Source organism: Eptesicus fuscus, chromosome 4 (assembly GCF_027574615.1).
Source record: "Eptesicus fuscus isolate TK198812 chromosome 4, DD_ASM_mEF_20220401, whole genome shotgun sequence".
In the NCBI taxonomy this organism is placed as follows: Eukaryota; Metazoa; Chordata; class Mammalia; order Chiroptera; family Vespertilionidae; genus Eptesicus; species Eptesicus fuscus.
In genome coordinates, this window is record NC_072476.1 from 100579815 (window position 1) to 100723993 (window position 144179).

The following is a 144179-nucleotide window of genomic DNA, read 5'->3' on the forward strand; positions in this document are numbered from 1 at the left end:
TCCCAGGTTCGATTCCAGTCAAGGGCATGTACCTTGGTTGCGGGCACATCCCCAGTAGGGGTTGTGCAAGAGGCAGCTGATCGATGTTTCTCTATCATCGATGTTTCTAACTCTCTATCCCTCTCTCTTCCTCTCTGTAAAAAAATCAATAAAATATAGTTTAAAAAAAAGAAACCTCAGATTACTATACATGTGAAAGCAAGGTTCATCAACTACAAGATAACACATGATCCTGTAAGAATGTCCAAACCTGTAGAGAGTTTATTTTAGCCAAACTGATGACCAATTTGTTAACTAGTGTTACCCCAATAAATTCAATAAAGAGGAAAAAAAAGAAAGAAACCAAGAAAAGTTGAGACAGAGAGACAGAGAGACAGAGGGAAACAAGCAAAAAAAGAATAAATTTAAAAGCGGGGGGGGGGGGGGGGGGGGGGGGGAGGGTAGTCAATGAGATCACTTAGGAATAAAAAAGAGAAGAAATTGAGTTAGAACCCTAAGGAATACCAACAGTTTAAGGGGATGGCAAAGGAATTGTTGCTAATAAGAGAGATTCATGTAGGCTAAAGGAAGAAAGTGTTCCAAGAAGGAGACATTAGTCTATGTTGTCAAATGCTGCTGGGAGGTCAAGAGAGGAAGGGCTGATCAGCATCTTTTGGGATTTAGACATATGAAAATCCTTGGTGACTTTGGAGGCTTTAAAAAGGCAGTGGGCCATCATGGACATAGACAACAGGTTGGTGAGGGCCTGGGGTGGGGGACGGGCTGGAGGGGGTCAATGGGAGAAAAAGGGGGACATATGTAATACTTTCAACAATACAGAATTATTTTCTTAAAAAAGGGGAGTGGCCGAAACCAGTTTGGCTCAGTGGATAGAGCGTCGGCCTGTGGACTCAAGGGTCCCAGGTTCGATTCCGGTCAAGGGCATGTACCTTGGTTGTGGGCACATCCCCAGTAGGGGGTGTGCAAGAGGCAGCTGATCAATGTTTCTCTCTCATCGATGTTTCTAACTCTCTATCCCTCTCTCTTCCTCTCTGTAAAAACTCAATAAAATATATTTTTTTAAAAAGAAGAAAAAAAAAAAGGGGGAGTGGACCCAGCAGAGTATAGTGTATGTAGGTGTAGGACTGAGTAGGAGATGAGGAAATAGACTCAGCTGTGTGAAAAACTTAAAAAGGTTAGTGGGGAGAAATATGTGGGTACCCGAAGGAAGGATATCTGCTTGGAATGACATCAACTGCTCACTTACTGATACACTGCTAAAGAAGTCTGATTTCTTTAAATGATCTACTACCCTCCTTTTATTCTGTCCTGCACCCTCCTGCCAGATTTGAGTGTAGCTTTGACTGTGTCACTCTCTATATGCAATCTTCCAGTGCCTCTCCATTGCTTACTGAGGTCTGTACAAGCATCTCAGACGACTTTAAATGTTCCTTAAAACCAGACAAGCTGGACCACTCATCTCTTCTTCAGTATACTTTTTATTCATACTATTACCTCTAGTTAAAATATATTCCTCTTCTCCAATCATTGTCTCTTCAAAACTTGCTCATCTTTCACCTACTGGTGACACATTCTACTTGAACCCCTTCCTGATCCGGATCCACCTTCTCTTCACTGAAGTAGTTTGATCTCTCCCTCCTCTATTTTTTCCAATGCTTGCTATTTATATCTTTCCTATGGCATTCACCAGATTTTGCTTTGTTTTTAATTTTCTGGGTTATTATACCCTTTCTACATCCACAGCTTGTACATACTTGAAACTGACTTTGTCTTCTTCATCTTTGTATCACAGAAGTACCTAACAAGGGGGGGGGGGGGGGGGGGGGGAGCAATAGGGAAAAGGAGACATATGTAAAACTTTAGACAAAAATAAAAAAAGAAGAAGTACCTAACAAAATATCTTGCACAAAAATACCTTTTTGAATTAAATTGGATTCCCAATTTATTGTTTCTAATGTTTGTTCTCATTCCGCCTTTTATTTTATTTTTAAAAAAATATTTTTATTGATTTCAGAGAGGAAGGGAGAGGGGAGAGAGAGATAGAAACATCAATAATGAGAGAGAATCATTGATCAGCTGCCTCCTGCATGCCTCCCTACCGGGGATTGAGCCCACAACCTGGCATGTGTCCCTGACCGGAATCAAACCTGAGACCCCTCAGTCTGCAGGCTGACGCTCTATCCACTGAGACAAACCAGCTAGGGCCTCATTCTGCCTTTTAGAATCACAGTGCCATTCAGCTATTGTCCGCCATATAATGGTGTAATTTTTATCATCTTTCTTGGAAAACAAACAAGCACGCAAAGACGGAAAGTAACCACGTAGGATGCTCTGATCATAAATTCCTAACAAAACTGGGTCATGGCGGGTAGTCATTCCTTGGCCGATAGCTTCCTTGACAAATCAATCTTTACCTTAAGTGAGCCTGTCTATTGTCTTTGTGCATCTAAGATAACAAACCTTTGAAATGTCAGAGTTACCTTCTTTTCCAGACTCCACAACTGCCAGCGCCAGAGCATGACACAGAAACCCACACCCTCATTTTGTTGCCCACATACCATCCTATGTGTTCTAAATGTTATTAATTAATCCTGTACCCATCAAGTGGTACCATTTTGGTTTTTTATCCAACCCCAGAGATTTGCCTGGTCTGCTTTTCTCCCCTCCCTTAAATTTTATGTAACCCTCCTTATGTCTCCTCCTTTTATTCTAACACACAACATAAGCTGCAAAACTGCCATTCTCTAGCATTTTCTCAATCCCTTGAGATTTGGTTTCTCAGCAATTGTCCTCAGTTTGGCTCAAATAAACTCATAAAAATTCTCTACAGGTTTGGACGTTTTTCTTACAAAGACAATTACCAACAACCTTTTCTGATCAGATGACCAGAAAAAAAAAAAAAATGGAGTTGGGGTGCGGTGGGGAAGGGCAAGTAGGAGTATGCAATAATTTATTTTTTTAAGAATAGCCTAATTTTGATTTACAACAAAGAAGTTCCAGGTCTTAGGAGCCAGGCACACTTGTAAATTTCACAGGCTGGCTGTCCTCCTCCTCCAAGCCCCCTTCCCTCCCTCCCTCTCCTCCTCCTCCCTTCTCACCTCCCTCACCCGGCCGGCCGAGGGCCTCTCCAGCCCTCCCACAGCCCGCCTCCCCTCCTTCCCGGGAAGCTGAGAATCCCGGACAGCCACTGGCCCACAGGGCTCCCGGCGCCCTCGGTCACCGCGTCCACTTCCGCCCGGGAAGAAGGCGCCTCCCACTCGGCTGCCCCTGACCGTGGCTCCGGGCTCTCGCCTACGGGTCTCGCCTCCTCCGCGCGGTAGACAGTTTGCAGGCGGCGACGAGGTACGTGCGCTTCCCGATCGTAGAAACGCGCCCCGATCTCGGCTCCACTAATTCCATGGGGTGTTAGCACAAGGTAACCGAGGGCTTGGCCGTGCGCACAGGTAATGCGCCTGTCAAGCCCATTTTCAAAAGCTGTCTTGCATCCAAGCAGTACATTGTTACCGCAGAAAAGCCACCCTCGCCACCCCACCTGGGCATAGTTGCCTGTATTGTTTAGCCATGCAGTTGGAAAATAGTTGAAATCGTACTGTGTATAAACGTGTGCTCGTTTTCCCCTCCAAAGGCTTGTCAGAAGCCTTTCCTTCGTGCCACTAAATACTCTTTGTAACGATTTTTCCCCACAGTGGAACATTTTGGTTGTATAGTTTTTACTACTATTAGGGGGGAGGGCGGGGGGAATGAGCAGATTTGCATCAAGATCATTGCCCACAGTTGGCGGTATTTTTTAAAGGGTGGATATTAAGGGAGGAGGTGCTGGGTCTACGAGTGTGACACGCTGGCTGCTGGGTACGTGCTGCCAAGAAGGAGTGCACAGTCCACACCCACAGCCGTGGGCCGGGGGGGGGGGGGCGCAGAAGTGTCGCCTTGCCCAGGCCTTGCCAACAGTGGCTCCTGCCACTTAGGTTTCTTGCTGATGGAAAATGCCGCCTGTTGCCTTCAAAAGACCATTTATAATGAGGTGGTCAGAAGGGAGCCCTGCGAGTATCTGGGGGAAACCCTATCTAGGTCTGAAAGCGCCCAAGGAAAGGTCAAAGGCAACTGCGTGCCAGGCGCGCTCCCCGGCCAGCGCGCGCTCCCCGCGTCTAGCCTTCTCACTGCTGTCTGAGCGCGCACCCTATAGAAAACACCAGCAAGACTGCTGTCCAATAATCACCGGAGGAGTTGGCGTTCTCAGACTCATCCAAGGAGGGGTAGGGCCCTGCCTTCCCCTGCAAGATTGGAAATCGGTTCCCGAGCACGTTCCCACACTGTTTACCCAGTAAAAGGAAAAGGCGCCCAGCCTTCCCCGGTAGCCACCGCCCTTCCCATATTATCTTTCAGCGTTGCTTTTGCGGAGCTTGCAGATGGTTTCTATTTCTAAATCTCCGGAGCTTCCAGAAATTTATTCCTAGACTAATTTGCATGTTACAACCCCATCTCCGCCAATCTCCTTCGCTCGTCAAAACCTGTTTTTCTACATTTCTAGCGGAGATCTTCACTGCGTTGGGAAGTATGACTTCCGAGTTATTTAAATCCTGGGGAGTGTGAAAGCAGGAAAACCACACTTGTTCACCACACGTTAGAGCCATTTCTCACCTTTCTGACTTCCGGTGAGAAAAAGGGAATGTTGTTCAATTATACTGGAAGAAAAAGGTAAAGATAGAAATTATGAACAACAAATACATATCTATCAACAAGTGAAACTAAAAATCAAGTGAATAAAAAAATCTGATGAGCAGAATAAACTGGTGAATATAATAGAATCAGGGGCATAGAAAGGGAGTGGACTGACAATTCTCCAGGGGGAAAGAGGTGTGGGGGGTGCGGGAAGAGACTGGACAAAAATTGTACACTTATGGATGAGGACAGTGGGGTGGGGTAAGGGCAGAGGGTGGGGTGGGAACCGGGTGGAGGGGAACTATGGGGGGAAAAAGAGGAACAATTGTAATAATCTGAACAATAAAGATTTATTTAAAAAAAAGAGATAATTTTCCGAGAAAGGTAAAGTCATGACTCTCCTACAGATATAAAAATGAGCACGTGTTAATGGTTCTGCTTTATTTACTAAAGAGGGAACCAGAAAGATATTATAACTGGTTAAAAAAAGAAGTCAAGCCCGCTGGCATGGCTCAGTGGTTGAGCGTCCACCTATGAACCACGAGGTCCCTGTTCCATTCCCAGTCAGGGCACATGCTCGGGTTTCGGGCTCCATCCCTAGTGTGGCGCATGCAGGAGGCAGCCGATCAATGAGTCTCTCTCATCATTGATGTTTCTATCTCTCTCTCCCCCTCTCTCTTCCTCTCTGAAATCAATTTTAAAATATTAAAAAAAAAGAAGTCAAGAAGGACAAATTTACATGGAGTAGAGGACTGCCTCAGGAAGGTAATTTGCAGATCCAGTGCGCACCAGTGCTCTCCATGGGCTTGTAGTTTTGTGGAGGCACGTGCTGTGTGAAGCAGGAGGAGATTCCTCATTCATCACACTTGTTCAAGAACAGGGCAGACCCTATTCAGGGCCACTGCCACAGGTGTACGGACCAATGCAATGGGATTTTGCAGTAGGAGAGAGATTGGGCCCCACTCTGAATACAACAAGGAAAAGTGGGGATTTATAGTCAAGGATCTGAGTAGGGGGTCAGTGGATGGAAAATTACTAACGAAGCATGAGGGTTTGGGGAATCCTGCTAACTGACTTGGCAGGATTTTGGCAGAAGACAAAGCCAAGGGCATTAGACATCACCTGGGGGTTAGGATCAGATATGGAGAGTGGGGGATTCTGATAAACTGACTTAGCAGGATTCTTACTAAAACTGGGCAATGCAGAGATGAACTCGGAAGCCCCAAAGTCAGGGCCTAAAGGAGAACAGGGTTCAGAGGAGTTTGGTCAAGGAGAGAATCTTTGTCAAGGGACCCTCAGTGTGTAGGGGAGTGGGCTTGGCAGTCATTCTCACAGATGTGGCATCTTGCATGAACGTTATGGGGTGGGGGGACCACGGGCATTAGTGGTGAGTTTAGTGTGGCATTGCCAATGAGCGTGCCCATTAGGGTGTCCTCTGCAGGAGCACGTGTTGGCCAGCCCTGATGCCATAAAGAGGCCCCTGGCTTCTAGCAGCTTCACCAGTGGGGACCAAAGAACTGGTCTCAGGGTGGCAGGATGTGTTGCCAAGTCCAGCTGCTATGATACAGAAAAGCCTTTCTGGACACACATTTTCTGAGGACCCCATCATACATGTCAGACGCACAGCCCATCCTTTCTAGGAGGAAACTGAAGCCTTACCACTCACAGTGAATGACTCTATAAGGTCATATAGAAAAAACGGTTTCAGTGGAAAAGTACTCACTGTCCACAGCACACCCTTCTGGGCTGTCTGATTCTAGCCCGGTTCATTGTATTTGAACGAGATTGCATTTCTTTGAAAGTCGTGGGTAACTGATAGATTTGTAAATTCGGTCCTATCTGGTAGAGAATTATTTGGCTTCTTCCCCTCCAGTGGAAAATCCGTTTTGTCTCCACTTGCAATTCATCTCAATCTTCCTTTACGACATATAACTTTGTGTTCTTTTCTTTTTGTCCTTTGAACCACTTATATAACGTCTGCCTCATTCCCTCCTATCTTATGTGTAAAATAAAATCTTTAATATATTCATTTTATATCTATGGTTTTACTTTTTTTTTTTTAAATTACCTTTTCACAAATGTGTCTTTTGGGGGGAAAGAGCCATAATCCTGAAAGATATATGCATATAGAAAATTTCTTTAGAGTATAGATAGTCAAGGGTATGTTCCCTGAGGCTCTCACACTGCAAGGGGGTACAGTCTGTAGAAACTGCCCTGCCCACCGTGACCTTGGCGTCACACAGGCTGCTGTGCCACGTGAAGGGTCTGGCAGGAGCCCAGACTTCCACACACAGCACATGCAGTCCTGTCCTGGCACCTCCCCTTTCTGCAGGCGAATAACCTTGCAGGATCAGTCCAGAGAGTGGGTCTCCTGGCTGTAAACACTTCTTTTGGAGAGTGGATATCAATTGAAGAGAAAGTTAAAGATTCAGATTCAAGGCTAATTTGGAACGACCAGGATTTTCCGAGGTCCCCTCACCCTCAGGACAGCCCAGGTAAGAAATCAGCCCAAGGAATCAGCTCCCAACAGCAGTGCAGTGGACATAAAATGCGCTGCTACTGATACTGGATTGTTCTGACTTCTCTTACTAATCATAATTTTAAGATGTAGCTTATGGACAAAAAGCCATACCAAATAGAATCAAATTTCCTGTGATCAAATGGCTAGCTCTTAATTTCTCTCTTTAAAATTATGTTATTTCTAGTTATGAACATGTAGAATGTTCTGCAAAGTACATGACATAACATAGCTACACCCATATTCACATGACCCAGATTTTTAAAAAACATTATCTTTTTTCTTATGTACTTCAAATAAAAACTTTTTAAGGAAATAAAATATAACAAATACAATTAAAGACAATAATCTCCTTTCCCCTTCAATAACCACTATCTAATGGTGGTGTGCTTCATTCTCTTGAGTTATACGTTTAAACCCTATATTTATTAATAATATATGTATTATTTTGGGGTTTTAGTATTTATTCAGCATTAAAAAAGCTATCGTCATTATTATAGCATTATGTTTTTGAGATTTATCATATTGATAATATATAGTTTGTTCATTGAACTGCTATGCAATATTCCTTTTATGAGTTTTTTTGTGCCCTAGGGTTGCCATAAACTGGGTGACTTAAGACAACAGAAATTTATTCTCTCAAAAATTTATTCAGTTGTGGACGCCTGAAGTCCTAAACTATGGTGTTGGTAGGACCATGCTCTTCTTCAGACCTTTAAAGGAGAATACCTCCTTGCCTCTCTCCCAGTTTCTGGGGTTGAGTGGCCATCCCTATGGTCCTTGGTTTGCAGATGCATCACTCCTCTTCTGTGTGTCTGTCTCTCTACCCACATTTTCCTCTTCTGGTAAGGACACCAGTCATTAATTAGATGAGCACCATCCTCACCAGGACGACCTCATCTTAACTTGATTACCCTCTGTGAAATCCTATTAATAAGGTCCCATTCACAGGTTCTGGGGGTAGGACTTGACCTATCCTTTTGGGGGGACAGAATTCAAACCACAACAATGAATGAATCACAGTTTATCCGATTCTTCTCCTGATGGTCAATTAGTTGCTTCCAATTTTTGCCATCATATCTATGCTACCAAGAATGTACTTCCATACCACCCACTGCATGCATGCATGGGTACACACACACACACACACACACACACACACACACACGTGAATTTCTCTAGAGAATATACCGAGTGGTGGGATTTCTGGGTTGCAGGGTGTCTTCATCATTGCTAGACCTTGACATACATATTTTTAGAGTTTGTATCAGCTTATATTCCATGGACACCATCTCCTAGTGTTGGTACACTTATAGACAATCTTCAAGATGATGTAAAATGATATGTCATTGATGTTCTTGTTTAATATTCTCATATACTAGTGACCTTAATTATCTTTTCATATCATTCAAGTGTTCCCTTTTGTTGACTGGCCCACTCAATATCTTTGGAGCATTTTTCTGTTGATGTTGTCTTTTTCTTCTTGATTTATAATAATTCTTCATATATTTTATCTAAATACGAAATCTGCTTTAAGAATGGTATCTTCTCTTAGTCCATACCTTGTCTTCTTGCTTTGTTTATCTTATCGTTTTTAAAATTTCAATAAAAGTTAATTTTTTGTTGTTGTTGTTGAGGAAAATATTAAGCATATATCAAAGTAGAGCCCGGCTGATGTGGCTCAGCAGTTGAGTGTTGACCCAGGAAACAAGAGGTCACCAGTTCGATTCCCGGTCAGGGCACATGTCTGGGTTGTGGGCTTGATCCCCAGTGGGGGCCATGCAGGAGGCAGCTGATGGATGATTTCCTCTCTTATCCATGTTTCTATCTCTCTATCCCTCTCCCTTCCTCTCTCTAAAATTCAATTAAAATATATAAGAAATAAAAGTAGACAGACTAGTACAAAGGATGCCCCTGAACTCACTATGCAGTTCCAACACTGTGACACAGGGACACCCACTGCCACTGCCACTGCCGAGAACCAATTCCAGCATGTAATAGTTATACCAGTTTCACCAAAAGGTTGGTGAAGCTTGAGGAGCTCAACAGGGTTGAGTCGAATGTAGTTTACCTGTTGGAAATGGCTAAAAGGCACTTCCTCCAAACCTGAATAGGATGATTGTCTGCTGCCAGACAGCTCAGGGCATGTTATTGCCTCCTGTTGGCCAAACACCTGAACAGCTGTAGGCTATTCCCCAAACTGATAATGTTTCTGTATATCCTTTGATACTTTACCCTTTGAATTGTATATTTCCACCTTGCCTTAGGACAGGTTGTGTTGAGTAAAAGCACGGGTCCTTGGTCAAGGAAAAGTCTTCAGTTCCCTTTAGCTGAAGCTTCTCTGACCCCCAATGCCTTTCAAAACTATCTTTCATCCTTGGACTTCTTTTTTTTTTTTTTTTTTTTTAATATATTTTATTGATTTTTTACAGAGAGGAAGAGAGAGGGATAGAGAGTTAGAAACATCAATGAGAGAGAAACATCGATCAGCTGCCTCTTGCACACCCCCTACTGGGGATGTGCCCACAACCAAGGCACATGCCCTTGACCGGAATCGAACCCGGGACCCTTGAGTCCGCAGGCCGATGCTCTATCCACTGAGCCAAACCGGTTTCGGCCATCCTTGGACTTCTTGATCATCTACGCGGAGCCCCTTTCTCCAGAGTGCTGAACCCTTTGTAAGGCTGGGAAAAGAACCCCAGCATTATGGCACCCTGAACAGGAGACACCAACATGCCACCATCCGCTGGACTATTCTGAAGCAAATGCCAGACCTCTGGTCATTGTATCTGTAGGGACATCTTTGGGTTCAGTGTTCCTATGGTCTCCTTTCTGATGGTACCTCAACATTTAAAACTTCATTTTGAGCCGAAACTGGTTTGGCTCAGTGGATAGAGCATCGGCCTGCGGACTCAAGGGTCCCGGGTTCGATTCTGGTCAAGGGTATGTACCTTGGTTGCGGGCACATCCCCAGTAGGGGGTGTGCAAGAGGCAGCTGATCAATGTTTCTCTATCATCGATGTTTCTAACTCTCTATCCCTCTCTCTTCCTCTCTGTAAAAAAATCAATAAAATATATTTTAAAAAATTCATTTTGAGAATCTGTCTCATATAGTGAATTTAATCTATTTCTATTTATTTGGATCTATTTCAGTCACATACTTTCTCCCATTGCAGTTGATAGGTTTAGTTTTTCTTTCATCTCCTTTTCTGCTTTCAGTTTGTTTGGTGAAGCTTGCTCGGTAGGTCCTGCCCTCATTTCTCCCCATGCTGTCACCATAATTTCTCCTGATTATTGTTTATTTGGAGCACTTTCTCCCATTTGGCACTTTATAGTGAGTTCCTTTTCCATGGGTAGCATTTTCGGCCTGGACTGTGAAAGTCTGGCTATAAAGTAGATTTGCTTTTGCTTCTGCCAGATGCCCAGGGCCAGTTACGTTCATTTCTCAGCCAGGTTTTCCTACTTGAAACAAGGATCTTGTAAATTGGGGTGATGGTTTCTTTCTATAACCTCCTAGGCTTCCTTACCTATTCCTAGTCATGGTCCACAGTTTTTCTTTGCTGTTGTTTCTTATTTATCCCACTAACTCTGAACCCTTGAGGGCTCTGATGTTGCGTGGAGTGGTCTCAGCTACAAATCCCAATTCAGGGGTTCCCAAGGCCTGACTGGACGCAGAATCCAGGCTGGGTTAGGCTGGTCCTGGGTCTGGCCTGTCTCCAGCCTTGGCCGGGCTCTCGGCAGCATCTGTTCCCGCCACCCTCACCCTGGTTTTGGCTTCCTCTCCAGTTCCAGCCCTGGTGCTGTTCCCTTCTTCCCATGAGCTCCACCATGTTGTGTTCTTATTTGCTGGTTACACTCACTCTGGTATTTCTAGTGTTTGCAATGTGAATGGAGTCTTATTTAGCTCCAACCTGTGGTGTTGCCAGAACCAGCAGCCAATATTGTTTGTTTTTTCTTCTTCCAGAAAACAGATTTTAAAGGTGTGCCTGATACATATTACACATATTAAAGGTATATGAGAACATGTTAAGTTAATATAAAATTGTTCCCTATGATGTCTTCAGATGGACCAAATGCCAGCACTGATTTCTTGCATGAGTACACTAGGAGTAGAGTCAATCTTGATTTTAGTTTTATTTACTGATCAAAATCTTCAGATTTGCCCCATTCGGAATATAAAGCATGTTTCTCTCTCTGTAGCCCGACTTAAATATCTCCAATGGCTAACGAAGCTCATCCTTGTCCCTGTGACATTGGCCATAAGATGGAATATGGAGGGATGGGGCATGAAGTTCAAGTTGAACATATCAAGGCTTATGTCACCAGATGCCCCGTTGATGCTGGCAAAGCCGTGATTGTCATTCAAGATATATTCGGTTGGGAGATGCCCAATACCAGATATATGGCTGACATGATCTCAGGAAACGGATACACGTGCGTATAAAATTCTATTTTTCTTTGATAAAATCCATGGAAATTTCTGTGATGTATATTGCGTTCCCTTCAGGGAAAACAAAAACAACCCCAAAAACCCTGACTGTATTCTTTTTTTCTTCTTGTAAATAACTATTTTTATTGCTGACATTGTTACAGATTGTTCCCCTTTCTCCCTCTTTTGCCCACCTCCACCCAGCTCCCACCGCCCCCCCCCCCCCACCCCCCGCTTCCCTCTGGCCATCACCACTCTATTGCCTGTGTCCACAGGTTATGCATATGTGTTCTTTGGCTAATCTCCTCGCCTTCTCTTATCTAGTCCCTAATTTACATGATCTACTTCTTTATCTCTCTGGGAAATATCATATGAAACTTAAAACACCCATCTGCTGTCCACCAGAAGCCACTGAATTCCCAGGCTTCAGGTCTTCCTGGGGATGCCCTCAATGTGGGGCCCCTCGGGACACAGCCACAGGACATGTGTCCTTGGAAAGACCTCGCTAGCTCTGAGATGACCCATTACTTGGCCCTTGGAGCATGTCAGCCTCCAACGATCATGGCCCGTCTGCATTAGACTGGGTTCCAGAACCGGCCCAGTGAGACCGCGCTGTCTCCCAAAGGTTCTGCCTTCGTCCAGTTGCGTGGCCAAGGCTGCTACCTGTTCGCTTATCGACTGCCCTGGTGTTGGTAACAGCTACAGGGAAACGCACGTGGGCGGGCAGGAACCACTCCTTCCTCTCCAGCTTCAGAAAGCGTGACACCCAGCGTGCCCTGAGTTTGGAGCACCCGATTTCCTTTGTTTTCTCCCCAAAGAGAAGCTGGAAATCAAAGGGTGCACCTTCCTGGTTTTCCTACGAAAAGAACCGATTTAAAGGAAGCGGGCCCCCTGCTGTGTGATGCAAACTTAGTGTTGACTAAACAGAGGATTCACTCGATTTTTCACTTTTTAATACCCTCCAGTTTATTTTAGAGATGAGGCAATTTAACATCCCAGCGGCAAGCCCAGTAATAAAACAAAGGGCAGCCAGCCCTGATCGCCTCTGGCTCAGCCAGACCCTGCTTTCAGGCTGTGAAGGGCTGTTGTCCTCCCCGCGACCCCTCCTGGGAGGCGCCGTCATTGTTCTCCTTTCGCCGAGTAGGAAACCAGGGCAGGAGGACTGAGGTGCCTCAGGTCACCCTGCCCCAGGCAGCTGATGGAACGGGGCTGCAGCTTCTGTTGTTTCAGGTGGTTGCTTTGGTTGGCGATAAGGAGTCCAGATGCCTGTGATTTACAGAGCCCTTTCACACGTGGGCAACTCATTTTCCCCTCCAAATAACCCTCTGAGGTTGGGCGGGGCTGGGTGCAGTCTCTGTTTCTCAGATGGAGAACATGGGGCTGCATGTTGTTAGATGATTGAAGAATACAGGACAGCCCTGACCGGTGTGGCTCAGTGGACAGAGCGTCGGCCTGCGGGCTGAAGGGTCCCAGGTGGATTCCGGTCAAGGGCATGTACCTTGGTTGCGGGCACATCCCCAGTCGGGGAGTGTGCAGGAGGCGGCTGATTGATGTTTCTCTTCATTGATGTTTCTGGCTCTCTCTCCCTCTCCCCTCCTCTCTGTAAAAAAATCAATAAAATATATTTAAAAACAAAAAAGAAAGAAAAAAAAGAATACAGGGCAGACGATGCAGTACTGGAGCTGGAATTTACCTTCTTCTGACCCAAATGTCAGTGTCCTTTCTGCCCCTGCAGGAGGCGCTGTGGGCCCCCATCCGTGGCGACGGCCCTTTGTGTTGGAAACCGGTCTCTGGGTGGGTCAATGCTGGCCTCACCCTCCTGGGTGGACTTGCGGGGAAGATTGTGAAAGGGAACGGAGTAAGCCGCCCCAAATGTGCTGCTTGGCATGGGCATTGCTTTGAGCCGAAGGCACTCAAGCCCCAGCAGACTCAAGAAAAACTTTTACTTCTCCCTTAATTACCTAAAAGAGTTTAGATAGGAGGCCTGACCCAGAAAGAGCGCTATTACCAGAGACAACTTTTGCCTGAATGACCTACCTATGGGCAGGACAGACTTCTAATTACCAACCCTCTGGTCTTTTGTCGTCCTGTGACTTAATCTTCCCTTTGAAGCCCTATCCGGGTCCTTATCTCAGGGTGGCATATAGCTTCAATTGTCTGACTGACTGCCTTTACGTCTCATATTTTTATGAGGCTCCCGTACATGTGAAATTGTTAACATAAATAATGTTCAAACCTGGAGAAAATTTTTATAAGAGTTTATTTGAGCCAAACTGAAGACGTGCCAGGTAGCAAGATCTCCCACGCTCCTGAGAATAACAGGAAGTAATAAATGGCACATTTTGGAATTCAGGAGGGAAAGTATGGACGATTACATGGAGGTGAGAGAAGCAAGGTGGGGAATGAATTACAGGAGAGTTAACAAGAGTATGTGCTCTTGCCGAAACCGGTTTGGCTCAGTGGATAGAGCGTTGGCCTGCGGACTGAAGGGTCCCAGGTTCGATTCCGGTCAAGGGCATGTACCTTGGTTGCGGGCACATCCCCAGTAGGGGGTGTGCAAGAGGCAGCTGATCGATGTTTCTCTCTCATCGATGTTTCTAGCTCTCTATCCCTCTCTCTTCCTCTCTGTAAAAAAATCAGTAAAATATATTAAAAAAAAAAAAAAAGAGTATGTGCTCTTTTGAGGGTGGTTATGCTTATTTCAAAGATGTGTTAACCTAGATGCCCAGAAACAATGGACGGGGCTTGCTTAAGGCAAAGAAAAACCTGTTACTAAAAAAGTATATGCCTGGGACATAACTACCCACCACCAGCTGCCCAGTTAAAGAATTTATGATCAGATGACCCTGTGAGGTTACTTTCCATAGAACCCCCTTTTTCAACCACAAAATCAGATTTGTTTTTCACCTGTTCATGTGCCTTATGTCAATATAATTACTAGACCAGCCAAAGAACCTAGAAGGGAAGGAGGGAAATTTTTTCCTCCCCTACAATCGACATGGACTCGGGCAAGCTGGCTGTTCGCCGCGGCCCCTTTTAGAACCCTCATTAGACTACACCATCCGACAGGAAACTGTGCCCTGCTGGCATGCTGGGCGGAGCTAGGGAAAATTGCTTGGTCATAGTGACTTGACATGCTAACCAGGTGTGCCCTTCTGACCTGAGGCTAATGTGAAAGGCCAGCTGAAAGGTTTGGGGACAGAAGGGGCCCACCTTGCTCCAGGCCCTTGCTGGTTGGGTCCCCTTGTCCTGCGCGGTAATATCTCCTGGGGTGTGTGCACTGCTGAGTCTCCTGGTCACTTTAGATGGGCTGGGCTACAAACAGGCTACCAGAGGCCGTGCACCTTCGGTTGTGAAATCCGAGATGGCTTGGCCTAGTGCCCGTTGGCCTCTTTGCTGTGATCAAAGTTGGCCCTTGTGGCCATGACTTCTCTTTTCCTATGAGTGAGTCACCAACGTAGCACGTTTCTTAATGAATGTAGGCAAACACTGAGTCCCAACAGCAACAGAAACTAAGATCAATTACTGTCCCTACTTTACAGAACCATCGTTCCAGACTTCTTTGTAGGGCAGGAGCCATGGCACCCCTCTGGGGACTGGTCCACTTTCCCAGAGTGGTTGAAAACAAGGAATGCCAGAAAGATCGACAAGTAAGTAATTGGTGGGTGTGGCTGTTTGTGGTGTCCCCCCAGGGAACCCAGGAGAGCAGAGTCTTGAGGGAGAGGTGGGTCTGGCTTCACAGTCCAGACACCTACCCTCCCTCTGAGTAGGACTTGGATGGCCAGGACCCTCGAATTAAGTACATTGCTTCCAGCTGAAAATGTCTTCCGAGTTGTTCCAAATAACCAATTAGCAAATGAACTGTTTGCAAAGCCAGGGCTACTGGCTTAAGTAGTCCTGGTGGCTTTCCAAATCTTTCTCTACTCTTTGGATACAGGAGGAGAGGCAATGCAGAGTGGGTTTGGCAGGGGGAGTCAATGTGCCAAGTCAGAGAGTTTGGGGAGCTGCCCAGTTGCGACTGGTGCCTGTTGGAGAGAGGAGCCTGGGGTGCTGGGCAGGGACAGATCTTGGGGTCAAGTCTTAGAGCCATGCTGTGGCCTTTGGCCTTTACGCTGAGGCTGGGGAAGGCTGTCGCTCAGCTTTCAGCTGGGCAGTGAGCTGGTGGGATTTGCTGGTCTTTTGGAAAGAGCCCGCCTGCAGCCCTGTCAGGTGGTTGGAGGAGCTGGGCTTGGCAGGGAGACTTGCCAGGAGAGGCATCATTCGTCACTGGGCAGGAGGTGGTGAGGAGGCAGCTAAGAAAGTAAGAATCTCAGAACCTCAAGGAAGCGCTGCAGATAAACTCCTGTTACCTGCCCAGTGCCCTTCCCAGGGCCTCACAAAATACCTCTTGATTCACGAATAACTTTTCTTTCTGTTCTAGAGAGGTGGATGCTGTCTTGAGGTATCTGAAACAACAGTGTCACGCCCAGAAAATTGGCGTCGTGGGATTCTGCTGGGGAGGAATTGCTGTCCATCACGTGATGATGAAATACCCAGAATTCAGGGCAGGGGTGTCTGTGTATGGTAAATCTGCCTTGTACAGGTTTACACAGTGAACACAGGAGAATTCGTGGGTGACCATGCCATGAGCCTCTTCCTAAGCTAAGGGTCCCAGGTGTAACACAATACCCAGTGGTCATGAAATTGGCTTTAAAAGTCTGAAAGTCCAGGTGAAGGTTTGTACTGCAGTAACCAGAGGATGTCACTGGGAGTAGGGAGACCCGGGTCCCAAAAGTGTTGCTTTGGGAAAGTCACCTGATGTCTCAGTTTCTTCACTTGGGACAAAGGGGATAACATTTCTTTCTGCGATAATGGTTAATATTAAGCAATATTTTCATGAGGGATATTTAGAAAGGATTTTTCCAAGGTAAAAATTATTCTCAACTGCACCCCCACCCACAAACACACACTCTATAAAGAAGGGAAGAAAAGAAAACCTACTCTGAAATGTAAATAGCAACATAAACATGTCAGCCCAAACAAACCAAAGGTACCATAGCACTGATGAGAACATTCTATCTGTGTATAGAAATGGCATACTAAGTTCACAATATAGAAGCAGTCAGACCATAAAAAATTGTTTAAAAAAAGAAAAGAAAATTTGGCCTTCTTTCATAATATATATCATATAGATACTCATTTGGCTTAATGGTTCCTCACTGTAGTATTTTTGCTTAGTTTTAGCATTAAAAAATCCCTTTAACTTTACATGAAAGGAGTAAATTTCCTGTTGTCACCGGGGTTGCTAGAACATGCAGTCCCTTTGTGCCAATTAGCAGAAGGTGCTCCTGCGTGAACGGCTCTCTGGCACCCCCTTCTGGCCTCTGTTGCACAGTGCAGGAGCTGTGGAGCGGCAGGACTAAGAGAGGCCTAGGCGGGGCATCAAATCTGCCTTGTACAGGTTTACACAGTGAACCATGCATGCGGTGGGGCGGGGAGCGTGGCCATCTGTCCCGAGGCTCTCTGACTCCTAGAGAGGACTTACAGGTGAGGGGAGGCTGTCTAGGTTACTTAGCTTCGCTTTGCTGCCAACAGGAAATGGGAGGAAAAGCCACCCATTATTTTCTCCCTCCTACTGACTAGGACTCTCCTTGACCAAACTTGAGTCAGGCTCCTCTATTCCTCTCTGAGTAGGCTCTGACTTTCAACTCTGCCCTTGGCCTACTGGGTCAGTTTAGGGGAGGATCCCTCACCTTTAATACCTGATCAAATTTCACACACACACACACACACACACACACACACACACACACACACACCACCTCCCCAACCCCCATCCCCTGTATCTTGTCCCCTGGCCTGTCTTCAGCTGGAATCCTACCAAGCTGTCTGGCCAGAACCCCTCTTCCCCCGATGTTTCCTCTTAGTTTTCTTTTAAAATATAGTTTTATTGATTTCAGAGAGGAAGGGAGAGGGGGAGAGGGAGATAGAAACATCAATGATGAGAGAGAATCATTGATCGGCTTCCTCCTACACGACCGCCCCTGGGGATCAAGCCTGCAACCTGGGCATGTGCCCTGACTGGGAATCAAACCATTGACCTCCTGGTTCATAGGTCGACACTCAACCACTGAGCCACGCTGGCCTGGCTCCTCTTAGTTTTCCATCCACGGCTCCCACCCTGCTCCTTGGTCAGAAATCCCCACTAGATAAGCTCCTTGTTGAGACTAATTTTATAGGGCAGCCCACTTCTGTGGAATTGCTTAAAAAAAGAAAATATATATAATTTTGAAAAATCAAACCAAACCCTTGTAGTTTTCTGTGGCACGTGCATGGATGGAAATCACACCTTGTGTTCCCGTCCCCCGCTGCAGGCATCGTCAAGGATTCTGATGACGTGCACAGTTTGAAGAACCCCACGTTGTTCATTTTTGCAGAAAATGATGCTGTGATTCCTCTTGATCAAGTAAGATGGCATCTTTTCCTTTTGCATATTTAATAACACGACTTGACATTTGGGGGAAAACATACTAAAGTGTTCATTGGTTGCTCCAAATATTTTTCAACATTAAGTTTTCAAAAAATTTTTATTTTTAGTATTAAGTTTTAAAGTTGGGTTTCATTGGGGATGTACAGTGTGATTTCAACCCTCCCCAACATGCTCTTGGCATGACCTGGTTACCTGGCATAGATGAGGCCCTGCCTCCTGTCCCCACATGTGTAATCCTGGAGTTGGTAAGGGAAATGCAGATGAAAACTGTGGTTCAAAAGCAGTCATTTAGAAATTATTGTTATTATTCATAAGCAATACTTTATATTAATACATATTTCAAATAGCTTATACTTGAATATATTGAAATTTATATTAAATATATTGAATATTGTATATTATATATAGTTGAATAAGTTAAATTATACAATTTAAAATAGTTGATGTATTGTTTTTATATTGCCCTGAATTCTCTCCTTTGCCAAAGGTAAGGACTGTGTTGGTTATAATATTAAAAGTAAAAAATTCATTATGACTATGGAACTCAATTTAAAGCATTAATGTTGAATTTCTTTTATGAGGAGATTTTGAGATTAGGAAATATTAATACAGGGTTAGAATCATTTCATTGTGAAAATCTTTGCATACCAGGTCTCTTTGCTGACCCAGAAGTTGAAAGAACACTGCAAAGTGGAATATCAAATTAAAACATTTTCCGGGCAAACTCATGGGTTTGTGCATCGAAAGAGAGAAGATTGTTCACCTGAAGATAAGCCCTATATTGATGAGGCAAGAAGGAATTTACTCGAATGGCTGAGCAAGTACATTTAGCAGTGGCCAATGCAAACTTTTCTCAAGATAGCGTTTGTCTGGAAATTGGCTTTGAAATATTTAATCATTTTATTTAATTTCCACTTTGTATAAAATAAATCAAGGAATCCTGAAATTCCCAAAATTCATCTGAAACACAGATTCAGTAGGAAATGTTAATGTATGAAATAATTTTTTAATATGTACCTAAAATAGCCCTGACTGGTTTTGCTCAGTGGATAGAGTGTCAGCCTGCAGACTGAAGGGTCCAGGGTTTGATTCCGGTCAAGGGCACATGCCCAGGTTTCGGGCTTGATCCCCAGTAGGGGGCGTGCAGGAGGCAGCCAGTCGATGATTCTCATCATTGATGTTTCTATCTCTCTCCCTCTTCCTTCCTTGTCTGAAATCAATAAAAACATATTTAAAAAAATATGTACCTAAATAAAAAATTTAAAAATAGGTTAGTACCTGAAGAACTTGATTGATAGAGTAATTTCCTAAAATTAGTAAAAATCCTGGGGCTGTTCTGAACCAGCTGACAGCTCAGGTGTGACCTTTCTGTTCTTCAGTGGAGGACATCTTTTAAAATGACTGATGTTGCAAAGCCATGGAAGCATGAACTATAAACTCAGGTAGATAAAAGCCCAACTTAATTAGATGTTTATCTTTGTCTTAATACAAATGAATTTCACGTTCATATATTGCACTATGAGAACCAGAGATTAAAATAGGGGTCCATGGGCCTAATTATATCAAGCTAGTAAACTTTTGAGTTTTTGAATTTGTGGCTTTTTCTAGAAGCTAATTAAAAAATGATGGATTAGAGTTACCATCAAGCTGTCTCCTAGGCATTTTTGGGCCCCAGGGGTTGGGGCTGTATCAAAAGTCACTCATGCATTCGATCAGAATTAAAATGAAGTCAAATAAAAAATCCAGCTCCTCCTCAGTAGCCCTGCCACACGGTGGGCGCTCAGTAGCCTCGTGTGGCCAGTGGGGACCGTATGGGGCAGTGCTCACCTACACTAGTGATGGCCCTTCACCTCCTGCTGACTTTCTGTTAATCCTGTTATCCCCCAATGTGACAGCTCTGTGGTTGGTCTTTCCAGTTCCTGCTGAGAATTTGGTTACTTGGCAAACTAACCAAACCTAGACCAGGGAGCTGTCCTCCCATCGGACCCTCTCCGTCTGCAGACACCAGAAGGGCTGCTTACTTCCCAGCCCACCCAGGCCTGGGCCCTTGGAGGCTCCCTCCTCTGGGTGGGAGGATGGGAAGGGGGTTTGCTTGGGTTCTGGCTGGAGGGTGGGGTACTTCATCCCCATGTGCCAGGGCCCACGTGGGGCCATTCCTTGTCAGTCCTGGGGCTCCTGGAGGGAAACCCGTGGAAGGTAGGGAGCAAGGAGCCCTGCAGCCTCAGGGAGCCACATCCACTCTGTCTCTTTCATTGGTGGGTGGGGCTGCAGAGTCCCAGCTGTGTCAGCAGCAGGAGTGACACATGGGCCCCTCGGGAAAGGGAGGGATAAGGGAGCAGTGAGTGGCTTGACCCCAGGCGGGGGAATGGAGAGGAGGGAGTCCAGAGCCATTAGATGGACACAGTGAACTAAGTATCTGAGGTCAGCTCAGAGGTAACCCGGACAGGGAATAACGGGAGTGTTATCAGCGTACCTTGCCTTGGGTTAGGGTGGGGACTACACATCCTTCAGAGGGGAGGAGATAGAGGAACCAGGGATGCATGAAGACAACTAGAGCTTCCATGAAAATCACAGAATTTCAAAAAGTAAAAAAAAAAAAGGTTGAGGGGAGACCGTCACTGAGAGCTCTCCCCCTTTCTGGGCCATGTGAGGTGCAGCGAGTAGGGCTGTGTACAAACTGGCAAGCAGGCCCTCACCAGACCCTGGATCTGCCAGCTCCTTGATCTTGGACTTCAGCCTCCAGAACTGCAAGAAATGTTTATTGTGTAAACCCTCAGTCTGTGCCGTGTAGTTCAGTAGAGTAACTGAACTAAGATAGTCGCTCTATTGAAGTAAAAGGCTCACTATATTCAGTTTTTGAGACAATGTTATATAGCCAATTCTGAGTAACCAGTTTGTCAGTCCTTCTTTTTTTTTTTTTTAAATATATTTTATTGATTTTTTTACAGAGAGGAAGAGAGAGGGATAGAGAGTTAGAAACATCGATGAGAGAGAAACATCAATCAGCTGTCTCTTGCACACCCCCTACTGGGGATGTGCCCGCAACCAAGGTACATGCCCTTGACCGGAATCGAACCTGGGACCCTTGAGTCCGCAGGCCGATGCTCTACCCACTGAGCCAAACCGGTTTCGGCTGTCAGTCATTCTTTGAAGTACAACTGGTGTCCCACAAAGGCCTAGATCAGCTGAGACAACCACCACGCTCGCTGCACGGATCTCCACACGCTTAGGTCACAGAACACTGAAAAGCCGTGCACGCGAGGGCTGAGAGCTGATGACTTAGTAACCAGTATCGTTTGATCAAGGCCATCCTTTGGTGAAAATGGCTTTTTTTAGTGTATGGGGGTGAAGAACATGACTACTTACTGGTACCATTTGGTGCTACTGGCCACTCACGTTAACATGAAAGCAATTTTACCCTCCATTGCCTTAGTACGGTCAGGGCTACAGTGAACAAGGCAAATAAACTTCGTATGGAAATACTTTCGCCCTCATGGCCCCTTGAAAGGGTCCAGGACCCCAAGAGGCCTATGGGCCACTTTGAAACCCACGGTTAACACCTATAGAACACACAACAGCACTTAGGACACAACAAACACTTACTATTGCTGTCAGGTTCTCCCCGCTTTTGCTGACTCTGCACATTTCCTGTCTTTGGTACCCTCTTTTCTAGTGATTTAGATGGCCCCATCTTGCAAGGGTGCCTGCAAGATCACTTGAAATGGATTAACACTTCACCGTGCTTACAAATAATTTAATAATTTATTTTTTAATTACTGCCATTGCCCCCAATCCTAAACTCTGTCCTTTGGTGGAGCTACTTCACAAGCACAGAGAAAGATACAAAAGGATTAAAGAAGTTCAGTCCCATGTAACAGACTAGTCTCTCAGCCCTTCCAGAGGCATTGTACTTTTTAAGTTTTTAAAATTGGTTTTAGAGAGAGGGAAGGAGATAGAAACATGGATGAGAAAGAAACATTGATTGGTGGCCCCATGCTGGGGATTGACGCTCAACCATTGAGCCACACTGGCCAGCATTTGCACTTCTGAGTGGTTGTTTATAACAACCAGACTATTTAACAAACATCAAATAAGTCCACCTTGGGGTCATGTTCCTTTAGTTGCTCTTGCCACACATGGGATGAGATGGGGGTCATCTAAAGTAGAAGGGGTGTGAGACTTGACAAGTGATTTGGGATCTGAAGATAAAGTAACACTGCCTTGAAGAGGGGCTTTTAATGAAATAAAGTCAACAGCTGTGAAACTATCTCTCTACATGGTTTCTGATTCATAGGCCATGTACTTTCTTTTCAATCACAGAAAGCACCAGGGACATTTTTGAGGTTCATTTTCAGAAGGGAAGAGTGGTTTAGTGGCTCTTCTCACACAACCACGAACCCCTTCAGGCCAGGCTCTGGTCCAAAGCAAGCTGCTCTCTGCAGGCTGGAATCAGTCCTTGTAAATCAGTTCATCGGGACTACCAGTCACTTCTCTAAGCAGGGCTATGTCTGATGAGAACCTGCTCTCAGAATAGATGCAACCTGACGTGGCACCCAGCATGTAGTAGCGCAAATTATAACAGTGTGATTTCATAATCCATTGTATGATGAAATACTCAATTGTCCAGTTCCATAGACATTCTAAAATTAGGAAGATATTAGCACTTATTCCAAAATCCACAGTATAGTTGTTTAGCAAAACCACCAATGCAAAAACAACAAAAACAACCAATGCATTAACAGAGAAAACACAATAACTTGATGATTAAGACTGGTCCGTGTCCAGGTTCACAGGTGATCCGGATACTTTAGTTAGGAAGAATAATTTCCTAATTTTAGTAAATTTGACAAGGCTTATCAGCAAACCCCTACCCCTGGTGGTTTTACCGATTGGGGTTAGTGGCTGGGACTTCGATTCTTGTTGACACAAAGATTTCAACGAAATGAAAGTAAAGCAAAGTGGGCCTTATTGAAAGATACACTCCAAGTAAGGAGTGGGACAGTTGAGAAATGGCCCCAAACTCCTGGGTTATATGTTTTCAATGCATTTGCATTCAAGGATTGACGGAAAAAGGTTATGTATTTCTTCTGTGCATGCCCTTACCCATAATGCATACAGAAAAACCCACGGGTGTGTGTGTGTAAAAACTGCAACACAATTTTATTATAATTAGTCCAGGACCCTAGTAAGGTCCAGTTGAGGTCATGTCATTTTCCTCTGAGCTTGTGCCAAGAACCAGCTGGTTCAGAACCTGCCCACTGGTGGTCTGCTGCAGGCCCCACCCAGCCGCTCATGTCTAACTTCCTGCCTAACAGTAGCACATAAGCACATATTATGATTCTCTGTAAGAAACATTCTTTCAGAAAACCTAGAAACATACACAAGCAAAATAGCATAGTAGATGAGAGGGGAACCTAGACCATCTGGATTTGACCTGGCTCTACAATTTATAGGCCACAAGATGTCTAGCAAGTGATCGAATCCCACCTTAGGGTGTGAATAAAAGAAATACATCTCCTTCACAGGATGAGAACTGAGACCACTGAACTCAAGTCTTCAGAACAGGCTACTGGGTGGCCCATGGTAATGGCAGCCACTGCTGCAGTGGCCAGTGTATCTCAGTACAGAATTAAGCCAATACCAATGTACCCATTCATGGCAATTGCCAAGGCATTTCCTCCCACTGGATCCATTTCTCCCTTAATTTCTAGAATTCACTCTACCCTCCACTTGTTCTGCCCTCTGATAACCTCAAATGGGTTCTCACTCGCTGTTCTAGGTATCTGCAGGTGCTGTAGGAGTCTGTGCCCAGGTGGCCTTCTCCCTACACAAAATGATTTGATTTCAGGGTGGACCAGAACTAGAAAGAAACAATAGGAATTAAGTGAAGATTAAACTTTCAATGCTGGTCTCATTAGCACTGTAATATCCTAGGTCAGTGGTCGGCAAACTCACTAGTCAAGAGAGCCAGATATCAACAGTACAACGATTGAAATTTCTTTTGAGAGCCAAATTTTTTAAACTTAAACTATATAGGTAGTACATTGTTATTAACTTAATTAGGGTACTCCTAAGCTGGCCTTTGCTAAAAACTCAAGTGGCCAAAGAGCCGCAGTTTGCCGACCACTGTCCTAGGTTATGTCAATGTAACCTAATAGCACTTAAGGCAGCCCATAATTTTGTGGTAGAAACACCCATCTATGACAGATCTCTAGAATCAAAAGATCCACCCATTGAAGTAGGTGGAGCATTTAAATACACTTGAGGATCAAGCCCATATTCCTCTCAATGTTAAATCTTGAGAACAATCTTAATGTTTAAGCTGTTAAAATAGTTCCTAGAGCTTATTAAAAACAAACAACTCCTTGAATGAAGGCAATATTTGATTACAGTGAATGCTTATTAAACTTCAAGAGCAGCCCTAGCTGGTTTGGCTCAGTGGATAGAGCTTCAACCTGCGGACTGAAGGGTCCCAGGTTCGATTCTGGTCAAGGGCACATGCCCAGGTTGTGGGCTTGAACCCCAGTAGGGGACATGCAGGAGGCAGCCAATCAATGATTCTCTCTCATCATTGATGTTTCTCTCTCTCTCTCTCTTTCCTTCTCCCTTCCTCTCTGAAATCAATAAAGATATATATTAAAAAAATAAAAAAACACAAAAAAACCAAAACTTCAAGAGCAGAAGATAAAGGTGGTTTTTAAAGAGATCCCTTTAATATAACGAATACAAAGGCTTGTGAGAAAGTGTTCCTACAATTACACATCTTTGAACAAGTGAAACTATAGTTACCAAACAACTAGTTTTATTATAGCATCTACAGTGTCTAAAAAAAGAACAAAATAAATAACCGTAGATGCATCATAAGACACCCTTTTATTTAATCCAGTAGTGGTTGTTACTACTACATTTTATTTTAAATTTTTTTATTCTTCAGATTCTCCAGGCTTACGGATATCATCAATCTTCAAAATCATTCTAACCATTTGTGTTGCAAGAGAGATCTGTTGCTTTTTGCCAATCAAGGTTTCTATGACATGTTGTTGCTTCATATCTGAAAAATACAAATAAGTCGGTTATCCTAAAATATCAGACATTTAATTTTGAAAACTTGTTTTGATTAATGAAATCAGACTAAAAGGCAGGAATTACAAATTTGGAAGCGAGTTAAATTCTGAGGAATAAATTTCATTACTGCCAAGGACATTCTGGAATTTGAACCTGGTTATTACCAGAAAGCTAGGGGTGGGGATGGGGACAGGGGGCACCTCTCTTCAGTTTTAAGCTAAAATGCTAGGCGACTAAAAAGTGAAACCTTTCAGTGACATCTCATCCCAGAGTATCCAACACTAAATAACTTAGTAAACCTGAAATAAGTGAAATCTGACTGTACTTGAAGTGTAAGATAATTATAAGATCTAAAAATGGTAAATTTAAGCACAACCAAGCATTCAAATAAAAAGAAAATTAAATATCTGACAGTTGTTGCTGTTATAACATCCTTGGGCTTTTACATGAAGAGCAAAACATATCTATACTTCTAAGTGAAAACATAAACTGTCCATTTCTGCAAAACTCCAGACACAGCACAAGCAGTGCAAAAACCGTGGGGACCACTGTTTCAATAAGCTCACGCTATACTACCTTTCAGCAAGTACACTGTTCACGTGGCCACTTATAAAACACCCCATAATTTATGCGATACAAGCACAGAATAAGCTATAAATTAAGTCAGTTTCAGGGCTATTTTATGAAAGACCCAGAACCAAAGCACTTGGACAGACATTTGTGTAAAAAATGCAAGAATTATTTTTTAAAAACAGATGAAAATGGAAGCCATCTTTGGTATAAATACCACATTGTAGTTGCAACCAAATCAAGTATCTGAAATTCAGGACCTGAATACCTCAAGTGCGTAAGTCTTTAAAAAGCTGTGATAACCTCACAGTAAGCATTACATACTATATAGCCATGCAGGATGTAACTACTCAATTTAAATCAAAACACAGCCCCACACACAGGTGTAACAGCTCCTCACCGTTTGTACCCCTGTGCATACAGTCAATCCCAAGAGCAGGGTTCATATCCTTCACTTGTCTGGCTCGGACCTCAGACATCGTCTGGATGGGATTCATGCCACTGTTCTCAGCAAGGGCCATGGGGATGACCTCCAGGGCATCGGCGAATGCTCGCATGGCATACTGCTCCAAGGTTGGGCACTAGAGGGTATAGGATTATGGTAAGCGTGCTTGGCAAAAACACCCCCAGGAGCAATTTAGAAACATAATTACATACTATGAAAAAAACAAAACACCCCATATAAAAACACTCACAAAGAATTCTAAGCACAGGCTATCTGGTCTACTTTTAATCTATCAAAATATTAAAATGTCACCACAGAATAAGGAAGAAGAAGGTATACATGTGAGAGAAGTCTGAGAATCAGCTCTTACTGATTTGTTTGTATTATATAATTAATTTTGAATTTCAAATAACACTAAGTGTAGAGATTTACACAAATAGTAGTTGGCAAGGCTGGAATGATCTAATGAAACTGAGAAATGCTAGTTGATGGTAACTAAATTTGCCTACACAGGCATGAGAATATACTCAGCTCGAACACCTATTAAACCGCCGATGTTCTTGTTTACTTTCAGTCTAGCACCTGGTTGCTTCGGAGCACAGCTTCCTCACATACCAGAACCGTCTTAGTCCTTCATGAGCCCCCATGCACACCTTACCTTATCTGCTGCTTGGCTAACTGCTAAAGCACAAGCGATTTCAGCAGCACCTCCACCATACACCACACGATTATCACGGATGAGGTTCCGGATGACACACAAGGCATCGTGAAGGGATCGCTTTGCTTCCTCGATGATCTAGGGAAACAGTGCTGCCTAAATTAATGTGGTCTCAATTTATTCATTTTAGAGCCAAACACTTGGCACCTCTGGTTTAACGTAAGTGCTTGCTGAAAATATTCCTATCTCCCCCATTAAAACCAGCTTGGTTAAGACAAATGCAGAGAGCCTGCCAGAATATCTGTTATCAGATGCTCTATTTTTACTTCCTCTCCCTATGGTATAGTCAAAACACACGAAACAGGTAGCCAGTGACTCATTCCAAGACACACAACCAAGCAAAGGGGTCACACAAAACAAAACCGACAAAGAAAAACCTCACAATGAAGCTTTTATTATGATGCACTAAAAATCCACTGTAGGAAAATGGAGAGATCATCAATGGTTCTTTACTTAGCTGCCCTATTTCTACCCAAGGGACTGAAGAAAGGCAAATGCGCCTTGTAGAACTGACAACAGAACATGGTCTTCAATAATTCAATACCACAATATGTCATTGTTTCTTTGAGAAAAATGATCCTGTTTTAGTTATGGTAACTGTGTCTCTCTCTGTTAATACGTTATGGGCAAAGCCAAACCATACATCAAAACTGCAAAATATGTAGGACAAATAACTGAATTCTCACCATCTTATTTCCTCCTCTGATGAAAATGGTTACAGCTCTGGAGTTCTTACACTGCTCGATGACCAGCATCTTATCTTTAGTTGTCCCAAACGAGATCTCTTTTACAATCCCAGCAAAGCCCAGCTTCTCAGCTGTGAGCTCTGAGAAGCGGGGGACGATCCGCCCTCCTGTTGCAATGGCAATCAACTAATTGGGGTGGGTCGGGCAGAGAAGGAAGACAATGTTGGTGCACAACAAACTTTCACAACTGGATCACAAATGAGCTGAACACGATCTATGACCTTGTTCACTAGAATTGCTGCCCCATTCTGGCTAAAAAAATTCAAGTTCAACCCAAAAAAAACCTTGATAAATGAACAAAGCTCTGAAGAGCCGTGTCTTGGTTTGGTTCTGTCACCCTGCAGTCCCCACAGTTCTTGAACCCATCTCTTGACTGTACCTCTGAATCAGAGCCCTGCATAGCTGTCCCTCTGCAAACCAGGCTGCAGTGAGGACCAATGAGGCCATGTTGTCCGGGTACAGACCATGTCTAGGATGGCTGTTAGTATTCGGCTGACACAGAGTGGGTAAGACCACCCTTGAGAGCCAAGGAGAACCCAAATAAGGTGATCCATGGAAAGCATAGGCCACAGAACACCGGAAATAGATGGCACTATTAATAAAACCATAAAAAAGATCCTAGCACTTTTCTCTCTCCCAGTCCATTCTCCTCGAATCTATAAAGCCTTAGCATGATTTGGTAATTTAAGACAAGCGTTATCAAAGCAACCCCAAGATACACAAATGCATTGTAAGTTCCGGCCCTAAGTTCAGACGTCTCTTTCCACAGAGCTTCCTTACCTCGATTTCAGGTCCTCCTACCCAACGAACTGCAGGCAAGTCGTTCTGAAGAAGTAAATGATTCGCTTCATCATCAAAGCCCCACTGACAAATAGCTAGGTTAGCGCCAGTTTCTTTAATCTAGGAAAAGACATGCCACAATCATGTTAAGATAAAGTATTCTTGGGAGGGAGAAGGAAAGGGGGTGAGAAAAAAAAAGTATTCTTTGTGCTCTAATGTTTGAAAAAAGATTAAAAAAGGTGAGATGTATAGTTGGGTTAGGTGGGTAAACTGAAATAAAGCATAGAAAAGGAAACATACAACTACTTTCCGTCAGCTCCATATCCTAAATAATGAACATATGTCAATGGGAATCACCTCACTTTTAAACTATGCTTTAAAAATCAGTAATTCATACTGAACTCAATTGTTATAGTGAAGCAAAACAAGAGTCAACAAAGCTAAATACCCCGATAGCTCCCAGGAAATCAAGGGTAACAGCTCTGCCCTGTCACAAATACCTATAAAGCAGTTTCATTCACTCATGTGTTTTAACAGGACATTTTAGATATACATTGCTCTGGAACTTGCTTTTCTCACCTAAGTGGGCTATCCTTTGGGATTCACGGATAGACCTATTTAGAGACCAACAAAGATGATCCTGCTTCTAATAAGATCCTCCACCCTTTGCAAATGGCTCATGATTCGGCCCAAGGCGGCATGATTACAGCCGACTGTCCCTCCCTCCCATGGTGATCACCTGCGATAACTGGCTCATAGTCACAGCCTCCATTTCACTTCTGTCCTCACCCAAGACTCCCAGGTCATCCACTGCACCTGGCTCTCCACCTCATCTTCCTTCTCCAACTCTCTGGAACTCAGCGCATTAACAGAAAATTCCTTGTTGCAATGTCTCCATTACATTCTTGTTGTGAACCCTGGCTGTCCCCTGCACTCCTACTCAACTGGCTCTTTTTTTCTTCCATGTGCTCAAAATAGGAGAGGGGTCCTTCTTGCTCCTCACAGCCTCCTCATTTCTCTTGAGTCACTCTCTCTCATTCTTTAAAACATTAGCATCTGGCAACCTCACTATTCCCATTATCATTCCTGGTAACCTACACATCTACCAACACAGTCCATCCAACTCCCTTGGCCTCTCAGTTCCCACGCTTTTCCTCCATAGCATCTTGGCCGGCATTCCCATGACCACCCAGGTAAGGGACCTGTATTTACAAACTCCTGCCAGCATGCTCCAACCTCAGTTCTAATGTTCTCTTCACCTGCCAGTGTCTGTAACGCAGCCCCTCCCACTTTCCCCTTATTCTGCACCTCAAGAGCAAGGGCTCTGCTTTGTTCAGTTCTGTATCTCAGTGCCTGATTTCAGGCACACAGAAATATACTATGAAGGATTAAATAAATTCAATACCCACTAAAAAACATCAAACACCTCCAGTTTTTGCTTGCAATGACGTCCATGTTCACCTATCTTTGAGTTCTGCTGTTTTAAATTGCCAAAGAAGACTGCTATGCCACAGAACGGATACATGTAAAATAGTAACAACCAAAAAAAGAAAAGTAGCCAAAACCGGTTTGGCTCAGTGGATAGAGCGTCAGCCTGCGGACTGAAAGGTCCCAGGTTCGATTCCGGTCAAGGGCATGTATCTTGGTTGCGGGCACATCCCCAGTGGGGGGTGTGCAGGAGGCAGCTGATCGATGTTTCTCTCTCATTGATGTTTCTAACTCTCTATCCCTCTCTCTTCCTCTCTGTAAAAAATCAATAAAATATATTAAAAAAAAAGAAAAAAGAAAAAAAGTAGCAGCCAGAAGTGGAAGAGGGAAGATATTTACAAAATAATACTCTGACTTACATAAGCTAAGAGCTGGGATTTCTATGATTGCATTTGGGTTTAATTTCCAGGTACCCAGGAACTCCTTTGTCTAAGAGTTATATTTAGAGGCCTTAAGTATGTGGCAAAATTGTCTAAACCTCGAATTTACTAGTTAAATGTGTCCAAGAGAGCAAGTACAGCTCAACATACTGAGTCTACTCTTTCTGGTACCCTAGACACATGACACAACAAACTTTCACTTTTGTCTGATTTTAAGACAAAATCAGACCTCTTTACCCCTTATCACTTTGATTTGTTCTCCTTGTGGCTATTTGTAACTTTTAGAATTTAAAATGAAGACGGGGCCTATACTGTTAATGTTATTTGTAGCCACACAATAAAGTATCAAGCTAGTATAGGGTAATGGCACACACCTTTATTTCCTACAACAATTGCCTAACTGCATCATCCTTCAGGAGCTGCAATGTCACTAAGAGCTATGGGGAGACTTACTTGATGAATCATCTCTTCAAACTTCTCCTTTTCGTATTTCTGAAGGGCTTTATAGTCTTCCACAGAGGTCACATCCAGCTTATGCTTCGTCTTTGGTTTTGGTGGTTCAAATGGACATGTGAGAATTGCAATCTTAGCATCCTGTACTTCCTATGGGGAAGAACAGAATCATCTGAGTTGGTGGCTTTAAGAGTTAAAAAAGCCTCATGAAGCTGTGAAAGGCAATGACTTACTTTTGGCATCTGTGGGTGACTGAAATCCTTGTCCACAATCACGCCCTTAATAAGTTTAGTGTCCTCCAATCTCCCGCCCACTTTGCCTTCTACTTTGATGAGCTCAAAGTCAACGTCTCTGCGCTGCATATCAGCCACAGTGAGAATGGCATTCACGGCGATCTCAGCCATTTGTCGGTGACAGCTGTTAACCCTAATGAAAATATGCAAACAAACCGTTCATATTCACTTAACAGTTACTGAAACCAAAGTAGACTATATAATGTAATATGGTAACTCAAATACAAGATAATATATTGCAACTCAAACGTTTCATAAAATGATGCTCAGAGTCTCAGAAAGGAATGCCATCAGAACCCGTACTGTCAACAGACTGGGACAGGGATTCTTAACCTCGGATCCAAAGGGAACAGGAAACTTGGATGGAAAAAAAATTTACATCTTTATTTTCACTAACTCTAAAATTTAATATCCCCTTCTACATGAATGCACACACAAGAGACTACTGAAGTATGAAAAGAACAAAGATTTTCCTAAGACTGTTACTTTTTAAGAATACTATTAATATTTTATAAGTTTAAAACAGAATCAGAAAGAAAAGAAATCACCCAGGAAAAGCCAATCTTATCTGAATGAGGTGTAACAACTTACTGGGAAGTGAATTAGTGGTATCCTACCTTGCAGGATTTTCTTTCTTTTTAAAAGACAAAACTGCTTATTTTTATTTATTTCAGAGAGAAAGGGAGAGGGAGAGATAGAAACATCAATGAGAATCATTGATCGGTTGCCTCCTGCATGCCCCCCACTGGGGATCGAGCCCACAATCCGGGCATATGCCCTTGACCGGAATCAAACCTGGGACCCTTGTCCACAGGCTGATGCTCCATCCAGTTAGCCAAAACCGCTAGGGCAAGCATGTCAAACTCTCGGCCCGCAACGAATATTTTTGCAGCCCAGCCAATATAAAAGCGTGTAAAAAATGGTGTTGCATTCATTTCCCTTACTTGCCTTATGCACAGGCGCACCATTTCTCTTCACTAACATTAGCAGCGAATATTTTAGCAGCCAACTGCCACGTCATTAGTCTAATACTGACTTGTTTGGTGTGTGCAACAGGAAATATTTCGCTTTCAGAGAACAAGAAAAATAGGTTTATTTGTGTTACGTTTATTAATTTGTGCAGTTACTCATTGTCTGGTAAGTTAATGTTCAATAAAAAAATATTAATTTTTATTAAAATGTTCTATTATTTTATGTTACCGATTACTCACGTATTTCAGCCCTTTTGTATTCAGCATGTCTCTATATCAATAAACCTACCTTCCTATGAAAATTGAAGCTTTTGTTTTTTGTGTGGCTCATATAAACTTAAACCTTGTTTATTTGGCCCATGTTAGCCTTTGAGTTTGACATGCTTGGGCTAGGGCCTACCTTGCAGAATTTTCCACTGCAACACTGGTTACAGGTGGGGGATGTTACCTTTTTTGAAAGCTTTGAAACATTTTAATAGATTGCTCAATAAATTTACTTTTAATTCTGGAAAAACCACAAGGGAAATCTAGTAATTGAAATGGTATCATTTAAAAAGATAACCATGAAACTATATTTTGCTTTATGCTGAATATGTCTACACCTACATTAAAAACAAAGCAAAACCAAAATAACAATAGAAACAGAAAAAAACTCATCAAATCAATACGAAGCCACCAAGGTCCTTTCCTATTGCCTTTAGGCACAAGCAAACGTTGCCACCCGTAACATTGAGAACGTACACTTTGGAGCCCAGCGTGGTTTTCGCAGTCTGAATGAGGGGTTCAGTGAACTTCATGTCAACAAGGACACTATCGCTTATCTCGTCCAGGTACTCGATAGCAATGCGGGCGGCTTGCTCATAGCCATCAGCGATCCTGATAGGGTGAATGCCCCGGTCCAGCAACTGCTCGGCTTCTTCCAACAAGGCACCAGCCAGGACTGCAGACGAGATAATGCACAACTGGTTCAGGAAACGTTAAAACTTTGCCTTGAAACTCTGAAAGTTCTAGAATTAAGCTGGAAGTATCTTAGAGGCTGACGATCTAATCTATTTTTAAAAGGAGAGCTTCTTGTTTCAGTTTTAGCAAAGGTCTAACAGGTCTCCCATTATACTAATAGATGGATGATCAACTGTCAATGATGTAAAAAATGTAACTAGAGAACATAACGTGAAAACATTTTATAAAGGGAAAAACTTTTATGTTTCCTGGGCCAGGGATTTCTATCCTGGGAAATTCATGCACTCTGAGCACATGTAGAACAGTGTCTGATACCCAATTAAGATTTCTGAATAAATGAATTAAAATTCTATCTGCAGAATAGGTAACATTAAAAGCTCTTTAATCTTCCCCAAGTTTTTAACATTTCAGAACTTCAGAAAAAAAATGCGAGAACAGTAAAATGAACACTATTTATTAATAACATTTTGTGACACACATTTGTTTTCTCTGTATATGCACTCTTTTCCTGTTCAACTCTGAGAATTGTTGAAACCATGGCATGTCACCCCTAAGTATTTGAACACACAACTGAGAACCAGGGCATTTTCTACATCAATGCAATGTACCTGTCACTCAGGAAACTTAACACTGAAAAAAAAATACTATGTTGTGACACATAATCCACAATCAAATTCCCCCAAATGTCCCCACATCCCTCATGGCTTAAATACAATCTGGCATCTGATCAAGTTTTATGCATTACAGTTGGTTGCCATTTCTCTTTAGCTCCTTTAATCTAACTACCGTCCCCTTCTTGTCCTTTCAAGATAATGATTAGTTTTAGAAGGTCTGGGACACTTGTTTTGTAGGGTGTCCTTCCACTTGAATTTGTTCATCTCCTCATAATTTGATTCAAAGTAAACATTCTGAGTAGGCATGTTAGCCATGTGATGCTAAATAACACCTCTTAAATGAGAAAAGTTATTTTGCCCTTTCTTACCAACCACTCCTGTGGTTCCGTCTCCAATTTCATCATCCTGTGATTTGGCCAGTTCAACCATCAACTTGGCAATCTGGTGATCAACATCCATCATGCTCAAAATGGTGGCACCATCATTAGTTACAGTCACATCACCATCTTTATCCACCATCATTTTATCAAGCCCTAAAAAGACAGGTGTGTTTAGAATGGCTTTGGGGGAGGACGGAATGCAGCCTATAAAGAACAAGTCTTGACCCAGGTCCTATCTAGGAATTTATCATAAATATTCAACATACATAAAGACATTTTAGATTGGCCAATACAAAATAAAGCATTGCAAGCAATGTAAAATGGCTAAAACCAGAGAAATTAGGCAGAAAAATTATGGAGCATCACTAAATGTAATATCACAAAAGATGACAGCTTTGATTTGTAATCCTGTAGGACCCCACACACTGTGCAGCAGAAGCCAACAGCCCACTCCAGCATTTCCCCCCCTCATTCCTTTTTTTTTTTTAATCTTCACCCGAGAATATTTTTTCCATTGATCCTAATATGTCAACATCAAAAACAATAGTCTACCAACTAGAAGCATTCAATATACATCTTAGTCTTCAAGGAAGGAGTTGCCAAGAAGTGCATTAACTACAGGACACTGATCTAATTTCCCACACAAGTAAAGTCACCCTCAAGGTGATGAAGCAAAGGCTTCTACTCTATATGGAGCCAGAAAAGCTGGATATCCAGCTGGATTCAGAAAACAGGCACTTGAGATCCAATTGTGAGCATTCGCTGAATACTGGCGTGCTCCAAAGAATTTCAGAAGATTATGCTCCATAGACTAAGTAAAGCCGTGATTATGTGGATCATGAAAAGCCATGGATTGTTAAGTATACAACTTTAACACAGACAATGAAGACATTGGGGTTCTGCAGGATTACAAATCAAAGCTGTCATCTTTTGCTGCCATTATATTAAACAGAAAAAAGCAAATATTCAAGTTACATATCATTTTAATAGTTCAAAGCATACAACTTGTGATGAAATTGTTAAGGATTTTGCTTATCCTGGCAAATTAAGCCTGAAATAGACCACTGAAGGCAAAAATGGCAAAGCTGCAGCTGTCCTGCTATGGGCATGTCATCAGAAAGCAGAATTCTTTGGAAAAGATAATAATGCTGGCAAAATAGAAGGCAGCAGAGAAAAAGGAAGACCGAATATGAGGTGGACAGACTCCATAAAAGAAGCCATAGGCATGAGTCTATAGGAGCCGAGCAGGGCAGGTGAGGACAGGACACTGTGTACATGACTCTATTCAGAGCCAGGGGTCAGAGCTGACTCAAGTGCATGTAACACATGCATATGATTTGGAAAAGGGTAATAAAATAATGTTATGTTGAAATAAAAAAAATCTGACCTAAAATTGTACATACATTATGACTATCGCCATGTTTAGAGTACAAAATACACCAAAAATCTGGCTGTATTAGGGGAGTAGGATGGCCCCCTCCATTCCCCTTTTCTGTCAAGAGGTTTTATTGTTCAGTTTCTGATTTAAAACTTTTGTTAAACTCAGAATGTTAGGCTCTTACCATTTGGTCCAAGTGATGTTCTCATTGTATTTGCTACAGCCTTTGCTGCCATTATATGAGACTAAATGAAACAGAAAAAAAGCAAATATTCAAGTTACATATAATTTTAATAGTTCAAAGCATACAGCTGATGACTGATCATAAGAACACTTTGCAATGCTAACTCCATGTGAGTCCAGCCATAGACATACAGCACCTTGAACAGTCACATGATGGTTTACTGCAGAAACACGCTTCTCTCAAATGGTCTAGCCAACATACAACCTATACAAAAAGTCATCCTTGCTGTTACCTTCCAAGGGTATCAAAACTGAAAAATGGAAGCTTAAAATCACTTGTTCCTATTTCCACACATAATTAGGTCCACTTTCCCTCAGGGGCGATTTCCTTTCTATTCTTGCTGTCACAACCTAACCCAGATCCATAGACCCTACAGAAATCCAGGGTCTCGTATCTCACCTCCTATCCTTCAGATTCATCCTACATCCACCGAAGCCATCCCTCCATTTCTCTGTCGCTTATCAGTCCCCAGACCTTAAATGCCCCCTGCCCCAACATTCAGGTCTAAAAGCTTCAGCTTTTCAGAGCCTCCCCACTACCACATCTGAGACCTAGTTTCCTTCCAGTGAGGATGGTCTATGTCTGTTCCCCCAAATATGTCCCCAGACTCTTGTACTATGGCCTTCTCACTAGCCACCAAAACCCTGACCAATTTTTAAAGCAGTTCAAATGCACATGTTCTGAGGCCTTCCTTCCACGGTTACCTCATCTGGCAGATAACAAGACACAAAGTTCATTAGATTTGTGAAAATGTTAATTCTTAAAAATATACTTTGACTTATCCTATATAATAAAAGGCTAATATGCAAATTGTCCCTATGGGGGAGAGTTCAACTGGGAATTAGACATGCGCTGACCACCAGGGGGCAGCACTGGCAGTGGAGGCTCTGCCGGCCCCAATGAGTGGGACCATGGCAGGATGCTGGAGCAGGTGAGCGGGCGGCGCCAGGCCAAGGCGGGTGCTAAGGGAGGTCCCAGCTGCACGCGGCAGCCGCTAGGGACCCTACCCATGCACGAATTTCATGCACTGGGCTTCTAGTGTCTATATAATGGAATTTTTAAAGGATAATAATTGTAGGGAGGTAGTCCCTAAAGCAGGGGAGATTTCATTCCCCAGGAGATACTTGGCAATCCCTGAAGACATTTTTGATTGTCAAAACTGGGGAAGAGGCCTGGCTGGTGTGGTTCAGTGGTTGAGCATCAACCTATGAACCAGGAGGTCACAGTTTAATTGCTGGTCAGGGCACATGCCTGGGTTGCAGGCTTGATCCCTAGTGGGGGGTGTGCAAGAGGCAGATGATCAATGATTCTCTCTCATCATTGATGTTTCTATCTCTCAATCCCTCTCCCTTCTTCTCTGAAATAAAAATGTATTTAAAAAAATGGGGAGGAGGCTATTATTGGCAGTTGGTAGAGAGAGGTCAGCCAGGGATGATGTAAACATCCCGCATAGGACAGCTCCCACCACAACAAATAATCTGGCCCCAAATGTTACAATGCCAAGGCTGAGAACCCAAATCTAGACCCCCTGGTTTTGGAGTTAGACAGAAGTGGGCTTTAACCATGGCCCTGTTCTTCACTAGCTCTGTGACCTTCAGCAATTACTTAACTGCTCTGGGCCAATTACTTAACTGTTATTTCCAACTCTATAAAATAATACCTTTCTCAGAGTGTGAGGATGACATGAAATAATGAACTTAGTTAACACAGTGGCAGATGATCAAACACTGGTCACTCCTTAGGTTATCCCATTTAATTCTCATTCTCTGCCTGACAGAGGTGTGTTACCCCACGGAGAAGAGGTTCAGAGAGGTCGTGTAACTTGTCCTAAGTCAAACAAACAGCCTGTGGAAGAACTGTACTGATTCTTAATTAAGTAAAACCCCATGACATTACGTGAACAGGGACACCTCAGACCCAGTGGCAAGGTCTATTACACACATTGACGTCTACATGTGGATTACCTCACTTCCTAAGAAACTCTAAAGTCAGTGCCCTCTCAAAGCTCCCCTTTCCTCTGTACTTTCAATGTCTGTACTCAGGGGACCCGTTCCTCACCTGGACTCCTGCGATGGTGTATTTGACTCCCCTGGTCTTCCTCATTCCCTTCAGTCCAGCCCAAACTCGACTTCCCAAGGTACAGTTCTACTTAAGTTGTGACTCTGCTGCACACCCCTTCCTCCCCACGGGATAACAGTGGGGCATTCAAGGGCCCCCATCTTTGGAAACTAGTGTAACTTAAAGTCGATTGTGCGTTCTCCCCCTACAACGCCATGCCATTTCCTGCCCGGGTCTTTGCTTTGACTTGCTTCCCTTTTCCAAAATGCTGGCTCAATCTCATTGAAAACATGACTCCATCCCTGGTCAAAAGCCACCTCTAGCAAACCCTCCAACTTTTATCTGCATCCCCTCCAGGAACTGGTGAGACTGGTCACACACCGCCTTGTATTTTGGTTCCCGGTGTCCATTTCCAACTATTAAGCTAGCGTTTTCTTCCTTAAGGGTCTACATTTAAATTTTTTTTACGACACTGCATGCAGAAAAACGCCATGCAGAAAAATACTAAAAGAGAAATGGAAATACTCTGTAAATGACTACGCCTTTAGGGATGTTGCAGGTACACTGGCTGAAGATTAAGCAGCAGGGTCTGAGAGTACGTCCAGGTGACCTGAGAACACTTTCTCTGCATCTTACTGATGAAAAAAACACTGGACCGTAAGGCCGCTAGGCTGACGGAACGAGCGAGACGCGGGCACCCCGCCCGGGATTGAGAACTGCCCCACCCAGCTCGGAAAGGCGCTTGCAGCTCCCCGCAACCCCTAAGACCTACACGGCCTCCCTCAAATTCTAGGAGCGGGGTGCGGGGCTGCACACGAGAGGGATCCCCCTCGGCCTCTCCCAAAGCACATGGCAGAACCGCTCCTATGCTGGCGCAGGCGCAGAGATCAGGGTTCGGCCACTTCCTTCATCCCAGCGTCCGTGTGTCCCGGTCCCGTTACCTTGAGAGCCTCCAGTCCCATAAGACGAGTCTTGCGGTCCTGATCCTTGATGATGAGGAAAGGGCGCCCATATTCATCGAAGGCGAGAGTCCCGAAGGACGCCATGGTGCTGCAGCTGGGGTTACTTCCCCACAACCGGCGGAGACCGCTCCGGAACCCAGAACGCACCTTCCGCTCGCGGGAGGGCTCAACCGCTCGCGCATGCGCAGAGCAGCCTGCGCGAGACTTATTTTTCGCTTGAGACTAGTTTCATGCCAGACAGTACTTTCTGGAATCGGCGGCCTTCGGAAATGTCTATCATCTGGGAAGCTGGGGGGGGGGCGTTCGATATCACAGACGGGAACTTGGGAACCCACAAGTCGAGAGTAGACAGAATTTAGTAATTTCGTGAAGTTATACATTTGAGAGTTCCTGGTGGTGGATCCCAACTCATTTACTTAGAGCATATTTTTTCCTCCCTCCTTCCTACCCCGACTTCAAGATGGTATAACCCACTTCCGGGTTTCTGTTTCACTGCCGGAAATCTCGCGATGGAAGGAGGAGGAGGTGAGGTTGGCCGGGCACGGCGGGCTCCTGGGCTGCTCGCCTAGATGCAGGCGTGCTGTGGGGCTCATGGTTGGTCGGCCGGGGTTTCCTCCACCCAGCTCCGCGGGAGTGGGAGCAGCTGTTGTTGGGTGCACAGTTTTCAATCAGGCCCCCCGTGTCCCTCCTTCCTTCGGGGCTTGCCCGGGAGCCCGGTCTCGGGTCGGGGCTGCGGCTGCCTTTGCTGGTATCTAGGTGCCAGGAACTGTCCTTGGCGCTTTAGGGCGAATAAGTCACGAGGTGCTTGGCACGATCTTCATGTGACAGCGGTCCTGGGGTCACACTGTCTGGGTGGGAATCGCACCCCTGCCATTTTACTGGCTGTTTTGGGGGCAGTGATTTTAATCTCTCTGTGCCTCAGCTTCCTTGTCTGCAAAAATTGCAATAACAGCCCTGACCGGTTTGGCTCAGTGGATAGAGCGTTGGCCTGCGGACTCAAGGGTCCCAGGTTCGATTCTGGACAAGGGCATGTACCTTAGTTGCGGGTACATCCCCGGTGGGGGGTGTGTAGGAGGCAGCTCATGGATGTTTCTGGCTCTCTGTACCTCTCCCTTCCTCTCTGTGAAAAATCAATAAAATATATTTTTTAAAAATTGCAATAACATTGTAGTACCTACTTTACGCAGCTGCTACGCGGATTCAGGGAGATCAGTGCCTGGATCTTAGCAAGCTCTGTTTAAGTGTTTTCCCGTTTTGTGAAAATGGTCCAGTAACTTGCTCTGCGTTACAGTAGGCAAAATTGCACAGCCTTGCGCTAGGGGTCCCCCTCTGAAGCCCTGCGGTGTGCTGCCTCGGAAAGCTCTCTCAACCCTAACTAGGTGGTACCCGGTCCTCTACATCCCTACACTGCTTTTTCTTTAGAGCACTGATCATGACTAAATATTTTATGGACTATTTGTTAGGGGTTTCCACCCTCCCTGCACCCCAGCTGCCAAAGAACACGGACTTACCCCTGTTGTATTAGTCCTAGTCTTTATCAGATACTCAAATGCTGAAATGAATGAGTGAGTTAGTTATACTAGTACATGATTAACCCTAGCCTGAAAGTGGAGAACTGGCTTTGTCACTGGAAGGTTGGTGGTCATTTAACCTCTCCTAATGAGTGGCTCACTTATTCTCAAGACAGTGATGATCCAAGGGCATTTTAGATTTGGGAGTCAGGTCTCAGTTCACTTTAACTTGGTCAAGACAACATTTTCTTATTCAAATTGGTGAATTCTGCAACTTCTGCTTCCTGTTAAAACTTGAGGGAAAAGGATTTTTCCTAGTATCGTTAGGTGCTGTTTAACCAAAGGATACAAATGACATTAAACCAATAGAGGAAAGACTTCTTAAGGACCAAAAAATATGTCAGAGGGACATGAAGTATATGCTGTAGTTTTTCAACTGGTATGTGAATATAAGTACACAACAGGCTTCAAATACTGTGACATGAATATATAAACTCCAGTTTAAACACATGTGGCAGGTCACTATTCCAAACAGGCTTGTTCTTTTTTTTCTGGCCCTTTCCCTTTTGCTTGAACTTGGATGAGAATCCTGTCTACCTTTTTTTTTGTGTGCATGTAAGTCATTACCTCTACCTTTAAGTGACCCAGATCTGTCCCTGGAAATTTGAAGGTGGAGGGGGCCATGAAGGCCATTCTTTCAATTTTTCTTCCTGCTCCTCTCTGGGAGGAGCAGAGGGAACCAGGGGAGGAAGTTCCTCCTCAGCCTCTGTAAAAGGCTCTAGCAAACGCAATATTATGTTCCCCATGGAGAAACAGTTTTATTTTATTTTATTTATTTATTTATTTATTTATTTATTTCCAACTTTTTTGCCAAATACTCAAGATCTAATGTACTTTCCTCAGAAAACCAAGGTTTATGTTCTATAACATAAAAGAATACCTTCTGAATCTTTTAATTTGTTAAGCATTCAAACAAAAATTCTAATAAAGTTTACTTTATATTTATAACCTAATTCTTCCCCATTAGCCTGGCTGAAACAGAAGTTCCCACCCTACTTACAGTTCGCGACTCTGCAGCTGGCCGTGGGCTTTTGTGTGCGGTGAACTTCCCTCACCTTTTTCTGGTGAATTTTCCACACCTTTCCTCGGTGTACTTTTTCCTTCCTTCGCTCTTAGGCGAAAAATACCTTCTCCTCCAGAAGTCCCTCGGTAGGCGCCAGAATGTAGGAATCCCTTTCCACGTCCCGCGTGGTCCAGGGTTCCAGTTCAGGGTTCGGGTTCTGGAGAAGGGCCGCACACAAATGAATGGAGACTGAAGAAATTCAATTTGGCGAAATGGGGGGCCAGGCGGTAGTCCACCTCTAGTGGGAGAACTCACGACTGCTCTGGCTCTGCCATCCCTTTTATTGAGGCTTTGGGGAAAAACATCTTAGGCAAGATAAACAGAAATATACATGTAGCCCTTAGGCAGGAAATAACAGAAACTTACATGGGAAAAACAAAGGTGGAGGCTGCTTCAGCTAACAATATGTCAACTAAAGGGGTGAGTGGTTAGAGCAATTAAGGTTGTTGACCAGCCTTCCTGGCTTCCTGTCAACATCTCTCTTTTTAGTAAAACTGATTTGTTTCCGGCAGAAATTTTTTTCACCCATTATCAGAAATCAGTAACTAGGCAAGTGTGGGGACAACCGAAGTTCATCTCTTTGAGATCTTTACTTTCTTCTTCTTTTTAAAAAAATGTTTATCTCTTCCGCTCATCTGGAGATTGCCATTTAAAAAAAATTTTTTTAAAAATTGATTTTAGATAGGCAGGGAGAGAGAGAGAGAGAGAGAGAGAGAGAGAGAGAGAGAGAGAAAGAAACATCAATGATGAGAGAGAATCATTGATTGGCTGCCCCCTGCACTCTCCACACTGGGGACTGAGTCTGCAACTGGGCTGTTCCCTGACCGTGAATTGTGACCTCCCCAGGTCAGTGTTCAACCACTGAGCCATGCCGGCTGGACGAGTTCTTTACTTTCAAGGACTGACTCCCTCCAGTGCTCAACAAAAACAGCCAGTGGCCACCATAGCTCTTCTCTAATGGAGTGGCGGAGTGTAGAAGTCTTTGTCATTTATATCATAATAAACAATCTTATGACTAAACATGTTCCATTGAAAGGACCAGAAATTTGTAGAGACAAGCTTGATTTTTGTTTTGAATCTTCAGGGACTGTTTTTCACTGATAAAAGTAAAAATATTTTTTTTATTGAGTGGAGGTAACAGTGTAGCTATATATTGGATTTACATAGTAACTTCAAAAACTCATACACGTTTTTGTTAAGTTAATAGACTTGTAGGTGTAAAAACTTGTGACAGGAAATGCAGTGATTTTATCAAGAGATACACTGCTGCTGGTGTTGACTTTCTTAAAAACACAGATAGTGTAGTGACTTTGCTAAAAAACTTCCATCCCAGGGCACAAGAATAAAAGATATATTTAGCCTGACGTCAAAGTCTCACATTTGCCTTCCCATGCTATCTACCACTGCTCAGCCAATGGCTTCCCACTTTTATGCCTTAGTTCCAAGGCTTCCTTCTTTTGCTAATATCCTTTTTCCATCAACCTCATGCACAGCTCAAATTCTGTCTGTCAACATCTTCCGGTTCCATCATTGGAATCAGTCTTTCCTCCACCTTCCCCTATATTCCCACAGCATTTCCTACACTTTATAGCATATCTTACAACCTGCCCGTGTATGTCTTAATTGGACCCTACCATGCACACAGGTTAGATGGGAGGCCCTGAAGACAGGAGCTCTTTATATTGTTTGCTAGTTAAATTGAAGGGTAAAGTCTACACAGGTGAATTAGAACTTGGGTTATCTAATTGACTGTCTACTGGCTTATGCTGACAGAGAAACTATCCATTAATGGACCAATGGATAAAATGTAGTATATACATAGAATGGAATATTATCTATATACTAGAGGCCCGGTGCATGAAATTCATGCACTCGGGGGTGGGGGTCCCTCAACCCAGCCTGCACCCTCTCACAGTCTGGGAGCCCTTGGGGGATGTCTGACTGACGGCTTAGCCTGCTCCCCAGAGCGGGGAGCAGGCCTAAGCCATTAGTCAGACCTCCTTAGCCCTGCCAGAGGCGGGAGAGGCTCCTGCCACTGCCGCAGAGCTCGCCAGCTGTGAACCCAGCTTCTGGCTGAGTGGTGCTCCCCCTGTGGGAGTTCACTGACCACCAGGGGAAGCTCCTGCGTTGAGCATCTGTGCCCTGGTGGTCAGTGTGCGTCATAGCGACCGGTCATTATTCTCTTCAGTTGATTTGCGTATTAGCCTTTTATTATATAGGATATAAAAGCGTAAGCGACCATTACGATGGAACGACCAGAACGACTGGTCACAATGACGTGCACTGACCACTAGGGGGCAGACACTCAATGCAGGAGCTGCCCCCAGCCTGCAGGCCTGGTTGCCAATGGGGCCTGCCAGCCAACCTCCTAGTCCCCCCTGCCCTTGGCCAGCAGGCCCCAATCGCCTGATCAGGGCCATACCCCCCAGGCTGGGACAGGGAACTGGGGGTGGGTGGCGGCAGATGCAGCCCCTTTCCCAGGTGAGCCGAGGGCTGGCTCCCTCCTTGGGGCCAGCAGCCAACCTCCTGGATACCTCTCCCCCATCCTTCCCCCTGGCCAGCAGGCCCCAGTTGGCCTGCCATCCGCCTGCCGTGGTGGTGGTTGGCCCCTTCCCCTGGCTGGCAGGCCCTGATCATCTGATTGGGGCCTGCTGGCCAACCTTCCGGCCCCTCACATCCCCCCCCCACCCCTCTCCCCCAGCCAGCAGGTCCCGATCACGCAATCAGGACCAGGCTCTGGGCTTGGATGAGGAACTGGGGATGGGTGGTGGCAGGTGGTGAGGGAAGGAGGAGGTGGAGAGGCGGGGAGGCAGGGAGGCAGGGAACCTGATCGGCCCTGATCGCCAGCCAGGCCTAAGGACCCCACCCGTGCATGAAATTCATGCACCGTCCTCTAGTCTGTATATATAAAAGCCTAAGCAACCGTTTGACTGACCTTTCGACTGGTAGCTATGACATGCACTGATCACCAGGGGGCCAACGCTCAATGCATAGGCATGGGAACATGGAACAGATTGATGAATCTCAGAGGGAAGGAGGGTGGGGGAGGGCGGGAAGAGATTAACCAAAGATCTTATATACACACTAGAGGCCCAGTGCACGGATTCGTGTACTGGTGGGGTCCCTTGGCCTGGCCTGTAGGGGATTGGGCCGAAACCGGCAGTCCGACTTCCCCCGAGGGGTCCCAGATTGCAAGAGGGTGCAGGCCAGGCTAAGGGACCCCACTGGTGCATAAATCCGTGCACTGGGCCTCTAGTTTGTCTATAAAAGGGAATAAAGTGCTGATACATGGTACAACCTGGATAAATCTTAAAAACATGCTGAGTGAAAGAGGCCTGTCACAAAGGACCACATACTATATGATTTCACTCCTATGAAAGTCCAGAATAGGAGCTCTAGAGACAGAAAGTAGGTTAGTCATTTCTTTTTCTTTTTTTAAATATATTTTATTGATTTTTTACAGAGAGGAAGAGAGAGGGATAGAGAGTTAGAAACATCGATGAGAGAGAAACATCGATCAGCTGCCTCTTGCACACCCCCTACTGGGGATGTGCCCGCAACCAAGGTACACGCCCTTGACCGGATCGAACCTGGGACCTTTCTGTCCGCAGGCTGACGCTCTATCCACTGAGCCAAACCGGTTTCAGCAGGTTAGTCGTTTCTTAGGGCTAGGGAGTGAGGGAGAGAATAGAGGGGTGGTGATTAAAGGTTAAGGGGTTTCTTGAGGTATTGAAAATGTTCTAAAATTGACTGTGACATGTCTATGAATGCACTGAAAACCTTTGAATTGTACACATTAAATTATATGCTATATGAACTACATCTCAAGAAAGTTGTTAATAATTACTGATTTCCCCCCCACCCCCTCCCATGATGGTATTGAGAATAATAATAGCAGCTAACTGTCATCACTGCTTGCTCTCAATCTAGGTAAACCCCAGGAAACACTTAAAAAAGAAGGTCAGCCAGGATATGTTCTACCTACAAGTCTTGAAGCCAATGGTTTGAAGAAGAACAGTTGGGGTTTCTTAATTACTGGGATTGTTGGTGGGACACTGGTGGCTGTGTATGCTGTGGCCACTCCATTTATAACACCGGCCCTCCGAAAAATTTGTTTGCCTTTTGTACCCGCAACTACAAAGCAGATCGAAAATGTTGTGAAAATGTTGCAAAGCAGAAGAGGACCTCTGGTGGACATTGGCAGTGGCGATGGTCGGATTGTGAGTTATGCTGACGTTTTAAGGTTTGGCGTCGGAATTGTTAATATTTCTCTTTCACATTTCTTACGAGGTTTATGCAAAACTTGCTAAACCTGACAGTTTAATAAAGTGGTCGTTTCATTTTGTGTTTGTTTGGCTGAACTATCAAACCCTCCAGCATGAATTTGGAATGTAGTTTTCTCAGGTTTAATTTTTTTTTTTTAAAGGAGAAAGTGCTCTGTAGATATGCCAAGTAAAAAAGAACCAATAATTGGTAATTACGAAAGCGCCTGTTAAGAAACGGGCCAATAGAGGCGGCATAACTAGAAGAAACATGGAGTTTCACTGTTTTACATTTTGCACTATAAATGTTTGCTTCTACACTTATCTATACTTACACGTGTATAATTCTTATGGGGTAACACAGAGTTAAAATAACCCCCACTTTTTGAAAGGGAAAGATCAGCCTTTTAGTGACCTCAATCTCCGCCCCCCACCCCCACCCCCTCACCCCCATGGGAAGCTGTTTAAACTTACTCAAGGCCACTGATTGGCAAACGGGTGTCCCAAATCAAGTTCCTCCATGGACAAGGCAGCACCTAAGGATTTAGGCCTCTATGCAATGATGAGCTGCAAAGTGAGGTGGTAGTAGTCAGGGCTGGTATTCTGGAAACATTTAGTGTGGAGACGAGCAGGCCACGATGCTTTCACCAGCCCCTGACCACAGAGGCCCTGCAGTTTGATCGTGGTGACCTGGAATAATCAGGAGGAGGTTAGAAAGTGCCTTGTGTTTTTAGGAAATGAGATGTAGATGTTAATCAGGAGGACATTTTAAAATCCAGATTTGAATGCTTTACATATTCGAATAGTATCTTTATGGTTTCTCAGAAGATGGTCTGTCTTTAATGGTGTCTTGAACAAAGGAGGTGCCTTTTGATTGGTCTTTTACGATTATAGACCATAAATAGGAAATATTCGTATCATTTTCCCAGGTAAGTTGTTTTTCTTATTTTATTTATTTTTATAATGTATGTATTTTTATTGTTGACAGTATTACAGCTGTCTCCCATTTCCCACCCCGCTCCTTACCCCCCCCTGCCCAGCCCCTACCCATTCCCTCAGGTCTTCACCTCCCTATTGTCCGGGTCCCCGGGATGTTTTTCTTTTTATCTTGAATAAATACCGGCCTCTTTCTGCAGGTGATAGCAGCAGCAAAGGAAGGATTCACAGCTGTTGGCTATGAATTAAACCCATGGCTAGTTTGGTACTCCAGATACCGTGCTTGGCGAGAAGGGGTACAGCACTTGGCCAAATTTTATATTTCAGATCTGTGGAAGGTATGTAAGGCAGAGAGCAGTCCTAGGAAACTCAGACCGAAACTTTCTAATTCATAATTAGTATTGCAAACTGAAAAATGTATAAAAAGAAAAATAATTAAAATACAGGTGTGTATTTTAGCATAATGAAATATGAACCCCTTTTAAATGGATAGATTTGCAAATTGACTACTTTAGAGTATAAGCTTAAGACTTATGACATGATAGATAATGTGAATTCCAAGAATTTGCTCAATTAAAAAAGTCCTTATGTCTATTCATTACAGAATGAGATTTTTAAAATCTCATTTGGAAATCTTATAAATTATAACATAGGCATTCACATATTAATGTTGTTCTTGGTAAATGATAGACTTTCGTGTGTGTGTGTGTGTGTGTGTGTGTGTGTGTGTGTATGTGTAGAGAGAGGTGCAAAGAAAAGAAAGAATCTACCAACCGTGCTGTTATGGATCATCCTGGTCTTCATAAAGTACAAGATACTTCCAAGTTTATTTGTACTCTAAAAAAATTGCCCTGTAATTTTGCTTTAGGAATGCTCCATAAAATGCTCTTTCTTGAATAAGAATTTTCCTTTGTAATGGTGTCATCAGTAGCCTATAAAAATTTACTTGAGTTTTTGCTTGCATTTTTTATGCCATATATACATAAATGATCTCTCGGTAGAGTAAATAAGACTTTTATAGGGCAATAAGAATTTTGACTGGCAAAGCACTTTTCCCCCTAGCTTTTCAACTAAAGACCACTTTATTGCATTTTTTACTTAGTATTTTAGAGAAGAGGATTGGGACTAGAATTTTAAGGATGGTTCAACATAAAAAACCAGTGGTCTGAGATCCCTTGAGTTCTTGCAAAGCTACTTTGGTGTAGAGTAGAGTAGGAAAGTGTGGACCAGGGGCACAGAGGGCCCAGGGCCAACTGGCTCAGCCACCAGCTGGTCATTGGTGAGTCATTGGCGTTTCTGAGGGATGACAGATGACCCCTGGGGCAGGCCCTTCATGGAGTTGCTGTGAGGATGAGATGACTTATGGGGAAGCATTTGGAAAACGGATGGATTGAACTAAAATGCACAAAAGTGTGTACATGGTAGTTTTTCCATTGTGAAATCTAAAAGGGGGCCACTCTGTGAAAACCTATTATTTGGTGAAATGTAAAGTTGCTACTCATCTTGAAACAAAAGTTAAGCTGGGTGTTTGGCTTTAAAAAATTAATCTATGCATTGTTTCCTCTCTTTTAGGTTACTTTTTCACAGTACTCAAACGTCGTTATTTTTGGGGTGCCCCAGATGGTGAGTATGCACTCTCCTGTCCCTTGTATGTTTGGTTTTAGGTCATGAAGGCCCTTACAGCTGTAACAGACCACCTCTCTATGGCCTGCTCACCCAAATGCACGATGACTGCCTCCCAGATAGTCTGAGGGGGCACTGGGTTTCAGTTTATTGGTTAAAAGGTTAATCATAAAAGATTCAGTGTTATTTTTAAACTCTTGCTTCAGATAAAATCTCAATTATCCATCTAAGCCCTAAAAATTCCAGTCTGAAAACTGCTTTATGAGCACGCAGCATCTAATGTGGCTGGAGATTTTCACGGTCGCTCACTTCCATCCAGCTGAAATCATTGGGGAAAGTTAATGGGATGTTCCCTTTGAGTTGATCACCTCTCTGATTTTGCACTCAGATAATTTTCAGGGCAGATGAGCGCTGACTAGTTTCAATTGACCTCAGATGACTGATTCCTTCTGAGCTTTGATTATCTTCTTTCAAAAGTGAAAGTACTGCAGCATTGCACTGAAAATATTCCTAAATTTAGCCTTTGGAAAGATGACCAGGATGGGATGCGTTTGTTGTAATTGTTGGTTTACAGACCATGGAAAGAAATCCCGGTTCACTTTTCAAAGTCTGTAATTGTAGCCATAATAGTCTTGGTGAAATTGGATGTTTCCTGAAATACACTATAAAACTGATAGGGTTTTCAGTTAAAAGAACAGGAGATTTTTCTTTTTTCTTTTGGTGTTTTGTTTTCTTATTCACATCTTAATTGTTGCACAAGAAGTTTTAATGCTTAAGAAATTTATCCTCACCACTAGAACCTTTAGTGCAATGCCATTTTTTCTTCTTTTTTTGCCATTTTATTTTATTTTTTGAAGTCAATTTAGAAGGGTTTTGTTGTATATTCTTGAAAGCAACAGAATCCTATATGTTTGTAATTTTTGGCAAGCCTACATATAGCTGAAACCTGGGTGTCTACAGGTTTGTTATAGAAATGAAAAGAGGTAGAAGGGCATGATCCTTGGCCATTAAAAACAAAGCAAACCATAACTCTTCAGGACCATAGAATTGCTATGGAATTTGATATTTACTAGTTATGATGTTTGGGCAGTCCTTCAGAATAATTAGCATTTGGAGGCAAATAACTTTAATTTGAAATCCAAGCTTTCCAAAAATAGAAATTGATACTTATTCGGCTTCCGTGCAGTGTGGAGAGGCTGGATGATGGCCTGAGGTGTGGACTTATGAAGCCACAGCCGCTGTGTCCCTGTGGGGGGCAGCAGTGGCCTTTGGTAGTCACTGTCACTGCACAACCCGTGGGCTCCGACTCCTTGAGCTTCTCTGACATACTTGAAGTATGGTCAGTTTTTGGAGCTGTTCACTCAGAGGAAATAAGAGTCCTATTATTTTGATGAATGCTTCTGCAATTATTGTCCTTTCTTCTGTACACAGAGACGTTCTTAAGTAAGGAACTTGTAGTATTGCACTGTTCCCAAGAAAATTGGGAGCAGCTGAAATGCAGGCAGCACCCACACTCCTGGAATGGCAGAGACTCGGCCACCTAGCAGGTTTTCATGCAGGTGGATCAATCACAGGTGCAGAGGGCCAGGGGGCATCTGTTGGCCTGGAGGCCCAATTTCAGGAGTGGAGGGCCCCGCTTTCCGCCCTTATCAAGCTTTGCTTACGTGGAGGATGTGAGCGGGAGGGAGAGTGCTGGCTGGGGAGCCTGGGGCCAGGTCTGCCCTCAGTGAGGTGAGTCCTGAAAAGTCCTTTTATCTATCTGGGCCTTATCATTCACTCTTCTATTAAAATGCATTTCCCTTCCCTGAGCACTGGTCCGTATTCTGGTCATGCCCTGGTGGCTCGACACAGCCAGTGTGGCATGAAATGTTTCCTGGGGCAGCTGAAGCACACACAGGTCATGAGGGAGCCAGGAGGAGCCTTAGGGAACTTCAGAAGTAGAAACCCTAGCGTTATAACTCCTCATCCTGCTTCTGATAGCGGACTGATTATTCCCAGCAGCTCTTGGCAGTCGTAGCTCGAAATTAGCGGTGCTCTAACATTTCAACACTGGTGTGTGTCTGAATTATGGGAGTGAGGAATCCCATTGGACCTGGTAAATCCTGTAGTAGGTTGTAAATTGCCACATTTAAGACTGGCTTATCCACCAAGAGAATCTTTTGAAAATGTGGAACAGATCATGTGTATCCTTGTTTAAAACCCTTCCGTGGCTTCCTGCTGCTTAAAAGCGGTGAGGATAAGGCCTAAACCCTCCACATGGCCCTGAGGCCTGGCTTGGAGTGGCCCCTGCTTCCCTCAGCTGCCTGTGCCAAGCCCCCGTTTTCCTCTCGGGCCCTGGGCTCCGCTGTGTGTGGGGCTGTGTCCTTCCTCTGATTTCAGTCCCCCAGCTCTGGGCCTAGTTGGTGAACACCTGTTGACCACTCGTGGTCCAGTGTCTTTTCCACTGAGAATGGTCCCTGATCGCCCCATGGCACGAGCTCCAGTGCCCTCTATTTTTCACGTGTACAGTGCCTGTTCTCCTCTCCTTATGTGAGTCATTGCACATTTCCCGATTGATGGCTTTGGCAGCGTTTGCAGTGGGCACTGTACTACCAGCTCGAGAATGAAGGCTGGCCTGTCTTCGCTGCCCGTCCTCCAGCATGGCAGCACCCAGCAGAGAGTAATCACCCGGCCGGAAGTATTTGTTAAATGAATGAGTAAATATGGTATAAATACCCATTAAGTACACTTTCCCCAGTGGGCTATTCAATTTCATAACTTCAAAGAATGACTAATTTAATTTTAGTTGTGAATCCTGTTTTGAATTGATGAATGAAAATATTATCAGCATGTTCTGATGAAGAAAAATCGTTCATGATTGAATTATTTATTCTTCATTCATTCATTTGACCAGTATTTATTCAGGGCCCACTTGGAATACTTTAGTGAATAAAGGAGAAAAACATCCCTGCCCCAGGTGCTAATATGCTAGTGGGGAGAGCAGAGATTGGGATGCTTATATAAAATATATCGAGCAAGAGAAGGGGATATGTGCTGGGGGGCAAGCTAAAGCAGGAGAGGGATGAGGCAGAGACAGTGTTCCTGAAAAGGGGACACGTGGAGGCGAGGGAGGGAGCTGTGTGTCTGTCCGGAAGAAGGGAATAGCATTTCAAACAGGAACAGCCACTTTAAGGAAGCTAGGATGTGTGTGCCTGTTGGGTTCTAGGAGCTTCAGGGAGGCAGGTGTGGCAGAGGCAGGGTGAGTGAGGGGAGCTGGGGAGAGGTGAGGTCAGAAAAAACAGAGCTGGGATGGGAAGGACCCTGGGCCCTTGTAAGGCGGGAGCCATTGTGGATTGAGCAGAGGCGTGGAGGATCGGAATGGACTGGGGCTGAAAAGGATCACAGGCTGCCCTGGGGTGAGAAAGAGCATCAAGGTCGGCTCCCCGGTTTTTGGCCTGAGCAACTGGAAGTTTGGGGTTGACATTAGTGAGCTGGGAAAGGTGCAGGAGGAGTGGCATGGAAGATCAGGAATTCTGGGTGGCATGTGATGTGTAAGATGTGTGTGGGAATTTCAGCTTGGTAGTGGTGGATAGAGGGGTCTGGGGCTCAGGAGAGAGGGCTGGAGATCAGGTTTTTAGGCATCAGCGCCCAGAGGGAGTTGAAGCAGAGGAGTGGCTGAGGTCAGTCAGTGAAGGGGCAGAGCCACCCACGGCCTGAGCCCTGGCCTCTTACAGGTGAGGGGAACTCAGCAAAGGCCTGGAGAGGAGGGGTTGGGAGGTTGGAAGTGAGGGCGGGGCTGTCCCCTGGAAGGCAAGTGAAGCCAGTGCCTCAGGGAAGAGGGGTGATGAAGGGGCTCCAAGCTGCCTGTGGCTGTGCTAATTTGTCTGATAGGCCTTTGCGCTGCTTTCAACTTATGTTTAAAGTTTTGAAGATGTAATTAGACTAGAATATGATGAGTTCGTGTCACTTTGAAGCCTATAATTGTATGAATAAGTTTGAATTCCATTAGACATACATGACATATCACTGCTTCTCTTTGTGTGTGATATCAAGACCCTGATTTGTTGCATATTTATGTGTAATTTAGTCAGTTAATTTCTTATGATTGTAATAGCTCCTTTTCATTTTTAGGTTTATCTTGACTTAGCATATGACATTTGGAAATAAAAGAGAAAAGAATAATGATAATGTGAATACGTTTACAATTATCCTTTTTATGAACAAAATTACCATAAGAAACCCCTGATATTTTGGAAAAAGATTCTTTGCTTATTTAATTTTTCCCTCAAGGAACAAAACTTTATTTTTTTAAAAACTCATCTTTTCCTGGCTGTTAAAAGAATAGAAATATTTCATCCTTAATGGAACTTGTTCTTTGTTATCTTGGTATTGATGCTAATAAAGAATTAAAATCTGGCTCACATAGCCATACATCATGTAGAGGAGTTTTTCCAAGCTACTTCTTAAAGGTATAAAACCTTCGTAGAAGTACTGTCAACTTTTTTGTCTCTACTTACTTTAGAACTTGATTTCTAAATACCATTTCCCACTCAGAGGAACCAGGAATGTTTGAGAAATGGCTGATCCCAGGGCTGAGGAAGGGAAGATACAAAAGCCCAGAACATTTTTTTTTTTTTAAATATATTTTATTGATTTTTTTTTTACAGAGAGGAAGGGAGAGGAATAGAGAGCCAGAAACATCAATGAGAGAGAAACATCGACCAGCTGCCTCCTGCACACCCCCCACTGGGGATGTGCCCGCAACCAATGCACATGCCCCCGACCGGAATCGAACCCGGGACCCTCAGTCCACAGACCGACGCTCTATCCACTGAGCCATACCGGTTCCGGCAGCCCAGAACATTTTTGTTGAGCCAGAATATAAGGAAGTGCTCAAGATATTTGATGGGGGCATGTCCAAAGGAAAGAGCAGCCAAATTGGGATGATTTGAGCACTAGAATAAATGGGACAGTAGTGGATTATCACGAATTGAATGAAATAATCTGGTTCATCCTACAGTGATAGCTAGTTAGGTAGAAAGAGAGAAGGGAAAGCCATTTCTTGCAGTAGAAAGTAGAATTTCATCTAGAAGAAATGATGGAATTAGCAAACCCATACTTTGCAACCATTATAGCAAAAATTGACTCAAGCCAGAATCATCAGTGAATAGTATATCTAGTGTGTGGTCAGCTTGATGAATAATAGAATATGTACGTCCGCTCAAGGTATTTCCCCACAAATTATTCATTATAAAGGAAAAATAGTGACCACACTCTGGACACCAGATACCATCTCAACTGAGTGGTGACCACCCCCTCAAAGCAGGAGGACCCCATGGGCGTCTGACTGGGGCCCTGATATGTTCACAGCCCCACTTATGGGTCATTGCCAAGAACTCCCAGGCTGAGTCATTGCGAGCAATCATCAGAGGAACTTGGAGGCCATGGAAAAATAACTGGCCCATGTTGTAAAGGATGTTATTGTCATGAGACACAAAGAAACATGGAGGGGCTGTTCAGATTAAAAGAGACAAGGAGCCCTAGCCGGTTTGGCTCAGTGGATAGAGTGTTGGCCTGCAGACTGAAGGGTCCCAGGTTCAAGGGCACATGCCCAGGTTGCAGGCTCGATTCCCAGTAGGGGGCATGCAGGAGGCAGCCGATCAATTATTCTTTCATCATTGATGTTTTTATCTCTCTTCCTCTCTGAAATCAATAAAAAGATATTAAAATAAATAAATAAATAAATAAATAAATAAATAAATAAATGAGACAAGGAAACATTACAGCTAAATGCAATGTGGAATCCCAAACTGGGGGAAAGTGTCAAATTAAGACATTTGACAAAATTGGAATGTTACTGTTGGAGTTATTTTATTGGAATATAATGCTAAATTTCCTGAATGTGGTACCTGTGCTGGGGTCATTTCTTAGAAAATATTTTCTTAGACAATGCTTAACTATCCTATATAATGAAAGCCTAATATGCAAATTGTCCCCTCGACTGGGAGTTCGACCGCTCACTATGATGTGCACTGACCACCAGGGGGCGGCACGGAACATGGTGGTCGTCAGTGATGTCGGCTATCTGGGGGCGTGGGTGACGGGGACAGAGGTACAGTGAGAATGTGGGGTGTCTGCCGAGCTTGCTCTCACTCCCCCAGCTACCCTCCCCTGGGATGCCAGGGCTTGCGCGCATGGGAAGCCCCCATGCTCAGGTGATGAGTGCCCACAAGGAGCCCGCCCCGAACCCGTGTGGTGTCTTCCAGTGAGCTGGGCCGCAGCTGCCGGGACCACAGGAGCCAGTCAGGCTTTCCGTGGGTTCATGCAGGAGCCGGTCTGTGAGGCCGGCCGGGAGAGCGTGCACTGCCCGCCCGGCTTCCATGTGGCACTGCTGGGCAGCCCAGAGGCCCATGCTGTGCTCCGACGCGGCCGCACTCACCGCATCTCTGCGTGGGGACTCAGGCGCTATGACTCAGGCGGAGGGGGGCACGCGGAGGCCTGGGGGCCCAGGTGCTGCCTAGGGCCCACCTTGGGCCCAGAGGTCAGCTGGGACCTGCCCTTCCATACCAGATGCTTATGCTTCAATGGCCGGCCAGGCCTAGGGACCGCACCCGTGCATGAATTTTGTGCACTGAGCCTCTAGTCAAGGAATAAAGGAGCATGTTGTATGCAACCTATTCTCCATTTAGGAAACATGTTTATGGAGAGGGGAAGAGGGCAAATCAGATAAAGCAAATATGACAGATTTTTCTTGCAACTGCTCTGTCAATTTGAAATTATTTTAAAATAAATTAAAAGGAGAGTGAAAAAATATTCTCCGGAGGTGAAGGTGATAATCTGTTTTTAGGACCTGAAGATAAACTTTAAGTGATTGCTAATTTGCTAATATAATTACAATGTTGTTATTTTTAGCAAACAATAAAATGCTTTCTCCACAGGTAGATGGGCAATAAAATGATAAATAAGAGAATTTTACAGTTTATTTGTTATGTTGACTATCAAGATATCAATTATCAGTATATTATTGATATATTTTTTTAAATGTATGAGATATTTTATTATATTTCAAGTTGGTAGAATGTGTATTTTTTATAGTCTTATCATTATATATTTCCTTGAATCTAGATGCTATTGATTTTAAGATGCATTTTTGCTATTGAGAAAGAAAAAATATTGCCAATTATAATTCTAAGACAATGTCAATGGTAAGTTGTTAAAAATGTGGAAAAATAGGTTAAATAGTTGAGACAGAATAGATTGAAATGTTTAGATAAATAAATCTGATTCTCATTTTAATTATTGCCACATTGTGATTTTAGTTAGAAAGCGAGAAATCTGTGATACATATCTGCTAAAAATGGCATATTTCATATTTGATACTAGAAGATGTCTTTACAACTGTTGTCAATGTGACTTATTTTTTTTGGTGGATTGTTTGATAATGTACTTCTGCCCTGAAGTGATCTTTATTACAGTTAGAAGTTTTGCACAGGTATTTTCAGGTACTCAAATACAGAAGGACATTTGAGAATCAATAGTGATGTCTCCACAGATGCTGCAGTTGGAGAAGAAACTTGAGCTTGAACTTGAGAGGGATGCTAGAGTCATCGCTTGCCGGTTCCCTTTCCCGCATTGGACCCCGGCCCAGGTCACCGGAGAGGGAATAGACACTGTGTGGGTTTATGACATGAGTACGTTTAGAAGGAGTGAGAAGAGGCCCTGAAAATCGGTGCATTTCCAGTCGGTCATTCAAATATAAAATTTATTGAGAGTCTTTTTCTGTAGTGTTGGTGGTTTTTGATTTTATAGAGACTTATAGCTGTGTGTTTAGCGAAGAGTATATTTTTGTTTGGCATGGCATGAGAAATTATTATTACGTCCCTTAATTTTTGGAGAAAACAAACAAGTTAAGAATAGCAGGTATATTTAAAGTTCCCTTTCATGGTATATTTTAAAAAATGTGCTTACAGCTTTTCATGCTCTTGGATGTGTGAAAATATGGATAAGTGATAGATGTTGATGGGTGGGAAAGATGTGGATAGCTCTTCACATGATAAAGAATATGATTTAATACCACAGATGAAAGAAAACAATTTTAAAGAGGTATGTATTAGTAGATGTTCGCAATTTCCTATAACTTTACTCATACTCAAGATTTGTTTTTCTTCTTTATACATCATGAAAAATTAATTTTATAAGGGCTTTAGAGAGGCATTTATATTTTATAACATTTATTAGGAATACTTTGTTTGTAGTCTAGTAGATGACTGTATTTTATTGAATCTAAGATGTATATGTATGTGTATACATATTTTAATGTTTCTGAAATTGAGAGGTTTCTTCCAACAGATGGCGTTTTATAGCTGTAATGGGCAGCATTGTACATAGTCAGCTATCATTGATAGATCTCAGAGTTGATGAAATAGGGTGTTCAGAGAAGATACATGATGCAGTGGAGTGGTTGGCAATGATTTAATAGTAAAATAAGTGGTCATGAGCTTCGGAGGGAGCCGGACCTGGGTTCAGATCCTTGCTGGACTCTCAGCAGGAGGCCTTGGACAGTGGCTTACACTCTCAGTGTTGGTTTCCTGAGTATCCTTGTCATCTATAATAATAAAAGCATAATGTGCTAATTAGACCGGATGTCTTTCCTTCCGGACAAAGCCGCAGTGGGTGGGGGCCGAGGCAGAGGTGGCAGAGGTCCCTGGCCATGGTGGGTGGGGGTTGTGGCTAAGGCCCTGGCATGAATTTCATGCATCGGGCCTCTAGTTGGTATAATGATGTACTGAACAGGGGGACCAATTTGTAAAACTCATGGCATAAAGTCTTTGGTCTGTACATAGTATTTATTATTAATTTAGATGCTAATGAAAAGCTTATTCACAGAAGGTGCAGATTATTTCTGCTAGTCACTTCTTTATTTTATGAAAGCAGCCATTTATTTAATATTTCTCATTTATGAGAAGAGACTTGACCGATTTAGATAAAGACAAGTTAAGGAAAATCTTTGAATTTGAGTAGACAGGCTTCATATATCTGAAAAATTAATATTGAATGGTGGCTCAGCTAATCCCTGCTTATCACAGAAAATAATTGAACTCCCAGCCATACAGCTTGTAACCTAAGTACCAAACTGTCTTAAAGATCTGATAAAGTGAGATGGTTTGTGTCTCTTACTAAACTGATAAAAATGTGATCAATTTGATAATTATTATTTAAATGAGAAGCAACTAGGGACTCATTAATTCATTCAGCAAATATTATTGAGTGACTACTGTGTAATCAGCTTTTCCAATTCAATGGTGAATGGACAGGCAAGGCCTCTAATCTTACGGAATTTATATTCTGGAAGCGGGGAGACAAAGAAATAGGTGAGTGAATGTTAGAGTGTGTGAAGTTCTTGGAGAGAAATAGCAGGGTGATAGTACAGGGAGCAGCTGTGTGTGTTGTGGGTGAGGGGATGGGATAGTGTGGACATCGGTCAGGGTTTTGGCTGCCACCATCTCTTCCTTTCCCACTAGGCCCTGGTTTCCTAATGGAGAACGAATTCTCTGCCATGGTGGTCAGCCCTGTAACTTGGCTGGGCACCCTTGGAGAGGGATGTATTGAAGCTCATTGCCAGGGCAGGGTGGTAGGCAGAGGCCAACGTATTCCTGGTGATAGAAGGAAAGGCATTAGGTTATATTCAGAGTTATGTATAATTTGCCACTTTTGGGTTTCTCCTTCAGCTTCCTAAGAATTAGATGATGCTTGATCCTTCAGCCTCAAAGCACAATAGACCGTTTCATAGAATTATTGTGATTCACGGAATCTGCAAGATCTTTAACTGTTTCTTAAAATTGTGCCTTTAAGTAAGAGCTATTCAATAAGTTTTTTCCTGTAAGGTTATTGTAGCTTCCCTGACTGGCTGGTTTGAATTTTTTTATCAGTTACTAGGTTAAGGACGTTGGTCAAATTTTGCACATGGCACAAGATAGGGAATGACAGCTACCATGTTTGATGTAAAAAATAGGGTTCAAAAACAAACTGATGAATAAAATAGATTCAGAGACATAGAAACATGGAATAGATTGACTAATCTCAGAGGGAAGAGGAGGGTGGGAGGGGTGAGAAGAGATTAACCAAAAATCTTATATGCATTACCTATGGACACAGACAAGAGGGTGGTGAAGGCCTGGGGTGGGAACCAGGTGGAGGGGGGTAATGGGGGGATAAAGGGGAGGGGGGCACCTGTAATACTCTCAACAATAAAGATTTAAAAATATATAAAAATGGAAAAAATAGGGTTCAAAAATATCTGCAGATTGAAATCAGGGATAAGTACTAACCTGGTAAAATATAAAGTTAAAAAACAAACAAGCAAAAGTAGAAATAAGCTTCGGGCTGATGCAGCCTGACAGGAGACATGTGAACAGAGACCTGCAGGGTCCAGCCACACTCAGGTCAATGACTTGAGCTCATTCCCGTCTGAACACGTCCTTCTCCAAAATCATGCCCCCAGGATCGTAACCTAGGTGTGCCAGGTAGGCCTCAGGAGACCCTCGGCCAGACTGGCACTCAGATTCCTTGAAATGCTTAGCTCCCCATGTGCATGCGAAACCAAGTTTAAAAGATGTAAGAAATGAGATTCTTCTACATACACTGTTTACCATTGCTGAGTGACTGGTGTACACCATATCAGGTTATAACCAAATAGCCAAGGCCGGTTTGGCTCAGTGGATGGAGCGTCGGCCTGCGGACTGAGGGGTCCCAGGTTCGATTCCAGTCAGGGGCATGTGCATTGGTAGCGGGCACGTCCCCGGAGGGGGGTGTGCGGGGGGCGGCTGGTCGATGTTTCTCTCTCATCGATGTTTCTGGCTCTCTGTCCCTCTCCCTTCCTCTCTGTGGAAAATCAATAAAATATATTATAAAAAAAAAGTTATAACCAAATAGAAGAGAAAAAATGGAAGATTTCTGACATTTAAACCACATATCCAGGTACTACTCTACCAAAGTACTTTTTCCGATGGCCAAATGTCTGAAAGACCTGCTATAAAGAAATAGATGTTCTCAGGTCCAGAAGTCTTCTAAGCTTGTGCTACAACCTCAGTTTCCTAGCTTGGGCCCAGCTTAGTGCATTCCAGGAAAGACCTCTAAGTCATTGCTGTGTAGACTACAGGAGTCTACTTAAGTCTCAACAGACAAACAAGAAGCACATAGCTTTGTCGTGTGGTGTGTCTTTTGCTATTGGGGTCACAGTGTGCCCAGTTCTTCATTAACACGTTGATGTCATCTGGGCCACAGTGGCAAAGTCTGCAGGCCTCTGACCCAGGCCACTTGTCCTGGAGCAGGGGATGCCAGCGGGCCTGCCAAAGATGTGCAGACACTGCTCTCTCCCACCCAACAGTCATTGCCGCTCTTCCTTAGTAACTGAATCCCCAGATTTCAGGTGTCAGGCATCAGTGTATTCAGGGACGATGGGTCCTGTCGGTTGTTTGGTCCCATCTCTTCTTGGTCATCAGAGTGGGTGGTGGGGCATGTGACCCAGTTCCTGCCAGTGAGGTTTGAGGGACATCTGCTGGGAGCTTTGGGAAAGGTTTTGTTGCCGATAGAAGGAGATGCTTGAGGAGTGAGCAGTAACACCTGAAGCTGTGGCAGCCACTGTGCAACCATGGGGGAAAGTGCAGGTGAAAGCCAAGGAGCTGAGGCGGGTGGTGCAGAAAGACGGAAAGACTCTGTGTGTGTGACGATGCCACTGAGTTCCTGGACTGACCTGGAGTCTCCGACTTTAAGACATCTTGTTAAGTGGCGTAATAAACGTTGTTTTAAAGCTTCTTTGACTTGGGTATTGTGTTATTTGCCCCATGCAGTGGTAGGAGGGTGTGAGGCTGCATTGGCCGAGGCCCCTGTGAGCCCATGCTCCCTGCCCGGAGAGCACTAGGGAGATAGCACCTGTTGGCCGGGTCAGAGGTGCATCTGGAGTGTGTGAGGCATGGAGAACTCGGGGTGGGTGGGGTGGGTGGGGACATTTGGAAGTTAATGTCCCAGAGTAGCTCCAGAGTGGTGTTTAGGGAATTGTACCAAGTCAAGAGGGCTGTGAACTCCAACCTGGCCTTTACAGCTGGCACAGTCATCCCCGGAGGGCATCCTGTTCTTGAAGATGTGGGCAGGGGTGAGGAACCGTAGCACCTCAGCTGTATGCCTGCACCCAGGGTGTTTTATGGGGAGAAATGATTATCAGGATTAGTAAGGAATTAGGAAGAGGAGGGGAAGAAGTTACATTCAGACTGTCCTTGGCAGGTAGGGAAACTGTGGACTGTGTGTTAAGTGTCCTGAAAAACTTGTACATTGAGATCCTAACCTTCAGGGTGATAGTATTAGGAGGTGGGGCCTTTGGGTGATTAGGTCATGAGGGCAGACCCCTTATCAAGGGATTAGTACCCTTATAAAGAGACCCCAGAGAGCTCCCTCACCTCTTCCATTGCAGCGACGACACAGGGAGAAGCTGGTCATTGATACGGAAAGCGGGTTCTCATTGACCCGGAATCTGCCGGTGCCTTGATCTTGAACTTGTCAGCCCCCCTGACTGTGAGAAATAAATGTTGTTGTTTAAGCCCCCCAGTCTGTGGTGCTCTGTTATAGCAGCCAAGCTGACCGAGAGAAGCTGGTAACGCAATAGAACCACACTCAGCCCTACCCAGCTTGTCCTGGCTTCAGCCAGCACTTCCTGGGCCGGCACTAGGAAAGGCAGTGGAAGGGAGCCAAGCTCTGTGAGGATTTTCCCATGGGCTGGCTGAGCAGGGCGGGTACCTTCCCCCTGATGTGATGGTGGGGGCTGGTTGGCTGAGGTGGGGGTGCGGTTGGCACTATGCTCACAAGGGAAGGCCTTCCTGGGAGGGATCTCCGCTTTGCCACCCCATCCTGGCTCAGCTAACATGATGATATAAGAAACTAGGAATAAAGGAACAGACGAAGCCACAATAAAAAGCTGAAATGAATTCTAGGTGGGAAAGGCCCTGAAATCATACCCTGAGAGGCACAGTTAAAGAGGCTGTGGATGTTTGCCTGGAGGAATGATTGAAGGAGTCAGGACAGCTGCTTTCCAGTAGTCGGAGAGTTGCCCAGCAGAAGAACAGTGGGATCAAGAGCATGACCGTGTGCCCTGTTCCCATCCTCTGGGAGGAGGCACTGTCTTCATTTTCTTTTTTTGAAATAAGGAGGGTTGTCACCTTGCTCAGCCTCATTCACTCTGGAGCACAGGGTATACTACACTCACCTGCTTCCCTGCAATTAGACCTGCTCTGACCGGCTCTGGGTGTAAACTCTGCATTGGGTGGGTGCTAAAGGGACATGAAGTTTAGGCTCAGTCTGAAGTGCAGTCTTAATAAAGTCATTTAAAGTTAGGATGCATTGCCTCGACATGGTGAGTTCCTTCCTGGAGATGCTGGAGCAGAGGCTGGGCAGCCACTTGGTGGGGATGTTGTAGAAGGGATCCGTCTGCAAGCAGGTGCGGAGTCCTAAAATGACCTGAAATGACGTGAGCTTTCCCACCCGAGCAGGGCCGCCTGCCCGCGTCCTTTCAGCCGACCTCCGTGGGTCTGGGAGGCGTCAGAGTTGTCTTCAGCAGTAAAGTGTTCAACTGCAACAGAGCGGAGCATCCCCCGCACAGGAGGAGGCTGTGGCCGCTGCTGACTCTGAAACTGCAAAGCAAAGCACAGGCACCCCTTGTTTTATTGCACTTCGATTGACTGTGCTTCACAGATGTGTTTTTTACAATTTGAAGGCAAGACCCTCGACCAGCAAAAAGGTTACGACTCACTTTATTGGGAGACCCACTTTATCGCGGTGGACTAGAACAGATCCCACATTTCCGAGGTGTAATCAGAACGCTGGGGGAGCTGATGAATGAAGACAAGCTTCTATCTAAACCCCAGTGAAGAATGGGGAATGCTTGGAGAAGAAAGTTGGAATATATAAAGTCCCAGAGGGACTTTAGAGAGAAGAGGAGTGTTCCCCAGTACTGATTAGAACCAGGGACTGTTCTTAAAGCCCTGGGAGAAATATGTCCCTAACGATGCCTCATCTCCTTCTAAGTGACACTGTCCCACCCAGAGCTCCCTGACTCCTCTTCAGTTGGTGGGGCCAGGGTTGGGCATCTGAGCCAAAGGCAGGCCATAGAGATGAGGTGACGAGTCCATGTTGAGAATTTAAATTGGGGAACAGGAAGATTGGGGACATCTGGGTGGAAGTTAAGGTCATGAAGCTGAGGTCAGAGGAACTTGGAGGGCTGTGAGAGACAAGAGAATAGCAGTCATGTTTCTTTCTGGGTCAGGGTTCAGTCCAGAGAGCAGGCCAGTCCTGGGGGGTAGGACCCTGCCAGGGGCCCACCCTCACCCACTGCCAACAGGGCCAAAGGACCGGGGCAGCAGGAACAGAGCTGTCACTGTCCCTAGAACATCTCAGCCTGCCTCCACATCACATTCTGTTCAGTGTCATGTTCCTTGAAGAACTCCATTTAAGAAATAGGTTATTTTATGACATATGCAAATATTACTTGTCATAACAGGTATTCAACACAAGGAACTTATTATCCCCAAAGATAGTGTGGGCTGTATATTTAAATGGAAAAATGGATATTTATATAAATGTAGGGAAATCTCCATCTAAATCACACAACACCGTTTCTGTGCTCAGATAGAAAACTTCAGTCATCTGAGGGTCTCTTAGGCAGAACAGCTTCTTCCTTCAGAGTGAAGTGTTCCTGTAATGATGGCATAGTTATATTGGAATGGACACACTTGTGACCTAATGGACTGATGAAAATTGAACATTCAAAATTGAACATGAAAAAAAATCACATAACTTTTATAGGTGAGGGAAATGTAATGTCTTATTTCTTCTAATTTAATATTATGGTGTGAACGGTATCCAAGGAGGATTGATAAAACAATAGCTCGACTAGGGGCATATATAGTACATGGAGAAAAGGACCATATGAGGACACAGCAAGAAGGTGGCCATCTGGTCATTCAGAATAACTAAGAGGAGAAAGAATGGAAAATTTTCCTTCTCCCACAGATGGGAGGTTGAATATAAGGAAGTCCTGAATCATGTGACTCCTGAGGTTATGGAATCATCTTGCAACAACCAAGTGAGATCTTGCAGGCCTGCAGAGGATGGCAGAGCAAGAAAGAGAGAGAGTCCCTGAGTCCTTGACCATGGCAATTATTCACTAGTTCATCTTTGGCCTCCTTGTCATATCAGATAATCAATTTCCAAAAAACCAAACCAAACAAAAAACAATACCTCGATCAGTAGGTTTAATTCAAGGATGGAAGGGAGGAATCAAGCTAGTTTTCGTCTCTAATATTGTAGGATGAAAAATTGGGTAGCAAAATTATTATTTTTTAAATATATTTTTATTGATTTCAGAGAGGAAAGGAGAGGGAAAGAGATAGAAACACCAATGATGAGAAAGAATCATTGATCAGCTGCCTCCTGCACACCCTCTACTGGGGATCAAGCCCGCAACCCAGGCATGTGCCCTTAACTGTACTCGAACCTGCCACACTTCAGTCTGCAGGCTGACATTCTATCCAGTGAGCCAAACCAGCTAGAGCACAAAATTATCTGTACTAATAAAAGGGTAATATGCTAATTAGACCAAGGATGTCTTCTGGACATCCTTCCGGACAAAGCCATGGTGGCAGGGGCTGAGGCAGAGGCAGTTAGGGGTGATCAGGCAGGCAGGCAGAGCAGTTAGGGACGATCAGATCAGCAGAGGAGAGCAGTTAGGGGCGATCAGACAGGCAGGCAGAGGTGGTGAGGGGTGATCAGGTTGACAGGCAGAGGTGGTTAGGGGCAATCAGGCTGGCAGGGGAGCAGTTAGGGGCATCAGGCAGGCAGAGGTGGTTAGGGGCCATCAGGCAGGCAGGCAGAGGGGTTAAGGGTGATCAGGCAGGCAGGCAGGCAGAGGTGGTTAGAGGCAATCAGGCAGGCAGGTAGAGGCAGTTAGGGACGATTAGGCAGGCAGGCAGAGCAGTTAGGGGCAATCAGGCCGGCAGGGGAGAGCAATTAGGGGTGATCAGGCAGGCAGGCAGGTGAGTGGTTAGGAGCCAACGGTCCTGGATTGCAGGGCTCTGGCCTAAATCAGCAGCCGGACATCCCCCGAGGGGTCCCAGATTGGAGAGGGTGCAGGCCAGGCTGAGGGACACCCCCCCCCATGCATGAATTTTGTGCACTGGGCCTCTAGTTTTTTTATAAGAATGAATCCTGCCCGACCCGTGTGGCTTAGTGGTTGAGCATTGAACTATGAACCAGGAGGTAATGGTTTGATTCCCCGGTCAGGGCACATGCCTGGATTGTGGGCTTGATCCCCAGTGGAAGGCATGCAGGAGGCAGCCAATCGATGATTCTTTTTCATCATAATATTTATATCTCTCTCTCCTTCCTCTCTGAAATGAATATAATCAATAAAAATATATTTAAGAAAAAATGAATGAATCCTAATGTCAGAATAAAAAAATAATTTTATTGATTTTAGAGAGGGAGGGAGAGGAAGAGAGAGAGAGAAACATCAATGATGAGAGCCAATCATTGATTAGCTGCCTCCTGCATGCCCCATATTGAGGATGGAGCCCGCAACCCGGGCATGTACCCTTACTGGAATCGAACCATGACCATCTGCTTCATAGGTCAATGCTCAACCACTGAGCCACGCCAATTGGGCTAATGTCAGAACAATTTAATAAACCTTATGTATATCCCAAACTTTGTGGATACATTTGAGTGGGAAGATCTTACTAGTATAGGGTTTGCTAGCTTTGCAGTGTTGTTGGTGAACATGACAGCTAAAGAAGAGATTGTATCAAAAGACATTAGGCTAAATGCCAGTAGAGCATAGCTGGCAGTCAGTGAAGTTGTAAGGCAGGTGAACTTTCTACAATTTTGGCAATCTTCTCTTTTTGCTCCCCCTTCTCCACCTAAAAACCCTTTATCATTTGATCACATGGCCTTTCCCCCACATGTCCACTCATCTTTGATTTAAGTGTTATATTACATTTGCCATTTTCAAGGGCATTTGCATTTTGTTAAGGAGCACTTTAATATGAATTTTAATTTTAGTGAGACTAAAAGATATGGGTTTGTAATGGAGAAATGTCAGATTGCTTGTTTCCCCCTGGCCCTTACCTCAGTCCAAACTACCCAACTGGCATATCTGTGACAGTTCAGAAAGGCAAATTGTGGTCATCATAGTTTCCCTTGGCTTGTAAGTGTTAAATATGAGTGGAAATGCATAGTCCACCTCTTTAAAGGCCCCGTCTCTACATACAGTTACATTCTGAGGTACTGGGGATTAGGGCTTCAACACAGAAATGTTGGGAGGACTATTCAGTCCATAAGAACATCTTACAGAATTGTCTTTACAAGTGAAAAATGGGCCGAGCCTCAATGTACATTCGTCGAGGCTAGTTAAGCACATTTTGGTGGCTCTGTATGGAACAGCTGTGAAAAGGACTGCAGAGTTACACGTGCCAGTGCACGTGTGATTTCCAGACAGACACTCTATTGCTGTGACACATTCTGCATCAATACACATTAAACGTAACTGGCTTTGTGGAAAGGAGGGCTAATTCACTCAGAATGGGAGCAACCTTGAACCACAGCATTGACGGGAACAGTCACTGGTACCTGGAGATTACTTGGACAGTGCAGACAGGCAGCTCTGTGGTGCTCCCTGAGGGGATAATAAAACAATGACAGAGCGTGGGAAGGCTGGTTTGGGGGATCGACAGAATGCAGATGAGCATTGGAGGCCTTCTACCCTGTTGCAAGCCCAGGACTGTGCATATCCTCCCAGAAATGACCCCTGAATACATGAGAGACTGGTAATAGCCTTTGCCTCTAGGGAGGGAAGGTGGGGATTGGGATGTGTGGTGAGAGGAATGCATCTTTCATTATATTTTATATATTTATTTATTTAATCTTTATTGTTGAGATTATTACAAACATCCCTCTTTTTTCTCTCCATTGCCCCCCTCCACCCGGTTCACGGCCCGCCCCAGGCCTTCATCAACCTACTGTCTGTGTCCATAGGTAATGCATATATGCATATAAAATCTTTGTTTAATCTCTTCCCACCCCATCACACCCCTTCCCTCTGAGAATTGTCAGTCTGTTCCATTTCCATGCCTCTGATTCTATTTTATACACCAGTTTATTATGTTCAGTAGATTTTTTATTCATCTATTTTGATTTTTAGATTCAATTGTTGATAGGTATGTTTGCCATTTTGTTGTTCATATTTTTTATCTTTTTCTTCTTCTTCCTCTTCTTAAAGAATACCCTTCAACATTTCATATAATACTGGTTTGGTGTTGATGAACTCCTTTAGCTTTTTCTTTTCTTTTTAAAAAAATTTAAATTCTTTATTGTTGAAAATATTACATATGTCTCCCCCCCCCCCCCACTCCCCATTGCCTTTAGCTTTTTCTTGTCTGTGAAGCTCTTTATCTGACCTTAAATTCTGAATGATAGCTTTGCTGGGTAGAGTAATCTTGGTTATAGATCTTTGTGGTTCATCACTTTGAATATTTCTTGCCACTCCCTTCTGGCTTGCATAGTTTCTGTGAGAAATCAGCTGACAGTTGTATGGGCATTTCCTTGTAGGTAACTAACTGCTTTTCTCTTGCTGCTTTTAAGATTCTCTCTTTGTCTTTTGCCCTTGGCATTTTAACCTTTTGCACTCGGATGTCGAGTTTGACTCGACTCGGTTAGCATTAGAATAAAGGAATTGAGAAAAAAGCAAGCGAGTGCAAAGGGTTAATTATGATGTGTCTTTGTGTGGTCCTTTTTGCGTTCCTCTTATTTGGGGTTCTCTGTGCTTCCTGGACTTATTAAGTGTATTTCTTTCACCAGGTAGGGGAAGTTTTCTGTCATTATTTCTTCAAATAGGTTTTTAATATCTTGCTCTCTCTCTCCTTCTGGCACCCCATAATGCAAATGTTGGTTCACTTGAAGTTGTCCCAGAGGCTCCTTACACTATCTTCATATTTTTGGATTCTTTCTTCTTTTTGCTTTTCTGGTTGGGTGTTTTTTGCTTCCTCATGTTTTAAATCATTGACTTAATTCTCAGAATCCTCTACTCTTGAATCCCTGTATATTATTCTTTTTAAAAATATATTTTTTATTGACTTCAGAGAGGAAGGGAGAGGGAGACAGAGATAGAAATATCAGTGATGAGAGAGAATCATTGATCATCTGCCTCCTGCACACACCCTACTGGGGATTGAGCCTGCAACCTGGGCATGTGCTCTTGACTGGAATAGAATCTGGGACCCTTCAGTCCATAGGCTGACTCTCTATCCACTGAGCCAAACCAGCTAGGGCTGTATATTATTCTTTATTTCAATCAATATATGCTTAATTTCTGACTGATTCTTTTCCATTTTTTTGAAGGTTTCTAGAAGATTCTTGAGTAATCTTATAACTGTGGTTTTGAACTCTGTATCCAGTGGTTTGCTTTCTTCCATTTCTTTCATTTGTGACATCTCGGTCTCTGCATTTTGGCTGCTTCCCTGTGTTTATTTATATCTATTGGGTAGAACTGCTATATCTCCTTGAGTTGGTAGAGTGGCCCTGTGTAGTAGGTATTCTATAGGGCCCAGTGGCTCAGCCTCCCCAGTCATGTGAGCTGGGAGCTCTAGTGGCACCCCTTTGTGGGCTGTGAGCATAGTCTTGTTATAGTTGAGCCTTGATTGCTATTGATGTCACTGGGAGGAATTGACATCCAGGCCAATTGGCTATGAGGACCAGCTGCGACTACAGTGGGAAAGCTGCTGTGCAGGAGACACCCTTATGGAGCAGAACTTGCTGCAATGGGGTTTTGGTGCTCACTGAGACCTGGCCCTCCCTCCATCCCCCGAGTTCCTGCCCCCATGCCAGTCAATCCAGTTCCTCCTCATACGTGTCTGTGTCCTCCAGAGCCTTGCCCTGGTGCTGGAACTGAGTCTGCCCCTTGAATGTGGCACTTTTGGATGTGTAGAGTTGTAATCTGGTATGGTCTGACAGTGACCACTGAGTACACTGGTCTCTAGGGAGGTGCGAGTGAGCCACTGCCTGGGGCCACCCAGCAGGAGCTACAGAGAGATCTGAAGATTCCTCCTCTTTGTGTCAGGTTTGGAAGTGTGTAGATGAGGCCCAGGTATGAAGCAAGACAGGCTGGTGCTGGTGCTGGGTCTTGGGCCTTTTATTGATAGGTTTGGGGCTGAAGCTTGTTTGACAGATTTTAGCCTGAGCAAGGACAAGCCATTCATATGTAAAAGTTGCTGCACACAGCTTGTATGGGGTTATAAATTGGTTGAGGTGGGGTCTTAGGGAATCACCAGGGTGGAGCAAACAGAAATGGCTGCTGGTCAGCTCTCTGACCTGGGAGGTCCCAGCTTAGGAACAGTGACCCCTGTGAGCATCTCCATCTGGAAAAACCTGGCCCCCCCTCCATCCCCCGAGTTCCTGCCCCCATGCCAGTCAATCCAGTTCCTCCTCATACGTGTCTGTGTCCTCCAGAGCCTTGCCCTGGTGCTGGAACTATATGGAAGCAGGACCTTGTAAGTTCAGTTTATGATGCCGGCCTTTTAAGAGGAACAGTTGGGTCTCCAGCAGCCTCTGTGTCACTGAGCCCCAATCTGCACAGGTTTTTACAGCCTGTAGTTCTTACTGCCTGTAGGGACTTCTTTTCCCAGATCTGGGACCCTGGGCTGGGGGTCTGGTGTGGGGCTGGAACCCCTTGCTCCTCTGGACGGCCTCCGTAGACACACTCTCCCTCCTGATGAAAAAAGTGGCCCACGTGGATGCTGGATCAGCCCATTCCACACCTGTGCACCTCCTACCAGTCTCAGTGTGCTTTTTCTTTACTTCTCTAGTTGTAGGACTTCCATTCAGTCAGTTTTCCAGCAATTCTGGGTGATGGTTGTTCTATCTTTTGGTTGTAATTTTGATGTGGTTGTGGGAGGCGGTGAGTACAGGCATTTACCTACATTGCCATCTTGTTGTCAAAGTATTTTTTGCACTTTTTACTATATATGGTATTTCAATGAAAACAGTATTTTACAGCTCACATGTACAGGTAGATGATTAGTTTTGACTGACATATGAGATGCCACTTCTCAGAGCACATACGGGAGAGAGGATTACTCCACCATGATGTGGGATTGAGATGAGCTGTTGTGACTGTGGACACGGGTAAATAAGATTGGAAAATCAGAGAACTGGGGCATTTCAGGGCAAATCCACCCACACTCAGAGCTTTTATGAAGATGGAGAACTGAATTTCAATGACTTGTGTTTGTTAAATATTGTTGGTTCCTGATTTTTCTACCTCCAATCTTCCCCATTCCTCCCCCATGTATGTCTTTATCATAAAACAGAAAGAAAGAAACTCATGACTTGTGAGATTTAGGTCAGCAGCTTAAAGAACCCAGTTAGAAAGGCAGTGAGAGACAGGAGGCGGTGAGTGGGGCATGGCCATGGACTTGGCATGGAGCGGTAAGGAGAGCAGCTCTGGGAGAGTGCTGCTTCCCTGGCGATGTCTTTCCCTCCACCCTTCTCCTTCCCTGCAGCTCTAGGTCATGTCCACCCCTCTCCCCCTGGCCTTCTCCCTCATTGTCCTTTCTTGCCTTCTCCGAGTTTTTTGCTAACTTTTAGGACTGGTTATGCCCAACACCAAATTTTGACAGCAAGTTAAAAGCCACACAGCTTTCTCCTTTGCTTTTTATATTGTCTAAAAAAGGACAGATGGGGTAGAACAGCAAGTGACATATGCAAACACGCTGAATAGAATCTTCAGGATATTGACTCTAAATAACCACCAACCTTCTCCCAACCCAGTCCCAGTTGGAAACACTTCCCTTGTGGTTATGGAGCCCTGTATGAGTGCTTCAGGGACTTCCTATTCACTCCCAACTCTTAAGGCAGCCCGCTTTGCCCAGGCGCACCCCAGTTGGAAATGCCTTCCGTATACCTGGCTGAAACCTGGCTCCCTAGCACTTCCCACCCACTGGCTCTAATTTTACCCCCTGGGGACCACCCTTAACAAACCTAATGCTTCCTCTGGTGGATAGAACTGCAAAATGTGAAGTTCATTGTCCTCAATGAGTCCTCCATTTTCACAGTTCTTCATATAACCCAACCCTCCTGGGCTGCTGACTGTTCTCTTTACAGAAGTAGGCTTTAAATGATCTTTCTGGAGACACAGTCCCCTGGTGTAGTCTGACCAGTGCAGAAGAGAACAGACAACCCTCTTTCTGGCTCTTGAACTTGCCTTCAAATAAGACTGACATAGCCGCTCTCGACTCACATGGAATTTTTACTTATGTTTCTAAGTAATTTGTCCCATCTTGTAGTCTAATACAAACCACATCAGTGGAGTTATTTTTTTAAACCTAAGTGAGTTTTAAGTTTATGAAGCAAGGGAAGAACCTTAAATACATTCCTTTATACATTTTATGTTAGATTTTCCCAACTGCTGTGGGTTTTTAAGGGACTCTGGGGTCCTCATTGGTTGTCCCTGTGGACTTAATGCCACACACAACTTTAATAAACCATGCCATCACTGTCCTCACCCACGTTGAGGGTGAAGAAATAGCCACAAACTTTGGATAAGATGGAGCTCTGAGACCTCCTCACCCTTTAAACCAGTGATCGGCAAACTGTGGCTCGAGAGCCACATGTGGCTCTTTGGCCCCTTGAGTTTTTAGCAAAGGCCAGCTTAGGAGTACCCTAATTAAGTTAATAACAATGTATCTACCTATATAGTTTAAGTTTAAAAAATTGGCTCTCAAAAGAAATTTCAATCGTTGTACTGTTGATATTTGGCTCTCTTGACTAATGAGTTTGCCGACCACTGCTCTAAACCATGCATACATACAATTTGATAAATTGGAACATAGCATACCTCCATGAAACCGGCACCACAATCAGGGTCATTAACATATCCATCCCCTCCAAAAATTTCCTTCTGCTCTTTTGTTTGTTATTGATTTTTGTTGAAAAGAACACGTAACCTAAGATCCACCCTCTTAACCAATTTTGAAGTATACAATACTGAAGTGTTAACTCTAGGGCAGGTGCAACTGTTCAGCAATCTCTAGAACTCAAGCATCCTGCACAACTGAAGCTTCATACCTATTGAAGAGCAACTCCCTATTTCTCCTCCCCACCCCCTGGCAACCACCATTCTACCCTGTGTTTTTATGAGTCTGATTCTTTTAGATTCATCACATAAGGGAGATCATGCAGTATTTCTTCTGTGACCAGTGCACTTCACCTAGCAGAGGGTCCCCCTGGATCATCCATGTCGTCACAGACTGTGGAGTCTCTGCTTCCTTTTTGCAGACCAGTCTCCCCCGAGGTAAGGTCAAACGCTCTAGTCTAGTTTTCAGAATTGATTGTCCTCACCTTTTCAAGACTTACACTAATGTTTGCGTACCACTGTAGCTCTCTGGCACCATTCCAGCTCTACACAATGTCTCCAACATACCACAGTAAAAATTTGGCTGTCTCATTTATATTTTTTCTCAGTTTTCTGGGGAATAGTTTATCCTAACATGCTTGGAGATTGGATTTATATTTAGCACAGTTAACTGACATAGCTGTTTCTCTGTGGATGAAAAAACTCAGGTTGGAATACATTTTATTATCTGTTCTTTTTTTTTTTTCTTTTTTAAAAGCTTTCTTTTGCATTTTATGCCTATGAAATTCTCACAGTGCTGGTTTCTTCCTGAGTAAATGAACTGAAGTTTGTAATTTTTAATGAAAAAGTCTTCTCTTTGCATAATCACTCATTGAGAGAACATTTCTCTCTACTAATAACTTTGCATTTATAATATGTCAATTAGAAACTAAGTTTTTTAGGAATGGTGAATTTCAAATATAGAACAATGAATTTCACATTTAATCACATGTTGGGGATGGTGAATTCTAAATATAGAACAATGAATTTCACATTGATCACTACTAAGTAGAAAATATTTTCCATTTTGTATGTTTTTTCCATTCATCAGTTCAGCGGGGCTGACTTTTCTCCTATTCCCCCCTGACAATGGCCTTCATGTTTTTTTGTTTTTTTTTTTTCTGTCCTGGTTCTTTTGCATCCTGGGCCCCAGGGGTCCCGCTTGTGCCATGTATTCTTTCTGCCCTTGATGGGGTTTTAGGCCCTTTCCTTCCACATTTTAATTTTTTTTATTACAATTTTCGATTGCAAAATTCATGCCGTAATAAAGCCTCTGGTTGTTTTGTTTTGTTCACATTGAAGTAGGCGTCATCTTGCTTTTGTGTGTTTTATTTTGTAACCTATCTGCTGATGCAGCATCACTTTTGTTTCCAGTAAATGAAAGGAAAACATTTCCACCCACTTAGTAGTTAGGCAAAGGGAAGGAAAAAACTTGAGTGCTCAGCAGTTCTCTGAGATGAGATAAGTACGTGATGGATTTACATTTTATTCTGCTTCATGGTTTGGTTCACATGTCAGTATTTTGTGTCTTCAGTAGTTTGCTGATTATTTGTTCAGGTTTTTGCTCAGTGTTTTTTAAGACATGAATTTTGATCCCATATAAAGAAAATTTCCATTAAAACCGGTTCGGATTTTTTTTTCCCGGCATAAAGAATTACATTGCTACAAAACACAATGGATTATGTTTAGACTGATATAAACAAACAAATATTTCAAATTATCCATATGACTATTGGTCAAGTCCTGCAAACTGTTAGCAAAGATAAAAATAATTCAGACCGATCATGATGAATTCTTTCCCAGAATCAAATGAATTATTGCTAGAATTAAAATGAGAAAGAGAATTTTACAGTTCAATTTGTATGTGGAGGGAAATGATTAAGGACAGTGATTTACTATTTACATTTTTTCCCCATCATAGCAGGAAGTTTCAAAGTGGGCTTGATGTACTTTACATTCAGTTTTCAGTCCTCTGTTCAGAAAAACCAATATTCTGGCCTAAGAATAGAGAAATATCTTCCAGGTGTAGGCTGATCATGATACTATCTATAAGTACTATGCAGAAATGTTTTAATGTAATGTTTTAAGGTGTTAACGGTAGAGTATGAGAGCTATACACTTTGAAAATTTTGAGCATAATTTGCATACAGAAAAAGTCACCGTTTTTCGTTTACAGTGCGGTTTTGATAATACATCCAGTCACATATCGACCATACAACCAAGATATAGAATAATCTTATTACCCACAAAGGTCACCTCCTCTCCCTACCCTACTCCCTGGCAACCACTGATCTGTTTCCTTTCCCTATAATTTCACCTTTTCCAGAGTGTCATGTAGATGGAATCATGCAGAATGTAACCCTTTGAGTTGGCTTCTTTCACTTAGTGTAATGCATTTGAGATCATCCAGGTTGCATGTTTGTTACTGTTCATTGCTGAGTAGGGCTGTAAGAATGTAACTGACTTTATCATTCATCAATAGAAAAGCATTTGGATTTCACCCCCAGTTTTTGATGATTATAAATAAAGTCACTATAAACATTTGTATACAGGCTTTCTTTTGAGAACATACATTTTTGTTGAAGTTGAGCAAATCCCTAGGAGTAGGGTTGCTGGCTTGTATGTTAACTCTGTAGGAGACGGCCTACTGTGTCTGTGCCATTGGCATCCCCACCTGTGGTGTGTGACAGTTCCAGTTGCTCTGCAGCCTCACCAGCACTTGGTTTTCTCATTTTTTTTCCTTCCTATTCTAATAGGTTTGTATTGGTTTCCTACTAGGGTATCATTTTGCATTTTGTGGCACATTTTCTTGTAATCTTATTTGCTACCCATGTATCTACTTTGGTGAAGAGTCTATTCAAATCTTTGTCTCTTTTAAAAACTGGATTGTGTTTTTTTAAAATTTTTTATTGAATTTATTGGGGTGGTGAACACACAATACTAGTACAATATAAAGATGATGTATTATAGAATTGTATACCTGAAACCTATATAACTTAAACAAAGCCAACCATAAAGAGAGTATTCTTAAGTGGATGAAAACATGTCTTTCATGTACTCTAAAAAGTCAACTGATCTCTAAAAAGTTTAATTTTAATAACCCCAGTTCAGAGAATTGCAAAGTATTCCTCAATCTGAAGGACATTCTTAGAAAGAAAGGAAATTGTGCTACTGAGAAGCAAATGAAAGTCTCATAGTGAAAAATCTGTAGCGGGATGAATCGTCAATCACTCTTCAAGGTCTAATTTTTCCTTCTGAATTTTCTTCTTTTGGCCCGGGTGACACATTCAGTGAAGGATCATGATTTTATACAATTAATTTCATGACTATAAGTACTGAAAAAAGGGAGGTTATTAAAACTCGGGAGACCTCGGAGTTCTAGTAAAACCATTAAGAAGGAACTAATGTGATAATAAAATGAAAAGCAATTCAAAACTTATCAGCCTAATAAAGAATATTACCAAATATCTTGCCGTAATAAAATATCTTTGAAAATGAAACAATGGAAAAAAACCCTCACCAGCTCAGATGAAAAATCTGTTGTGATGGGTTTGGCTCTCATTAAATTGGCCATGATATCTCAAAGAGGATATTTAATTACTGGGTGATTTGTAACCAGATTCGTGGGAGAGTTATAGAGGAATTGTAAGCATTTGACATCAACACTACACACACAGGGACTAGCCACAAACATTGCCTATACTTTGGTACTCACTTGGATTTTCTGTGATCCAGTTACAAGCAATTCTTCTGCAAGGAAGTGAGTTCCATTTATTGCATTGAAATAGCACCACCAGCTCTAGCTGGTTTGGCTCAGTAGATAGAGCGTCAGCTTGCAGACGACCGAAGGGTCCCAGGTTCGATTCTGGTCAAGGGCTTGTACCTCGGTTGCAGGCTCCTGCCAAGCCTGGGCCCTGGTTGGGGCACGTGCAGGAGGCAACCAATTAGTATGTTTCTCCCACATTGATATTTCTCTCTGTCTTTCACTCTCTCTTCTACTCTCTCTAAAATTCAATGGAAAAATGTCCTTGGGTGAGGATTAAAAAGAAAAGAAAAGAAAAGAAAAGAAAAGAAAAGAAAAGAAAAGAAAGAAATAGCACCACCATTCTGCCAAGAGCATAAAGTATTTCATCTATATGAAGGTGGTGTGATGTCAAGAAATGCTTTGTGCCAGATGGCAATATGCACAGGTCTCCCACCCTCCACTTTGCAGTCCTGGAGGGAAAAGAGGATTAAGTGTGCAACCTTGGACTTTTAATTCCCCTGAGTGGACTTGTGCTCATCCTATCTTGTTTCCACATGGGATTTAGAGCACACAAAACTTATATTTCACAAGCCAGAAAGCATAGATGAACGATTGAGGAAAATTCAAATAATCAGAGTCACAGAAATGCCAGGCTCTTTCTCCTGCTCGGCTGTCTGCTCTCTCTTAGCATCCCTTACAGATGTCTATCTCCTCAGCACTCTTACATTCCTCCTCCCTCATCTCCTTTCTCCAAGGCTCTCCTCCTCCCAGCACCCTCAAGTTACTTCTGGAGGTCCAACCATATCTTAGAAATCTTACTGTTTTGGATTCCTCTTTCCACAAAAACCATGCTAATAAAAGGTGCCCTTTCCCATAATAATCTGTAGTAATTACAAAATTGGAATGGGCTTTAAGGAAATTGAATCCACCTCCTTCATGTTACATGAGAGGAAACTGAGAAGTGATGTGCCTCAGGCCATACAAAGAGTGGCTCGACTGGAATGGGAATGCAGGTGTCTTGGACTTTGCTAAATCCCTGGTAAATTCACTCCCACTAGGCAGGTAAAAGCCAACGCTGGCACATTGCCAAGTCTTTAATATGTTTTGCAGAAGTATATAAAGTCATTGGGTGAATTAATATGGTACATCTTAGCATCAATGCGACTACAACTATTATTGGAACGTAAGTACTGTAACGATTAAGCTGTTGTCGCTCAGCACCCCTTATCCTGCCATGTTCAGGATGGTGGTGTTGGGTTGCTTTGTCAGCTGCTCCCTTTTAGACTCTGCCAAGAGGTAGTGCTACAAGGTGGCTGCAAAGCTGGGGAGGAAGGAGGGACCAGCTTCTTCAGCTTGTTTCCTGTCACTGAAGGTTCTTAACTTGCAGCATCACATGTCCCTGTAGCAATGATTGCTTTCAGTCTGCAGTTTTTTACACATGCCCAGCACCAGTGTCATTGGTCTCCTTAGAAGCGCCCACGCTGGCGGTTCATGTCCCCTCCTTAGAAACCTCGGTTCTTTATGGGGCTCCTCCCTCTGCTTCGAGGGTTTAATAATCCCAACCTATTCCCTTTGTTCCCCATTCCTGGTGTGTTAATTGTTTTCTGAATTTGATCTCTCTGAACCTCAGTGTACCCTGTTTGCTTTTTTTATTTTTTTTTAGGTCACCAGTGGTTGGTTGTCAACTTTTAATGTTTAATTCTCTGTTAAAATAATGGGATGGATTTCTGTTTCCTGACCAGAACCTGACCGATACAAGTACTTCAATCAGTATTTATTGTTAGATTAGAATAATTATAAAACTCTCTGGAGTAGAACACAAAATTTATTTACATTTAAAAGGTGAAGCAGGAACTTCTTCAAAGGAATTTTACATCTCTCCAGAAATTTCTTCTGTATTCCCTTCTGGACATTTTCATTGTCCTCTGTTAGTGGGGAAGTTTGAGAAGCATAGACTTAATGAGTTATCCCTGAAGGCATAGTAATGCCAGGATGGGGATTTCCAGAGACTAATGCCTTCATTTAAAGAGATGGAGATGGCCGTTGGTTGGGAGATAACTATTAGCAGCTCTCCACAAATTTTACTTATGAGCAAGTCAGATTGTATCTTTAGAGATTAAAAGTGTGTGCCTTTAAATGATGGGTTTCAAGCAATGATCAGAAAATGGCAATGGATTGGTTTCAGAAGCACTGTTTTCCTGAGCTCTATAAAACTCTGATAGAAAGTTTCAGCTCAGGCTGAGTTGCCTACCCCATATGGACTGGGTAGCTCATGCATGAATCAGAGCTTTAACCAGACCTTGGAGATGGCATAAGTCACAGCTTCTGATTGGAGCCAGAACTAAACTAGCAGCTGTGGTTTGTTCTGTTCACTGATCACTGAAGCTTCTGTTTCACATTGTAATTCTCATGCATATGCTTGTCGGGCTGATGGAGTCTTGTTTGCAAGTCCCAGAGAAGACATAACCACGGAGCGTTATCCTTCTCGACTAGGGTTCCAATGTTCTTCCAAGTAAATAAGGCAAGAGAGCAGGAAGAGAGGACACTCGTTCTTGAGAGTATATCAAAGATTAAATTGTTCATAATGCAGTTTGGTCTCAGGAGATAAATCAGTCTTGCATTTCTGAAGTCATAAGCTCATGGGAACTAGATATAAATGGGTATGGAAGTTAGCAAAGATAAAAATAATTCAGACCGATCATGATTTTTAAATGAGTGAAGTTGAATGACAAGAGGGTACAGGGGTGGGGAAACTTTTTTCTGCCAAGGGCCATTTGGACATTTATAACATCATTCAAGGGCATTACAATATTATCAACTTAAAAATTAGCCTGTATATTTGGTCAAACATTTAATTAACTCACCCCTAATGCCTTGGCAGGGCCAGATCAAATGATTTCTCTGGCCTTTTATGGTTTTCCACACCTGCTTTATGGGAAAGGAACTTCTAAAAGGGCAATCTGACCATTGTGTAGAAGAGAAGAGGAACAACTTCATTCATAACTTTGCCTGATTAATGGTCAGAAGTTGAGAGCAGAGAGAATCTGTGATAGGATAATTATCTATATGAAATATCAAGTCTTTCCAAATGAGCTGTCAGATGCCTCCCTAAGCCATGGAAGTACAGTAGGTGAAACTCTGGCATGCTGGAGCTGGTTCCCTAACGTAGAGATACCCTTCTCTAGTTACAGGGAATTATTGGACTCCATGGCTCATTTCCTCTAAAATAACCAAGCCTAGAGTTAATTCACCGGAGAAACAAAAACTTAAGACACAACACAGAATAAATCCATTTACTGAATTATATTTTTAGAAATAAAAGCCATTTCCTCCAAAGTGTACCATTTCATGGTACACGAGTTCCTTGAGATGCTCCTGAGAAGTTCTGCAGTGAAGAAACCGGTTAACCTTTTAATCTATATTTTTTTCAAAATTTTTTTGAACACACAGTTTCCCCCCAACACATAGCATCTCTTAAAAATCCAGTGGAACTTGCAATTTGAAGATCAGCCTGGGAAAGATCCTAAGGTGTTCTCACACATATAGAAACACAAACAAAATTGGTGTCTTCTTTTTGGTTGTGGTCTTTTGGAAAGTTTATTGAAGCTTATTCTTAGGTGTCTTGATCATGAGTGTGATAATCATAAGGACAGTTTACAATTATTTTTGGTATTCTTCTTTCCAGGCACATGGTAGGATTGTATTTCCCTAAACCCTTGAAGTTAGGCATGGCCATGTGACTTGATTTGGTCAAAATGTGGGCAGAAGTCTCTAAGATCTAATGCATTAATTACTCCATTCTCTTCTTCCTGTCATATCAGTTCCAGATGGTGGGTGGAGTCTTTGTCAGACTATATTCTTTGGCGAAGATGACATGGAGCAGAGCCTGCTCTTTGCCTCCCCACCAGCTGATGCATAATGGACATGTCATAGAAGAGAGAAATAATTATTTATTATTTTTAGCCATGAAATTGTGGGGTTGTTTCTTACTGTAGCGTAATTCAGCTTATTGGGACTGATAACAGAATATGCTACCAGGAGTGGGGTACTAACATAGCAAGGAAATTATAATTTGTTATTGGCATGAAGAACAAGTAGTAGGCAGTTGAAAAAATTGTTATACAGTCTGGAAAGATGACAACCTATATTATGCATTGGCAAAAAATTTGGTTAAACTGTTGCCTGCAGTAACTTGGAAGGCCTAATGAATTTGTAGCTCTAGAGAGAGAGATAGGAAAACAGAATATTAATGATGTATGTTGGTTTCTGTTGGCTGGATTTGACAAGGTATTATCAGAGACAAGATCAGAAGAGAATTAGCTGGACTCCAAGCAGGAGTTAATGGGAAATTTGAGGCTTTGAAATTTTGGGAAGGCTGACTGATTTTAGATTCTAAACAGCAGAAAATAAATTCAAGAGAGCCTTATGGTAATTAAAAAAAAAAAAGTTAAATCTGAGTCTTACAGCAAAGGACATGACCTCTCTACCTACTGTTAAAAACCATTCAACTGATTATATTTCCTTGGCTATCACACCATCATTACCCTCTGAGAGGACTAAGGTGCATCAATAAGATGTCTTAAAGGTAGCTGTGGGTGTGACTGTGTCAGGTAGAGTTTTCTGGAATCAAATAGATAAGAGGCTAAGTTGTTACAAGAGGGGTAGTCCAAACGAATTACTAGGTTGAACTAAACGAGACTGTAACTATTAAAGACTTAAAATGGCCCTTGGGCCCCAAACATGTAGGGCAGGAAGCTGTGCAGCCCTCAAGCAAAGCAAATGCCCTGATGCCTACATCAGAATGTCAAGGAGCATAATGTAAAAAGAAGCCAGGGGCCATGGAGGATTATGGAGAATGAGGCTTCTCACAGAGAGTACATTTAGGAACTGAGATCCTCCACACCCAGGATAGACCTCATGGTATTTGTCTAGGGGATTTCAGAATTGCAAAGACCAGTGGCTGATGTATAACTCCTATTTTCCTTCATCCTTGTACATTGGGTGTTTATGGGGTAGATAACTTGCTTTTTAGTTTGTAAGTTTCTAGAATAAGAGGAGACACATCCAAGCCCCATTTAGTCACTGTGTGTCACCTCCGTTATGGACTAATTGTGTCCCCCAAAATTTAAATGTTGAAGCCTTAACTTCCAGTGAGACTGACTGTCCTTGGAGATAGGGCCTTTAAAGAGGTGATTAAAGCTAAATGAGGTCATAAGGGTAAGGGCCCTGATGCAACAGGACTGGCATTCTTATAGAAAGAGGAAGAGACACCAGGAATGCACAGGAGAAAAGTCCATGTGAGAATAAAGTGAGAAGGTGGCATCTACAAACCAAGGAGAGAGTCCTCAGGGGAAACCAATCCTGCTGGCACCTTGATCTTGGATGTCCAGCCTCCAGACTCTGTGCAATAAATTTCTGTTGTTCAAGCCACTCAGTCTGTGTAATTCTTTTTATGCCAGCCTGAGCGGATTAATTCATCTCCTGATGAAGAGAGGTGCATCACCCAGAGGTACTTGACCCATGACTAGATGGAACTTTTGAGCTGTCTCTTTTGAAGAGGAAATAAGTGAATTTTGTTGAAGGGAAAAAGACTAAGAGGATTAGTTGGCAACTAGAGAGAGTTGGATTCCAGTTATTATTAGGACTCTTTAGAAGTTTGCCAATATTCTAGCATGGTAGGATTGTACATCCATGAGCCCTTGAAGGTAGGTATGGTCATGTGGCTCACTTGACCAATGAAACGTGAGTAGAAGTGACAGGTGTTTCTTTTAGGCAGAATCCCTAATGCACAATTGGCCATTTCCCCTTCCCTCTACCACAGCATCTGTGGTGTTTCAGATGGTAGAGAGTCTGTCAAACTGTGTCCCTGAATGCAGATGACACGGAGCAGGGTCCTAGCCAATCAACAATAGTCACAAGAAATAATGTTTTCAGCCTTTGAGAGCTTGGAAACTGTTTATTATTGTGGCATAACCTCGTTTATCTTGACTGGTCTAATCAATAAATAATAAGGGTAGGGAAAATTTCCAAAATTCTCAGAGAATTTGATTATGTAATATGATCAGTTAATCCAACATATTGGAGTTTGTTCTTTCTTAGATGAAGAAGTAGAATTGGCCATTAAACACCGAGTTGTCCTTTGTATTCAAAGGGGATGCTATTAAATAAATGTCGAAAGAACATGTTTTAAGTCAATTTGTCAGTAATGGTAATGGATTCTCTTAAAACTATTTATGCTTCTCCACGCAGCTGCCTCTAGTAAGACAAGGGTTACGTGTAATCATGGATTAGAGTAAGCCTCGGCCTCAAACCCATGTCAGTTCTGTTCACTTGGTGCTGCAGCAGATGGGCACGAACAGTTGACAGCAAGAAAGCAGAGTCATCAATGAATCTTCAGATCTTGTTTAGCTTAAAAGTAAACCACAAACCAGGAGCAGGATGGGCAACCCATAGACTGGAAATGTTTATAAAATCAAGATACAGTAAGTCCTCACTTAATGTCATCAATAGGCTGTTGGAACTGCAGTGAAATAATGTATATGAACTCCGTTTTACCACAGGCTAATTGACATAAACAAGAGTTAAGTTCCCATGGATGTTGAGTTGAAATGATGTTTAATGAAACAGTGTTATCAAGGGCCAGTTGTATAGTGACCTGAGGAATACCTGCTGCATGCCTTTCCGAATAATGCAATTTCCAAGGAACTTTTACCCCATTCAATTCCAATAACTCATTGAGAAGCTCTAAGAGTGTTGTCTGGTGCATTGTTATAATAGGGAGTTAAGGCTAGTTTAAAATATTCTATAGAATAGACTGAATTGTTGTCTATTGTATGGTTGGGTGTTTGTTCTCTAAAGATATTTAAGAAAAGAGAGATTCTGAAGGGTGTGTGTGTGTGTGTGTGTGTGTGTAAGAGAGGAGTGGACAGAGATAAATCTTGAAGAAACTCTTGGAAAGAATTGCATATGAGGGGGAAGGTGGAATGTTAGTCTAAATCAAAGCATTGTTCCTTTCTTCTGGAAGTTGTCTTCTGCCCCATTTGCTTAATCAGTCATTTTGTGCAGTGTGACCCGTCCTCCTCTGATTGCCACAAGGGGGCTCTTGACCCAAACTGGCCCTTCCCCAGGATTTTTGACTGAGGGCTTAGAGTTGAGCCAGTCTCTCTCAGGTGGCAAAAGTTGTAAGAGACAAAGCTTGGAGTTGCTGACAGAGTGGTCTTGTCCCTCTGGAACGTCTGTAGTGAGAGAAGGAAGAATAAAGCAGGTGTGTAGAGGGGAAAAGATGGGCACAAAGAAGGAGGCCTGGCTTCATGTGGTCCTGCCTTTGTGTATTAGTGTCCTGTGCTGCCGTAACGAAGTTCCACAGTCTGGATGGCTTAAAACAACAGAAATCGATCCTCTCAGAGTTCTGAGGCCAGCAGCCCAATATCAAGGTGTTGTCAGGACCGAGTCCTTCTGAGGGCTCTGAGAGAGGGAATCTGTTCCATGCTTCTCTCCTAGCTTCTGGTGACAGTTCCTTGACTTGCAGATGCATAACTCAAATTTCTGCCTCTGGCATTACTTGCCATTTTCCCTGTGTCTCTTCACCTTGTCTTCTTGCTGTGTCTCTTCTTCTGTGTCTCTTCTCTGGTTATAAGGACACCAGTCATATTGGATTAGGGCTCCCCCTCATGACATCATCTTAACTTGATCACATCCCCAAAGACCCTGTTTCCAAATAAGGTCACATTCACAGGTGCTGGGGACAGAATTCAACCCATAATACCTTGTAACATATCTTTTTCTTAAATTTCTTAGAAGCAATTTCTGTCTCTCGCAATTTCACCTGGGTAATCAGGGAAGGCACTGGAGGCAGAACTTGAGGGCTGGAAGGCAGAGTGAGTGTGAGGGAAGAGACACACTGAAGCGAGTTGTAGAAGGATTAATCAGTGTCAGGAGGAAATACTTGATTAGGAGGAGAGTTACGAGAATGGCTCAAAGCTGCATATACTATTGGCTCTGCAGTAAGATGTGATTAGCACTGTAGGGACTCTTGTAAAACTTTGGAAGGCAGAGAAACCCAGCACAAAACTGCTCAAGTAAAAAATGGGGAGAAGGGAATTATTGACACATGTAACTGGGAAGATAGGAGACATTATATATGATGTCTCCTGGTCTTCATGTGGAGATATCAGGAAGTACCTGGAGGTTTCTCTTTATCACTGTCTAGAAATTAATAATAGCAGTAATAAGATTTTTAAAAAGGGCATCCAAATATATTTGAACATACGACACTAAAATAATAATGGAAATTATACATAATACAGGGTGGAGCAAAAGTAGGTTTATAGTTGTTCTTATAGAAAAAATACAATAATTAATAAATAATAATACAGGAATAAACTGCATTTCACGTATTCACAACTGTAAAGCCACTTTTGCCCCACCCTATATTACAGGGGTCTAAAAGGGAAGAAGGAACTTTTTGCTGGAGTAGTTAGAAAAGGTTTCATGGAGGAACTAGCAACTGTATTTGGTGAATCGTGACTTGAAGCTGGAATTTTGGGGGCTAATTATATTGAACTCCAGTTTCAGTAGTGTTATTGGAATTCAAATAATTACCATTCAATGGAAGGCATTCATTCATACTCTCAATTTCTAGATAAGGGTGAGAATGGTGGCCAGCTTAAAGAATGTGGATTTTACTTTCAAGCAGTCAGGGTGACCCCTCTTCTTTATTCGTTTTTAATTAGAGAGACCAGAGAAAAGTCAAATCAATCTCTAGAATTTATCTGCTCTAGTCACTTCTGCTCCATAAGATAAAATGCATGGATTTGAACTTTAAGTAATCCTATATTAGACTAACACAAGAGAACTTTTAAATCTCAATCCTGTTTTTACCTCATCTTTTGGGGTATAAGGAGAGAGTTTTATATTCTAAACTAGAGGCCTGATGCACGAAGATTCCTGCAAGAATGGGCCTTGCTTCCCCTGGTTGCCGGCACCACCTTAGCTCTGGCCAGAGCCGCCTTTCCATCTTCCCATGCTGCCCAGAGGCCCGGAGCTGCTGGGGCGGTGCGGAACGCCTGAGTCGTCGCCATGGCCCCACCCCACCCCACCCCTGATCACTCGGTGCCTGTGTATGCAAATTAACCCGCCATCTTTGTTGGGTTAATTTGCATACTCCTGACTGGCTGGTGGGCATAGTGAAGGTACGGTCAATTTGCATCTTTCTCTTTTATTAGTGTAGATGCATGTAGATGGATGTAGGAAATTAATCCTCAAAAGGGTGAAATAGACATTATATCAAAGTATGCTAACAAAAAGGTCAAGTTCCCTATTTCTAATTTGTTTTAAATTTCAGGAGGAAATTAAAAACAGGAAGAGGAAGAGGGAAGAAAGCATGGTGTCTTGTTCATTGATGCCTCTCTGGCATTTCATAATGATTATGATTATTAACTAATTAGTAGTTTCTTTTTAAAATATATGTACATGATAGAATATTCAAGAATGAAAAGGATACTTGTAGTAATATAGTTCTACTTCCCATTTCAGATTCCCTAATTTTTCCTCAAGGGTACCCACGGTCACTAGTTTCGTATGATGTATATACCTGGAGATATTCTGTGCATTACTTTATTATTCAAATGGTAGCATACAATATAAACTAATTTGGATATTTTATCACCTTGAAGATCAGTCCATAAGGATCCATGAAGCACTGTGCTTTTTTAATGGGAAATGGACCTCTACCATATGCATGTATCATAATATTTTTAATTGCCCACCATTGCTATACTTTCAGGTTATTTTCAATCTTTTGCTATTAGAAACAATTAATTTGGGGGGGTATATACATGGTGTCATATATGGGTGAGTATATCCGTAGGATAAATTCCTCAAGGACAAATGTGTCAGATGGGTCCGTCAGGAAAGCAGAAGCCAGTCTATGTAGTTCTGGTGTTAAAGGTTTTAATAAAGGGAGTGAGGGCTTAACCATCCTTGGCAGATCCTGGGCAGCGAAGGTCAGGGAAGAAGTCAATGGAACCTCAGCCAGAAGCACTTGAGTGGGTGGGTCTCACAAGCTCACCGGGAAACCCCTGTAGTTCCCAGGACTCTGAAAGCTCTCACCAAGGCCCTGGGTGCAGGGCAGTGTGGTGGCTCTCCAGAGCTCACCAGGAGCAATGATCCCTCTCTCTTTGATTTGTTTGTAATTTATTTTGTTATGATGAAGTGTGTTAGGTATCCAACTTAATGTTTGTGTCTGGCTCCACCTGTGTATGGAAAATAACGGAGGCTCCTCTCTGCGTCTGGTCTGCAAAGCCTTCTCCTAGGGGGAGTAACGCAGTCACCTGGGGTGGGGCTTCTGGGGAACAGAGCGCCTTGCTTTTCTGCTGTGATGCAGAGGCTTTAGAAGGGGGTGGTGGTGATGAAGAGCTGACAGCAGACAACCCAGTGCAGCAATGACCCAGTGCGGGGTCAGTGGGCATGCGAACTTTAAATCTTAATTGACTGCTGCTTAATTGCTGCTCCAAGAGGCTGTACCAGTTTACATCTCCAGCCACGAGGATAAAGGGCATTTATAAGAATGCCTCTCTCCTTATACTTTTGCCAACACAATGATTACATAAAAATTTTATCTTTGCTAAACTAATAATGGAGAATAATATTCAATTGTAGTTTGTAATTTGTATTTTCAAATGATGATATTGGGTATTTTTCATAGTCTTAAAAGCTACCCCCCCATGACCTGTCTGTTTATGTCCTTTGCCCATTTTATATTATGTGGCTGCACTTTTTTCTTATTGATTTATAGGAGCCCTTTGCCATAGTGCTGCAAGCATATATCAGTACTGCTATGTTTTTTTGCCATACAGAAAATTTTAATACTCTTTATTCAGATGTAAAAAATCTTTTGTTTATAGCTTTTGAATTTTGTGTCATGCATAAAAGGGCCTTCCTTACTTTGAGAACATAAGGGAATTTGTCCAAGTTTTCCTCAACAACACTGATAGATTTTAAAAACTTTAAATCTTTGATCTATTTGTAATTTATTTTGTTATGATGAAGTGTGTTAGGTATCCAAGTTAATATTTTCCACATGAATTAAAGGAAAGCGGAGGGCTCTAGGTTAAATTCCATTCTTTCCAATGCTTTCTAGAAGTTATGATTTCCAAACGTGCCACCCATAGGTTCAAGCAGTCGTGGGTCCGGGTGGGCAGGCAGAGGACTGGGAAGGACTTTCCCAGCGGGGCAGTGCTGGAGGCAGGAGGGCTTGGTGTGCTCACAGCAGGGAGCATGACCAGCCTGTGGAAGGAGGCTGAGGATGTGGAGTAGAGGAAGAAATAAGATCAGCCCACCAGGGGGAGTCTGCTTTGGAAGCCCCTCAATACCAGGCCAAGGCGATAAGGAACAGGGTTGTGAATCGATCTGCAGCCTTCGTGTTTTGGGAAGTCTGGCCTGGTAGAGGACTGGAGGGGCAGAGGACAGAGCGGGGGAGCCTGAGCCGAGGTGTCGTAGGTCCAGGCTGAGCCCAGCGTCTGTTGGACATTTTTTAGGGCTGGGTGGGAGGCTGAGGACCAGGGGCAAGTTTCAAGTCAGGACTCTCAGTAGGGTCCCTGGAGCCAAAATGGAGCATCCCCAGAGCCCCGGATACTTGGTGTTTGACTTTTGCTCCTGAGTCGATCCTGAGAACTTGACATCAGAAGGAGTGCCCTTGTGAGTTGTTTCCAATGTGCGGGCTGTGGGTGAGTTCTACATGTACCATCTCATTTAATCCTCACCTGCTCTTATCCCCATTGTATAGATCAGGAAACTGAGGCTCAACAAAATCCACCAACTCACTCAGATCACAGGATTGAAAACGGTAGAACTGGGCTAGAGAGGGATCTTTCTGACCCCAGAACTGGAGCTCCTCGCCACTCTGAAGTTGTGCCCCTGTGACCCAGCGTCAACAAAAGGGCTTCTCTGCTATGGGCTATGAGCAAAGGGCAAAGATTCATGTTCACGTGTAAACTGTGCCATTATAGTTAAATATGTACCTAGCCTTGGGGATGTACAAAGAAGTAGTTGTGAACTATTCACCTTTATTTTAGTCTAAGCAGGCATCAGCCTACATGGATTTTAGGAACTTCTTTGGGGAGAAACCCTCCGCCTCCCAGAATACCTGTCTGTTTCTCACAGGTGCCCGGGCAGTGGTTCTCAACCTTTCTAATGCTGCAACCCTTTAATACAGTTCCTCATGTTGTGGTGACCCCCAACCATAAAATGATTTATATATATATCACGACCCACAGGTTGAGAACTGCTAGCAGGGTCACCTAAGACCATCGGAATACACAGATATTTACATTATGATTCATAACAGCAGCAAAATTACAGTTATGAAGTAGCAACGAAAATAATTTTATGGTTGGGGGTCACCACAACATGAGGAACTGTATTAAAGGGTTGCGGCATTAGAAAGGCTGAGAACCACTGCAAGGGAGACGGTGGCTTTCCTAAGAGAGAAGGTTTAAAACTAAAGGCTGAGGCTAGTTTGTTCCTTTTTGCCCTGCACGCTCTCTGCAGGGCACAGGCAGCAGAGATTTGATTATTTTTCTGAAATATGGGAGGAGGAAAGGTGGCTTCTTTTAGTTACTTTTATTCTTCACATTTACTTGCTATTTTTGTGCAATTATTTGATAAGAAAAGCAAAGTTCTAGGATTGACCATATTCATATAAAAGGGAGGGGGCTCAGTCTCTAGACACTCTCCTAGCAGACTACCACTCTCCCCTTCACTAGTAGGGTGTCCCTGTGGTCTGGAATGAGGGCTGGCTGCAGGGCTCTGTGCTTGGTTAATGCTCTGCGCTTGGTTAATGCTCTGCTCTTGCTGTCTTCAAATTCTTACAAGGAAACTTGCATTTTCATTTGGCACTGGTCCTGCAAATTAAGCAGTTGTTCCTGCCTGGAATAACGCGGAGAGGGATAGCTGTGGAGACTGGGATAGAATACTTCATTGGCCTCCAGTTCCATGCTTGCATCGTAAGGGTCAGTGATGAAATATCGGAAGCCCAGGTGCAAGGAGCACATTTGGATAAGGTTTTGTATAGGTTGCCACCATCCGTCTCTCTACAGGCACCTTTCTAACCTTTCTGCTCTCTTCCTTGCTATAACCATCCACAACCTGTAATTAAAGCGGCAGAGTTGTTATTGAGAGAAATGAAAGAACCAAGCTTGCAAATGGGACCTTTGCTCCAAATTTGCATTTGCTTATCCTCCGAGAATTTGTGAATTCGTGAGCCTGTCTCCTTGAGGCTCTTGGTGTCTTGTATCACACCTGCCCATGAACTTTGTAGGTGTCCCAAAGTGGCTCCTGTTTCTCCTGACAGCCTGCCACCATTATAGCACTTGGGTGTGTGGCTTTTGAACTTGGTTCATATGAAATCATTTGCAGAATTCCAGGAGGTAAAATATAAAATAAACCCACACTGTGGAAGCAGAGATGCCTCAACTGCTGCACCCCTCTTCTTCCTACACCCCTATCCTCCTTCCTCTAGGGTCCCATAGAGCAAAGTTTAAAAACTCCTGGCTGAGATCCTTGTATGGTCCTCTCCGTGTTTGTCAAAACCGAAGCTTACTTAAATCCAAAGCATTCCAGCTCAGAGCAGTTACGAAAATCACAAGAGTGTGAAAAATTCTCTAAGATAAAATGTTTTGCAGAATATTACAGTAGTTCAGAGGCACTGTAAAGTGCATTTTTTTTGGTTCCTTCTATTAGAAATTATTTTTTCTCCTCTCATTTCTGTCTTTCTTTACCTCTCTGACATTATCTTTCCATACTCTCAACCAACTCTTTTCCTCCCAACTTTTATTCCAACTCTCCACAAGGTTAAACCTCTCAGATAACCTCTTAGATGCTTGTTTTGGTAAACGACTGAGATTTTGTAGGTTTCCCCCAGCTTTATTGAGGTATAATTGACATGAAACATTGCATAAGTTTAAGGTGTACAGTGTGATAATTTGATACACTTTCATGTTGCAAAATGATTACCACCACAGCGTTAATTAGCACTCCATCACCTCACATAATTACCTATTTTTGTGGTGAGAACATTTAAGATTTATTCTTTTATCAATGATATAATATCAACGATAGTGGATTATATTAAATCCCCAGAACCTACACACCTTATAACTGGAAATTTGTTTTCTTTGGTCAACATCTCCCCAACAGCCACCACTGTACTCCTGTTTCTATGAGCTTGCCTTTATTAGATTCCACATATAAGTGAAATCAAATGGCATTTGTCTTTCTCTGTCTGATTTACTTCACTTAGTGTAATGCTTCCAAGGTCTGACCATCCTTCTACCCACCATATACCATATTGTTGGAAATGGCAGGATTTCCTTCTTTTTTTATGGCTGAATAACATTCCATTATATATAATGTATATAATATATTTTATATGAACCTACTACAGCAAGAAAAGCTTTCAAGCCTCTATTAACCGTGTGTGTGTGTGTGTGTGTGTGTGTGTGTGTGTGTGTGTGTTAGGTTGTTTTTATATTATTGGCGGTTGTAAATAATGCTGTAATAAACATGGGGGTGCAGCTATCTCCTCCTTTCTGACTTGGATGCCTTTTATTTCTTTTTCTTGCCTAATTTTCACTCTTCAGATTTTGTGGTTGATGTTGTACAGATGAGGGGCTTTTCTCATATGTCTAGAGATCCTTGTCTGTGGTTCATTTTTAAAGGTGGCGCACTAAAAAAGTGATCACGACTCGGTGCATTGATGGGGCTGGTTGAATGTGCAGGAAGGTGGCCATTTCACTGGGAGCCTTCACATGTCACTGTCTGCAGATACTGCTATTGTGCCGGCACTTTTCCTGGGATGTCCCTGTCTTTTTACTGGAGTTTTATGAACTTTTCTTCCAGCAATCCGATGCACGTCTTCTTATTTTACTCTCCCATGGCACTCATCCCTCATGACCAAGTCACTCCCCCAAAGCCCCATCTCATTGGGGATTAGGATTTCAGCATATGATTTTTTTTTTCGATGTGTGCGCGGGGAAACAAACATTCAGTTCACAATACACCATGAGATAAAGAGTCAGGTATAAATGGCCCTGGCTGGTGTGGCTCAGTTGGTTGAGCATCACCCCATGCACCAAGAGGTCACTGGTTGATCCTGGTTAGGGCACATGCCCAGGTTCCGGGCTCAATCCCTACCCAGTAGGGGATGTGTAGGAGCAGCCAATCTATGTTTCTCTCTCTCTCTCTCTCCCTCTTCCTTCCTTTCTCTCTAAAATCAATAGAAACAGTTAAGAAAGTCAGACATAAACACTTTGGAACCCCCAGAGCACTGATGCTAGCTCACATCCCATACTAGTCAGTAAGGGCCTTCCTGCTCTCCTTGCCTCTCTTCCCTCCTGCTTGACCTGGAGGGGTCGGAAGCTGTCTTTCACAAGCAGGAGTAGAAGCACAGGCTGGGGAAGAGAGGAGAGGCTATAGCTCCTCTCCCGCCTGCAGGTACTTTACCTGCCACAGCCTGACTGGGGGAAGTAGAGAAACCTCAGCTTGGAATCAAGGTTTGAATTTTGATGCTTCTTTGGGCATGGATATTTAAAATGCAGAATTGGCCCTAACTGGTTTGGCTCAGTGGATAGAGCACCAGCTCACGGACTGAAGGGTCCCAGGTTCAATTCCATGTACCCTGGTTTCGGACTCGATCTCCAATAGGGGCCGTGTAGGAGGCAGCTGATCGATGTTTCTCTCTTATCGATGTTTCTATCTCTCTATCCTTCTCCCTTCCTCTCAGTAAAAAAAAAAATCAATAAAAATATATTTAAAAAATAAATAAAATGTGATTTAGGCCTCTAACAGTGACCAGTACATTTAATCTAACAGTGACCAGTACATTTTGGCACTGAGCTTTATCCAGCTGTAGAGGAGGAACTTGTCCACTAGCAGTTTTAAAGCAAAAATGAGATGAAAGTGGATGTTAATAAATTTCCTTTCCTTTATGATTATATTCCAGAATTTGCCTAGTCCATCATGGAGGTCACATTTTTCTGAGAATATTTTTATTTTGCCCTTGCTCTTGAGGTGACACAATTCTAGGCTATTATTATTTTGTTAATCACTTCAATGCTATTACCCCACTGTCTTCTGAAATCTGATGTTCTTGGAGAGAAGTCTGTGTCACTGGAATGACCATCTGTGTTTCTGAATGTTTTGCAAAGGAGGCACTGACAGCCACTGTTCTGGGCCATCTTTTTAAGGGTGATTGTAGAGCAAAGGGCCTTGGTAGATAGAGGTGGTATTTCCTTCTGGAGCAAGTGGTAGGTTTGTTTAGCTTCTTGGAAGTTAGGATTGCAGCTCCCTCAGGGTCTTCCGCTTGTCCTAAATGCATTGAGGTCCAACACCTCCCCCCTCACCCTACCTTCCCATTTGTGTTGGGAGATGTGTTGAGCTCAGCTTTGTGATTTTTGGTTTGGAACATAGGGATTACCACTTAGACACGATGTTTACCAAATTTAAGTAAACAATCACTCTATGAACTTTTCTTGAGTATTTAATCACTTTAAAAATGTATTTTTATTGATTTCAGAGAAGAAGGGAGAGGGAGAGAGAGATAAAAACATCAATGATGAGAGAGAATCATTGATCAGTTGCCTCCTACATGCCTCACACTGGGGATCAAGCCTACAACCGGGCATGTGCCCTGACCAGGAATTGAACTGTGACCTTCTGGTTTATAGGTCAACGCTCAACCACTGAGCCATGCCAGCTGGGCTTCAATCACTTTTTCTGTGATAGTGTGAGTAGTCCTGAAGTTGCAGTTGTTGTCATAGCAATGGGCTATTGATAATTCCCATTTAGCAACCCTGATTTTAATTTTAGCAGACATCATCTATAATGTTCTCCTCAGATTTATTACAGAGTACTCACTCTATTTTTAAAGTCAACTCATCCAACCTTCCCTTACGGTTCACTTTCAAATCAGAGACGCTGCTGTTCCTAATGTTGTAGGGACAGCCTTCCCATTTAATGCTCTCCTCTCCTCCTCCCCTCCATTCCCCGTGTTCATGCTAGATGTCTTACATCCTCCATTTTATGACTTTCACTTCTACAAACTGCCCTTTATTGCCGAAAGTTCCACATTGTAATTTGAAAAGCAGAACACTAAAAATATCCATTTCTGAGTGATCTGCTAACTACTGGGCTGTGATTATATTCAGAATTGATAGTTCAGCTAAAACTTTAACTATTTTATTCAACTTGGGAGTTATTTTTGTAGCTGATTATTCCCTCTTATTTCTTTACCTAGAGCTTTTATTTCACAGTTATATTTTGTACCACATTAGCTGTTTTTCCATCTATTTGCACAAAGATAAAAATGTTAAAGACATAGAAGTCATATGTTAAACCAGGAATGGTATTGAATGAGAAACAATATACTGCATCACTTTACTTAAATTTATTTATTTATTAGAGGCCTGGTGCATGAATTTGTGCACCAGTGGGGTCCCTTGGCCTGGCCTGTGGGATTGGGCTAAAACTGGCTCTCCGACATCCCCTAAGGGGTCCTGGATTGCGAGAGGGTGCACAATCGTGGCCAGGGAGGGATGCGGGAGATTGGCCAGCCAGGGAAGGACCGTGGGAGGGCTCCAGGGAGTGTCTGGCCTGTCTTGCTCAGTCCCGATTGGCTCCACAGCAGCAAGCTAACCTACTAGTCGGAGCGTCTGCCCCTGGTGGTCAGTGCACATAAGAGCAGTTGAGCGGCCTAAGCATATCATTAGCATATTACGCTTTGATTGGTTGAACGGCTGACCTGATGACCGGACACTTAGCATATTAGGCTTTTATTATATACAATTTTTAAAAATATGTTTTTATTGATTTCTAGAGAGAGGGGATGGGAGGGAGAAAGAGAGAGAGAGAGAGAGAGAGAGAGAGAGAGAAAGAAACATCTATGAGAGAAACATTGATCAGCTACCTCCTGCATGCCCCCTATTGAGGATCGAGCCGTAACCAGGGCATGTACCCTAACAGGAAATCAAACCTGTGACCTCTTGGTGCATGGGTCGACACTCAACCACTGAGCCTCACTGGCTGGTCTACTTTTATTCCCCCCGCACCATATTTATTGCCATGGGAAAGATTCAACCTAAGAATATCTTGGCTAATATAATTATGCCAAAATTTCAAGCACCTTAAATTATGAAGCCCAAACTTCTTTCATATGCTGACTGCAAATGAAAAGGAAAATATGATCAGATAAATGACCTGAAGTAGAAAAATAAATACCAACCACACAGTTGAAAGCTGTGTTGCTCATTATGTGTGTTAGATTGGATGCTCTCCTGCTGAGAGTGGTTTCATCATTTTAGCCCCTCTTTCCTCAGTGATTTTCTGAGTACACTTTGACCCAAGGGAAGTTAGGAAACTATGTGTAGAGCAGGGAGAATTTTGCTCCAGGTGGAGGTAGGTAGAAAAGAAAAAAAAAAATACACACACCAAAAAACCAGGAAATTTCAGAAGCCAGAACATTTTTATTATTAAAAAAAATCAACCTACTCTTAAATGTATTCTAATAATTAATTTGCATTTTCAATGGATCATAAGCCCATATTACTGCTAGAACATTAAGGCACAATGATAGTGTGGCTACGTGGTTGATTAGAAAAGTCACATATTTACATAGATATAGAAAGCTCTATAAGTATACATTTATCTATTGTGTTTTTGTTTTTGTTTTGGTATGGGCAGATTTTGGAGGCTTCTCACTTTCTACTTCACTCACTTTTTACTTAATTTTTAAAATTCATAATGAATATGCATTATTTCTTATTATCAGAAAAAACCAAAAATATAAAGCACAGAATTATGGAGGTAAGATTTTGCTTTTTATCCCTGGAGCTCACCTAGGGTGGGTTGTTGTCAGAATCCCTGTGGAGTGTTTCAACATAGGCATTTCTGTCTCCTTTCTCCCCCTTCCCCAGTTCTACTGATTGAGTACCTCAGGTCACACCTAGAGTTAATCCAGTTATGACAAGCACTCGGTAAGAGGCATATGGAGAAGGCCTCACCCACTCTGGACCCCAGTGCATCATTTAAATTATGCACTCATTGGAGAAGTCAGACAGCTTGTTGGCCCTTGTAGCCATCTCCTTCCTGTTTTTGATGGGTGGGTTCAGTGGAGACTTTACCAGGGAGGAAACTAGAAAGACCAAATTGTCCTCCACTTTGACATCTCTTTAGGATGGGACATTAGGAATGCACAGGGTGTCTTGTTCTCAAGCATGCAACCAAAAACTCAGGAATATCTCTGGCACTGTTTGCTGTCTCAGTAGTATACTGAAGTGGACTGGATGAATGCTTTCAATTCTAGTCAGTTTTGATACCCTGGCTAGACTTTGTGGTCTGGTCTAGCTCCTAAAACCATCCCAAAATCAATCTCTATGGCTAGGGATGTGGAATAATCTATTTGACTTTGGCCAGTCAGGCACAAACCTTGAATGGGGATGAGTTAGAACTGAGTGGTGGAGAGGAGATTTGTAAAGATTTCTGGAGTTCTGTACCTTGCATAAAGGGAAATAATGCTGAGGGGAGAAATCGCGGTGGTCTACCTTTGTATGAGGATATTTTCTAGATTGCATATACTCTGCAGTTGGTTGGACTTCAGTGTTTTCATTTCTTTATGACATTTTGTCTTAATAATAAAGAGTATATTCCAGGGGAACACTTTGTAAAGTATATGACTGTCTAACCACTAAGCTATACACCTGGAACTAATCTTATATAATAAAAGCCTAAAATGCCCCCAAAAAAAGAGTATATATTTTATTTAGTTTTTCCTAAACTGGTAGCAAGTCTGGGTAGCTCTACTTCACAGGTATAGATGTTGCACTTGGTTTATTCAATTAATAACACAGCCACCCTCTGTTGTAGGAACTGGGAATACAAAGATGGGTAAGTCTGTGTATGTTATGGTAACACTAGCTGCTGTAACAAAGAGACCTCACACTAGAGAAGCTGCACATGTCAGAGTTCTGTTTCATTTCTCAGGGGAGCCCTTCAGTTTGGTTAGTGGCTCTGCTCCATGTGGTCATTCAGGGCCTTCGGCAGACAGTGACTCTGCACTTCCCAACATATGGCTTTCAAGGCCACTGTGATCTTGGCAGGAAGAGGAGAAAGAATGTGGGGGATACATGCCATGTTTCAAGGACCAGTCCTGGAAGTGGCACTCATTGCTTCCGCTCAAGTTTCTTCCTTCCACAAAGTTCCTGCCTGCACTCTCAGGATGTGCTCAGTTTGTCGGATAAGATCAACATGTGAACCAAAGGCAGAGGAGGAAAAGGGCTCACGAATAGTTTTTCTACCTCACATCCTGCACTGTACAGTTCCAAATTGCCCCAACACTGAGAACAGTTCAAAGGAAAAGAGCTCTAAGCTGGAAAACAACGCCTCTTGTTATATGGAACAGAACCATACTTAGACCCTTTTATTTCCCCCTTATATCTGTTTCTAGTTATTAGTGATGCTGTTAAATTTTATTGACCTCATTGCAGTTCCTGGTTATTAATCTCTATTCCTTGGAGAAAAACAAATAAACACAACCCTTTATTGAAGACTTATAATGGGTCAGGTTTACATTTCCATCCCCTTGCCAATGTAATTAGAACACACCTGTAAAGAAGGATTATTAGTTTCATTTTACAGATCAGATGTGGACACTAAGGCTCAGAGAACTTAGGACACGTCATTAAGACTGTGTATTAATAGAGATAGAGCTGTGTGTTCGCTAGGTCACACTAGTGGCTGAATAAGGACACTTGTAAGTATCGGGGCTGAACACAGGCTTCTGTTTCTCACTGACGGGACAGCCCAACTGGGGGTTCCTCGTTGGTGGATGACCGTCGTCCCCAAGGTCCTTCCATCTTGTGGAGCTCCTATTCTCTAGGATCTTGGAACATCCAGTTGGCTTCTACCTAACCTCCTGCCTTTTCATTATTCAGGAACCCTACCTTTTCCTATGAATATGCACAGGTGTGCTCACATGTGGTGATTTTTATATTTTCATATTGCCATGGTATGCTAACTTTGTAAAACTTAATGTTGAGAATTTTGTCTCCCAAATTTTTACTTCCAAAAAACAACAGAGAACCAATGCATTTTTTCAGACTCTCACGTTAGCCTTCTATCTTCCTTCAGCTTTTTCTTTCTTCTCTTTTTTTTTTTTTCAGTAAAACTGCATTTCTCAAGAGTGTGTGCTTTGCTCCCCTTCTCCTTTCCCAGCTGGAGACTTCGCTTCTGTAGGTGTTTAGACAGATGCCTGCCCAAACAAGCTCCCGCGGAGCCTGGATGCTTCTGGGTTCCCCTGGGTCACTGCTCTGCCTACTAACGGTTCCTTAAATGGATTCACCCAGACTCCGCTCTCAAGTCTCCACTGGCCAATCATTTCACTACCTGTGTCTGTCGCTAGTGATGATGTTTCCAGCACTTTCTAAAGCTCTCTGAACCTTGTTCCACATTCAGCTGCTTATCATGGAAATCCTAGATTGGTTAGGAAAAAAAAAATCTATCTAGTTCTTAGATGAAGACTTTAAAAATAAGTGTCTATAGTTCATTGTTATCAATTCTTTCTTAGTGAGCCACTTCGGGGCCCAAGAGATTAAATAGCATGAAGGATGAGTGAACATGAGGTTGAAAGGTTCAAGGTGATCCCACCACATCCTGACCGATTCCCCACCAATGAGCTCTCTCCCAGGACCAGGTCACCATCACACTTGTTCTCTGGGTTCCTGCTCTTTAAGCAGCATTGTCAGTCACTGATTTCAAGAAACATGCCATTTTCCCTGGATGTCCATGAAGCTTGGCTGCCCAGCTTTCTACAGCACTGGAGGGATGTTGGGGCAAACACAAGCCTTCACCGACCTAATTCACGACCCCTCCTGGCCCCTTCAGAAGCCAAGGCCACAGCTTTCTTGGACACTGACTGAGCTCAGGGGTTTGACTCCACCCCTGTGTCGCAGCTTGGTCTCTGAGTTGTTCCCTAAGACTGGTGATAGGCTGGCTCATCCTCCTGAGGAGAGCTTGGCCTGAGGACTTACCTGGCAGGGGCTTGGTGTGAAGTAGGTCTTACCAGAAGGCTATCTCCCTGGGGATTCCAAAAGGTGAACCGCTGGGTTGCTCAGATTTGAGCAAAAGATATTTGATGACATGGTTTTGTGTGTGAAGCAACGCTTAGCCTCTCAGCTTTATGTTTCTAGTTGTCTCATAGACATATGTTTTCAATCATGGGTTCTAAGATATCACTAATTGTAAAACACATTCTCAAGTTAATAACAGTATTGTTGTGTGTGAGTCAGAAAACAAAATCCTACCATTTAAAATGTGCAATTTAACTGCAAAGCACATTCCAAATTTTAGATATGATAGAATGCGATGACATGGTAAAAAGCTTTTGCTAAAGGAAATATGTTAGAAAAGACTATTTCTGCTGTAGATTCGAGCAAGACCAGCTCCATGGGTAGCTGGAGAAGCATGTTTTTTTTCAGGCTAGTTATTCCTTCCCAGGCATTGGTTTTGGGTCTGCAATTACAGGAGCAGGCAGAAGCCAGTGGCTCCTGCAGGGCGATTGTGCCTGTAATTTCTTGCTGTTGTCTGTTCTGCCACCACCTCCCTAGCACTGAGACCCGCTGAGAGCCAGCGGACCCCTAGGGAGTGAATTTGCAGGAAGATAAATTCCCCTGTCCCTGCCTGCATTTGAATGCTATTGTGGAAACTGAAGAGAATACAGATCACCCCCAAATTGAATTCTGCGTACCTGCTCTGCTAAGTAGAAAATTGCATATCAGCGAACAGTTCCTAGGCTCAGCTCTGTCTAGACACAAACCTTGCCCACAGTTTTTAATTTTGTTGGTCATCCGGGCATATGATAGGCATTTGCCCCAATCATTTCAGGATCTTAGGCATTTTGTTTTGGGGGTTTTCACTGCCTGCTGTCAACTCCTCTCTGTGTCCTACCCTCGACGATGTGGCATTTACCTCTGATACAGCTGTCGGAACCCTGAATTAGAGCTGCTTGGGTGTAGGGACCAGGTCTCATCTTATAATAAGTGCTTAGCATTAGTAGCAGCACACAGTTGTGCTTAGTAAATGTATGTTGAATGCGTGAGTGCAGGGAGAACTGGCAGGCATAGGGACCTCTAAAATCCTTCCTACGCGGCCTTAGCTCTGGAAGGGAGGCCATTGTCCCTCTCCTTATGTGTAGGGCATGTGGTTAAGATGTTAACCAATGTCTGATTGGTGTTTAGACTATTATTTTCTCCTTGACAACTCCTCATTAGGCCCTTTGTCTCTGTTTCCTCTAAGCACTAGTAAGTGCTGTGGGTCGGTGTTGCTGTGTAGCTGTGACATTGTAGCTGTGACAGGTCTGTTCAGCCTCCAGGCAGCTGCACAGTTCAGCACAGCAGGAATAAAGATGCCAATCACAAAGTGAAAATGCATGGACATTAGCCTTCAATCCAGGATCAGTGCCAAATAGAATGGGCTGCTCCAGGCATGGGATTAAGAGTCTTAAGTAAAATAAAACTCTATTTCAGGGACATGTATGTGGGCAGGACATACATTGAGTGTCAAAGAAATTAAAACCACAAAATCTAAATTTTGTCCTAAGTTGGCTTTATCAAGAAGAACCTTTTTGTCTGTTTGTTTGTTGTTTGTTTGGGGAACTGTGGCAAGTGTCTGGTAGGTGAGGCCTGAGCTGTTTGATCGACAGGGGAAAGAACTCCAAATAAGAGGCCCGACCCTTTGATTTATTTCTTAGGGTCTCATGGTTTAGTGGGGCAATTCTCACTGCGTCCTCTAGAGGTGATTTACCTGGGGTGCTACATAATGGAAATTGGAGGGGGCATGTTTGGTTGTGACAATGACCAGGGGGCTCTGCTAGCATTTAATGAGCGTGGCCTGGAGCAATGTGTGGGGCAGCACTGCCTGTTGAAGAATTGCCCAGTGTCCTGACAGCCTTTCAAATGCCCCATTAGACTTTCATGTGGGTGAAAATATTCTGTTTTCATGTACCCTAAATTTTTCAGGAAGCCAGTCACCATGTAAATCATTTTGCTTGGAACTTTACTGAGAGTTGGAAAGGTGCCTTCTGGTTGACTTACTGGTGTTGGCCACCTCTGTCCATCTGCCTCTGTGGCTTTCATGTTCTTCTAGGGAGAGCAATAAGCATCTGACTACTGTATTGCATCCTCTAGTATTGCCTTCTCTGATCATTTCTGTGTTGCAGTATATGTCCATTTTATTACAAATTTATTTTCCCCCTTTTACTACAGTTAGGGCATTGTGTTGATTATTTTTTAAAATTATGTTTGTGTTAGGAGATACATATATATCTTTTTCTTTTTCTTCATTTTTAAAATCCTTACCCAAGGATATGTTTTTATAGGTTTTAGAGAGAGAGGAGGGGGAGAGAGAGAAAGAGAGAGAGAGAGAGAGAGAGAGAAGAGAGAGAGAGAGAAAGACTGATGTGATAGAGAAACATTGGTCAGTTGCCTCCCATACACTCACTGACTGGGGATCGAACCCAAAACCTAGGTATATATGCCCTGATCAGAAATTAAACTCGCAGGCTTTTGGTGTACTATAATCAACTGAGCCACCATTTTAACAATTTTAAAGTGTACAATAAGAAGTGTTACATATATATTCACATTGTAGTGAAGCAAATTTCCAGAACTTTTCCATTTTACAAATCTGAAACTATACCCATTAAACAACTCCCCATTCCTATCTTATCTCAATCCCTGGCAACACCATTCTAGTTTCTGTTTCTATAAATTTGACTACTTTAGATGTCTCATACAAGTGGAATTATACAGAACTTGTCTTTCTGTGAGTGGTTTATTTCACTTAGCATAATGTCTTCAAGGGTTATCTGAGTTGTTGCATGTGACTAGATTTCTTTTTCTTTTAAGTTGAGCCATATTCCATTATATGTGTAGACCACATTTTGTTAATCTATTCATCTGTTGTTGGGCACTTGGGTTGTTTTCACTTCTTGGCTATCCTATATAATAAAAGCCTAATATGCTAAGTGTCCAGTTGTCCTATCAGCCATTCAACCAATCAAAGTGTAATATGCTAATGATATGCTAAGGCTGCTCAACTGCTCGCTATGATGTGCACTGACCACCAGGGGGCAGGTGCGCCACCTGTAGGTTAGCTTGCTGCTGGGATTTGGCGGATCGGGACTGAGTGAAATGGGCTGGACATGCCCTAGAGCCCTCCAATGGTCCCTCCCTGGCTGGCCAACCTCCTGCAAGATAACTGCGCGCCCCCCCTCCCCCCAGTGCACGAATTTCGTGCACTGGGCCTCTAGTTGTAAATAATACTGTAATAATAATATTGTAAATAATACCCATTTGCCACAGGACCTCAATCTCAGATATCTCTTAGAGACCCTGCTTTCAATTCCTTTGGTTATATACCCAGAAGTGGAATTGCTGGTAGTTCTATTTATATTTTTTTAAGGAACCTCCATACTGTTTTCCACACTATTTTACATTCCCACAAACAGAGCTCGGGGTTTCCAACTTCTCCATATCCTCATCAACTTGTTATTTTCTTTTATTTTTATAGTAGCCATACTAATGGGTTTTGTTTTAACTTATATTTTATATGAATTTTATTTCAAGATAGTAAAGAGATAGTTGTAAAATATTTGTTATGAAAAGGGGTTGAGAACAACTGCTCTAGTATCTTTCTTCATGATCTCAGCAATGGTCATATCAATATACCACCTTTAAACATTGGTTAGAAAACCACCTCTTCATTCTCTCAGCAATGATCTGCTTCTCCCACAGCTGACACTTGGGGTCAGTTCTACCCAGTGTGGCCTCTATGGTTTTCCTCTGTTCTATGAAGAATTAGGTATTTTTCAGTATATATTTTTCCCTTTACAGTAATGAGTGATCTCTTTCTATTGGATAGGAGAATAGAATAGCTGTTTTGGCATTGAGCATATGATCCTTGTATACAATGAGAATTAATAAATAATACTTCCACAACTGAGCAACAGTGGATTTCCTGGTGGACATATGTCTCCCAGACAGAGTGGAATTATTCTGGGAATTATTCCACTCTGTCTGGGAGACATATGTCCACCAGGAAATCCACTGTTGCTCAGTTGTGGAAGTATTATATAAATCCGGACCCCTTGAATCCATGGTTGGAGTTTTTGGGCTATTACCTGTTGTGGACTTGTTGGCCATGTAGGTTATGACAATGCAAGTTAATGCCATCATTTGGTGTGTTAAAAAGGTAGAATATGATGGGGTGATGATGGGGAAGGACTGGACTTTCTATTGACAGACGTAGAAGCAAGCATGAACCCTGGTGAAGCCCCCTTCTTCATGAACTCTGGGCTCATTCAGAAGTTTCCTCACCTCACCTTCGGATGTCTTCTCTGTGCTCTCACATGGAAACCCATTACTGGAACTCAGCTGAGCAACATTTTGTAACTGATGTTTCCTTGATAACCTTCAGTATAGGTCCCCCAAATAAATATTTCTTTAATGTGTCAGGGACCGACCAAACACATATATAAAAAGAAATCATTGCAGTATTTCACTTGAGGTTCTTGTTCAGATAATGCCAGTTCCTTTTTTTTTTGTTTAGTAGTATTTATAGCTATTCAATTAAATAGCCACCAAACGACAGTGGACCCACCACCATTTCCAAATGCGGTATCTTTGAGTCTGGAGCTTACCATACGCTTGAAGTATGACATAATCCTTATGGAACACACTCAATTTGTTGCTTCCCAACTTCAATAGAAGCAGTTAAGTCTGTCTCCTTTTAGACAAATTGTTAATGAAAAGGTAGCTGAACAATCATTTTCTTGTAATATGCAATTCCGTCTCCTTAAATACAGGAACCTGACAGAACCATTCGGCAGTTAGTACTTTCTCTATACCACTGAACTCTCTCTGACCCTCTGCAACTAACAATTGGAGCAAAAAGAGAGAAAGAGGGGAAAGTCAGCTAAAAATAAATCCTCACCTTTAATGCATACAATCCTGAAAGGTGAATGGGACATGTATTTCACCTTATTGTTTTCAGGTAACGTATGAATGATCGCCTTTTGCTGCCAGATCCATTTTTTATTGATTTTAAGATATTTCCTGATGTTTGGAAAATGGTGGGACTGTCTGAAAGATTCAGAATTTAGAGTTCTGAGCTTTTTTCTCTTTTAGCAATGAGTCAATGCTGCTATAATGGCACAGGTGCACAGTGGAGACCTTCCTCCCAGAGAGCCACAGCGGAGAACAGAAAGGAGCCATCTGTCCAAGCAAGCATGAGCTTTTATTTCATTTATTCTCCAACAATTTCCCCAAGAGTTTCTTAGCTAGAATTGAGCAAAGACAGCCTCACATCTCATTGCAAATACAAATAGAATGCTCTCCCAATGTCTCTACCACATAGTATAGACTAGTAATGCCTGGTATTAAGTGTCTACTCTGTGCCATTCCATACCCTGGTTATCTGTCTACCTCACCAATGAAGGGTGCATGGTCAGTATGGATGCAGAAATGTGTCAGAGAGGTTAATTAATTTGCCTAAGTTCACCCAGAAATTTTATGGTAGAGTCAACTTGTACACTCAAGAACACTTGGAGTGGAGACATTTAACTCCTTCACGATGCTACACAACAGCTGAGGATCGCTTTGTATTAAAACCTCATCAATGAAGACTAATTTGGGATCTGGCGGAGAAGCAGTCTGAAAGACAGAATGTTTGAAAAGAAATGCCGTCTTATATCTCCAAGGAGAGGGGCATAGAATAAATTAAACAAGGGTTTTAAAATTAGACAAGCAATATTGAAGATCTAATTTTACTATAAAGGAAAATGTCTGGTTTTTATAATAATAAAATTTTATTTTAGGGTCTTGCTTTCATGATTCTAATCCATGTTTTCTCTTAGTACAAATGTAAACTGTTTACATATTAACAAACATCTGTAGTGCAGACCATGCATTTGTCACTCTCTTCTTCCTCACATCCAATTGGACACCAAACCCTTGGTGAATCCTCTTGGTAAATACCACTCAAAGTCCTCCACTGATCTCTGCCCTCCCTGTCATGGACTTCTCTCTAAACTTGGGGTTTGTCCAGAAGTACAGCGATAGCCCTTTAGCTAGTCTCCTTGCCTCTGTTTGCTCTTTTTCTATCCTATCACAATCATCCTCCACACTGTTATTACTTCTTCCTGCTATGCAAAGAAACAACAATAAGAACAGCAACAACCAAGCAAGCATCAGGACCAATATAACCTCTTTGGTGGCCCTTCGTTGCCTGTAGAATGGAGTCCTGCTCAATGTTAAAGGATGTTCATCATCTGTCCTTTACTTCCCAGCCCTTCTCCTGTCTTACGGTCAGCCAGCCACATCACCTGCCACCATGCCCCTATTTCCTGAGAAAGTTGTGCATTTGTGTGTTTGTTATAAATCCACCTTTGTGCTTTCACATCTATCGGGGATGTATTTTTCGCCATTTCTTTGCTTGTTGAACTTCTATTCGCAAAGGCTTGGTTTGAATGGGCAGTGGCAAATGTTCCTTTCTCTGTGTTTTCATGGCAATTGGAACACGCCACTATTCACGTTGTATTGCACTTTTTTGTCTTCTTGTCGGCCGAGGAGACTTTGAGCTGCTAGAAGGTAGGGCCTGTGCAAGACTGTATTTGCACTGATTCTTTTTTAAAAAAAATATTTTTATTGATTTCAGAGAGGAAGGGAGAAGGAGAAAGAGATAGAAATATCAATGATGAGAGAGAATCATTGATCGACTCCCTCCTGCCTGCCCCCAACTGGGCATCGAGCCCGCGACCCGGGCATGTGCCCTTGACCAGAATCAAACCTGGGACCCTTCAGTGCCCAGGCCAACGCTCTATCCACTGAGCCAAACCGGCCAGGGTTGCACTGATTCTTGGTGCTGTGCATGGCCCTGCAGTCCTTTATAAATATGAGAGCATGGACAGAAGTAGAAGGAAGGGACAGAGTCAAAGCTTGGGAAATTGAATGGGTGGCAATATTGCATGGATTGGGACATTAAGGAATTTAAAGAACAACCGCAATCAATGAGCTGTAACAGCTCAGAACTTTGTGATTGACTTACGTGCCATAGAACTTTGCCTTTGTCGCCAATGATTTTTGGAAAAACCACAGCCCTAATGCTTAAGCACATTACTGTAATTCGACTCTCCATAAAGTGGTCTTTAAATTGTGTTTTGAGGCTGGGAAGTGCACATCAGTGACATGCTTAACTGTACAGTCTCAGCAAAACAGGAATCTAGACCTATCTGTATGCAAATACGATGCTTCAAGTTCATTATTGTTATTAGGAAATGGAGAAACAGCTAGAGCAGAAATAACAATATATTTCCCTCTGCCTTTGCGGTATTTTTGTCAATGGGACTTCTGAAGGACTATGCATTTATTAACCCATTAGAATGAGCGATTTTATATTCTAATGTAAAATTAAAGAAATTTAGGGATCTGCCTAGGTGATACACTTGTTTAAACCTATATTAATGTCTCTATTGGTTGTGTTGGCTAAGTTAGTGGTATATCATTAGAAAAGAAAATGTCCCAGCCATGTGTATACTTTCTAAATCTCAATGTATTTATTTTCTGACAAGACTAGAATTGATTTTCTTCTCTCCTATCCAGAATATAAGACACAAGGACAACATAACTATTCTGAAATGCAAAGCACACCATCAATTATTTATTTATTTTTTTACCATCTCATTCCTAATGTCTTATTCTCCCCTTTCCTTCGATGTACATTCTTGGCTTCTCCTAGCTCTCATGTTTCAGCCCATAAAGTTATTTTTCCTTATCCTCCTCAACCAGTATTTACTGTGGTACTCACCATGGCCTCCCCTAGGTTGTGCAGGAGAATGGGTAAATATTCTTTTGTGAGGCCCCTGTCCATATTAACAATTTGATTGAAAAATGTGTTATAAAATGTCTGGGCCCATTGAAGCATATTGATTTATCAATGAAGATTCAGAGTGATGGGTGCTAAGAGATATGTATGTACTTATTTATTCTTTAATCAATGCAGGTGAAGTTCTTCTTTCTTTCCAGGTGCCACCATTTCTTCCTGTTTAGGTTTAGGAACCATCTCTTCATTATCTTTATTGACAAAGACGCCATTCCCTAATAATTCCACAGCTCCCACCTTCTCACTCATAATACCATGACTTTTTGGAACCTGGTTGTACTGAAACAATATAGCTCATCTTGCCTCTGCAGTTCCCCTTTGCTGAAGCCTGGTTATATCATTACAGTGCATAATCCATCCACCCACCCATCTGTCTATCCATCCACACTGGTTTCCAGGATCTCTCTCAAAGGTGGTTCCTATGCTTCCTCATTAGAGACCACAAATGCAAGTCTGACCCAGAGAATGCAGTAAAATGTGAATGATCATATGTTTCTTGTCATGTTGAATGTCCTGATTTTATAGCATGGATTCGTGCACTGGTGGGGTCCTTCAGCCTGGCCTGCGGGATCAGGTCAAAACCTGACATCCCTTGAGTGGGTCCCGGATTGTGAGAGGGTACAGGCCAGGCCGAGGGACCCCACTGGTGCACAATCGGGGCTGGGGAGGGACCACAGGAGGACTCCATCTCGCCCAGTCCTGATTGGCCAGATCCCAGCAGCAAGCTAACCTACTGGTTGGAGTATTTGTGCCATGGTGGTCAGTGTCCATCATAGTGACTGGTCAAACGTTGAACAGTCGGACACTTAGCATATTAGGCTTTTATTACATAGGATGGGTAGAATAACACACTTTCCAACCATATCTAGAACTCTGTAGACACTCATCACTGCATTTATAGGATATGAACTCTCTTCTCAACACCGACCACACCTTCACACACCACAACCCAGGGCTGGGGTGAGAAGAGTGGTCCATTGGTGCAGGGAGTATCCATTCCTCATCCTCCAGGGCTTAGTTCTGACCCAGGAAAACACAACTATAAGCTATTTCCACTATATTTACTGTCACTTTGTAAAAATGTCCATCTCTAGGTTTGCAGACAGCTTCCTTGAGTTATTCCACCGACAGTCCACTAGGTATTCCCAGAGAACTGGGAACCTGGACAAATCCTGAGTTGTCCAAGAGTCCTCTCCTCTGCAGCCCTTAATCACCGCATCCCCCATCGGCAGAGGCTCGGCGCCCTGGGTCCAGGTGAGAGATGCTATGTTCCAACCCAGCACTTCCTGTGCTGGTTTTTAAATCACCTTGCAGGTCCCGTCCCCCCCCCCCCCCCCGCACCCTCCCCCCCTCCCCGCAGTGCTGAATTCGTGGATGCCCAGTGACCTATTTACAGATGTGGAAACTGGTTTATAATGTGATTTAAACCCTAGGCCCGAGGGTATGTTCTGAGAAAGTACGGGGCCAGGATGTCTTTCTGTCTAGTTTATGGCTTCCCTCACCCTGCGGCGCTGCCTCTGCCCTTGGCCTTGCCGAGATTTTATAACCGGCACTCATTCTGGGTCAGGCAGAGCCCCCTTCAGAATCATCGCAGAAGGAAGGCAGCCCGGCTTTCTGGGCGCGTTGGATCTTTTTCTGCTTGCCTGGATAAAACAGTCATAAGCAAGACTCCAGTAAATAAATAGTTCAGTTCTCCCCAAAATTGCCTATGCTGGAATTTGCGCCTTAAAAAACACACATGAATAATGACTGGGACAGAGCATTCTTTTATTTGAACCCAGATGATTTTAACTCAGATAGGAGACATGTGAGAAAGCCCAGCTAAGTGTATTCTCTGGGTTATAAATTCCTTTTCTCTCTAATGCCTCTGCCTTATCAGGAGATCCTCTTGGCCGAGCTTTCTTCTTTCATTTCTGTCTTCTTTATTCACTGGGTTCCTTCTTTTCTCGGATTTTACTAGCTCAGCAGCTGCAGCTGAGTGGAGCCAAGAATACTTGCTGTGGGGAAGAAATGCTCAAGCTTGGCCTCCGTGGTCCTGCTCTCTCTCTGAGCACACTGGTCCCCTTATGTAACTCTGTCCTTTTCAGAATCAACTCTGCCACAGCGTGGTTTAAAAAAAGGCCGTGGACGATAAAACAGTTTCAAAGGAGGGGGTTTGTTCAGCTTTCATTTGCTGCCCTTACAACCGAGCACCTTCCACAGCTGCCCTCACTGTGGGTTCTTTGGCTGTGTCTTCAGGATTCTTTTAAATTCTTTATTATTTTTCAACAAGAGAACAGTGCAGCCAGACGAATTTTAAAATAGTGAATTCACTTGAAATACCTTATCGAGCAAGAAGTTTTGTTGTTGGGGCCAGAAGTAATGGTGGTTCTAGCAAAATGACAATGTACTAGTAACTGGTCAGTCACCGAGCTCTCAGAACCCATGCTTGCAAGAAACATGATGTGTGCCCTTTGGGGAGTGATGGCATTTTTCCTATAACCCAAACCTACCCTGGAAATTGTAATTGAACTTGAAAACACCTGAGGCTGTGGTTTCAGCTGTGCAGAGAAGTAAATAGAAGTCAAATTTCGGGAAGAGAGGGTTGAGAGGAAACTAGAGAAAGCAGGGTAAAGAGAAAAAAATATGTTGTAATGACAGAGATAAGCCCAAATTTATTAGATGTGATGGTATAAAAACGAAGTAAAATCAGGCTGAAACACAATGACTCCGAAAGTTTAAAAACTAATTTAAAAAGATAATGTAGCAACGTTCATACAGGTAAGTTAGAACTGAAGATGAAACGTATCAAGGAGGGCAGAGACAGATATTTTATATTCATAGAAGTGAAAATGCACTAAGGAGATATAATAGTTTTGAAAATGTATATATCTAATACCATAGCTTTGAAATATTTACAGCAAGATTTCTTTGAATTATAAAGAGAAATTGACAAACCTAGAGTTGAGGAGATTTTAACAGCCCCTTGCTGTAGTGGGTTGAATGGTGGCTGTAAGGATATGTTCATGTCCTCATTCCCCGAACCACTAAGTATGGCCTTATTTGGAAAAAGAGTCTTTGCAGGTGTAATTAAGTTAGGAATCTGGAGATGAGATCACCCTGGATTATCCAGGTGGGCCCTTAATGTCATCACAAGTGTCCTTATAAGAGAGAAGCAGAGCGAGATGAGATACACAGAGGAGAAGGTGATAAGAAGATGGAAAGCAATTGGAGTGATGTGGTCTCAAGGCAAGGAATGTGGGCAGCCAGCAGGAGCTAGAAGAGGCACCCTCCGGGGTCTCAGGAAGGCAAGTAGACCTGCTGACACCTTGATTTTGGACTTTTGGCCTCCAGAACTGTGAGAGAATAAATATCTATTGCTTAAAGCTAATAAGTTTGTAGTAATTTGCTATGGCAGCCACAGGAATAAAATATAATTCTCAAAAACAGATCAAGTGAAAGAATAATTAATAAGAACATCAAAGATTTGAAGAGGTTAATTAACTAAGTCCAACTGAGTATTGTTCTTTTTAAATATGTAAGAAAATTTGTAAAAATTAATCATGTCCTAGGCAACAAAGAAATATTTGTAATTTTCCAAGGTTGAAGTCATCGAGTCCTTATTTGGGTGCAATGCACCACAAATAGTAACCACCAACAAGAAAAGGGCAGAATATTCCCCACATACATTGAGAAATTAAAAATACCTTTAAATAATTTATGTTTCCATGAGAAAAAAATGGAACTAACAGTACTTAAAAACAAATGACTATAAAAGTTCTACATATAAAGGAGATAAAGCCAAGTGAAAGTTTGAGCCAGAATTGCATTTATTAAAAAACAAAAAAGATTGAAAAGAAAGTAGCTGAGCTTTCAACTTAAGAAACAATAAAAAAGAACAACAAACCAAATTCAAAGCAAGTGGAAGGACAGAAATAAGATAAGAGCAGAAATTAATGAAAGTGAAATCCAGAAATTCAGTAGAGTCAACAAAGCCAAAAGCAAGTTCTTTGAAATGATTAATAAAGTTGACAAACTTTTGGCATGTATAATCAAGAAAAAAGAAAGTAAGCATAAGTAAATATTGTGAGGAAAGCAAAAAAAGATCTGTAGCTATAGATACATTTAACCTTTAAAAATTATAAAAGAGTTGAATATCTCTGTACTAATACATTAAGAACGTGGCTGATATCAAAAACTTCCTAAGATAATATAAATAATCAAAACTGACCCAAGAGCAAGTAGAATACTTGTCCATTTTGAATGATGACCTTAATGGTATGTAAATTATATTTCAACTAGAGGCCAGGTGCACGAAATTCATGCATGGGGGGGGGGTGTCCCCTCAGCCCAGCCTGCACTCTCTTCAATCTGGGACCCCTCGGGGGATGTCCGACTGCAGGTCTAGACCGGCAGTCGGACATCCCTCTCACAATCCTGGACTGCTGGCTCCTAATCGCTCACCTGCCTGCCTGCCTGATCTCCCCCAACTGCCCCCCCTGCTGGCCTGGTCGCCCCCCCTGCCAGCCTGGTCACCTCTCACGGCCCTCCCACCGGCCTGGTCACCCCATGCAGCCTGCTATTCAGTCGTTTGGTTGTCCCTCACTAACCCCCCTGCCATCCTGGTTACCCCACGCAGCCTGCTTGTTCAGTCATTTGGTCATCCCTTGGGCCGGCCCTGGGAGGCTGGGCAGCGAGCCTTAACAAGCAATCAGCAGGGACCTGAGGCTGCGCCCCCCGCCCTGCCGCGGGGCTTGACAGGGGACCTCAGGCCATGCCCCCCACCATGGTGCCAGGCCGGGGGACCTCAGGCTGTGCCCCCCACCTGGCAGGGCTTGACGTGGGACCTCAGGCCACGCCCCTGCCCCCGGCGCCAGGCTGGTGGAACTCAGGCCATGCCCCCCGCATGGCAGGGCTTGACGGGGGACCTCAGGCCATGCCACTGCCCTGGCGCCAGGCTGGGGGACCTCAGGCCGTGCCCCCAACCTGGGTGCCAGGCCAGGGGACCTCAGGCCATACCCCCTGCCCAGCGGGACTTGACGGGGGACCTCAGGCCATGCCACCACCCTGGCGCCAGGCTGGGGGACCTCAGGCCATGCCCCCTGCCCAGAGGGGCTTGACGGGGGACCTCAGGCCGTGCCCCCCCACCTTGGCACTGGGCCGGGGGACCTGAGGCTGTGCCCCCTGCCTGGTGGTGCTTGACAGGGGACCTCAGGCCATGCCCCACACCCGGCAGGGCTTGACAGGGAATCTCAGGCCGCTTCCCCCACCAGGCGGGGCTTGACGGGGGGCCTCAAGGCATGCCCCTCGCCCTGGCCCGGACTGGGGGCCCTCAGGCCACCCCCTCCTCTCCCCCCCGGTGCTGGGCCAGGGGACCTGAGGCTGCACACCCCCCCTACTTGACAGGGTGGGACCGGCCGGGTCTGGATCTAGCCCAATGGGGGCGGGGGCAGCTGGGTCTGGGTCTCATGCGATTTTGAGGTGCACGTAGGTGGGTAGGGACTTGACTCTGGGTCCCGTGGTGTGCCCCAGCCTCTGACAGGAGGAAGATTTTTATATACATTTTACTAATTTTCTTTTATCTCTGATAGTTCTATTATAGAGAAAAGGCAAATAGCAATATAAAAATATTTCCTCTAATTAATCACCTTTTAATGTGCATGAATTTCGTGCACCGGGCCACTAGTATGTAAAATATATGAAAATAAAAAAATATGAAAATAGAAATTAAAAATGATCTATAGATAAAATACACAATAGTTTAAAATAACCTATTTCTCTTTATTTATAACAGTACTGAACTTTTCTGTACATTTTCTTTCTGCTGTCATTAAAATATATGAAGAAATTTTAATGATAGCAATATGATAAAATAGATTTTATTAAAAAAATCTCATTAATCTATTGTGATATGGTTATCTGAAGGCTTGATTCTAAGTTCAGCTTGTTTTAATATTGTCTTACCTGAGACTTCACAAATATATGTACATCCAAGTGGCTGTGCTTACTAAACCATGAAACTAATTTCTGTGACAGTGAAAATTTTTCTTTATTGAACTTTATCTATATAATCATTTCAGTACAGTTTTTTAAAAAAATGAAAAATAAGTTATAGTAAAAAAATGAAAAAGTTATGGATTTATACTAAAATTTTTCTAATAATATATTTCTAGGAAAAAGGAATAAAAGTTTATATGTACATACTAGTTTTTTTTTTTTTGCAAATATTAACATTAGAGTTTCTGTTCTTAAGTCTAACTTCTTCAGATTTGTCAATGACTTTCATAAATTTTGATCTTGGCATATTTATTTTCAATACATAATTTAGCCAGTTTTTTAAATCTGTTTTCACTTGTAGTTGAAGAACTCCTTTTTATCATTTAATCATAGGAAGAAGGAAAAGTTATGTTTAAGATGTTAATGGATAAGTTTGGCAAAGATTCATAAAAATCCCATTTTATAATAAATTCCAGAAATTGAGTTTATGTACTTGATAAAACTTAAACTCATTTTAAAGATTCCATCCACCGGTTATGCAATTTAAAATATATGGAATAAAAATCCATTGAAAATATTCATTGTAATCTTTTAAACTGATCCGAACATTCTGTTTTAAGTGTGCAGACACGTCTGTGCTTAGATGAAATAAGGAAGGGGCTTGCTTGGTCCCACTCTGTCATGCTCTCAGAGCAACCTTGAGTGAGGTTGGTATTCTGCTTTAATAGATAACATTTTATCTATCTTGTTTTGGGCACCAAGTCATGCAATAATGAAAACATTTCTGTATATCTGTGTTCAGAAGCTCTCTGCATAACATAACTCTCTTTTATACTCAAATTAAAATGTTGCTTTACTTAGGGATGCTGAATGATGATCTTTAATTAGAGATGGAGTGTGTCTTTTTTTTTTTTTTTTTTTTAAGTATTTGGATAACTGAATGACCACTAATTGTCTTTAAAAAAGCCAAGCCAATTTGGAAAACTAATTGTTTTGGTGCAAGTAAAGTGTAACTAAATTCTTTGTATTTGACACCTGTTATAAGTATCTTGCCTTCACTAAAGGATCTCTGTGAAGTAATAGAAGGTATCTGTGGCCCCTTATTTCTTTACATATTCTTCTATTTAAAGGCATATAATCTGCACATCTCTCTAACCAGGCAACTGTAACTGTAATGTACCACTGGCCCTGACATGGGGGTGCCACTATGACCTCCCTACTGAGGCCACTGCCCCTCACTCCAGGTGACCTCATGATTGGTCATCACACTGACCAGTGGGTGCCCCAGAATTCATCTGTGTTTCAAGCATTGGATGTATGGCCTGGAGCAAGCCACTCACTCTCCCGCCTCAGTTCTGTGAAATGACAGTCCACACAGTCACAGTGCCTCATGGGACAGCTGAGTGGATGAAATGGAGCTGGCGAGGACACAAAGCATCCTGAATGTTGGGCTTCTGTGATTGTTTAGAGACAAGAGAATATGAGAAGTATAGTAGCAGAGACCGTACAGAGAACGGAGGAGCACAGAAGAGGCAGAATCAATACTGGGCTGGGTGATGGTACTCTTTTGCTTCTTGGGGGAATTGGCATTTGACTGGGTCCTCAGGGGTAGGTTTGAGTTAGTGGATGGAACTTGAGGAGAGGTGCTGTTCTGGTGGTGGAGGCAAAGTCTACAAAGGAATCAAGGTGGAGAATTTGGCTGCCCTTGCCATTGGGTGAGGTTGTCTAGATTGGGGGTGATTGTATGTTGGGGAGGGCCATGGTCTCTCAGCAGAGCCTGGGATCACCTGGGAGTCATAGTCCCCATGAGACCCCCCAGTTCTTCCCCTTCTCCTACAGCATCCATGCACTTCATACATTCTGGCTGGTTGGGCTTAAGCCCCTTTCTCCTTTCCCTTTGATTGTGCCCTTGTACTTGTCTGATTTGTCTAGGACCTAGCAGACTTGGTTACTTAGAAAGGGATGCTGAATGATGATCTTTAAATTATTAATGATTTCAGCATTTTGTAATTAAAATCCTCATTTTCTGCATGGATTTTAAGCACACATATATCACAAATACAGACAGAATCTATTTAATGAATAACATTAAAACACTCAGTTCTTAGTAATGAGGTTATTTCCATGTTTTGGCTGATAGTCCATATTTGATTGATTCATTTATTTATCCATTCACTCACTAAATATTTTTGCCCCCTGACTATGGGTAAAGTATTAATACAGCTTTGCAGATGTGGCTGCCATAACTTATGGTGAAACAAATTCTCTGTGCCTGAGTAGCTCAAAATCAATCTTATGGATGATACCCTTTGACTGGGTATTTCACGATAATTCCTAGATTCAAGTCCTGCAGTCTGTGAAACAGTGTTGGCCACTAGGGAAAATGCTCTGGTGTGAAGGGGGAAGTCTCCCAGGGCCTGGCCAGGAGAGGCAAAGGGAGCAGCGAATTACTTTGTATAATCAAGTCACCAGGATTTCAAGATTTCTGTATCCCTGAGGATGGAGGAGAGGATGTGGGACATGTGAGGAGGTCTTATGGCAGATTGTATTGTCCAAAGATGGGGCCCCATAATATCTCTCATCCCACAGGCTCTTCTACCAAGAGGTGGAGTCTATGTCCTCTTCTCCTTTCTTTCCCTTCCTACCTCCCTTCCTTCTTCCCTCCCTCTTTTTCATGCCTCCTTCCTCCCTCCCTCCCTCCCCCTTTTGTATATAATAAAGGATTGTGTGCATAGGATTAGGAAACCAAATAATACCAAGGGCATGTAATGAAAGTAACAGTGTCTTGCTCTGCCCTACTCACCCCAGTCAGTTCTTCAAACAAAACTGCTTTGAAGCTTTTCTGTGTTTCAGTCTTCTGGTGGTCACCTCCGAGTCTCTAAACAAAGCACTTACTGGGCTCCCTCTTGCTTTATCAACTCCAATGCCATCTATCGACTTCTTGCTGAGAGATGAGGATTCAGCCCCACTCCCTCCCCCGCCTCCCCTTCGCTACCTCACTTACTTAGTTCCACTTTCATTTAACTGTGGAACTCTAAACAATACATTTAAACATCCAAGTCTTGTTACATCAGCTGGAGAAACCCACACACTACTCCCCCTCCCCTCTTCTCTCTCACCACAGATGTTTCATTATCTGGATTCAAAAGGAAGATTGAAACAGTTTATGTACAAACTCCCTGTGAGGGCTGTGCTGAGTGTCACTCCTTCAGCGAAGAGTTATGATGGGTGTCAGGCAGATGCCAGGCAGCCTCTGCTTTCCTGGGTTTTCCTCCTGGTGGTATTCGGGGGGCCTGCTGAAGAGGGCAGCTCTCTTTCCCTGGGCCCTCTCCAGCTTTGGGTGTGTTCTATGCAAATGGCTACCAAACGCCACTAGGGTGGCACCCTGCTTGGGAAGATCTCTTCTTGAGGGCTGTTTCAGGTTCAAAACCATTATCTTTATTAAGAAAATCTGCACGCTGGTATCAAACACTATCCATTAGTAAGAAAAGTAACGTATACAGTCAACGTCAAGTATAATGATCACCTGCTTCTCAGAAAAGGGTGATGACCATGCACCACTCTTTGTGTTAAGTTTTTAGATGCATCATGGATCCAAACACAAAACACCCTCGTGCTTTAGTTTCCCTTGAGCCTACTTCATCTAAGCAAGGGTTAACCTACAATGAAGAGTGTCTCCTTCCTTCTGCCACTTCCTGCATCTAAATGGCTTATTAAACGAAGACCGTTGCCCATGCTACACTCACCACAGAGGAGATGATTCCTGTGGTTAGATGTAATATCTATTCATTGGTTTATAGATCCAGAGCACCGCAGAGAGTTCCATGAAGCCACGTGGTATGGGAGCCCTGGAGTTCGCTCAATAAATTAGAACTACCTGGAAAAGGTTTCGAAGTGCCCCCTGAACTGCACAATAGATCTCGTGGGTGATCCCGTTTGTTTTTATCGGAGGCAGAGGTAAAAAGGCTGAGTATTCAGGTGCCAGAAGCTTGTACCCCCACTTCTACACAGTGAAATTCATTCCCACGATGGGAGCAGGGCAGCTTTGGTCTTTGCAATTTCTGGGTGCAAGTTGCTTTTTGGGGCAATGGGGAAAACCAATGGAAAGTTAATATCAAAACTACAATTATCCCAAACCAATGAGCAGGAATTGTCAGCTACTGGTCAATGGAATGGTGGTCATAGGGTGGATGGAGTGAATAAGTAAACTGCAAAGACTTGGAGAAAAGGCTACATAGCTTGAAATAAAAGGCAAAACTTAAAAGTAAGAGGGAAGTCCTTGCCCTCATCTCCTAATATCCCCAGCACTGGGAAGAGTAGCTGAACAAAGTGAGGGCTCAAGAAATGTTTGCTAAATGAATAAATGAATGAACCCCAGTGTTCCTCTCCACCCCTTGTCCATGTCCTGGAAAAACATCCCCAAAACAGAGAATAAAAATCTAACTAGAGTCAAATCCAAGAACAAAATAGAGAGTTAGAAATGTGGAACACTTTAAAAATTGAGAAAAAGACAATGTCTAAAACAAAAGTAATTTAAAAACTACTCGGTGATGTAGTGGAATGATCACCAGGCTGGAAACCTGAGTTCTCTACCACATATTTTTCAACTGAATATATGCCTCCAGGAGGCACTTTAAATCGGTAGAGACGGCTAAGAATATACGATGAATGGTGGGGGAACAATCGGTAAGGAAATAGGAAAAAATATCATCGTGGGATGTCAAGTCATACCATATGACTAAATCAATTCCAGTTGTATTAAAAAGTTAAATAAAAAAGTGATAAACGTGGTAAGCTGTAGGAAAATAGAATTGTGTACTTACTGTGTTTCTGGTGAGAGAAAATTTTTATTCAAACTTTTTTTGGATTAATGGGGAAGTTGTATTTATAAGATAAATTGAAAAATACATAGGCAATACACAGACTAGGCCCCCACAATCCCAGTGCCCCTCCTCTGCCCCCAGGGGAGCCACTGGTAGATCCTCTGCTAGATTCTTTTGATATAAAAGGTATCACACCTTATGAATTTCTCCTAGACTTGTAGTTTTCATTCAACTTTGTTCCTTGCAGAGCCATCCATTTTAGTGAATATTGATCCTTTATTTTTTAATTGCTCAATGCAGGTTATGAAGACATATAGGACAGTATTCCTTGAAAATCCAGGGGGAAAGTGATTTCACGGTAGAATTACACTAGAATTCTATGCTGAAAATATCCGTCAAGGTTGAGGAACAGTTAGAGACATTTTCAGACATGCCAGAACATAACTTACTTTCCTGTGTTAGGGAGTTACTAAAGGGTGTGCTCCAGGACTAAGGAGCAAGCAGGCAACAAAGTGGGTGCAAAATGAAAGTGGAGCACCCAGAGGCTTAACCTTCCTCGGTTATGTTATTCATTCTCTCTCTCTCTCTCTCTCTCTCTCTCTCTCTCTCTCTCTCTCTCTCTCTCTCTCCCCTCTCTTTCCCCCTCCTTCTCTCCCTCCACTTCTCTTATTTCCTGCTTTCTTTCTTCTTCAGAACCCTAACCCCTCATTTCAGGGTCTCTACAAAGCTCCTTCACTTTATTATCCAAAGCAAATCATTCCTCTCTTTGTCTTCCTGGCCCATACTGGTTCTTCCTTGGGAAATTCTCTTTTACTTTTACAAATAGTCAAGTCCTTCTATTTGAAATTTTCTTCCCCCTTCCTACTCTGCACGGCCGTTTAACATCAGGCAGTTAACTCCAGCCGCTGCCGTCCAAAGTTACTCAGCAAAAGAAACCCTTCTCTGAGCAAAGCCAGCTTTCAGATTTATCTTCCAATGTTTTTTTTTCTGTCCGTGAACTTATTAAATTCTGCTTTTTCTTATAATTCTTCATGTATCTTTCCTTGAAGTTTACTTTGTGCTTGCCCAGTTTTATGAGTTGGAAGCTTAATTCATTTATTTCCATTTATTCTTTGTGTTTCTTCTCTTTTTAATCAATAGAATGGAAGTGTTTTCTGCTGAGCTTTGCTTAGCTTTTTCCCTATGGGTTCTTGCTGTGACCATTTCATTATTGTTTTTTAGACATTTTGTATTTCTGTTTGTTTATTCTCTTTCACTCAAGGATAATTTAAGGGCATTTCCCCCCCTTCCAGGCCTTTTTGTGTTTTGATTTCAGTTTCAGTTTCTAGTTTTATTGCAGTGTGATCATGGAAACTTTCCTGCCCTGTTTTACTTTCTGGAGATTTTCTTTTTGGCCTCACCGTGTTCAATTTTTATGACACTTTCACGAGCACTTGAACTAAAGATATTTTCTTTCAGGTTGTGTGTGTGTGTGTGTGAATGTTGGCATATGTGTGTTCGTGTGTATATAAACCAGACCTACTTTATTAATTATGCTATTTAGGTCTTCTGTAATTTATTTTTGGTCCACTTTATGTATCAAGGGCAGAGGGAGGTGCATAGAAATTCAGAACTGTTGTATCTCTTTTGTGGAATTATACCATTTAGGCTAATGTAAGTGCCCATTTTTGTCTTTTTAAAAAATGCTTTGTGGTCTGCAGTCTGTCTTGTGTGGTTTTAAGGTCACAACCCCTGCTTTTTTGTTGGTACTTGAGTTTTAAAAGCCTTTTATTCATAAAGACTGAAAAGCTTTTTTGAAATATTTTGTTTTTGGAATGGCTTGTGTATGCAGCTTAGAGTTGGGTTTTGCTTTGGCATGGACCTTTCCCTCACCCTCCTCCCTCCCTTTCACCTCCCTCCTGTCAATCATAGATCAGTTAAGCCAGTGGTCGGCAAACTCATTAGTCAACAGAGCCAAATATCAACAGTACAACGACTGAAATTTCTTTCGAGAGCCAAATTTTTTAAACTTAAACTTCTTCTAACACCACTTCTTCAAAATAGACTCGCCCAGGCCATGGTATTTTGTGGAAGAGCCACACTCAAGGGGCCAAAGAGCCGCATGTGGCTCGCGAGCCGTGGTTTGCCGACCACTGAGTTAAGCTCATTTACCTCTATTACTGGTAGATAGGTTTGCTCTTAGTTCTTAATATTATTTTACATTATGTTTTTAATTTTATGCATTTATATAAAGCCATCCACCAGGTGGACTGTTTCTTCAAAAATCTTCCCAAAGTTTAGGAAGTTTGTACTTTTATTCTAATGGTTACTTTTATAAAATTAACACCCTTAGCCTTCTATGTATTACTCAGTGTACCTTTGTTCCTCTCAGTAAAGTAATGATAAAGTCAGTGTGTGCTCCTTTGTCCTGACACCCAGTCAATAATATCCATCTGTCTTAGTATTTATCCTTGCGAGGCAGCTATGTTTATACTTCTACCACCCTCTATGTTGGCTGTAATGACCTTTGCTTCTTGGTTTTAAAAAAATGAGGCATGCCCTAACCGGTTTGGCTCAGTGGGTAGAGCATCGGCCTGCGGACTGAAAGGTCCCAGGTTCGATTCTGGTCAAGGGCATGTACCTTGGTTGCGGGCACATCCCCAGTAGGTGTGCAGGAGGCAGCTGATTGATGTTTCTCTCTCATCGATGTTTCTAACTATCTATCCCTCTCCCTTCCTCTCTGTAAAAAATCAATAAAATATATTTAAAAAAATAAAAAAAATGAGGCAGCCGGTGAACTTACTCTGCCTTTTACCTTCTAGTTCCTTTCTTCTGCCGACTTTTGTTTTTATATCATTTCTGAATTCTCATGGTGAATACCATCTACTTCTGCTCAGTGACCCTAGTCCACACATTTGTTTGGTCTTATATTACATTAACTATATCTGATGCTCACCGCTAGGTTCTTTGCCATGTGGTTTTCCTAGTTATCTTTTGGTTGGCTGAAGTTTGTCCTTTAGCTTTCTAAAGGACTCCTGCTTAAAATACACCCTAATTTCTTTCAATTAAACACAATTACACCCTTTATACTTGAAGGACAGGTTGTACTTTTACCATGAAAACTTTATAAAGGCTGTTCCATTATCTTTGGTGTCTAATGGTGGATAAATCTGAAATTCGATTGATTTCTTTGTCTGTAAATGTTTTCTTTTTTTAAAGTCCAGGAACTTTGTTATGATTAAGTCTTGATGTTAGTCATTTCATGGCAACTTTTCCCCCTGGTACACAGTATTGCATTCTTCTTTTCTTATTTCATGAATTATGTCATTCAATATTTTCTTGATTACATTGCTTTGGGTTTCTTCAGGGACTCCAGTTACATGTATGTTGAATCTCCTTTACTTGTCTTCCAGATCTATCATTTTTCTCTATAATTAAAAAACACACACCACACAACCACTTTTCTTTAATTTTATAAAGTTTATTTTTCTCCTTATTCTTTATGTTTCTTAGTGATTTTCTAGAGTATCCAGACTCATTTCCAATCCTTTCAATATGTATTCATTTATTCTTAGACCAGCTCTGTTGAATGATCATATCTTTGCTAGAATCCTGTGTTTCTCATCTTCCTTTATAGAGATAATGGTCAAATTGCATATTCTAAATTAATAGGGAAATATTTAGTTATTTTTTTTTACTTGCTCTGTGCTGTTTTTTCCTGGTGAGCATTCTTCATCTATGATACACTGTGTTTCTCTTTCTCCCATAATCTCCTAGGCCATCTTTGTATTAATGCTGCACTGACTCCTTTTTCATTATTCATCATTGAATGATCTTATTTTCCTTGACCAGCTGGTAAGTGGTTCCTGTGTGGGGATGAGGTACATTGGGGCTCAGACAGCTTTTCAGAGACAGACCACTTCTTGGAAACATGGCTTTTTGTGTGATTTGTAATGTCAACCCTACTCTGCTTCTTTCAACCAGACACCAGCAAGGAGAGCCTTTGCCCCTGGCTCTGCCCCCCTCCCCCATCTCACAACTACCACTGTTTACAAGGCACCCACCAGGTATGGGAGGTGCATCCTGGGGGCATTTTGTGATTCCTGGCAACACTGTGTCTTCTCTCAACCCTGTATGTTTTTCTTTTTGCTTCCTTCCATGTGGTTCTGCTCAGTTTCATCTGCATTTATCAATCTTTACATGAATTTCAAAGTCCATTGATTGCACTTTTTTTTTTTCCGAATTTCACTGAGAATGGAGTTTCTGTGTTGTTTTGGTAAAGCTTCTTGTTGCTTTTATGATTTCTAGGAGTAGAAGGTGAGAGATATAGACTTACATGTTCACACTTAAAGTTCATCTATATTTTCTTAACCTTTATGATTTTATTTTTGACATAAAACTAAGCCCTCAGACATTTTCTTTTTGTAAAAGATGAGGTTGAGGTCTGATAGATATTTTTCTAGTTGTCCCAGTATTTTTTATCGAATAATCTGATCTTTGTTATTTGTTTTGAAATGGCATATTTACCGTATGCTACAATCATTTATTTACTCTTTTTGGAATGCTTTATTATGTCTGTTCCTTCAGTTACTATTACCACAATATTTTAATACTGAATATTTATAACCTGTTTTGTGTATCTACTTTTTTAGAATTTATTTGCTATTTCTGCTACTCTTCTAGATTTAATACAGTAAGGTATATTTTGAATCTCCCAAATGGGGATATGACATGTATTATTTTCTGTGTTTGTTGAAATATGGAATTCTTTCAACAGTAGAGAAAGAATTTTTCTTTTCTGTGGCTGATAGTCTATAAAGCACAATTTGAGAAATGCCACTCTAATATTTTAACAGAAACATCACACTGTTGGTTAAAAAGAAGACATCTAAAATGTTAAAGAAGTATTGGTCTATTCCTATTTTTCTGATTTTTTTTCAAATAAGAAAAGATTTTACATTTAACATCTGTTGAGAAGAATTGTTTTCCTTCCTTAACCTATTAATATAATGAATTTATTTCCAGAATTTATTTTTCATGATAAACCATCTATACATTCCTATTACAAACTATCTGTGTTTGGGCATATTATTTTGATGTATTTCTAGATTTGATATGCTAGGATATTTGCATCTATACTTGTGCAATTAGTTTGCAATTATCTTGATCGCGTCTTGATTTTAGGTGGTTCAAGCTTCTTAAAATAAAATGAAATACTTTCTTTTTCCTTTTCTGACACAGTTTAATTTGATAAAAATTATCAGTTGCTCAAGAGTTTGAAGTAGCTTGCCAGGGAACTCATGTTGCGCCTGTCTCTGTGGGGGATGCTCTTTGACCTAATATTCAGTTCCTCCTGCCGTCCGCCTGCCTGTTCTAGCTACGCGCGTGGGGAAGGTTCTGAATCATTATAAACTTCTCCGTCGTCTGAACAAACAGGAATAGTAACAGGACCTATCAAATGAGGTTGTCAAAACAATACAAGTAAAGCACTTACCCAAAGAGTACCTGATACTAGCAAATGCTGGATAAACATTAGCCGTTTTCTTACTCTTGGTCTATTCAGATTTACTCCCTTTTCAGGAGTTAATTTTAGTAATCACAACATATCTAAATAATTAACCTTTTCACTGAGAGTTGAACACATTACCATAGTCATTCATAGTGTTCACTTACGATTTTATTTTATTTATTTTAAAATATATTTTTATTAATTTCAGAGAGGAAGGGAGAGGGAGAGAGAGATAGAAACATGAATGATGAAAGAGAATCATTGATCAGCTGCCTCCTGTACACCCCCTACTGGGGATTGAGCCTACAACCTGGGCAAGTGCCCTGACTGGGAATGGAAACTTCACCTCCTAGTTCAGAGGTCGATGCTCAACCACTTAGCCAACCGGCCAGGCTTTGCTTACAATTTTAAAAAGCATTTTCTCCATCTGTGGTTGCAATTCCTTTCTAGTTCTTACTAACGTGTATTTGTGTTTCTCTCCCGCCCTTTATTTTTCTTGGTTAGTTTTGTTTGCGGTTTGTTTATTTTATTGGTCTTTTAAAATATCGGATTTCTTTATTAATGCTGTTTTTTTTCAGTCTTCTATTTCATTAATTTTTGGTTTTAACCATGTTGTTTTGCTTTAATTCCTGCTTTCTCTGTTTGGCTGTTGTTGATGTTTTTTCTAGCTTCTAGAGTGCATTGCTTACTTCATTGGTTTCTACTCCTTCTTGTTTAGCGATAAGTAAAAACATGTTAAGTTAGGAATTTCTCTCTCAGGGTTGAACATTTAATTAATATAAAGTAGGGGTCAACAAACTAAGGTTACAGGCCAAATCAGCCTGTTGCCTGTTTTGCTAAATAAATCTTATTGGAACACATCTATGTTCATTCATTTATGTGTCCAATATATACTAGTATATGGCTGCTGTCACATGGGAGAACTCAGTTGCAAGAGAGACATGTGGCCTACAAAGCCAGATATTTACTATGGGCCCCTTTACAGAAAAAGTTTGCTGGCTTCTGATATAAAGAATTCCATAGTTTTTGAGATATAATTTTGTCATTAATTTTATTTTTATAATAGTCTAATTTTAGTCCCCAAAAGTTATCTAGGAAAATGTCTTAATTTCCAGGTGGTTTAAATTTTCTTGTTTATAGCTTTGTTAATTTCTCTTTTTATTGCATTTGGCCAGAGAATGTTACCTAAACAACTTCTTCTTTTTATTTTCTTTTTAAAAAGATTTACTGAGTTTTCCTTGTATAGCCTAAAAATATGAACAATTTTTATAAATGTTCCAAAGACATTGAAAAATGATGTATATTCTCTATAGAAAACCAATTTGGTATTATTGACCTCCTTATTCCCTTTTATTATTTGAATCCTAATTCCTTATTTGTTATTGTCTACTTAAAGACTGAAAACTCAAGCTGATTATGGTTTTTGTTTCTTCTTCTATTGTGTGGTTTATTTTGGTCCTAAGTTACCTATAAACATTTGCAATGCAAACATGGCAGAAGAACAGACTGGAAACCACCTGGCCGCTGGGGCTTGTTCTTTGGCTGATCTGGGGACTCCTGCCACCATGTGGACAAGCCCTGGCTAACTGCTGGATGAGAAGACACACATGCTTGATTCCTACTGTTGGCTCTGCTGACAGCTAGCCAGCCCCAGTTGCAGACCATGGCAGCCGATCCCAAGTGAACAGTGAGCCCAGCTGAGACCATTAGAACTGCCTAGTTGAGTCCAACCCAAGAGAATAGTGAGCTAGATAAAAGGTTGTTGCTTCAGGCTACTAAGTTATGCATGGCTGGCTACATAGCAAAGACTAACATGTTCACTGTGAATTTTGCTTTCATCAATATAAACTAACTTTCTTTGTCCAGAGAAAAACCTTCCCATGTGTCTATTTTAGCCATATTGTTTTGCTTTTTAAAATTTATATATTTTTGTTTCTATATAAGGTTTATAACATGTTGACTTGATATACATATATATGGTGAAATGATTTACTACAGTCAAGGTAACTAACATATAATTTCCTTACACAGTTACATGTGCGTGTGTGTGTGTGTGTGTGTGTGTGTGTGTGAGAGTGTGAGAGAGAGAAAGAGAGAGAGAGAGAGAGATGAGTGTACCTGAAATCTACACTGGGTCTTGGAGCTGAGGGTCTCAGTCCTACAACCATAAATAACTGAATTCGGACAATAACCAGTGAGTATGGAAGAAGATCCCAAGCCTCAGATGAGATCATACCTGGATTTAACCTGATGTGACCCGGAGCAGAGGGCTCAGCTAACCCATGCCAGTATACCTGACTCATGGAAACTGTGAGATAGTAAGTGTGTGTTGGTTTAGGCAACTAAGTTTGTGGTATTTGCTACGCATCAATAAAAAGTAATTACACCTCCATATTTCTAAATTGATTTTAGGCATCCTATTTACATCTTCCTCTGATGGGTGAAGTATTAGTTCCCTTACAACACTTGATCTCTCCTCTTTTATACTCCATTAGAGTTTTAACAATGGGCTGAGCAGGCTACTTGATTTCATATTTGCCCCGAGAGTGCGTCTTAACTGAGCTTTGTAGCTCAAGGCCTTCTCAGTTTTATCTTTTACTGGTTGGTGATAAGAAACAGTTCTATTTCCTAACCTGCAAATCCTGGAATTTATGGCCTCTCCAAACTCTCTTTCAATTCTGCTTGCAAAATGGCCATTTCTTCTGTGAGCTCATTTCCTTCTTATTGTGCCTTGTCAAAACAGCCATTATCAAATACCCAATGTTATCAACACTCTGCTTTCCCACTTTGCTAAAATCACAAGTTCGTTAGTTATACTCTCTGCCTTCTAGGTTATCACAGGTGATAGCTTTATTAATGCTTCCCTGTTGCATAAAAAACCTTTAATGTCCTTTACAGTCAGTTTACTTTCCACTTGCCACTCTATCCTAAGGACCATGCACAAATTTTGTGTTTTATTATGGTAGCATCTTACTTCTGGTCTCAGTCTTTGAATTGTTCAGCTCTTCTACCATGAAAACCAAAACCAAAATCAAACAACCAAACTTGTGGCTTACAGTACAAAGGTTTATTTCTGCTTAGGTGACTGTGGGCTGACTGTGGTCTGCTCTTTTCCAATACCTGCAGCCTCTAACTTAGTTGCCTAAAAATACATGGTGGTTTAAGCAATGAATCTAAACTTCTGCTTGAAAAGGTCACATATCACATCTGCTCACAATTATTGGCCAAAAGAAGTCACATGGCCAAGCTTGTTATCAATGGGTCAGGCATGTATAATACCCCCTCAGGGTGAGGAGTATCGAGGCTAGCAATGAGCATATACCTGGGGACCATAGCCAGCATTTATAGACAGTGAGAGTTATTTGTAAGACACACAACCAAAGAATGATTAGTTTCTAGAGTACTTAAGGAACATCTATAAGTGAATAAGAAAAGGCAGGAAACCAATAGAAATATGGCAAAGGGGAAAGCTAAATGCTTGTAAGCATATGGAGAGATGCTCAATTTCATTAGTAATCAGAGAAATGCACTAAATCCAGATCCACCCAACTGTCAAAAAACAGTTGGGAGATATCAAGTATTGACTTAAATGTGGGAAACTCTTTGTGTCATGTGGGTGAATCTGTAACTGGGGCAGCTATTCTGGAGAGTAATTAGGGAGGAATAAGTGGAATGGCAGAGGCCGAGTAAAATGATGACTGTCTTCTGGACCTGAAAGATCTAGATTTCTGGGATGATCATCACTTCATCTTTCTAGTCCCCCTCCTTCCTCATTCAGTAGTTGGGTGGTGAGCAGACTCCCATTCCACTAGACTGTAACATCTGAGAGGGTGGGACTATGTCTGGTTTGCTCATTACTGAGTCCTCTGTATTGTGTGCAGTGCTTAACACAGGTAGACACTTAGTATGTATTTGGTAAGTAATTGCATGTTTAAAAAAATGCATTTAAACCTAGTAACTTGCCTCCTTTGGGCAAGAATGTGTGGATTTGTCAGTGTATACTTGTACTGTCTGAGTATTCCTTTGGGCTGAGTTGTGTTCACATGGCTGAGTCTAGAGTCAGAGTGGGAGAGAATTACCAAGTTACTTGGCAAAAGGTGAGGCTACAAGAGGAGTAAAGAACTGGGCCATTAGTGCATGAACAACACCCCATTTTACAAGAATGGGAAACAAAGGCTTAGAGGTGAAATGACTTTCTTAAGGTCTACAGCTCCTTAGTGGACAAGTTGGGATAAAAACCCATGTCACTCATCTATCTAATGTGCTCTTCTTCTTTTTTTAATCTTCATTATTTGAGATTATTACAGGTGTCCCTCCCTCCCACTTCCCCACACCTAAAACCCCCTCCACTGAGTCCCGCCCCCCCGCCGGCCTTGGCCACCCTATTGTCTGTGTCCATAGGTAATGCATATATGCATATAAAATCTTTGTTTAATCTCTTCCTGCCCCACCCCCCTTCCTTCTGAGAATTGTCAGTCTGTTCTATTTCCATGCCTCTGATTCTATTTTATTCACCAGTTTATTCTGGTCATTAGATTGCTTATACGTTTAATTTGATATTTAGATTCAATTATTGATAGGTATGTGTTTGCTGCCATTTTATTGTTCACATTTTTTATCTTTATCTTTTTTTTCCTTCTTCTTCTTAAAGAAAACCCGTCAACATTTCATATAATAATGGTTTGGTGGTGATGAACTAACTCCTTTAGCTTTTTCTTATCTGTGAAGCTCTTTATATGACCTTCAATTTTAAATGATAGCTTTGCTGGGTAGAGTAATCTTGGTTGTAGGTCCTTGCTATTCATCACTTTGAATATTTCTTGCCACTCCCTTCTGGCCTGCATAGTTTCTGTGAGAAATCAGCTGACTTGCACTCCATTGTAGGTAATGAACTGCTTTTCTCTTGCTGCTTTTAAGATTCTCTCTTTGTCTTTTGCTCTTGGCATTTTAATTATGATGTGTTTTGGTGTGGTCCTCTTTAGGTTCTTCTTGTTTGGGACTCTCTGTGCTTCCTGGACTTGTAAGTCTATTTCTTTCACCAGGTAGGGAAAGTTTTCTGTCATTATTTCTTCAAATAGGATTTCAATATCTTGCTCTCTTCTTCTGGCACCTGCAGAATGTGGATGTTGGTACACTTGAAGTTGTCCCAAAGTTGTCCTTACACTATCTTCATATTTTTGCATTCTTTCTTCTTTTTGCTTTTCTGGTTGGGTGTTTTTTGCTTCCTCATATTTCAAATCATTGATTTGATTCTCGGGATCCTCTAGTCTACTGTTGAATCCCTGTATATTATTCTTTATTTCAGTCAGTGTATGCTTAATTTCTGACTGGTCCTTTTCCATTTTTTTTTCATCATCATTAAGATCCTTGAAAGTCTCACTAAGTCCCTTGGAGGTTTCTAGAAGATTCCTGAGTAACCTTATAACTGTGGTTTTGAACTTCATATCCATTATTTCGTTTTCTTCCATTTCTTTCATTTATGACATGTTTCTTTGTCTCTGCATTTTGGCTGCTTCCCTGTGTTTGTTTCTATGTATTGGGTAGAGCTGCTATGTCTCCTTGAGTTGGTAGTGTGGCCTTGTGTAGAAGGTGTCCTATAGGGCCCAGTGGCTCAACCTCCCCAGTCACCTGATCTGGGAATTCTAGGTGCACCCCTTTGTGTGCTGTGTGCACTGTCTCATTGTAGTTGAGACTTGATTGCTATTGGTGTCACTGGGAGGAATTGACCTCCAGGCCAATTGGCTGTGAGGAACAGCTGCGACTACAGTGGGAGAGCTGCTGTGCAGGAGACACCCCGATGGAGCAGGACTTGCTTCAGTAGGGCTTTGGTGCTCACTGACTCTGCCCCTTGAATGTGGCACTTATGGATGTATAGAGTTATATTCTGGTGTGGTCTGACAGTGACCACTGGGTATACTCGCTCTTGGGTCTCCAGGGAGGTACAAAGTCAGCCACTGCCTGGGGCCACCCAGCAGGAGCTACAGAGAGATATGCAGATTCTCTCTCTATGTATTGGGTTTGGAAGTGCCCAGATGAGGCCCAACTTTGAAGCAAGGCAGGTTGGTGCCAGTGCTGGGTCTTGGGCCTTTTATTTATAGGTTTGGGGCTCCCTGACCCAGCTGCAGCTTGTTTGAGAGATTTTAGTCTGAGCAAGGACAGGCTATTCATATGCAAAAGTTGCTACACACAGTTTGGGTGGAGTTGTAAATTAGATGAGGTGGTGTCCCAGGGAATCACCAGGGTGGAGCAAACAGAAATGGCTACCAGTCAGCCCCATGACTGGGGAGGTTCCAGCTTAGGAACAATGACCCCTGTGAGCATCTCTGTCTGGGAGAAAGCCACCCCTGAGTTCCTTCCTTGATGCCAGACAATCCAGTTCCTCCTCATATGTGTCTGGGTCCCCCAGAGACTTGCCCTGGTGCTGGAGCTCAGAGGAAGCAGGACCTTGTAAGTTCAGTTCTTGTGCTGGCCTTTTAAGAGCAACAACTGGGTCTCCAGCAGCCTCTGTGTCACTGAGCCCCAATCCACACTGGTTTTTATAGCCTGTATTTATGGAGACTTCTTTTCCCAGATCTGAGACCCTGGTCTGGGGTGTCTGGTGTGGGGCTGGGACCCCTTGCTCCTCAGGGTGGCCTCCGCAGAGAAGATTTCCCTCCTGATTAAAAAAGCAGCACACATGGGTATCGGACCAGCCCGTTCCGCACCTCCTTCCCTCCTACCGGTCTCAGTGTGCTTTGTTCTTTACTTTTCTAGTCATAGGACTCCCATTTAGCTAGCTTTCCAGCAGTTCTGGATGATGGCTGTTCTGTATTCCAGCAGTAACTTTGATGTGTTTGTGGGAGGTGGCTAGTACAGGTGTTTGCCTACGTCACCATCTTGGTTCTCCTAATGTGTTCTTAAGTTACAAATATTACCCATATTTCTATATATTTTGGATAACATGTAAGTCCTTTGGGTCTAAATTTGTTTCACATGAATTTAAGAAATTGATTAAAATTCCCTCTCTATTTGGTGCTGTGGGTGATATAATTGGAAACTTAGAGAGAAAAGACAGAAATGGCTTTAAAAATTTGCATACCCACCTACAATGTGTAGAAGGGTAAAAAATATGGGAAATTTTAGGTAAAATAGGCTGTATTAGGGTCTTCTTTAGGTTTAAGTATCTTTAGTCTTTTCTAACATCAATGCTGATTGGGCCTTTTATATGTTTATTTTGAAAAATAAGCCCAAAGGCTTTGGCTGCTTGTCATTCTCCCCCCTTTACAATTTACAGCACTCTGGCTCTAGGAGGAATTTCAGACCATGCACTATCTTTGCCATATGTCATTCAAGATGAATCCCGCTTGTCTTTCTATGTGTCTCTTTGCTGTCAGCGATGGAGGTATTGATATGGGCAAGTTTCAGGTTGTTGTCAAATATTATCCACTCAATCAAAACTTATTAGGATCTCTACTGCGGAGGAATGTCTTTGGGGATTTGGGTCAAATCTTTGGCACCAAAATACCTTGAGTGCACAGGATCTTACCTGGGACAAGCATTCCATTTATAGTTAATGGACAGAAGAAAAAGACATTTGGAAATTTTGACATAAAAGTGAATGTAACCTTATTGGGGATGGACCAGGCTGGGAGAAATGATTGGTGCTAATGACATCTGTGACTCTCAGATATTTTGGGTTGAAGCCCTGGGAAGGGGTGGATGTTTTACACAGGTGATCCCCAGGCAGCAATGGCAGTTTGTTGGCTCCTGAACTTGTGGGCCTCCATGTTGCATTGGAGAAATTAGTTCTTTTACTGGCCAAAGATTTTTTAGTTCCAACCATGGTCAATCATCACCATTTGGTCCTAGGGACCTGTGATTCTACGTGTCCATTTCTACATAGGCTTTATATTGCAACCAGCACTCTAGTAATACTCACCATGGATATAAATGTATGAATGGGGGTAGGAATGTGTTGTAGAGCAAGCTTTCCATTTGCCTCTTTTATTAAAATAATATATATTTTATTGATTTCAGAGAGGAAGGGAGAGAGAGATAGCAACAACAATGATAGAGAATCATTGATTGCCTGCCTCCAGCATGCCCCACATTGGGGATCAAGCCCGAAACCTGGGTATGAGCCCTGACCGAGAATCAAACCATGACCTCCTGGTTCATAGGTTGACGCTTAACCACTGAGCAACAATGGCCGGTGCCCCTTGAATTCTGCGTGTTTGTTTTTTTTTCCTTATCCTGCCCCATTCTTTATTATCTTCCACTTCTACCCTCCCATTGCCTAGCACGGGAGCTTTCTGTTTTAATCTCTATACTTTTTCTTGGACTTAATTTTGGTCCATTTTTCTTATAATGACCATGTGGTTGGACTCATAGAAAAGGCTTCTGTTTGACCTACCTGTTTATTGTATATTTGGGCATGAGCACATAAATAAGGGAAAGAGGCAATTTTTTTTACTATTTGTTTTTACTACATGTACGCATATTAATTGGGGTGATTTTCTAAACAGAATAGTGTTTTTCTAACCATAGGAAATGGCATATTGTGTGTTTATTTTAAAGCAGGACTTCTGTAATAATAAAGTTACATTTAGTACCTAACATTTGCTAAATATTTAATATCAATGGTTCATTTTTAACCCTCGATTGTTAGGCTGATATTAATTATCATCATCATTTATTTAAAGAGCATAGAGGCATCTAAGATTTAAGAGAAGTCAAGTGTCATTACATAGGGTCAAGGGCAAGTTGGCTCCATGAGCTCTGATTATGTGCTGAATGTGCCAGGAGGTCTACAGACCTGCGGCATCAGACAAAGCAGCATTCCAAGGGAGTGACCACTGAACCCCATGGTAAGCCACTCATGGATCAGTTGACTTTGTTGAATTTTTAGAAAATGAGAGTGTAATGAATTCCAGATGCGGAGATTATTAGTTCTGCAATGTTTTAATTCTTCTTTACAGAGCATGTACAATAGCACTGCATTAGCCAGAGCTCTTAGGAGAAACAGAAACAATAGAATGTATGTATATATAGTAAGAGATTTGTTATAAGGAATTGGCTCACATGATTATGAAGGCTGACAAGTTCCAAGATCTGCAGTTGGCAAGCTAGAGGCTCAGGAGAGCCAATGGTGAAGTTTCAGTCAGAAGGCTGGCAAGCTCGAGACACAACGAAAGCAGATATTTCAGTTTGAGTCTGGAGGCAGCTGGACTAATGTCCCAGCTTGAAGGCAGGTAAGTAGGAAGAGTTTCCCTAATTTGAGGGAAGGTCAGCCTTTTACCTCTATTCAGATCTTCCACTGATTGGATGAGACCCACCACAGTAGGAAGGACAATCTGCTTTAGTCAGTCTACCAATTCGAATGGTAATCTCATTTAGTAACACCCTCACTGACACATCCAGAATAATCTTTGACAAATGTAATTCAAATGGACCATAGCAGATGGAAGTCAGATTGGAGCAGAGCAAGAAGAGGGGAGCAGAGAGCCTCTATGGAAATGGGTGATGGATGAGCTGTAGTGAGGAGTGGGGCAGTTACTCAAGCTATTTAACAACTGGTATGGTGTGGGCACTGACCGACACATAAGAATGGCTGCTGGCTGGTATCATACCAAAGTATTCTGTTTAATACCAGATCTGGATATAGGTCTGATGGACATATTTTCCAAACAAAAAGGTAACATAGCTTGTTTGGAGCATATAGTCTTGGAAAAAAGATGATAAACCTGGGACAGGTGGTTGTTAAGTCATAGCCTATCCCTGCATGGATGGCAGTTCATTGCTACAGTGTATGAAGAAGTGAAAATCCAAGATAATGTTAAGGTCATTTGAAGGTGAACTCAAGTAAGGTTTCTCAATAGTCATATCTCTGAAGGCAGATGTGGATATTGTAACCTATTTTTGTAGCACTTCTGCAGAAAATTATTGGCTAAAGAGAATAAAATGCACTGAAGATATGAGGCTTTCTATATATTTTGGATAACATGTAAGTCTTATCTAGCCAGACACTTCCATTAGCATAAAAAAGAATGGTCTTTTTCAACAAGATGACTGTCACAAAGGAGAAATGTAGACAGTCAAATGATTTATTTCCCCATCCATATTGAGTTTATTCATGGGGAGAGTCACCTCGTGAACTAATAATTTTCTGGGCCACAAAAAGCAGCAGGCATTTTTCTTTTCAGGAAATGCTTTTTTTTTTTTTTTTAATAGTGGGTTTCTTTTGGCCTGAAAGCATCTAAGTTTATAGCTTTGATATCAAGGAAAAGGCTTCTTTCAATTGCTTTAACCTTTTTCAAAACGCGATCTGTTGGGATAAATGTTCTCATGCTGAGAATCAAGGCTTTATTCAATATCTACAGTAAGTAGGCAGAACAGGAAGCAGACCACTTTCTTGAAGAGGCTTAAGAAAAATTCAAGATCACAGACTGAGGAAAGGAAATCTTTTGAAAGGTCAAGTTTAAGGACTATACAATAGGCAATTAAAAGAAGAAAAAGGAAAAGATAAACCTCACTCTCATGTCAGGTTGTGGATGATGCCAGGACTGGGGGCCCAGCACAGAACCAGCAACTCAGGAACCAGCTAAAAGGATAGGTTCTAGCAGATTATTTTTTTTCCCATTTGGCTAACAAAGGGCCAGATTCATGGAGGCCAGTCTGGGCAGGCAGGTGTAGGCAGGCACAGGAGTGGGTCTGGCTGGCAAGGCTCAGTGAGCTGGGGGTCAGAGAAGTTAGAGCTGAACTCACATAACTGAGGTCCAGTGAGAGGCACCCCCTTCTCCCTGCATTGCATTCTCAGTGATGCTCAAGGCAACCCCATCTCCCCTGTGCTTCCAGCCCCTTCATGCTTCTTCACCCGGCTCGGCTTGCCCTGCACTCACAAGGCCGTCTATCCCCACTGCGGGTTCATCAGCTCATTCTCTGTCTTGATTCTGATGTGGGCTCATATTCATTTTTGTTCTCATTCTGCCTCTTCTTAACTTTTGTTATATGACTCCTGGAACTTGACCTTTGGCCAGGAATGATTTCTAAATTTTTATAATTGCTTCCCACCTGATAGTACCTTGAAATGACATTAATGATAAAACCACATAGCATCCCTTCCATGGGGCGTGTAGAGTCTGGGAGTGTCACGAATTGCAAGCAGCCTGCAATCTTACAAGCGAGGAATCTCTGTGGGGGTTCAGGTGCATGAATGGGGATGGGAAGCAGGGAGGCTGGCTGGGGGCATGGGCTTCGTGCAAGGTCCATATGAATCACATCCAGAGCTGCTTACTTTCCAGGGAAGAGACTGCTCCCACTTATTTCCCTACGTGCAGACGGGCCATGGGGCTGGGAGGAGGTGGGGCAGAATTGATAAAACCATCCCATGCCCCGACTCGTCCTCTCTCCCCTGCCTGTGGCCAACTTTGCTGGACATGTTCTGGATAGCATATACTGCTAGGATGGAGAAGTGCTGACCCACACTCGACCCCATGAACAGGAAAACCTTTAATATGTTAGGCCACACCAGTAATTCTGGGTTTTCCTGTGTGGCATCGAGCATCGTTCAGCTCTAACTAGCTCTTCCTTTTCAAGGTCTTTTTCGGAGCAATCCATACAGGGAAGGTGCAATTTCCCAGGGCTAGACTGATATACATGTTCTGCTCTGTACTGCTGCTGCCCAGGATTTGGGATTTGGAAATCTGCACATGTGACCATGACATCCTTGCCTGTGTCCCCCTGTGGCATGGATTTCTGAGCCTGTTAAATGGTCAAAACCCTGTGTGGCTGTTGAGCAAGTTATTTAACTTCTCTGTGCTTCTGTTTCTTTATCTTAGGACTAGTGGCCTGGTGCACAAAATTCGTGCACATTAAAAGGGGATTAATTAGAGGAAATATTTTAATATTGCTATCTGCCCTTTCTCTATAAAAGAAGTGTCAGAGATGAAAGAAAATTAGTAAAATGTATATGAAAATCTTCCTCCTGTCAGAGTCTGGGGCGCACCACGGGACCCAGAGTCAAGTCCCCGCCCACCCACGTGCACCTCAAAATCGCATGAGACCCAGACCCGGCCGGCTCCTCCCCCCCATTGGGCTAGATCCAGACCCAGACGGTCCCACCCTTGTCAAGCCCTGCTGGGTGGGGGGCGGGGGCTCAGCCTCAGGTCCCCTGGCCCGGTGCCAGGGCAGGGGGCACAGTCTGAGATCCCCCAGCCTAGGCTGGAGCAGGGGACGCACCTTGAGGTCCCCCGTCAAGCCCTGCTGGGTGGGGGACGTGGCCTGAGATCCCCTGTCAAGCCCTGCCTGGTGGGGGGCACGGCCTGAGGTCCCTTGGCCTGGCGCCGGGGCGGGGGGTGCAGCCTGAGGTCCCCCATCAAGCCCTGCTGGGTTGGGGGTGCAGCCTGAGGTCCCCCGTCAAGCCCCACGGGGGCGTGGGGGAGAGTGCAGCCTCAGGTCCCTGCTGATTGCTCATTAAGGCTCGTTATGGGAACTCGGCCTCCACTGTGGGTGCAGCCATCTTGTGTTACAGAACAACCCCCTGCCTCCATGGTGTGACAGTCAATTTGCATATCCCCTCTTTATTATATAGGATTATTATATAGGATGGGGATACAGTTGTACCTGCCTTACAGGGTTGTATTAAATGAGTCCATCTGTGTGAGTAGTCACTCCCAGCCAATTGAATGCATTGATGGTGAGATCTAAATAATAATATTCTGTTCTGGAGTTCTTTTTGCTGAGCACATGATTTGCTAGTTTGACACTGCTGGCTAACACGGGGAACTCCTCCTTAAGTTGTGGAGGATTTGGGGAAGGTGGGTTGATGGGAAGAACCCGTTGAAAGTCTCCTGAAGAGATACCTCATTAGGAAGCCCCAGATGTAGCTGTGAATTTTCAAGTCATTGACGATTGGCTTAGTTCTCACCATCTTTGAGTTTTACTTTGTTAAGTACTGCTCATCAGTTTTTGAATATCTAAGTTGTTAGAGGTCATTCACTCAAGGCCCAATGCTGAAAGTGAAAGGGAAATCAAGAAGAACCCTGGGGCTTTGCGGGTTTTTCTTAACTCGTGTCCATTTTCTACCTTTAAAAGCAATGACTTCACTTTTACAAGAGCCTGTAGAATAATCATTCCTTTAAATATTTTATATTGCATTCGGAGGTGCATTTTTCAAAGATCATTTCCTTGACATTTTCTGGGGGTATATTTCTTGGGAAATAAAATTAATACGTTTGGTCGTTGCTCATACCGATTTATTTAGAGCCATAAATAAGATAAAGATGCTTCCTGTCATTTGTACTAGAAAATATAAGAATCAGAGGAATGTCTTTGGAGGACAGGGCAAAGGATTAATAGCACTCTTCAGAGGACGCTAAGGCTGGCTGATGCTCTAAGCCGCTTTATCTGATCCTCAGGTGAATTACTCTTCAGCATGTCAAGAGAGATCCAATGGCCAAAGTGCAGGCCAGAAACACAGTGCCCCAGGCCACACACTTCATTAGGGGCCGCTGAGTGACAGAATCAGATTTCCTAGTTTTGCAGTCTATACATGTTGCACAGCCTCCCCAACTGTTCACATAGATTATCTGGCAGCCAGACCCCTCTGAGTTCTTCCCTGAGGCTGAGAATGACCCTTAAGAGGTAAGAAATCTAGTCATTCTAATGGGAGCTCGTGATATGCTGATATGCGTGCAACCATAGCAGAAGCAACAGCAGAGAGACTGACTTGCTGCAGTCTCCCAGCAAGGAGTCCTTTCAGGCAAAGAATCTACTAAATGCTGTAGTGCTGCTGTGGGACACATGATGGACATGCTTCTCTCCGGGAGTGGCCAGGGAACGGTGGAATAGCACAAAGTATGGGACTTTAGGGCACATAAAGGCAGACTTGGGAAGCTGGAAGTTCAGAGAAGAGGTTGGGCAGGGAAGGCTGCTGGGAGGCAAAGGGGCCACATCAGGGCCCAAAGGAAGGGAGGATGTTACCGGGGTGTGGAGGAAGGCAAGGTATCCATGGCAACAGGAGAGGCCTTAGGACTAAGGAAGGCACTTTAGGAGACAATAGCAGGGTGAGAGCCTCTGTGGGACCCTGGGACGAGGAGGAGCCGGCGTGGGCAGGGAGGGAAGCGGGGAGACAGTGGGCTGCACTCAGGCTGCAGCTCCGATCCCCAGGAGTTCAGGCTGGAAGGCAACAGGAAGCAGTAGGCGATTTTTAAAATAAATCAAGTCAGATATGAAATTGCTCAGAGGAACACAATCTTCTGAAGAACTCTTTCGTAAATCCTTTTAAAAATGAAGAGAATCCGTTATCCTGTAAATTCGGTACAGACAATAACTTTCCCAATTTAATTACCTTATAAGTTTAGATTTTGTCTATCTCTTGCTTCCCTGAATTAGGGGACGCACACTCCATTTCTTTTATTCCATCACCAAAACAATGCCATCCTGAAAGAGAAGCAAGGCATGAAGAGAAAAGGGGAAATAAATATTCAGTAGAAGACAGAGCACTGCTGCCAAGTACTTAAATTTTGAGTTTTGTCTCAGAACTGAAAACCAGCTTTTTATTTCTTCTTTTCATTTTTATATCAGTCTATGTGGGGTCCAAGTCACCTCAGAAATTTGGGACATTTTCTATTTTGAATCATAGATGTGAAGAAAGACATAGCGGTGATGGCTTATGAGCCTGAGACTCATGGGGTGGCTGTTAGGTGCCTTGCCAGCTGCCATCCTCTTCTCTTTCTTGCCCAAGAGATTTTCCTTATTTTCAAATCAGAGCTCAGAGTGTGCTTCAGCACCCTTCTTAACACAGTGCTCCTGGGCAGCACTTCTAACTGAATTTGGCTTTGAGTGTAAGAGTGGTTCTCACACTCCAGTGGGCATCAGAGGCACCTGGAAGTCTTATTCCAACACAGGAACTAGCCCCTCACCCCCTTGGATTTAATAGGTCTGGGGGAGGCCTGAGAATTTGCTGGTGATGCCACTGGGTGGGGACCACACTTTGAGAACCACCGACTTGGATTTTAGAACAACCATCAACGGATGGCAGCTCAATTTCACCTCCTTGTTCTCCGTCGCTCTTCCTTTTGATTTCTTAATTGGAATGCTTTCCAACCTACGCTGTTAAGTCAAGAAACTATAATAGTCCAATGTTTTTTTTTGACATTCCAGTGACTAGATAGTACCTTCACTGAAATATAAGTTAATGCTTTAGAATATGAAATGAGGGATTTCAGAATATAAGAAGAGCTGGTGGGTTGACAGAGTAGACCAAAGAAGAATGTGCTGGAAATGTAAGAAAAGTCCCAGTGTTCACAACAGGTCAAGGGTTTGTATTGAAGGTGATGTGGTTGGTTATTGGGAGTTGAGGTGATGTTTAGAAGAATGACAGAAAGTGACTGTGTTTGTTCCTGGAGCTGATGTAAAAAAGTACCACAAACTGGGTGGTGTAAACAACAGAAATATATTGTCTTAGAGTTTTGGAGGCCAGAAGTCTGAGGTCAGAGTGTCAGCAGAGCTGGCTCCTTCCAACGCGATGAAGGCGAATGTGTTCCACACCCTCCCCTGGTTCTGGGGTTTGCTTGCAATCTTGGGTGTTCCTCAGCTAGTAGATGCATCCTCTGCTTTAATTAAAAAAAATATTTCTTTATTGACTTCAGAGCGGATGGGAGAGGGAGAGAGAGATAGAAACATCAATGATGAGAGAGATCATTGATTAGCTGTCTCCTGCACGCCCCCTACTGGGGATCAAGCCTGCAACCCGGGCATATGCCCTTGCCGGAATTGAATCTGGGACCTTTTAGTCCGCAGGCCGATGCTCTATCCAGTGAGCCAAACTGGCTAGGGCCTCTGCTTTAATTTTTAATTTTTGAAATTTTAACTATGTCCTTTTGGCAGCTTTACTGAGGTATAATTGGCAAGTAAAATGGTGAGATATTTAAAGTTTTTCAATGTGGTCATTTGATATACATTGTGGAAGAATCCCCCCATTGAGATAATTAGTACACCTGTCACTTTTTTTTTTTTTGGTGAAAACATTTAGGTTCTTAGCAAATTCAATTATACAATACAGTATTACCACCTATAGTCACCATGTTATACATTAGATCCTCAGACCTTATTCATCTTATAATGGAAGGTTTGTATCTTTTAACCAGCCTTTCCCTCTTTCCTCCACTCTCCAGCCCCAGCAACCGCTTTTCTACTGTTTCTGTGTTGGACCTAAAAAGAAATTGACAAGTAAGTGATTTCATGCAGTAGCTGTCTTTCTCTGCCTGCCTTCGTCTTCACATGTATTCTCCCTGTGCACATGCCTCTGTGTCCACTTCCCCATTTTATAAGGACACCAATCATGTTGCGTTAGGGCCCACCCTAATGACATCATCTTGACTATAATAACACAAGTAAGATCACAGTATGAGGCACTGGGGCATCATCATATGATTTTTTGAGGAACAATTCAACCCCTAACGGAGACCCTGAGCTTAGTTACTGCTCAGGCCTTCTGGTCTGCAGGAGACCCGTCCACCATGAGGAGCCGGCAGGGGCCTGGGAGAGCCACCCAGGGCCCAGCACCCACCTCCCCTCTCACTCTGGGGATGGGCCAAAGATGCCATAGAATGCATCTGGGGACATGTTCACCACCATAAATATCCTACTCCATGGGAAAACTAGTTCTCTTCATGTTCTAGCTTTGTACTTTGAATTTTTCCACTTAGACATTATTCCATCTCAAACTGGGAGATGAGTTACTAAGCTGGAAGAAGGCATTGCTTGAAAAAGATAGACCTTGTTATAACTGATGCTGCAATTAAGGGAGCCTATTAACTCTGGACTCCAAGACAAAGGCTTGAATCTTCTGAGACGAGATGTCTGACAAGCGCCTGCCAGGGACAATCAAAGCAGTGACCGTGGGTGTCTGTGAGGGGCCTGCGGGGGGATGCGCCTCTCGGAAGTGCAGCCCTGACACTCCCGGGGCTGCCAAGACCAGTTAGGCGGCTGGTGTTTTGATCGGAGGAGCTCTGTCTTGGCTTCACGTGGTGGATCTTTCTCTGAATCTGTCCAGAGTATTGCCTTGTTCATTAATGTGTCACTGAAACTTAAAACGCCACCTTTCTCCTTAATCATTGCAGACAGGTTGGAGGTGCGAGGTGAAAAGCACGCTTCTCAGCAGAACTGGATCCCACGGAATATTGGCGGGAAGTGTGCTTGGCTTTTAGCTACTTGTGTTCCTGGGATAACTGATTTACAGGCACAAAGGTCTACAGTGCTCGAGCTTCTTTGTAATTTCCCTTTTGAGGGGGCTTTTTTTTTTTTTTAAATCCTCACCTGAGGCTATTTTTCCATTGATTTTTAGAGAGAGTGGAAGAGAGGGAAATATTGATGTGAGAGAAACATATCGATTGGTTTCCTCCTGCACGAGGCCCTACCAGGGCCTGGCCGGGGAGGAGCCTGCAACCGAGGTACATGCCCTTGACCAGAATCGAACCTGGGACCCTTCGGTCCACAGGCTGATGCTCAATCCACTGAGCCAAATTGGCTAGGGCTTTTGAGGGGCTTTTTGTTTCACTAATTTCTGAGCCTGAGTTTCCCTGTACTCATGTACATATTTCTTCCACGAGGAGGAAACCGGTGGGGAGGAAAGTCATTTTGGTTTTGTTTCTTTAGCACTTTTCCTCCATTGTTACATGATTCCTCCATTCCTGGGGGTGCTGTCACCTCGGGGCATCTACTGGGCAGAGATCAAAACCTCATAGCTGGGCCTGAAGACATGTGGCTGGAGGTTCAGTGAGAAGTGGAGCTGTTGACATCTAGCTTCTGGCTTTTCTTTTTGCTTCTTTCACCAGATTATTACTTTCATTTTTTCTTACTAGATTGCTTAAAAGAAATGCATAAGCTAAGCAGAGTAAAGGTGTCTTCTCTACTCTTCCATTTCTCATTTTTGTGACAACTTGGGGAGCTCTCTGTTGGCCCAGCTTTCTTTTATAAATCTTTCATTGTATCATTTGGAAGTGTGTTGAAAAGTACTCTCGTTTCAACCATAAGATCTATAGACTGTGGAAATACTGCTTTACAAAAGGCCTCAGAAGCTTAACCATGTGCAGGATGGATTGAGACTCAAGTCTTTCTTTCACACGAGGTGGTGGAAAAGACACCACACAAGATTCTTACGTCCAGGTGCTGGAGTGACACATGACTTCCCCCTCCCCTTCCTTGCTTCACTGTCTTGCTTGTTTTTATAGGAATTCTTTTCAGAAATGCCCATAAAAGTGTGGAGATATATGAAGACCATCCGAATGAGAGTGAGCACAGCCTGTGTGCTCTTTACTTGCTACAACAAGGGAGTCAGCCCTTTAGTTTGTGTTTGGCAGAAGCTCCTGGCAGGCGGAGGGGTGGGGAAGCTTTACACTGAGAACAGGGGAGGCTCAGAGCTGCCCTGGGGGGAAGCTGGAGGAGGGATCACTAGGAGCGGGGCATCCTATGTGATTGATTGGGGTGCACATTTAGTTTTCTCTGGTTGTCCCCAAGGTGGAAGTGGGGGCAAAATTAGGGATGCTATCTGTAATTAATCAAGTTCTGAACATTTTTGGCCAATTGCTACAGAAGTGATTGTTTAGCTTCCTGGATTGTCACTAGGGACTCTGGTCTGACTTCCCAGAAGTCTGACTTACAGAGAGAAGGCTGGCTTCGGGGCTGGTTGCAGAGATAATGGGTTGGTTTCCTGGGCTGGTTGCTGCAGGTTGTGGGTCAGAGTTCTACTTTTATACACAGGGTGGGGCAAAATAGGTTTACAGTTGTTCATAAGGATAAAAATGCAATGATTAATAAATAACAGTATAAGAATAAGCTCTATGTTTGGCGTACTCACAACTAAACCTACTTCTGTGTATGATCTGGTCATTGTCTGTTTAGATGTTCAGTCTCTCAAAAGCAATCATTAGCACCAGTTGTGTGAGTTAATTTTATTAAAATACAGTTGAACCCTATTATTCTTCCTTTTCTCATCAGACCATGTAAGATACATCTCAAGTGGAACACAGAAGTTCACACACAGTACATCAAATGGTTACTCTTTAACAGTGAATAAATATATACACATATATATATAGACTAGAGGCCCGGTGCACAGATTTGTGCACCGGTGGGGTCCCTCAGCCTGGCCTGCGCCCTCTCGCAATCCAGGACCCCTGAGGGGGGCACTAAACCAGCAGTCCGACATCCCCCAAGGGCTGTAGTAGTGCATGAAGCAGCATGAAGAATTTTCCCATGCTTACGGATGATGACAGCCCTTGGGCTTGGGTTTGCTAGGTTCTCTACAGGACCCTTGTTTATGAAGAGTGATTTTTATTCAAATCTGGTTTATTCTTTAAAACATCCCATCAGGGCAGAGCTTGTCCAGGTTTCAAGAGATCTGATACCTTGTCACACTTCAGTTCTAGTTCATTTGTGGCACCTTGTCATGGTTGAGATACTGCAACAGAAGAGCGACATGCATATTTTTCTGACAATTCATTCATATTTAAATCACTTCCTGAAATTTCTTTTGGCATAAGACTCTCTGTGGTCATTGTAACACACAATTTAAATCCTAATGTTTTTAACTGTTCAGCCTCCTATAATGTGTGTAGGATAATTGGGTGCGGGCTATATTGTCATGACTTTTGGCCAATTAAGAGACCACCTTAGAACTAGCCATAGATGAGCACAGACATTCCCAGATGGAGTTAATAAGCTGTTCTCATCACGTGTGTTCTTTCCCCCATTGGAATTGTGCTGCTGTTGGCGCCGGTGTTGGCAGCAGAAAGAAATGTGATGTTCGGTTAATGGCTTGAGAAGGGGAGGGAAGGACTCAGGGTCACCTGTGGCATGTCCTATTCTGAGCTGAGCCACAGGAGATTAATGCTGTCACTTGCTTGATTAGCATTGCCACTTTCCTGGCTCTTGACTTCGAAATGTATTATTTCTGAGACAACAGCTCACATTGGAGTTGTCTTGTCCACATTTGCAACTCACCTTGTAAAATCCCACAGTGGGTCCATCTGACTGGAGGGGGAAGCTGAGACGCTGCAAAGCCCTGCTTGTTTTCTGTTTGCCTTCATGACAAGGGCTTTCAAAATAATGCTAAATTGCTTAAGCTTGAGCCTGCAAAGTAATTTGTGTTTTGTGTCTCAAGTTAAAGCTCTTTTTAGCAAAGAGTTCTAGAGAAAGCATCCTTAAATCGATTCAGATGTGTGCATGCATTTATTCATGTGAGTGTCAGGAAATTTTTGTTAGGATAATCTTCCTAGAGTATTATGCTAAGTGAAACAAGCCAGTCAGAGAAAGACAAGTACCATATGATTTCACTTATATGTGGAATCTGATGAATAAAATAAAGTAGAAACAGATTCATAGATATAGAGAACAGACTGACAGCTGTCAGAGGGGAGAGGGATTAGGGGGCTGGATGAAAAAGGTGAAGGGATTAAGCAGTAAAAACCAAAAAACCAAAACAAAACTCTTTGGGGATTACCAGAGGGAAAGGGGGTGGTGGAAAGAAGAAGAGGATAAAGGGTCGATAAATGGTGATGGAAGGAGACTTGACTTGGGGTGGTGAACACACAATATAATATACAGATGATGTACTATAGAATTGTATACCTGAAACCTATATAATTTTATTGACCAATAAATTAAAAAAAAAGATAACCTTTCTAAGTACATGATTTTGATGTGAATCGGTAATGTGTTCCTATAGTCTGAGTTGTCTGTGCTTGGGTTTTTAAATGCTCAATGTACTGCCTCACTTGCCTGGGAATGATCTGGGTTTAAGTGTTCTGCAGGTCAAATATTTACCATGAAAGTGTTTTCTATCCCATTTGCCCATTGAATGAAAGTTCCATATCTGAAGTCTCTATTGGCAGTTCTGTGGACCCATTTTTCATTTAAAGGGAGGCTGAGAACCTGGTAGGTCCCTGATTTTTGGAGCTGTGAGATCTGAGTTCCAATCCCAGCTCTGGCACTTACCAGGAAGAATTATTTTTTACATACAAAAAGCATCTGGAAGAATTGGAGTAAATGATAAGTGCTGTCATTGTAAATAAAAATGTGAATTTTTAAAACCTTTGGATATATAATGCCAACCTTTCCTTTAGAAAGGTCATATGCCCACCATGCTTGGTCTAAAATTCATTGTATGTTATCAATTAAATAATCCTACCTAGTGTATAGGAAATTTGTTTTGTTATTGTTCTAATGTGTATTTCTTTGATGCCTCATGAGATTAGACACATTTTTTTCATATGCTTATTGGCTTTTTAATGTTTCTTTTTGAATTGCCTGTTAATGTGTATTGCAAGTTCCCTTGTTCACCTTGTCTTCCTCCATATAACAAAATAATGGTATAAATGATAAAGACATCATACCTTTGGAATTTATAACAATATCACCATAGATTTTTTAAAATTATTTTTTATTTTTTTAATGCTGGGCCCAAAACACATTACATGAGCCTGGTGTTTCCATGAGCCCCACAGCTATACATTTGGGGCCCTGAGGTCAAGCTTCTCAATACATGGCCTCAATATTGATCTCCTCATGGGTGTGTGAAGGGCAGGGCCTGGGCTGGAGGGCAGGTCCAGCTGGTGCAGGTGGTCAGCGGCCTCCCCAGATGTGCCAGAAATATAACCATTCCCGGTGCACCATGATGTGTAAACAATTGGAAAGCACGGCCTTAAGGCTGACTCCGCCTTTGCTTTTGCTCATGAACTAAGTAGCTCAGATAAGACTGGAAACAAAAAGACTTTTCGGTCTTAATTATTCACTGATTAACTTGTAGTCTGGTTCCAGCAATGAGCCACATAAACAGCTTCACTTGAAATCACTTTGAAATTCACTATTCCTTCCATTCCTTTCATATCACCTTGTCACTTCTTCCTTGGTGTGCACCTTTCTTTTCTTCAATATTCTACCATAAAGTCTATTCACAATTGCCTGGGATTCTGACCTCTCTTTTCACCAAGAGATGAAACTGTTGAAGGTAGATGAGATCTCTGAGTTCACCATTTCTCTTACAGCGTTGTAAAAATCAATAGAAACAGACCAAAAAACTCATGTCTAGAATGATGATTCATGGTTCTAGTTGCAACCGGAAGGGTCTAGTTAAAACCCGAAAGGTCTGTCTTTAAATCTTTAAAGACAAAGATTTGACCATCTTTGTCTTTAAACCACAGGGTTCCAGAAGTACTTCTGCATTCGAATGATATTTTGGAATTTTCCCATTACTGCTCATTAAATTCAAACTCATCTTTTCTAAGCTCCAGAATGTCTTCCAAATAAAAGCCAAGAGAACTAAATGTCACGTAAATATAAAATTACCACAGAGCAGTTTGTTAGTCTTTATCAGTAAGTTACATTATAGTTTGGCTACAAATTCCCCCCTTTTAGTATGGTTTTAGACATGGTTTTAGTCCATGTGCCCGACCTGTGTGTTTTCCTGGTGTTGGTACTTACATTTGTTCCTGAGTACATAGTAAAAAGACCTAAATTTAGTGATTTTTTTTCTGTTTGTCCTAGTAAAGCACTAACTCACAAGGGCGTTTTAAAAATCCAGCTGTGCTAAGTATTTTATCTCGCTGGACCGTGGGAAGGAACATTTTGGCTTGGAAAAGCACAGGGGCTGAACCAGAAAACCCTGTGAATTGCTTAGGAACAAGTGGTTTCCCACATCCCAAAATAGAAAAGATCCAGTTAAGTCCAAATTAACCCTTTATGCACAGAGGCAAACATTTCTTTTGTCACTGGACCGTTGGTGGCTTTTCACTCATATTCATCTGTTAGAATCCTCCTCCCATACACATTATTTTGGTATAACCAAATTAATCACAACGCGATGGTTATACAAAGAAAATATATCTTTCTATTGTTGATTTCTAACAATTGCATAGTGGTCTGTACAATCCAAATCCTTTAAAATGTGTTCAGATTTGCTTTGTAGTCCAATATATTGTTAGAGCTACAAATGTTTTTGTGTATGCTTCAGAAGAACATGCATTTTCTATTTTTGGGGTAGTGCCTTAAATAAATGGTACCTTAAATCGTATTGATTATAGTGTTAATTATATATACCAATTTGATCTATCAACTGTTAAAAGGAGTATATGATTGTTGATTTGAATTTTTCTTCCATAGTTCTGTCATTTTGGTTTTGTCT

General features: G+C 42.8%; 3 protein-coding genes across 6 annotated transcripts; 2 read left to right on the forward strand and 1 right to left on the reverse strand.

The window, feature by feature from the left end:
* Positions 1 to 3234: 3234 nt before the first annotated feature.
* On the forward strand, positions 3235 to 19018 carry CMBL (carboxymethylenebutenolidase homolog). 2 transcript variants are annotated; one of them, XM_008151657.3, is made up of 6 exons: positions 3235 to 3342; positions 11378 to 11611; positions 15149 to 15256; positions 16027 to 16169; positions 17960 to 18051; positions 18727 to 19018. In XM_008151657.3, the coding sequence occupies exons 2-6, from the start codon at positions 11397 to 11399 to the stop codon at positions 18904 to 18906; spliced, it is 738 nt and encodes a 245-aa protein (XP_008149879.1). In that variant the 5' UTR covers positions 3235 to 3342; positions 11378 to 11396; the 3' UTR covers positions 18907 to 19018. The 2 variants fall into 2 exon arrangements, with proteins under 2 accessions (XP_008149879.1, XP_028016586.1); XM_028160785.2 differs by lacking the exon at positions 3235 to 3342 and adding an exon at positions 7138 to 7154.
* Positions 19019 to 24766: 5748 nt separating this feature from the next.
* On the reverse strand, positions 24767 to 38740 carry CCT5 (chaperonin containing TCP1 subunit 5). The gene is made up of 11 exons (XM_008151655.3): positions 38560 to 38740; positions 35501 to 35561; positions 33927 to 34091; positions 32726 to 32924; positions 30954 to 31146; positions 30721 to 30870; positions 28400 to 28519; positions 27560 to 27745; positions 26814 to 26951; positions 26111 to 26291; positions 24767 to 25126 (listed from the first exon to the last, which is right to left on the reverse strand). Exons 1-11 carry the CDS (start codon positions 38662 to 38664, stop codon positions 24999 to 25001), a joined length of 1626 nt encoding a protein of 541 aa, XP_008149877.1. The 5' UTR covers positions 38665 to 38740; the 3' UTR covers positions 24767 to 24998.
* A 307-nt stretch (positions 38741 to 39047) lies between these two features.
* Positions 39048 to 55930, forward strand: ATPSCKMT (ATP synthase c subunit lysine N-methyltransferase). Of its 3 annotated transcripts, none has more exons than XM_008151654.3 (5): positions 39048 to 39105; positions 45145 to 45434; positions 46613 to 46750; positions 47985 to 48035; positions 55567 to 55930. In XM_008151654.3, exons 1-5 carry the CDS (start codon positions 39090 to 39092, stop codon positions 55735 to 55737), a joined length of 666 nt encoding a protein of 221 aa, XP_008149876.2. In that variant the 5' UTR covers positions 39048 to 39089; the 3' UTR covers positions 55738 to 55930. The 3 variants fall into 3 exon arrangements, with proteins under 3 accessions (XP_008149876.2, XP_054570295.1, XP_028016579.2); XM_054714320.1 differs by having other exon boundaries at positions 46613 to 46704; positions 47983 to 48035; positions 55567 to 55592; XM_028160778.2 differs by having other exon boundaries at positions 39085 to 39174.
* Positions 55931 to 144179: the final 88249 nt, after the last annotated feature.

Bases quoted from the DNA above. Each gene is read 5' to 3' on its own strand.
- CMBL (XM_008151657.3), top strand. From the start codon at position 11,397: ATGGCTAACGAAGCTCATCCTTGTCCCTGTGACATTGGCCATAAGATG. The intron at 15,257-16,026 runs GTAAGTAATTGG...TTTCTGTTCTAG, and splicing joins AATGCCAGAAAGATCGACAA to AGAGGTGGATGCTGTCTTGA. The intron at 18,052-18,726 runs GTAAGATGGCAT...TTTGCATACCAG, and splicing joins CTGTGATTCCTCTTGATCAA to GTCTCTTTGCTGACCCAGAA.
- ATPSCKMT (XM_028160778.2), top strand. From the start codon at position 39,150: ATGCAGGCGTGCTGTGGGGCTCATG. The intron at 45,435-46,612 runs GTGAGTTATGCT...CTCTTTCTGCAG, and splicing joins GCAGTGGCGATGGTCGGATT to GTGATAGCAGCAGCAAAGGA. The intron at 48,036-55,566 runs GTGAGTATGCAC...ATGTCTCCACAG, and splicing joins TTTTTGGGGTGCCCCAGATG to ATGCTGCAGTTGGAGAAGAA.
- CCT5 (XM_008151655.3), bottom strand. From the start codon at position 38,664: ATGGCGTCCTTCGGGACTCTCGCCTTCGATGAATATGGGCGCCCTTTC. The intron at 32,925-33,926 runs GTAAGAAAGGGC...TCTCGTCTGCAG, and splicing joins CGGAACCACAGGAGTGGTTG to TCCTGGCTGGTGCCTTGTTG. The intron at 31,147-32,725 runs GTACGTTCTCAA...TATTTTCATTAG, and splicing joins ACCACGCTGGGCTCCAAAGT to GGTTAACAGCTGTCACCGAC.